Below are 144,179 nucleotides of genomic sequence, written 5' to 3' on the forward strand. Positions count from 1 at the left end.
AGAGTAGAACTGATTCAAGTGCTAGACCCTGAAGTAACCCCAAGATACAGCATGAGGCTTCCCTGAACCGCCAAAGGTGGAGTCAGGAGGACATTGAGAACAAAATTTCATTGGCAGGAGGGAGAGTCAAAAGGGTTTGAATTGAGATAGGAATGAAAGGGAAAGTATTACTGATAATTAAAATGATTTGTACTGAACTGAATTCGCAGCAAAGTTTTGACTTTAACTTCATAAAAAAAATTTGCAAAAGACATGGTGTTTCACAACCAGCGAAATGCTTGTCATTACTAAACCTCTCTAACCTTTTTTCTCTGTGTAAAAAGCATATAAAAATGTCATTGGGCACAGAGTGGTGAAAGACTGTATTTATAGAGGACTTACCTGCAAGCACTTCAGACTCCCTTCTGCTCTCCTAAAATTCATTAGTCTGGGTGAATATCCAGAAGTATCCTAGATTGGGTGAACTTATGGAGTTAGGGAAAGTGAGCACAGGTAGGGCCACCTCTAACCTGAAATGAGCCGCTTGAACAGGAAGGAAGTGGGGGAAGAAAACAGAGGTTTTGACCATGGAATAATCCTTAGGTGACGATATTTCTTGTTTTTCACCCCAGACAACGTTAAAAGTGAGCTTGGCCTGTTGCAATTGAGATGCATGAAACAAATCTCTGGTCTTTCACTCATCATTAGAAAGTATCTTTCAATATATGGGAAATGGGTAGTGATGAGTGAAGCAATTTGTGTAAAAACTGAATTTTTAGAAAAAAAAAATTGCAAAATATGCTGCTTTTTGCTTCCAGCAAAATTTGCATCATTACACAAGACGAAAAGTGTCTAGTTCCTGTCTGGAATTGTTTTCATTAATTCAACCTGTCAAAGAAATGTACATGTTTTCAACCAGGATAAGGTGTTTGTTAAGTAATGGCGATGGTGCATTATAGTGCGTCTTTGTGTGGAAAATTTACAACATGAAACATTTAAAAAAAAAAAAAAAAAACCCTCCTCTGCAAACGATTTGAACGAGAGGCATAAACAGAACTGATTTTACAGGTGTGATACGAATTACATGCTTTACAAAGCTGCACAAAAGAACACAATTGAACATGAAAGTGTAAACGAGGCTTTGGCGAGCAGTATGCTTTATTTTCTGCCCCTCAAAAAAACTAAAACACAAAGAAGCTCTCAGTGAGTTTCGCATTTTAATGTAAAATTGCCTGTAATATGAATTTTAGTGTCAGTTTCATCAAAAGTGGTCTGTTTTGCTTATCACTAGAGATGGCATCCTACCAGATAAACTAGAAAAATATGTTGGGGAAGGCACAGATAAGCAGTAGAACTTTTGTTTGAAGATGTTAACTCTTTGGCATTTTGTGTTCAATCTTATTCATCACTAACTTAGATGCATTTGTTCCACAAAGAAGGTAAATGCATTTTAAGCCGTGGGTATACTTCCTTTTTAATAATTAATTGTGTGTTCATATTAAGGCAATATTTTACACATACTCATATTTCTTATATATAGTTCAAGCGTTTTTTGGATGAAATATGCTTTTAATGATATACATATATAGCAGCAGTGCCCTCTACTGTTCTAATAGGCATGGCAGGTTTGGGAATTTCTCATATGCAGCAGACATTTAGAAAGAGCCTATTTCTGTACGCTTAAACACAGGTTCTTCCAGCTCTGCACTGAACACATGCCAAACAAATACTGTATGTGAGCCTGGTAACTGAGAATGAGCTCACGGCTTGACACACAGCAGGGAAGGGGCTTGGTGGAACAATAGTCTTCGAGGGAAGGTATTGCACAAAAGAAGTAAAAGGGATACACACGAGACAAGGAGAACACAACCTAGAACCTTCCTTCCAATTATTAGCTATTTATAAGGGAACAAATGCCTGGGGGCCAATTCTGTAGGCTGACTGCCTAAGCAACAAATTAATTTACATATTGGTGATCTGATTCAATCACATGCCACTCCTACATGCACTAATATATAACAAGTTATATGAACGCTCACACACACACACACACAGCACACTAATAATCACCACGTATCTGAAAAAGTGCTTAACCATATATACAATTCTTCTAACCTGTATTTTTCTGCTAAGAAGTGAAAAAATGTATTTTGTATTTATTATATTCTTATGCAATCATTAAAATGAAAACATTTGCTTTTTGTTCATACTAATGGAAATCAAGTTGCAACAGTTGCAGCATTTTTTGATTTTGAGCTATATGGCTTAGCTCCCAATACAATACCATTGGGTTAGAACATGACAATAGAAAAAAAGCAAATAGATTTACTTTATGCTTAGTACTTCAGTAATAAAAACAAAAATAAAATCTTGTTAAATCATTGTTTCCGACAATGCATTTAACAACTGTTCTACAATTTGATTAACCATTTTTTTTAATTTTCTGTGTGATGCTAAACATGTTTCGCTCACTGTGATAATTTTCAAAACAATGTGGAAAGTTCTTTGGGAGAACTTTTGCCCTGAGATGTTAATTCCACTCTTATCTGTTACACAAATGGTTTTGCATCTGACCCACAATTGTCGCTTAATAAGTGCTGAGCACACATTGATGTTCCACACAGATTTTTCAGGGTTAGGTCCGACTCATCTGACCACCTGGTGATCACCAGAGGAGACCAAGGGTTGGACCAACAACATGCTGGATGGATTACTGTATATCACTTGACTGTCCTTGACAGGGCTGTCTTAACAGCATTATACACCCCTGGGCAAAGCAGTGCACTGGAGCCCCTACCTACTCAATCACTCAGCAAGTCACAACATACATAGATAAGCATGGGGCTCCCAGGCAACTGCCCAGCATGCCCATGCGTTAAGAAGGCCCTGGTCCTATTGCGTATTAGTATTCTCCAGAAAGATCTACAGAAAGTTGCTGGGGACAGGAAGACATGTGTATCACAGCTCAATGTGGTGGTTCCAAAACACTCTAAAGGGAAAGAAGCAGAAAGAAAATGTTGATAATAGTTATTGAACGAAATACATAACATATTTTAATTACATTATGTAAGTATCTAATGAAATGAAGTGAAATTTGTGACCTGAAAATCATTTATGTGGCATTTTTAAGGATTTTGTTTATGCTTAATATCATACAATGCATTATTTCAAGAGTAATAATACAGAGAATTTTAGTAAAATAGATAATGTAACTGCAAATCACAAACATTATATTTAAGTGGCAGGCACTTTATTTGGTCAACCAGGGCTGTTGGGGAAGTACGTTTCTTATGTGCTGTCCTTTTAGCATTTGAAGTACAGTGTACAGAATATACTAATGGTCAATAACCTCAGCGTGATGAGCCCATGTTTATCCATAACTCCCATGCAGACATAAACTAAACAACTTAATTTTTATGCAAATATGTATTTAGAAATGTGATAAATTGCACATTTTATCAGTAAGATGATGAAATGTTATTGTTATGTTCACATAAATTAATGTAAATGACATGATGTATTGGAAACTTATCATCTAAATGTACAGAGTAAAAATACTGAAAAAGTTGATAATGACAATGTTTGACCTTTCAGTATTACATTAAAATATCGCATCTTGGGAGAAATGCTTACAAAAATGCATGTAATGTCCTTTAGAATGCCATTTTGAGAGATATACTGCCATTCCTGTGATCAGCATGATTGTCAGGAGTTGGCTTGCATGTCATTTTTCCTGTCATCTCCTATCAGCGTCTGTTGCTCTGTAATATTTATTACTCAGTAGCCACATGATGGAAGCTGTGGAAATAAATTGGAGGGCTCTGATCATGATGGTGTTGTTGCTGAAGCATTACCTAAGTTTAACTGTATGACATTTAACTGCACGTCATTTATAGCTCTGTTCTTATCTAGTACTTTTTGTTTTTCACTTTTTGGGATATGCTTAGTTTTTTTTAATTCATAAATTTAGTTTTATGTGTTTGTTCTTCTTTATGACTTTCTGCCTGATTCGGATTCTGTTTGTATCTTTGGTTTTTTTTCAGTTTTGTTTCTGTTACTCTCTCCATATGTGTATGAAAAATTCTGCCTGATTTTGGACCACCCTTTTCAGATTAAGGGATTTTTAAAGCAGCTTTACTCACATTCTTTTGTCATGCCCGTTTGTTTGTCTATATTATGAATTGTGACTTTTAATATTTTTTCCTGGGGTCTATATACAGATAAAAATCAAGACTATCTTGTTTTGGTTTTGTTTATTTTTTTTAAATATAATTCTGCTGTTAGTTTTTTGAGTTGCTACTTTATTTAAAGTTAATCATTTTTAACCATCATTTTTGACATATTTCTGTTTTGCTAATGGATATTGCCATTTTGAGAGTTTAAGCGTGCACCATTGCCGCAGCAATTTCTCACTATTCTATGGAGAATACGTGATTGATGACATCATGTTGTGTGGCAGTATTGAGATCACCACAAGACTATATTTGTTATCCAAGATTAGATTAAAACGTAGTAATACTTGCGATTTTCTTTCTAATGTTGTCATTGACTCCTGCAACTCTCCTTTGACTACTTTTCTTTCGGTTTCCCTTATACTTTTTATGATCAGTTTTCTATGATCTCCTGGTATCAACCCTGCTTTATTTTCTTGATGAGTGAGTAAAAGATATCACTGACTAGTTGCCAGCCAGTACAGTGGGCTCATCCAGATCTGCATTTCAACCTTTATTTGTTATGCCAGCTGCCCTTCAAAGAGGATCTCATCACATTGCAGTCTAGCAGCTAAGTTGTCATGATGCTGTCAGCATTAATTGTTATTTTAATTGTATAAAATTTTATTTGAACCTTTGTATTTTTCTTTTTATATTTTGGACTTTGCTGATATTTACTTTTGTTTTGTTTTAGAGGACATATTTTATTTTATGGTTATATGAGGTGTGACAATTTAATTCCTAGAATGGTGGCATAGTGTCACCCATGATGTAATTGTATCAAAATCATGAGTATTCGTGTTTGAACATGTTTGAACTAATACGTCCGTAAATTGCAAGCTGATAGAGCCAGTTGTTAGTTAACTATTGGGAAGGTAATTGATATCTGCGTGTACACTGGCGTAAAAATAAGTGATTGAAATTTAGAGCAACATATGCAAGTGTTGTAAGTGGCATATGGTGAAGATGCTATGAAAAAGTTGAGTGCGTTTGAGTGACGTAAGAGGTTCAAAGATGGGCGAGAAGATGTGATGGATGAGCCCAGAAGCGGACAGCCAAAAACAACAATGACGGACGTTAATATTGAAAATGAGTTCCAGGCCTGCTTCCAGAAATGGGAATGCCGTTTAAGTCAGTGTATAGATGCATAACTGGAGTACTTTGAAGTGACAGTAGCCACTAGTGTACAGTTCCACATGTATATTTTTTAAAGGTGCATTCCCGGGAATTAAATTGTCACATCTCGTATTTTTTACTTACTTATACAATTTAGTTTTTAGTTAGTGCAGCCATTTTGTGATCAGCCAGACATGATTTTCTGTCACTAGGAGTATGGTGGAGTAGGGCAATGGCTTATAAGTCAGCATTGTGAAACAATGTCCAATTTTGTAGAAAATTTTCTAAAACCTTTTGTGAGTGCTTTTTTTTTTCATTTTTCTTTTGATTACAAGTTTTTGACCTTAATCCTTTAGATTCTTGTCTTCAATTTTTTTATAATAATTTAGCCATTGTTATATTAGTTTGACCTGTCTTTAATTTTTAATTTGCTTAGATAGATAGATAGATAGATAGATAGATAGATAGATAGATAGATAGATAGATAGATAGATAGATAGATAGATAGATAGATAGATAGATAGATAGATAGATAGATAGATAATTCTTTTTTATTTATTTATTTGGCACATACATAGTTATACAGAACAACACGCAGTGAAATGCATCTTTTGCATTTTATTGGAGGGTCCTCTACAGCGCATCTTCAACCTGAGCCTGGAACAGGGGAGAGTCCCGAGCTTTGGAAAACATCTTGCATCACCCCAGTCCCAAAGGTATCACGTCCTAGTGAGCTGAATGACTTCCGGCCTGTTGCTCTGACATCACATGTGATGAAGACCATGGAGAGGCTGCTGCTTCACCACCTGAGGCCACTGGTTCAGCATGCCCTCGACCCTCTGCAGTTTGCATACAAGGAGAAGGTGGGAGCGGAGGATGCCATCATCTATATGTTACACCGATCCCTCTCTCACTTGGACAGAGGCAGTGGTGCTGTAAGAATTATGTTTCTGGACTTCTCTAGCGCCTTCAACACCCTCCAATCTCTGCTCCTTAGGGACAAGCTGACAGAGATGGGAGTAGATTCTTACCTGGTGGCATGGATCGTGGACTATCTTAAAGACAGACCTCAGTATGTGCGTCTTGGGAACTGCATGTCTGACATTGTGGTCAGCAACACAGGAGCGCCACAGGGGACTGTACTTTCTCCGGTCCTGTTCAGCCTATATACATCGGACTTCCAATACAACTCGGAGTCCTGCCACGTGCAAAAGTTCGCTGACGACACTGCTATCGTGGGCTGCATCAGGAGTGGGCAGGAGGAGTATAGGGACCTAATCAATGACTTTGTTAAATGGTGCGACTCAAACCACCTACACCTGAACACCAGCAATACCAAGGAGCTGGTGGTGGATTTTAGGAGGCCCAGACCCCTCATGGATGGATGATAAATTAGACTGGACTGCCAATACTGATGCTCTGTGTAAGAAAGGACAGAGCCGGCTATACTCCCTTAGAAGGCTGGCATCCTTCAACATCTGCAATAAGATGCTGCAGATGTTCTATCAGATGGTTGTGGCGAGCGCCCTCTTCTACGTGGTGGTGTGCTGGGGAGGCAGCATTAAGAAGAAAGACGCCTCACGCCTGGACAAACTGGTGAGGAAGGCAGGCTCTATTGTTGGCATGGAGCTGGACAGTTTAACATCTGTGGCAGAGCGACGGGTGCTAAGCAGGCTCCTATCAATTATGGAGAATCCACTGCATCCACTAAACAGTGTCATCTCCAGACAGAAGAGCAGCTTCAGCGACAGACTGCTGTCAATGTCCTGCTCCACTGACAGATTGAAAAGATTGTTCCTCCCCCAAACTATGAGACTCTTCAATTCCACCCAGGGGGGGTAAACGTTAACATTATAAAAAGTTATTGTCTGTTTTTTACCTGCATTATTATCAATCTTTAATTTAATATTGTTTTTTTGTATCAGTATGCTGCTGCTGGAGAATGTGAATTTCCCCTTGGGATTAATAAAGTATGTATCTATCTATCTTTTCGCATACCCCTTGGGGTCAGAGCGCAGGGTCAGCCATTATACAGTGCCCCTGGAGCAATTACAGGTTAAGGGCCTTGTTCAAGGGCCCAGCAGAGTAGCATCTCTTTTGGCAGTGATGGGGATTTGAACTGGCAACCTTCAGCGCAGATCCTTAGCCTCAGAGCCACTGGAACAGTAAAAAAAAAAAGACTGGTTGTTATACAGGACAACACGCAGTGAAATGCATCTTTTGCATTTTGTTGGAGGGTCCTCTACAGCGCTTTCTCATCCAGTAAAACACTTTAACAGCCCTGGTGCTGTCAGACAGCATGTTAATTGGCAGTCAAAATGCAGCCAGCTTGCAATATTTTGTAAGTTTGAAACAATGTTGATAAGTCAAGGGGGGAGTTGTGAAATCTGTCATCCCCTGCGGTTCCTAATCATGTAATCTGGCATCCTCAAGGCAACAAGATTCAGCAACTCCACTCATTAAGAGTTAAATACTCTCTGACACAAACTCGATCCTAGTATCTTTGATCAACATGCAGTATATTTCCACTCCCTGCGTGGAGTTTGCATGTTCTCCCCGTGTCTGCGTGGGTTTCCTCCGGGCGCTCCGGTTTTCTCCCACAGTCCAAAGACATGCAGGTTAGGTGGATTGGCGATTCTAAATTGGCCCTAGTGTGTGCTTGGTGTGTGGGTGTGTTTGTGTGTGTCCTGCGGTGGGTTGGCACCCTGCCCAGGATTGGTTCCTGCCTTGTTCCCTGTGTTGGCTGGGATTGGCTCCAGCAGATCCCCGTGACCCTGTAGTTAGGATTCAGCGGGTTGGAAAATGGATGGATGGATGGATGGATGCAACTTTGCTTTGTACCAATTTACATTTAAAAAGGTATTAAAACCCGAGAGCACAACTACCACTTATACTTACCGAAGAAATGGGCAAACAATGTGATGTTAAGTTTTAAATACATCACAACAACAGAAAGAAATAAAATGCACAAAGTACAGACGGCAATTAGAGAAGCTCACTTGTGACTATGAATTGAGAAAACTTTTAACAAGCAAACTTTTCTCTAACAGATTGACAGCAACTTACATAAAGTTAAAAGGCACACTTTTACTAGGAACATATTTATTTGTTTCAAACAACAACAACATTGTACCTTTTTCTAGACTACTAAACTGAGTTGTGATTAGTGATCTGAGAGCCCACACTGATTCTGACTTGGACAAAAATATTAAATGATTGGAATAAAATATAGCTGTGGTTCATATGCAGTATGGTCCTACTTTATTTAGGTATACAAGATCTTCCAGATAATGCTGCTTAAAAAAGGTGGACAGCTAACAATAAATACAGTATGTGTGTGTGTGTTTAGAATAACAGGCAATGACCCCTCCTGCCTATCATAAGTGGCTCTGAGTGTGGCGTGGTAGTGGCTGGAAGAATTGGTTTAAATTAGTAACCGCAACCCTATGGGGATTTTTTTAGCATAGCAGGTTCCCTGGTACATTAAGAATAGGATATTGCTCAAAAACTATCTGGTTGACATGCACAGAACAGAATATAAAAAATATTAGAACAATTTTTATGAATATAGGCCATTCAGCACAAAAAGCCAATAATCACAGTCAACTAAGTTCTTCAAAATGACATCAAGATGAATTTTAAAAGTTTCCAAAATACTTCTATCTAATACGCTACTTGGCAGCTTATTCCTGTGGTTCTCTGAGTGAGGAGAACCTTTTTAAAATTAGTGCAAAAATCTACCTTGACAAGTTTCATTTCTGCATCCCTGTGTTTTTGTTGAAACATTTATTTTAAAGTTCACTTTAAAGTGGCAGTTGGGATCCACTGTACTTATTCAATTCATAATTGTAAACCAGCCAGTCAGATCACTGATTAAACTAAGAAGACTCAACTCCTTCATTCTTTCCTCACATTTTATACTTCACAGTCATCGAATCAGTCTATATGCTCTTCTCTGTATTTTTTATAATAGGAATGCCAAATCTGTACACCATTCTTGTAAATGTGAACCCAAATAATTCATGGAATTGGTCAACAGCACAGGAGTAAGGTGTAATGCAGAGAGACATTGTGCTAAGTTGGTTGAATATTTATTAATGACATTTATTCTATAAACATGCGCATGACTTTGGCATTTTTTTTCTGTAAGACAAAAAAAGAACATCAGGGAATATCCAACATCTAAACAATGATGATTACATTTTTACAATTTGAAGGACTTAATAAAAAGGTTTCCCATAAACAGACTGTTAATCAGCAACATTACTCTGAACTTCTGAGGTGTCTGTAGGAAAGCATCAGGAAAACAAAAATCGTCTGGAGCATTGATAATACAATAAAATACAATTTATTTTTGTATAGCCCAAAATCACACAAGAAGTGCCGCAATGGGCTTTAACAGGCCCTGCCTTTTGACAGCCCCCCCAACCTTGACTCTCTAAGAACACAAGGAAAAACTCCCAAAAAAAACCTTGTAGGAAAAAATGGAAGAAACCTTGGGAAAGGCAGTTCAAAGTGAGACACCTTTCCAGGTAGGTTGGGCATGCAGTGGGTGTCAAAAGAAGGGGGTCAATACAATACACAGAACAGAATACAAGTGACCCTCAATACAATATAATATACAATACAAATATTATAAGTACAGAGCAGAATTCAACAGTACATGATATTATACAATACAATTTGGGTTAAATTGTGACGCACACAAAACTGCATGTTGCGTAATCATAGTGCGGCTGCACACACTGTTGCGCCATGGCAGTACACCTGCACACACCGCGTTTTCAGTTAAAGAGTTTTTGACCAAAAAATAATGTGGTTTTTACTTTCCACCCCCTGAATTCACCAGGTCCCCCTCCCTGTGACTTCTTTTTGTTCCCAGAATTAAAATTAAGAATGAAGAGAAAAAGATTTGCTGCCATGGAAGAAGCCCAGAAAAAAAAATTCAGGAAGCTGTAGACACAGTAACACAAAGACGGGTACAGGAATGGAACAGACAGTGGGACAAGTGTATTGTATCTTAAAGGGAGTATTCTGACAGTGACTAAAATGGAAATTATATTAAAGGTTTTTTTAAGAATTCTGGGAATATTTGGACCCCTTCTTGTAGAGATTAAGAATAGCATAGCTTGATTTGTACTCTACACCAAATCAAGATATATAACCTAACATCCATTTTGATTGCTTTTGTATATGTAGACAATAACAAATCCACTGTGTCATGGGTGTCGAATTCTGGTTTTGGAGGGCCGCAGTGGCTGTAGGTTTTCATTCTAACCATCTTCTAAATTAGTGACTAGTATGTGCTGCTAATTAACTTTTTTTGCTTTTAATTAACTTGACTCAGGCCCCTTAATTGTTTCTTTTTCCATAATGAGCAACCAAACAATAATGAGACACAAAACAAGCTGCCACATGACCAGCTCACCTGTGCCCTTCACACAATATCTGAAAACAAAGAAAGGTGAAGGTCTCAGTGAGGTTGATCACTCAGGTCACCAAAACATTTTGACAGTGTTCTTAGAAAAAAGAGAAAATCAATAGTTTTAGAAATGTCTTTTGTGGCAGAATGACAGCAGCAGCAAGCCATGGAATTAAATAATGAGTTTAATTAACAGCAAGAATTGGCTTCTCATTAAGTAAGTGATTGGAATGAAATTGTTTGGAGTTTGAAGCCCCAATTTAGCTGGTCATCTGTTAGCTTGTTTCATGTCTCATTTCTGTTTGGCTGTCATTTAATGAAGAAAATAATCAATTCAGAGCACTGAATCCTTAAAAACAGAGCTATTAAAATGAAGGGAAAAAGAATTTAATTAGCAGTGAAAACTGGTCACTGATTAGGAAAAGGATTAGAATGAAAACCTGCAGCCACTGTGGCCCTCCAGGCCTTGAGTTCGACACCCCTGCACTATGTCTTCTATGTCCTTCCCATAAACTGTACTCTGTATTTCAAATCGTCTATTGAGTATTCAAAGCTCACTTCAGTACTTTACATTTACTTAAGTTAAATCAAATTTATGTAAGTCTACATTCTGTCCAGGACCCTATCTAATAATTTCGATCATGATTCTACATGATCTGCAGTTCTACCTTTTTCGGTCCCTTCTGCAATTTCATTGAATCCTGTTTGCATATGTTCCTGTTTTATGTTCAGTGGATGTGATCTTTCAGATCCACTTAACTTTGGTTCAGTCACATTTGTCTTATGTGTTCAAGAAGGTCTGTGAGTTATTTCCTTACACTTGTTTTTCACAATTTTTTGGTGTTCTTGAATTTTTTTTCCTCAATGTAATTTTTTCTTTCTTTTTGTTAATGTTTCATTTTTGGGGTCAATTCAAATTGTACTTAAATATATTGTCTCTTCAATCCTGACAAGACTTAAAATTTGAAGTAGGACCTTGCAATCTGCATTGTACAGATTCCAATATCTTCGTGTTCAGTAGGTTTAGCACGGGTGTTATAGAGAACATACCATTCATTTGCTGTCTATAACACTGGAACTGTCTAATGAGAAATGTTGCTGTTCCTTTTCATACTTACTGATACATAATAATATGAGTATAAGAGTGGATCTGAAAAAGGCAAACCAGAATGCCTGAACTGTCACACCATATCATGGATGACAATACCAGTCAGAAAACCAACTGAATTCTGCTTCTTTAACTGAGAGGATGACATAAGCTAAGGAACACAAACTCTAGATACTAGAAGATAAAAAAGCATTGACTGGTCTCATGATTCGCAAGGTTCTGATTTCATGATGGTGGTGCAAACATTTTCACCAATGGCAGTATCTATTCATACTAAAAAATGTCTTGCTGACAGTTACACTGATCAGCCACAATATTCAAACCACCTGCCTAATATGGTGTAGGTCCTCCTCGTGCCTCCAAAACAGCTCTGAGCATCGAGACATGGACTCCAGAAAATCTCTGAAGGTGTTCTGTAGTTTCTGACACCAAGCTGTTAGCAGCAGAACCTTTAAGTGTTGTACGTTGCGAGATGGGGCCTCCAAGGATCAGACTTGTTTTTCTAGCACATCCCACAGATGCTCGATTGGATTCAGAACTGGGGAATTTGGAGGCCAAGTCAACATCTTAAACTCTTTGTTAAGTTCCCTACACCATTCCTGAACAATTTTTGCAATGTGGCAGGACACTTTATCCTGCTGAAAAAGTTCACTGATATAAGGGAATACCATTGCCATGAAGGGATGTATGTGGTCTGCAACAATCTTTATGTAGGTGGCATGTGTCAAAGTAACATCTACATGAATGCCACGACCTAAGATTTCTCTGCAGAGTATTGCCCAGAGCATCAAACTGCTTCTGTCTGCATTGCCTTCTTTCCATAGTGCACCCTTCTGCCATCTCTTCCCCAGGTAAGCAATGCACATGCACCTGGCCATCCACCAGATCTTAAAGAAAATGCGATACATCAGACCAGGCCATGTTCTTCCATTGCTTCTTGGTCCAGTTCTGATGCGCACACGCCCAATTGTATCCACTTACGGTGGTGGACAGGGGTCAGCATAGGCACTCTGGTCTGCTTCTACACAGCTGCATACACAGCAATCTGTCATGAATTTTGTGATCTGATACCTTTCTCTCATAGCCAAATTTTTCAGCAATTTGCACTATAGTGCCCCCAATCCTCTTGCTGGTTCACCAGTTGTCCTTCCTTTGACCACTTTTACTAGGTGCTAACCATTGCATACCGGCAACATCCCATAAGACCTGCTGTTTTGGAGATATTCTGACCCAGTCATCTAGCCATTACAGTTTGGTCTTTGTCTAAGTTGCTCAGATCTTTATGCGTGTCCATTTTCCCTGCTTCCAACACATCACCTTCAAGAACTGGTGGTTCACTTGATGCCTAATATATCCCACCCCTTGACAGGTTCCATTGTAATAATCAATGTTATTCATCTCACCCGACAGTGGTTTTAATGTTGTGGCTGATTGGTGTATTTAATTTATTTCATTTTGCTGGAACACACAGGAACACAAGCACTGAAAGACTTAGGAGGGTCGATTTATCAGGTAGACTTTCTTATATTGGGTAAAAAAGCAGAAATCAGAGTCAAGGAAAGAAAGAATTAATACCATAAGTCATAATCAAGATAATTCCCATTTATCTTTTTAGAGTTGAGAAAGCTCTTTATTTTTTATGTAAAGTATAAAGGGTTATTTCCAGAACAACTTCATATTTAAAAACTTTAAACAAATGTGGTGACTATGCTGCAATGGGAAGATATCCTGTAAATTAAAAATAAGACAAAAACAGAATGATATCAATAACAAAGTTACAAAAACACAATGAACAATAAATACAGTTAGTTGTAAAGGATATTACATATGAAAATTTTCAAAAGATATAGAAAACAACCTGTAAATCTGTTATTCTCACATGATGGTTGTCAGTAATACAGACTACTGGTGGTGATGTAATAGTGTGGGGTGTTGTTTCATGGCTCACACTGGATTCCAATAAGGTGCACTCCTTCATGGCACCAGTGTAGCCTTCTGGGCTTCTTCAGATGATAATGGTTCATGGTACAAGGCTGGTAATAGCCCTGGAATAGTTTCAGAAAAATGCTAGTGAACTAAGTTTTAATACAGTGGTTGATCTCTCGTAAATAAAGGGCCAGCAAGCTCTTGGGTATGTGGACCACATGCAGTTTTCAGCAAATGTAATAAACCTACACGTGAACTTTTAGAAATTTATATCTTCAGAATGTCAAAATAACTAAGGTCTCTCTATTATAATTTTCGATAGTTTGAGCAATACAGAGACTGAGTAAAGAACCCCATAATTAAAAAGGAAATTCAGGAAGCCACACCAATATAGAGAATCAATTTGGTAACAGGGAGTTTCCATAGGAACGTGTGTAATTATGATAATAAGTCCCTAGTAAACCATATGAATTTTAAGCACATTTTCAAATGAATTATTTGGATAGGCTAAACAGTAATATGTATTGAAAGTCTTATAATGATATACATGGTAACATTTTTAAACTACATCACCAGCATTTTCCTTTGTACATAAAATTATGCTTTTTGTGCTTTTAACAAGAGTGCTTAAATGGGATGGATGTGCCACATATCAGCCATCACTTAATTTTATCAATGAATATTCATTAAGAGGCTTTGCATTGCTTGAGTCAGTAACAAGAGTCCCAGTGGCTGTTAATTATCAGATCTCTTTGGTTATAAAGCTTCTGGCACTTTATCAGATGCCTCACTAATGCCACTTTTTTCTTAATGGCTTTTATTATTTGTTTTGATTTTTGTTACTGTGAATTTTTGCAACATTTGGAATGTCACATGATTTTATTTATTTTTATTTAGGAAATTTCAGTTTACCGTTCTTTAATTAGAATAAATCATCTAGAAATATTTAAGTTTTGTCTTTTGTAAAACAAACACATCTATCACTTAATGGCTGGTGTTGTAACCAAACAATAGTATCCCCTTATTTATACCCTTTAAATATCCTTAACCCTTTTGGCCTGTTCCTCGCTATTTATGAAGTGTACATGCACCTGCATGGATACTAACGTTTTGTAAGCTTGACTATTCTTAGTGTGATGTGAAAAGAGGAGATAAGAAATGTAAAAAGGTTTGGGCAACTCCATTTAATGATGAGCTGAAGAAAAAAAATGCAAAGAAAATGGCACTTGAGGGTACAAAACTCTCAGCACTCAGCCAAGACAACAGAAGAAAGGCAAGGAATCATTCCTTCCACCCTAAAAAGTAGTAAAAGAGTAGCGCCACCATCATCTACCCAAAGCACCATGGTGTTCCAACAATGATGGATGAATAAAAGCCAGAAGTCTGTATGACCATCAGCATCAAGTCCTTCTGTGAGAACCCTAACTACAAAGAGGACTATTTCATTTATGTTAGGTAGAATGCCCAGAGGGGACTGGGTGGTCTCGTGGCCTGGAACCCCTGCAGATTTTATTTTTTTCTCCAGCTTTCTGGAGTTTTTTTTTTGTTTTTTCTGTCCACCCTAGCCATCGGACCTTACTCCTTTTCTATGTTAACTAATGTCGTCTTATTTTAATTTCTTATTTTGTCTTTTATTTTTCTTCATTATGTAAAGCACTTTGAGCTACTTTTTGTATGAAAATGTGCTATATAAATAAATGTTGTTGTTGTTGTTATATTATTGATACAGAATGGGTGGAGCTTAGTGGTTGAAGCGGAAGGCTGGTCAGATGTCTTCTGGCTGGCGAGTATCAGAACTGTGGACGGAAGGGTAGAGGTTGTTAGTGAAAGCACTCCTTTTCTGCTCAGCATTGCCTACCTTTTCAGACTTCCCATATGTTCTCTAAACTCGTATACCTAAAACCTGTCACATATTGCAATTTAAGTGTACCATGTCTGCTTTAAAACCACAAGTAAGTATGTAGGTAAAGCAAACAAAGGTAGTACATTTGAATAATTTTTATAAGAAAAGGCCATTCATCCCAATTCTTCATCAATCCTATTCACCTAATTTTCCCAAGATAACATTATGATGAAGTTTGAAGGCCTCCAAAATACTACTCTCTAATATTCTACTTGGTAGCTTATTTCATGTGTCCATGGTGCACTGCATGTAGAAAACCCTTCCAACATTTGTACAACAATCTACCCTCAACAAGTTTTCAAATTTGAATCGTGACAGTTGTTAATCTCCACTTGTTTAACCTAAAAAGCTTCATCTCTTTCAATTTGTCCTTATAGTTGACACCTCACAGTCCTAGAATCTATAACTATATGCAGTATTCCAGATGAGTTCTCACTAGTGCATTATATAACTTAATCATAACCTCTCTTGACTTTTGCTCCACACTTCCGACTATATAAACTAACATTCTATTGGGTCATGTCTGTACCCATGCTGTCAATTTGCTGTGTGAAGCACAGGGGGCACCAGAGAGCCCCAAACACAACCTTACAGACACAAGTCCTCAGTAAAAATGTAAGATTTATTATTAACAAATACCTTATAAAAGGCTCCTTTAACAATAACTTACTACCAAATAATGACTCTATTTCTTCTGTCACTCTTCTTTCTCCTCCACTACTCCCAGAAGAGTGCTGCCTGTCTCCTCTCCCAGCTCCAACTCAGCTGGATGTGGCAGAATGGCTTTTTTTATCTTGTACCTGGGAGTGCTTCCCTTGCTAGGGCATAGCCCGCTGGAAGTACTTCCAGGTCAAACGGATGTTTTACAAAGCAGGGATTACTAATCCCAATAGCTCCTTCTGGCTGCCTCCAGAGAACCTAGCCGGGCTTCCCCATGGGACTACAATCCCCATTATGCCTTGCAGGTATCTGTGTGGGAATCCTGGTCTGGGTGTGTTGCCATCTAGCGTATCGGGGAAGTGTCTCCCCCTGTTCCTTAATTACACTGGCCTCCTGGCTGGGTAATGAACCATGCCCTGTCCTGGTTGGGAAGCCAGCCCATGCCTGTCATCCCTTACAGTTGATACACCAATTCTAGACATGTGATGTTCCATATTTTCCTTAACAATTATTTCCACTGCCCTACTTATGATGCATATTAAGCTTACCGGCCTAAAGTTAATGGAATCAGCCAAATCAGTTTTTATTATGTAATGGGATAACATTTACTAGCTTTTTGTCTTTAAGAATTTTCCCAATGTGCAGTGATATTTTTCTAAAAATCGAATATAAATATGATATACTGTATGTGTTGTATGTACTTTATGTCTTCCTGCATTTAGAGATTCAAAAACAGCTATATGTGCAGCGATCACATTTTCAGCGTTTCTTTCAATTTCAAATCATCATTATTGAGTGGCATAGTGGTGTAGCTGTTATTGATGTCAACACAGTCACTTCCTGCACATGTGAAGTCATTTCCCATATGCGAAGACCAGAAATTGTCCTGAATAAGTGTGGGTATAAGTGATGAACTGGGATCACTTCCATTTTCTTTAGTTATTAAAGTGAAAGTGAGGCCATGAATGACAGGCAAGAGAGCAATATAGTGCACTAGATGAGCAGGCAGCAACAAAAATATCTAACAGATGAACCCATGCTGTTTAAAACAGAGAGAAAGTGAATGATAAAGCATGCAACATGGAGACTACCTTTTAGAACAATTCCAAAGAATAGGAACCAAAGATCTATGAGGTTAACTGAATTTGCTCATTAAAATGCTAAAATGCATTTATTTTGTTGGTGAAGCAAGAAAGGTGGGGCACGAGTGCATTGTTATTCGGTTCACTACAGGTCCTGTAATGTTTGGCTCTAGTAGAAATTAATAAAGAAAATAACATTGCTTTCCAATGCTGTCTGTGAGAAATTACGCCAAAGTGTGTGAGAATAATGGTTGTAGGAGAGTTCTAGGCCCCTTTGCCATAATGTTACACAAGATCAAGTGTACAACTCCACCAGAGGGTGATTTGGCCTGGTGACCATGTAGATGTACTGATTCTAATGTAATGTTTCAAAATAACCCTGGGGGTATTTAAAGATTGTTTCCTACCAGTGAGTCTTTGAGCTTGGAGTCAGAAGGTTAACTGGTCATGTTCAGAGTAGAGAACAAGAGGCAAGATGTGAGTAAAAAGAGTTCATTGAAAGACATGGAAGGAATGTAAATAGCGAAACCATCCTATTGTATAGGCACGAAAAAGATCTGAGAGCAACTCTGTGTATTAGTTAGTCTTTTCTTTGATACTTTGGGTCCTCCCTTTCATTTTTCTTTTCCATTAAGCAAATCATTCTTTTTGCTAAATAGTACTCCTCTTGGCATGATTCCAGTTTGGGAGAGATGCCAGGATACTCTCTCCTGTCACTAAATATTTACGCATACTCTGTAAAAAGGGGCCCAGCAGGGACTGTAATTGAAATGACATTGCCCGAGTGCATGACAGGAATCAGCTCTAAGATGCCCATGTGGCAGGTACATTGGCAATATTTTCATTGCCAGTGACAACAGGCCACCATTAATAGGGGACACAATATATTTCAGTATTGTGTATAAACCACCAAAGTAAGTGACTTGAGGACATTGGAGGACAGCAGAAGCTTGTCTTATGTCTAGTTATGAAATCTATTGCATGGCTTCTGCTCCCCATTATGATAGCTCAGCTAGATGAGGTATTGTTTGGGCCTCTAATAGAAGGTTGGTAACAGTTGTGACAAGACAGACCCAAGACTTCTTTAGCACTGTCCTGATCCCTAATATGGCAGCAATTCTTTCCCATGAAACATTTCCATACTAGGAGTTAAAAATGCCTCCTGGCCTTACACCAGTGGTACTTGGAGCTGGTAGGTCTGGTGGTGACAAGTGTACAACTACTGGAAGGAGAAGAGGCTAGAAATAAAGAAGCACAGTACAGGAAGCCAAAAGGAGGGAATTAATAAGCATACAAAAATGCAGACAAGTAAACCAGCCACCATACCTGGTAGACAGAAAGTGAACTTATTTTACAGTAGCTACATCCAGAGGGCTATTAAGGCTTATCATTTGGTTCTTATTATTTTGTTTTCTTATCCCAGAAAATCCTGTTCTAGTATGTTTATTTTATTTATTTATATATATATATATATATATATATATATATATATATATATATATATATATATATATAATTATATATATATATATATATAAACGTCTATGCGTGGAAGTGTGTTTCTGTCTGTCCAGCCCAGAAGTGTGAGGCTGCAGCATGATGCTGAAAGAAAGCGACTCTATCGCCAAAGTGAAACCCCTGAGGAAAGACAAACTCACTTAGCCACTAATACACAAGCGAGGCAAGCACATCGGCAAAACAAAACCTTTGAGTAGAGAGAAACTTGCTTAGCCACTGATAGACAAGGGGTGTGAGCACGTCCTCAAAATAAAACTGCCAACTCTGCATTTCAATTTTTTTTCTGACATTTTCAATAGTTTCTAGGAGCCTGGGCTTTTTACAGCATTAGCTCACACAGCTAGTATATATATATATATATATATATATATATATATATATATATATATATATATATATATATATATATATATACTGTATATATATGTATATATATCTCATGTCACACACGTCTGATTAGGAGGCAGTCAACAAGCCCGGTGGTGAGTGAAATATCACGATACAAAGGGATAATCTGCAGTACTAACACCCCTCTCTCTCATTCTTCAAACAAAACGAAGAACATTAAAACAGCTACCTTACTTCCAAAAAGTATAATTCCAAGATGGCCACCGAAACGTCACCTCTGGCAACATCTGATGATATCGCTTCCGGCTCCGACCCCTGATGACACTTCCAGTCTCCCGAAGATGACGTCACTTCCCGCTACATCACTTTTGGTCCCTTTTGATGACCACCATTTGTAAAACTTGATGTCATGTACTGTAAACATATTTTGATCACCATTTTTGATTTTTCGTTTTCATTTGTCCGTTGGACATTATACAAGGGACGGTCCCCAACTGTTTTCCATTGTGGAAATTCCCTTTTTTGGTTTATTACAATATATATATATATGTTTGTTTGTTTTTTTTTTTTTTGCATAATATAGGTTTGGAGTTGCCTCTAAGAATCCTCTAAAAACCACATCACACATACATTCACAGATAAGTAAAAACAAAGATGAATGTCACAGTAATAATATGTAATACATTACATGAAGTGCTTGGTAAATGTATTATAACTATGTGAGATGTTGTTATTGGGGTTTTCTTTTAAATGTATTCTGGGCTTGTTGCAACTACTTTTATCATTTTTTGGGGAGGGGTGTCGAAGAAACTATTTTTGTCATTTATTTTCACATTTGCCTCTGTGTTAAAGATTTATAATTTTTAAATCTTTTTGTGATGCTGTTTTGCTTTCCAAACATGCCATTTGGTTCATTTGTTTACTGTTGTCACATGTTGCCATGCCAGGATGACTGGAAGTGTGTGGCACATAACTTCACTGCCACAGATGTACAAATTTTGATTTTGGCTACGAACTATCAAAACTCTTGGTGTGCTTTCTGTTTCGTTTCTGGCTTTTCGATTCTTTTGCTCTTGATGTCGTGCTATGATTTTGCTTAGTGTTATTGGCTTGACATTTAGGTAATTAGATCACACAGTTTCTTAACTATTGGCTTTTTCTTTTTAAACTTGTCTAATCTGCTGGTCCCATTTTCCCTTGCCTGCCATAGAACCACTTTTTCACAGTCTACAGAGGTTTTTCACCCACATCTTAAACATGCATCTTAATTTATTTGTTGAGTTCAAGCTTGCCTGGAATGAATGAGTGAACAAATGGATCAGTGTCTCCTCTGGCTAGTAAAGTACAAGGTTAGTTCCAGGCCTATTGCTTTAGGAACCATTCTCAATATAATCAGTTGCTATATGTTTATCATATGTTGATTGGTTTTGATGTGAAATGAGTAAAAACAACACATCTATAAATTTGAAAAAAGATCTGACAGCAACTCCTTGTATAATAATCAAAATGTAAGACAGGAAGATGACACAATGGATAGCACTGCCACTACGTAGATGCACTGTGGTGTTGAATCCTGGCTCTGGCATTTCACTATGTGGGGATTACACATTCTTCTGAATCTGTGTTAGTTTTTGTCCAAGTCTGTTTAGTTTTCATCCTCTTTCCCAGAAATGTGTGTGCTAGTTTAATTGCTGATTGTAAATTAGTACTGTATGATCACTAATGTGGAGGTTTGCGCACGAAGGTACCCTGTAATGGACTGGCACCCCATCCAGGTTTCTTCCTGCTTTGTGCCTGACGATGCTCAGATAGTATCTGATTGCCTGCACCTCTGAACTCAATTAAGGGGGTTTGACTTTTTCTTCTTCTTTCGGCTGCTCCCGTTAGCGGTTACCACAGTGGATCATCTTTTCTATTGTTGTCCGAATATTGATCTGGCAAAATTTTACACTGGATGCCCTTCCTGACGTAACCCTCCCCATTTATCTGGGCTTAGGACCAGCATGAAGAAACACACTGGTTTGTGCATCCCCTGTGGCTGGGTTAATTAAGGGGGTTTGACAACGTTAAATAATACAGTCACAGAATAAAATTATAAAATTAAGTGAAAATAAGTTTTATTTTCTAGGTACTACTATGTTAAAGAGAGCAAGTGGGAGAGATTCAATTTATAATACTACTCTGATTATTTTGTGGATAATTAGAATTAAATATTGCATAGAAGTGAACTATTTTTTATGTTAAGTATAGTAAGCATATGATGAAATAAATCATTTAAAGACTTTATGCTTTGTATTGATCATTTATTTCAATTCATTCTTGTATAGTGCTCTACACTGAGTATAGACTCATACATATTTATAACTGCAATATATTAAAGGTAAAATAAAAAAAAGTCTTATAACATTCAAGTACACAAGCACTCACATCAAAATAAATAAACAGTTGAACTGCAATCAGACCTAATGAAAAAATGTAAACAAATTAATTTTTAATATACGTATACAGATGTGGACAACTGACAATGAGGGAGAGGAGAACTAGAAGTAGACAACATTTCCGGAGAAAATAACCTGGGGGTGTGGAACGTGGGCTGCCTGCTATAACAGACAAAGTCCCACTTCTGATGACCTAGCCAACTAGCCGCCCTCGGCCTCCCGGTCATTCTACAATGTTATCAGCTGAAGTAGAAATTAACAACTGTATGAACGACTCTAAATGAAAGTACGAGAGTCTGTTATTGTGTCAGTTGGAGCTGAATCCTGCGTTTCCCAATTTGTCAAAGCTGCAATGGAACCAGATGCTGCAGCACGATAGAGAAATGGAAGAGAAAAGGGTTAGGAAAACTTAAAATGATTACAGAGGCTGTTACTTTGTAAGCCATTAAGTAGGGGAGTGGGAGTACAAACAGCATTTTATGTATTACATTTATCTTATATCCACTGAAGATTTGTGTTTTCCTAAATTTCCAAACACAACAGTTAAAGTTCTTCTGGAAACATCAATATTCTGTGAAACACCATTTATCTAATTAAAAAAATGAAGAAGCATATAACACACTGCAACTGGATTTTATTTTGATGTTTTTTATTATTATTAGTGTTAGTGTTACTATTATTATCAGTAATTTAGTACTTCTGTTATAAAAATGAACAGTAATAAAACAAATAACATTTTTGTAACCAAGCATTTGTTTCATAATGAAAGAAAGCATTAATGCTATTTATAAAAAAAATAAATGTAGTTTCTAACTCGTGTGTTTAAGCTTAACAATATTTTCAACTAGCTAATGCCATATTATTAGCAATTGTGTCTCATAGAAAACACATAAAAAGGTTAGCACAGTTTTAAGGTAAAGGTGCATGGTAGTTACATTTTTTTCCAAACTTGCATTTACAATTATAAGAGTAACTGATCTTTGCCAAAGTCTGTAAATTCTTTTAAAATGTTACAGAATTGGTTTTGCAATGGTTTAAAAACGATTTTGTAATATTTGATATGGAACATTCTAAATTTGAAAATAAATTAAACAAACAAACAAAAACACAATAAATAAATAAATAGATGTACTTAGATTGATAGGTAAATAAATCGATTGTGTTCATGAATAGCTGTGGGTGTGATTCACTGACAAGTGCATTTTTCATTTTTACTTTTTCTCTAAACTGCAGTGAGGCCGATTCAGCACTCTTGTGAACAATTTAGTCACACCACTTAAGGAAATGGATTTTCTCCAATAATGAACTTACAAAATATTTTAATAATTAGTTTTCAATTAAACAAGCCTTATAAACTAAAATGTCAATTTTTATACATGCAGTAATGTACAGCTACTTCCACCTTCTAAAGTAAATACAGAAATCCATAATTGTAGGCTACCATTCTCAAATTATTTTGTATGTTGAGTTTGGCTTTGTTTCATGGTTTTGAATCTTGTTTTGAAAATGTTATAACTATTAATGGATAAGTAGAACACTCAAACCTGTCTGAAAAAAATCAACATAACAGGCCATTTTTTTTCTTACCTTACAATAAAGGCTATCCCACCATCAATACACCGTGAGCTCATTTTATTTTTATGTATTCTACAAATCAATAAAGCATTTAATAGTCTTAATATGACCATTTAATGTGCCATTTTTTAGACATCAAATATGCATTGAAATTTCAAAACATACAAAATATTCTCAGCGTGAAAATAATTTTTAAATACATTTAAAGTCAGTTTGTTAAAATATCCTCTGTATGGTGTTTTGATTCATATTCATTCTATACATAATATAACTTCCTTTTCTGTAAAGACTAATATTTAATATGCACTTCTGTTGACAGCAATTTATTATTAAGGCTATCATTTCCACAAAACACTCAACATATAAGGCTTTAAAATGCATAGCTGAGGCCTGTTTTCCTTAGTGAAAATGATAATGAAACATTTTAATTCCATCTTGTGAAGATTTAACAGGTTAGGTTAAAAAACTACACACACACAACTAAGAGGGCTCTCAAAAAATGGTGCTTTCTGATAATCATTTTTTATGAGTGCACAAATTACCACGTTCAGTATTCCCACTATAAGAAAATTGCTTGTTAAAAGCAAGAGCATCATATATTCAGAACTATACTCAGTAAACACATTCAGCAAATTTCATTCTCCCTTTCAACACATTCTCATAGGACTGAACAAGTAAATGCAAGCAAATAACCTTTCATCCATGCTTTATCCTTTACTAGATTTTTTTTTTTACCCTAAACAAACAAAAAAGACCCTACAAAACAGCTATCTTTTTGTGATTCAGGGCAAGCAGGCTAACAGTCTCACTTAGACTGTGCAGATGGCAATTCTGTTCTGGTTGTCGAAGGCGATCAAAGATATCTGAGGTCAACTGTCTGGAGCAGAGAGCAGCTAGACTGTCAACGTCTCTGCAGCCATGCCTCAAGGTCAAGAATACTAACCTTCTGGCCAATGCAGCCTTTGTCGCAAATTAAAAAAAAAAAAAAGTCTGCTGGAAATGTAACTGCCTTGAGCCACATTTTTTGTTTTCCTTGGAAAACCACACCCCTTCAAGAGCTTGCGCATTTTAAACAAAGCCTTAGCATTTCCTTTGTTGTACATTTTGTTTGGTGACAATGGCTTTGCATGACATTGATTTACTCTGCTATGTTTCAGGGTACTTTTAAGAAGAACAATGATACAGCAAGTCCAGGTTCTAGTTTAGGCTCCAAGCGTTGAACAGAAATTAACAAGTGATCCTTTTTGAGAAAACAAAGGCATCTCTTTTTGTCTTAACAATATACTGTAAGTACTATGATCTTAACTTAAAACAATAATTTACATAGAGAGTAAGAAAGTTTCTCACTTGGAATAACTCATTATCTCTTGAAACATATGCTTGCATCTCTGTTAGCATTTTTCTTTTTGGAGAAAACACAAAATGCACAGTTTTTCCTTGATGGATGATCAAAACCAACCAAGCACTACATATTGTTCTGACAGGAGAATCTTGCTCGCTTAAATCAATAAGGTCTTTAAATGTTACTGCTAAAATGGGAAATATCTTTATATATTTACACCACTCCATTTAGATGTGCAAATCCTACCAATGCAATTAGCATTTTTGTCACTGTTTATCATTTTCTAAAGCAGCAGAGGAGCAAAGTGTTTCCCTGCTGTTAGCTAAATATTAATAGAATCTTCCCAATAGTTAAGATGAAATTTCTCCCATCACTCTCTGCAGTCCAGTATTGGTTTCATGCAGCATATACTATATTGTAGTGATGTGGTCATTTATTATTTTATATATGCAGTTTATGTGATTAGCCATAACAGAATGCTTAAAAAATGAGTCCACCTAATATCACAACTGCTAGCTGTGAATGAAACGAAAATATGTGCATGATTCCTGGAATAAATTTAACAAGCAATTGAGATCTCAATTTGCACATTTTTTATAATATAATTTAACCAGTTTCAATTGATTCTGTTTCTCATAGATACTCATTTTATTCAATTCAGGTTTGCAGGGGACCAGAGAATATATTGGAAACATCTGGGATAAGATTTGTTTTGCACCAATCATGTTCAGATAATCTTGTGTTTGAAATTATTGGATCTCCAGGGTATGTTGTACATATTTATATTGAATAATACATCAATTCACCTACTTTCTGAAATCTTTTATTCAACTCAGTGATGTGGATTGCTGGAGTCTATCGTGGCATTGTCGGGTGTGCGGCAGGAACCTACCCTGGGTGGCATATCAGTTTGAGTGAAATAGAATACAACAATACATGACACAGCATTATATTGTCAATATGCTTAATCCAGGTCACGGTCATGGAGGGCCAAAGCCTGTACCAGAAGCATTAGGTACAAGGCAGAAACCAACACTGAAATGGATACAAGTCAGAGCCTGCTCACATATACACTTACCAGTGGATCTGATATCATCAGTTTCTATTATTAATTCCAGAATCACATTAAAGTTGCCATTCCAGGACATCCGTTAACGGTCTACTAATCACCTTTAATATTAGTTTAATGAAAACTCCACCCAAAAAAAGATTTTTTTTATGTTACTTACCCCATGTAGTTTGTAGTATTGGCTGAGAAAAAAATTTAATCTCATTTTTTAATGCCGAATGCAGATAACATAGTTTCTGATATAACAAATTTCTATGGTGACCAACTCTGGACAACAGCAAACAGTATCAAAAAGTCCATGAAAAAAATCTCATGTTACTTATATTGCATCATTTAGTCGTGTGCTTACAATATACGAAGCACATTTATTTTTACGGATATATTGTTAAATAAACCAGAAAACACTCTTGTGATTGAAAATTGAATTTGTGCAATTAAAAATTGACTTTCCCATTTCATTTACAAGTCTAACACAGTTACATCTTAAACATTCGCTAACTTTACACTTCACGTGATATCAACAAAAAGCATGCACCGGGACACGTGTAAAACTACAGAGTAAAAGTTAAATAAAATCAAGAGAAGACATTATCACAAAGAAAGTATGCCTCATCCTTGTACATATCTGAGATGGTTCAGCAAGCAGAAGGTCAATTCACCCTGCAGTTCACAGACTGCTGTTAAATAATCCCAGTTGTGTGCTCCAGTTTTGGCTCACGGCTATGAATGTACAATAAATGTAACAACAGGAAGCAGGTCTGGAATTCAAATGCTTATTCCTGACTAAATGCGTTTCATTTTTATTCATGAGAGCTTTTTTCGTCGGAGGTTTATTTAACAATATTTAAGTAAAAATACATGTGTTTGGGACCCAATAGACAAACGCCCAAGGCACCAGATAAAAGCACCAAAAGGATCTTTTATTCCTCCTCTTTAAATATAGTGGCACCTCGAAACACCTTCGCCACCATACAAAGACAAAAATAACACAATAATTCTCCTCCTTGCCTCCCAGCAGCTCTGTCACAATCCCTCTCAACTCCGGCTCTCTTGCTGGGTCTCTACTAGTCCTTTATATAGTTCATGACCCAGAAGTGCTTCTCCTCTTCTGTTCACGTAACTTGTCAGCACTTCCGGGTCAGATGGAGAATTATATTTTTCTTCAGCCTGGAAGTACTTCTGTCCTTCCGCCCCCATGACTTGGGAGTACTTCTGGGCTATATTGGAAACAGAAATCTCCGTGTCTCCCTGCAGCATCCCCTGGTGGCACCCACGGTACCCAGCAGGGCTGTGAAGCCGAATTCCATTTCCCATAGTGCCCTGCGGGAATCTGGGGCACCGCTAAGCTGCAGGGAAGTCGCCATCTAGCGTCCTGGGAGTTTCGTCTGGGTTGAGCTGCCGGCTGTCCCTCACAATTGTCACCATATGATTGGACAACTTGACATGTGGATTAGGTGACACGAGTAACAGGAGATGTTTTCACGGGCATCTTTGATAGTCTTTACTGTTGTCCACCACTAGTCACTGTAGACACCTGCTTGAAAATGTAAGATTCCAATTTTTCCTCAGCCATCACTACAAACTTGTGCCAAGTAACATATTATAAAATCATTTTTGGCTGGAGCACTCCATTAAAATATTAATTTTGCAACATATAAAGGAACTATATAAATAATGTGTATTATTATTATTATTATTATTATTATTAACCATAGTCTTCCCACTGTAGACAATTCCATATTTAAAATTTCATTTATATTTGACTGTAAATGCAGAGTATAAATTTGAATTTCCCAATTAATTAATAATAAAGTTTATCTAATCTAAAATAATGCATTTCTTTCAAACATTATTGTCATTAAATACACTAGAAAACAAAAGCAAGTTAAGGAACAGCAACCAAGTCATTATTGTAGAATGCAGGGGGCAACAGGCCTCTTATTAAATATATTTTGATGCAATTATTTCACATAAAACCAAATAACAATAATAATTAAAAAAAATAAAAACATAGTAGTAATATTTTCAGGATAATACTACAATCCCTGTTAAAATATATATATCTGAGAGTGTAAATTATAAAACTAAAATTATCCAAGTAATTATCTTTTAGCAGATATACCACTCTGTGTGTATAATTATAATGGTCTGAAGTGGTTCAGATTTCATTCAGCCCTTGAATTATTAGAAGAGACTCCATATTTATCAGCTGTTTTTGTATTTTCATTGGGGCAGCTATGTTCCTCTTACTCTTTATTTATTTCTTCCTCGGTGGCTTAAGCTTTGCTACCAAAATAAAGAGAAATCATAAAGACATAAATAGTTACTTTATTAATATGTATATAAATGATTTAATATACAAATATTATTCTAAAATTAATAAGCATATGTATTTCACAATTCAGTTGTATTAAGTAGATTTAAGAATGTTGTGCTATTCAATAAAGAAATTAATTGGACAGTAGTGAATGCCAATCAAATCTTTGTATCATTTACTGGTGTGTTTGCATATAACACACAAAGCAGCAACTGTAATAGTCATGTCTGTCTGTCCGTATGTTTGTCCATGTGAAACTCAGCTGATCAATTTTGTTGAAATGTGGCACACTTATTCTTCAGTGATGTTCAATTTTTGTTGAGATATCTTAAACAGATTGTGCTGTATAATGTTTTTAAATTTTACAATCTCCCACTAAATTGCATTGGCAAATCTGCGCGCTTGCCTGTCTTGAAACGGAAATACGTTCTTTGCAACTTGCAGTACAAATGAGTTTACAGTTTCAATTTTTCCTTGACAGCACTTATACCAACCTGTGAATTTTGTGAGCAGTATTCTCTTGTTTTACTCGTCTGACAGCTGATTGGATGCCCAGTAAAAAGTTAGTCAAAGCTCTGGGGTAGACGTGCATCAGCAGCTCATGCAGAAACACACAAACACAAAGTCGCCTATCTGGAAATGAATGGAAGAGAAAAGAAATTCTGTAAGTGCTTCTCAGTGTGCATTGACTGAACTAACAGTATTTATGTTACATTGTAAACGACTTCACAGCTGCATTATCTGCACATCATTATTATAAAGAACAAATATTGTGAAACTGCAGCTAAAGGTATTTGAACTAATTAATCACACAAAGATAGATTGATTACAAACTGCCTGAAGAAGAGGCCTGAGTTGCCTCGAAAGCTTGCATATTGTAATTTGTTCAGTTAGCCAATAAAAGGTGTCATTTTGCTTGACTTCTCATTTCACACAAAAGATACAAAGATAACATGGGGATAGGAAGTGAAATGCAGTTAAAGTATGGAGAGAAGATCAGAGCCGTGGGGGGCATATAAGAAGGACCGCACTGTGTTGAGCAGTCACTATGGTTCGCAAAGAGCAGAGTGCTCCAAACACCAAGGACAGAGAAGAACACCAGCATGTGCCGTGTTTAAACAGTTATGTGGTATAAAGAGCAGGGGTTAAAGCCTGAAGAGCTGCATTGTCCTTTTGTGTATTTTTAGACTGAATTTAAAATCATTAAGACAAGTGTCATGTTTGGTATTCTCGTCATACAATAAATCAGCTCCTTTTCAAGTTTTTAGTGATTTAGATAGTAGATATACACTTAGGTAACTGCAACAGCTTAGTGATGATCAGATGAATAGGGTCTGAGTGCAATATGTTCACATCCCAGTGAGTAATGAGGTTCTAATTAAGCAGGATGCTACAACCATTTAAAGTTGAACCGGAGATGCATTGCTTTTTCTATCTTAATAACATTGCACAGAAATAAAACCTTTTGGGGGATGATCAGAAGTTTAACACAGAAAGGGGGACAAGTGGATTCCATAGAAGAAAATCTGCTTCAATGACCTGTCTCAAAGAGGGCTAGTAAAAGAAGAGTGTAGATAAAAAAAATCACAAAGCGGGATAAAGGGAAAACAAGACCAACCTAAAGAGAAGAGCTGGACACATGAAATGGTTACACTGCAGAGGTCTGTGCAGGTAATTGAAGTGAACAGTCAGTGACCAAGATAATTAATCATCAGGGTCTGATAGGCTAAGGGCAGTATATCTGAGACAGTTGGAATAAAAAGCAAGGTAATCTATTTAACCTTGTGGGTGCATATTAAATATCCAGTAACACTAGTACTCTGAAGGCAAGTTGGAGCAGGAGTACAGTAGTCTCAGGAATACTTGTTAAAGTAGTGTTTGATTGTCAGAATGAACCCCAGGTTGGGGCATACAGTTATGGCCGAAATTATCAGCACCCCCGGAATTTTCTCAGAAAATGCACCATTTCTCCCAGTTGCAATTACAAATGTTTTGGTATACACATGTTTATTTCCTTTATGTGCATTGGAACAACACAAAAAAAGTGAGAAAAAAAGCCAAATCTGACATCATTTCACATAAAACTCAAAAACCAGGCTGGACAAAATTATTGGCACCCTCTACTTAATATTTGGTTGCACGCCCTTTGGAAAAAATAACTGAAATCAAGCGCTTCCTATAACCATCAACAAGCCTTTTACACCTCTCAACTGGAATTTCCGACCACTCTTCTTTTGCAAACTGCTCAAGGTTTCTCAGATTTGAAGGGCGCCTTCTCCCAACAGCAATTTTGTGATCTCTCCATAAGTGTTCAATCGGATTTAGATCCGCACTCATTGCTGGCCACTTCAGAACTCTCCAGCGCTTTGTCTTCAACCATTTCTGAGTGCTTTTAGAGGTATGTTTGGGGTCATTGTCCTGCTGGAACACCCATGACCTCTGACGCAGACCCAGCTTTCTGACACTGGGCCATACATTGCGCCCCAATATCTTTTGGTAGTCTTCAGATTTCATGATGCCTTGCACACAGTCAAGGCATCCAGTGCCAGAGGCAACAAAACATCCCCAAAACATCTTAGAACCTCCACCATGTTTGACTGTAGGTACTGTGTTCTTTTCTTTGTAGGCCTCATTCAGTTTTCTGTAAACAGTAGAATGATGAGTTTTAACAAAAAGCTCTACCTTGGTCTCATCTGTCCACAAGACGTTCGCCCAGAAGGATTTTGGCTTACTCAAGTACAATTTGGCAAACTCCAATCTGGCTTTTTTATGTTTCTGTGTCAGCAGTGGGGTCCTCCTGGCTCTCCTGCCATAGCGTTTCATTTCGTTCAGATGTCGACGGATAGTTCGAGCTGAGACTGTTGCACCCTGAATCTGCAGAACAGCTTGAATATGTTTTGACGTTGATTGGGGCTGTTTATCTACCATTCGGACTATCCTTCATTGCAGTCTTTTATCAATTTTTCTCTTCCGTCCACGTCTAGGGAGATTAGCTACAGTGCCATGTGTTGTGAACTTCCTGATTATGTTGCGCACAGTGGACAAAGGAACATGAAGATCTCAGGAGATGGACTTGTACCCTTGAGATTGTTGATATTTTTCCACAATTTTTGTTCTCAAGTCCTCAGACAATTCTCTGCTCTTCTTTCTGTTCTCCATGCTTAGTGTGGCACACTCAGACACACAACAGAAAGGTTGAGTCAACTGTTCTCCATTTTAACTGGCTTCAGGTGTGATTGCTATGTTGCCAGCACCTGTTTCTTGCCACAGGCGAGTTCAAACGAGCATCATATGCTTGAAATAAAACGATTTACCCACAATTTTGAAAGGGTGCCAATAATTTTGTCCGGCCCATTTTTGGAGTTCTGTGTGACATGATGTCAGATTTGGCTTTTTTTCTCTGTTTTTTTGTGTTGTTCCAATGCACATAAAAGAAATAAACATGTGTATACCAAAACATTTGTAATTGCAATCATTTTCTGGGAGAAATGGTGCATTTTCTGGGAAAATTCCAGGGGTGCCGATAATTTCGGCCATGACTGTAACTTCTCCAGTAGATACAGAGTGACAAATGAAGGGGACAAAGCAGGAACAAAGTTTATGCATTCAAGTACAGTGGGCCAGCAGGCATTGTTTATTTCATTATATTTTTAATTTTATCGTATGCCTCCATTGCCTTTTTTAACAAAACATCTCAATTTACAACTTGGATGTGAAGGTAAATCTGATTGTAACCAAAGCTAAAGATAATTTGTTATTTATAAATCATGTATGGCTTAATAACATTTTGCTTGTCTCACACCTTCAGGGACTCAGCTTCAATTTTTGGCTGTGTGATTTTCTGTGTGACATTTACAGATTGTCTTTGTGTCTCAGTGTGCTTACTCTAATTTTCTTCAAAACTCCAAGCGTCTTTCTTTATTAGTTTCCTCTAAATTGGCTTCGTATGAGAGTGACAACTTGATGGACTGGCACATCATTTTTGGTTGGATCCTGCCTTGTGCATAATGCTGCCAGGATAGGCTGCTTCTATCTGTAACCATGTAATGAAATAAGTGGGTCAGTAAAATGTATAGATATTTGGATTTTTATGAACCAAGCACAGCAAGTATCAGTAGAGCTGACAGAGTGCTCCAAAAATGAATTGAAGCCAAAGTATAATTTAAAAGGAAAAATGTGTAAATAAATAAATAAATAAATAAAATCAACCAAACAAAAAAATTAGCCCCTGAAGTTATGACAGATTTAATGTTATAAGCATATTTACTTTCACAATTTCAGCAGTGTGAGCCATAAACAGTTAAAAATCATCTTTTCTTCATTTGAAATACAGTGTCCTTTAGAGGTTTTAGTTTATGACAGGTCATACGTTGTTCGTTGGACTAACTGAAAGGCAACAATATGCAACTCATACAGGAAAAAATACTAACAATAAAAATGTAATTCTGTGTGTGGTCCCCAGGGGGTGCTGCAGCTCCCCAAACTCCCAACACAAAGACCCGGACTCAAGTTTCAATAGGAACAGAGTATATTGGTGTGAAACTCTTACAAGTAAGTATTTCCCACACCTCAACCACAGCTCTAATTCCCACCATTTCTCTGTTGTCTTTCCTCCACTCCTCCGACAAGCCTTGTCTTACTCCTCCCAACTCTGGCTTCCTTAGTTAAGGCAGGCACCCCCTTTTATATAAAACCCGGGAGCACTTCCAGTGTCCTGAAGCTGTGGTTCAGGAATACTTCCTGGTAAGGCTGGAGCGTGACAAAGTAGAGCTTGCTAGTTCTATCAGCACCCCTCTAGCGGCACCCATGGAAACCAACAGGACTGAGCCAATGAACTACAGTTCCTAATGTGCCCTATGTGAATCCGTAGTGGTAATTGAACACAGGAGGCCTGCAACCTAACATTTTGGGGGAGACAATGGCCTGGCCAAATTGTCTTCTCCTGTCCTTCCACGCCACTGGTATCCTGGCCAGAATAGGTCCGCAGAACAGCTCTAGCTGTGTCTCCACATGGCGTATCTAACACATGTTACAAAGAGAGTTAGAAACATAAGTCTTTTGCTGTGTGTGATACAACCTCCAAAATATTGTCACGATTTTTAAACATGGAGAATACTGAAAAATTCCTTCTTGCATTTATTTCTCGTAGGATTGACTAGTTAAAGGCCCCCAACGTTATGGAAAGATCTTCCTGCTTATATAAGAGATGCCTCTATGGTCTCAGATATTAAATCCAGGCTGAATGCTAACCACTTGATTCAAGCATATCCTGACTAAAAAGAAAATGTAGGAGTTTTAGAATAATTAAGAACGGTCACTAACTCTCCTCTATTCTCTTTCTCTTCTTGATATCTTACTTTGGTACTTGGTGCCTCATCTAAGCTGTTCAATCCATTTTACTGCCAATGGGAAAGACACCAAAGATTCTAGGAGATTTGGAATCAAAAGATCGCCATATTAAACTGACCAGCACAAACTCAAACTGTAGAATGCCCAGGAGGGGGTGGGTACCAATTGGCTGAGGTCTTCAGGACTGTGAGTGTGTCTGACTTTGTCTTTTGATTTTATATTATAACTGACCTATGGACCCCCAAGCGGTTTTTATTCTCTAGGGATGCTGCTGACTAGAGTTTTTGTTTTGCCCCTCTCTGTTGCCAACTAGTCATAGCTCAATGATAATATTCATTGACAGATATTTTTAGGATCCACTTATGTTAATCAGTTTGGAACCTGCTTTGATTTATTGTATGTTTAAACAAATATGGTTATCTATCTTTATGTGTATCTGTTTGGGAAATAGTAATTTGTAATAACTGTATTTGTATTTTTACATGTGAATATGTTACAACACTCAGAGCCTGAAGAGTGCTATAAAAATAAACTGATTTGAATTGGAACTTTATGTTTTTAAATAATATCATTGCCTTATAGAACTCTTGACCTATAAGTTTTTGTTTTTTTCCTGGATACATTTAAATGGGTTTGCCCTGTAAACATACACTGTTAATTCTGTTAATACTGTTTAAAATAATTTAAGGCTTAGTTTGAATGATCTATGCAGTGCTGTTGTTTTCAAGACCTGAAATCAGTAATACATATTTGAATTTCAGTGTAAAAGAAACATTAAAAAATGATTTAATGAATGGTGTCATCTTTAACATTAAGACTGATGCACCCTAAACTTGTTATACATCATACAAACTTAGACAAAGTTAATAAAGTCCTTGCTTTTCTGACAGGTTGCCAATTAACAGTAAACTACAGTGGTGCAATTAATTATGGCTTGGCATAAACCAGATCAAATTAGCAGTAAAATTTTCATTTGAGCACTCATTGTTTTATTTTATGGGTCCTGTTAGATAATTAACACATCCGCTTCATTTTGACTGACACCACCTTGAACTGCACTAATGCATCAGTAAGATCATCTCAATCCAAAATGTACACATAGGGCACAATTATTTTGTCAGAAATAAATAATTCTCATAAATAATACAAATTTAATTGGAAAACATTTAATATTAGCAATTAAAAAAAATCATTCACAAAGCACTTGCAAATTATTCACCATCAAAACACATAAAATAAATACACACAAACAAAATTTGACTTATAAGAATAAAATGTCATCAATGGGCTGGACATGAGTTTAAGGCTTGGAGTACCAGCCTAGCAATCCTGTTTTTATTAGCACAAAAATAAATGAAAATGAATGCAAATAATGGTAAACCACCATGCTCTTTTTTTAAGCACAAAGTAAGTTCTGTAGAGATGTTCTGTCCATTCGCCCGTCTCTCTCTGGTGCCTAACTGACTGTCTACTTCCAGTCAGTGTACCAAAAATATAGTAATCACTCTGGAAGGGTGGGGCTTCTGGACTCCACAGCAGGGTGTGGTCAGGGATCCTCTGGTACCCGCCCTTCAGAGCTATGGGGAAAAAGGAAGGGATAGTTAGTGACAGAGCCTCCTCTTGTCCCGGGGTGGAATTGCCTACTTCACCAGAGCCCTGAAGATGCCTCCTAAGTGCTAATGTATGACAAAGAATAAAAAATTATTGTTTAATGTTGTGATTAGGAACCAGATATTAGTTAATTAAAAAAGAGAAAAATGCTCTCTACTTTGTTGTATATAAATGTTTAGGAAAAACAATTAAAATAATAAGAGGATATGGGGAGAGTTGCTGTTAGCTTTTGCTTAGGGTCTGTTTTGTATTTTTCAGTGTTGACTTCATCAGGATGCACCCCAGATATGCACATTGCCACAAAATTTAAAAATGGTATTTTTATTAGTTTCATGTTTATAGTTATCATTGACACTTATTCTCTTATTTCTAAGATATCCATCCATCTATTATCCAACCTGCTATATTCTAACTACACGGTCACGGGGGTCTGCTGGAGCCAATCGCAGCCAACATAGGGCGCAAGGCAGGAAACAAATCCCAGGCAGGGTGCCAGCCCACCACAGGGCACACACACACCAAGCACACACTAGGGACAATGTAGAATCGGCAATGCACCTAACTTGCATGTCTTTGGACTGTGGGAGGAAACCCACACAGACAAGGGGAGATCATGCAAACTCCACACAGGGAGGACCCGGGAAGTGAAGCCGGGTCTCCATAATTGCGCGGCAGCAGCGCTAATCACTACACCACCGTGCCACCCCTTTCTAAGATATTTAAAGTGAATAAAACAGACCTTAAGAACATACATATATGGTAAAAGAAATCTTTAATTCTTTTCACTTTTTTAATACATATACTGTAGGTAAATATATATCTGTCTGTCTGTGCCAGGAATTAAGGCTGCAGACACAATAACTTATTAAAGACTACAGGCTAGTGACACACACTCCAGTCATAATGAACTGCTTTGAGAGACTTGTGATGGAACACATTGAACAGAATATTCCTGATAGTCATCATCACTTCTAATTTGCCTATCATTACAACCGGTCCACAGGAGATTCCATTTTCCTTGCACTTCATACCATCCTGGCACAACTGGATAATAAAAACCATTATGCCAGAGTCATGTTCATATATTACAGCTCAGCATTTAAGGCTGTTGTACCTCAAAAGATGACCAACAAAATCCTCAAATTTGGACTACACTCTGCAACTGGGATTTGGACTTCCTGACCGATGGATTTCAGGATGTGAAGAGTTGCAGCATCTCCTCCTCTATGCTGACCCTCGACACAGGCAATCCACTATCCTTCTTGATCACCTCTTATTATGTAGTCAAACACACCTCTAACTCCATCATTACATTTTCTGATGACTCCATTATCATAGGCCTCAGAACAAACAGTAATGATAAAAGGCGTTACAGAGTAAGTCAACCATCTGAATCAGTGGTGCCAGGATAATAATCACAACTTCAGTGTCAGTAAAAACCAAGGAGATGGCCAGAGACTTCAGAAAGCAGAGGGCAGGTCATACTTCTGTCTGCACTGGAGGAGTTACTATTGAAAGAGTGAGCTGCTTTAAATTCTTTGAAATGACTCTCAATGACACACTCAGTTGTGTACAATAAATTTCAGTTCTTGTCAAAAAGGCTCACCAGCACCTCTACTTCCTCAGACATTTGGAGACACCTCACACTTCTCCATCTATTCACTTGAACTTCTACAAGAGCATACTGGAGTCCATCCTCACTGGCTGCATCACACCCTGGTACTTCACCTGCTTGGCTCAAGATTGTAAAATCTTTATACAGTATATAATACGCAACCATGGCCATTCGTTTGTCTGTCCAGGATTTTAAATCACCTGTAGATCGCAAACAGTTTGACCTATTGACCTGAATTTTGGTACACATATAATACGTGACGTCTACTATCCACTTTCCAGGTGATGAGTGACCTCCAAGGTTATTCCTCTTTTTATTTTTATGTTATTGTAGAATCAACAATTGGCAGCAGCCAACACGGCGCCTGTACGGGTGCCGTTCTCATCCCTACCACCTTCGTTGTCACTTCCCCTACCTCTTCAAATCTTAAATCATTCTTGAGGCAGATTGAAGACTTAAGTGCCAGCTTAAGTGAAAAATTAAGGAAAACATACTAAGTAATTGCAACACAAACACTGACTTAATCAATTTTAACGTGAAAAGATGCCGACGAAAAAGAAGAAAAGAAGTGGGCCGCTAGGGTGGAGAAAAGAAGAGCTGCTCAGGAAGCAGCAAGCACATCAACCTCTGAGCAAATGAATGCTAAACGTACAGAGAAAGAGGATGAAAACTAGGAATGCTCAAGGCAAGTGTATTCTCTGCACGTTATCGTGCAGTGCACCGCTACTGGTCTTGAATATTACTGGCATCCAGCTCACTTTGGTTTAAGAAATATACAATACTCACTGCCTTAGAAAGGCAAACAGGAAACTCAGCCATACTGTACAGTTTGAAAAGGTACATGACCATTAGCACTAACACCAGCAGATTCACAGACAGTTTTTACCCACAAGTTGTCAGGCTGATAAACAGCCAATCAGAACAACACATATCCTCTATATGTATGTCTCATGCCATGTATACTTTTTATTTATTTATTGCTTGTATTGTATTTACTTTAGCTGTTCTGAGGAGACATAGAAGTATGAATTTTATTGTTCTGCATACACATGACAATAAACATACATATTATAGCATACCAAACTGTGTGTAAATATAGCATTTTTGCAAATATAATGTCATGCTATGTATACTGTTTATATTTAATTATTTTTTATTGTAACTATTTTTATCAACTGTTCCGAGGAGATATGCAATTAAAAATTCCATTATAGTCAATACAAATGACAATAGACTTGATTTGACTTGAAAACTAATGAAGATTTTCACATACAATTTGCCACAGGTATTACTATTTTAAAATGCTAAAACATATTGATTTTGTTTAAAATCATTTAAGTATGTTTTATGTTATAGAAGTAAACACATATACTATTGGTGTGTTTGCAGGGAATATATGAAGACAGAGTCAACAATTTGACTTTAGATTTTATTTCCATGTTTTAGGCATCCCTGTACATGACATGATTTGACCATTTTCTGGGTGGGGTATGTGTGTTTGTGTCAAGTTATGATAATAATCACTTAATTCCAAATTAAACTTTACAGTTATTAGAATATTAGAACATTAGAAAAATTTTGATGAGAACAGGCCATTCTTTCTGACAAATCTCGCTATTCCTTTCCATTTAATTCCTGTAAAATAACATAAAGTCTAGTTTTGAAAGTTCCCAAAATCCTACTGTCTTGGTAGCTTATTCAAAGTATCTGTGGTTCTCTGTGTGAAGAAAAACTCTCCAAATGTTTCCAACTGTGTCACCGTGTTCTTGTTGAACTCATTTTAAAGTAACAGTCTTGATCCACTGGATTAATGTGCTTCATAATTTTAAACACTTCAATCATGTCTCCTCTTAATCTCTTTTTGCTTAAACTGAAAAGAGTCAACTCCTTCACTCTTTCCATATAAGTCATATCCTGCAGACCTGGAATCATCTTTTCTGAGGTTTTTCTAGTGCTGCTCTGACTTTTTTTGCAATGCGGATACCAAAACTGCACACAGTACTCCAGATATGGCCTCACTTTCTTTGACTTGTACACTTCACACAGTGCTATATAACCTAACATTCTGTTAGCCTTCTTAATGGCTTCTGAACACTGTCTGGAAGTTGATAGTGATGTGTCCTCTATATTTTTTAGTTTTGGAATATACTAGAAGTCTATTTATTTTGAGAAAAATTACTAACAAACATTTCTTTTTCTCTACAGAGGTAATGATTTTTCTTTTTTTTCCGCAAACAACAGGGACAAAGAATATACATTTTTAAAAAAGCATATTTCCAATTCATTCAACCTATAGAAACAATCGCCAGCAATATGTTAAATCTAAAATCACAGCTTTATGTAGGCACTGCACACACCAGTTTTTCTTATAATGAGCACCAAAGAGATTGAATAAATAAAAAAAATAAAAATAAAAAGGCAAGTAAATACATAAATATTTAGTTTTAAAAAGATGAAAAGACTGAACTATCTATCACCTTTAATTTGTCATGGGGCAGTAAGTCGCCCCCATTTCAGAGACTGATAAGCCCTCATTTGACTCTGCTTCTGGCTACTCCTCAATATCATGATTTTGATGTACTGTATTAGAAATATGGCCATGCAGCTGGCACTCTGCACACGGATAGCATACATTGCTGCTGATTGTGGAGTCGGCAGCTGCATCCCTCACTTTCAAAGGGGTTTGAAAGCTGGAAAGCATTTCAGAGAGGCAGATAAAGAAAAGCCAGAGATGGCAATTATACAAGGTAAAGAAAATTAATTTAAATGTCACTATTGTTATTACTTACAGTGATTCTGTAAATGAAGTACAGTCCTTGTTTGTCTACTAGCTGCCTCTGTTGACTTTTCAACAATTAAATGTATGCCTTACTTTTTCTTTTTTTAATAAATTACTGGAAAGGCTAAATTGTTGGTCTTTGAGGGATTAGCGTGCAATATTAGCTGACAAAACCAAAAGTTTGCTTTTTTTATATTTTATATTTTTTATATTTCATCACATAATGAGAACTGTAATAAATAATAATAATAAATATTTGTCAACAAATAATATAAATAATATAATTTCTAGGTGTTTTACATAGTTAGAATTTACACAAAAGAAATTAAACACACATATGTTAAAGTTAATAAAGAATAGGATAAATAATCAATTATAAATCACAAAAAGCACTTTTAAAAAGACATGTCTTCAGCCTTTGCTTAAAGCTGCAAGTGATGGTGATGCCCAAACCAATTTGTTCCATTGGCACAGTCCAACTGGAGCAGAAGACTTGTTCGCCCATTGTAGAGAGCTTTCTGTATGGCACAGCCAAAAAGTTAGAGGATGCAGACTGGAGATATTTTATGGATATAAATGGAACGAGCAAGTCCTGAAAATACAGTATGTGTGTGCAGTAGCAGTAAGAAACTTGTATGTATACAGGGGACAAAATCTTCTATTAGATCCACTCTTTGACAGGCAACCAGTGCAGAGAAAGGCCAGAGTTACGTCTGAGTACTCCTATTTGTTGAGTAAATATACACGGCATTTTAAATGTATTGTTACTTCTCATTGGTATTTTGGGAAAACTAAAATGACTATAAGGTTGTAATAAACAAAGTACACATTTTAGGAACCGTGTATTAGCTGTTTTTCTTATAGAAGGTCTTCTTATTCCAGAAGAATCTTTTCAGGTTTAGGAAAAATATTTTTAGCCTTAAAGCACTCTTCATTTAATTTAAACAATACTCGGACATTTATACATAACTTCAAATAATGAATTGGCATTATGGGAGGATTTTTTTTAAAGAATTTTGTTATTGTATTAAAATCACAGTCAGTTTTGCCCCTTCAAGCAAAAACAGAATATTAAGTTTATCATTCAGATGATTTAACATATTATATCATTTAGAAACAACTTGAAAGTTTTAAAGAAAACCACATGATGTCTAGGAAATTGGTTGCCTTTGTAGTGAATTGGAGTGACTAAACAGCTGCTGCGAAAGAACTGCAGTGGTCATCCTGTCTGTACAGAAGTGTAGGTCAACCACCGTCTCTGGAATATGTGTCTCAAAACAAAAGAGAAAACACAAAAAGAAGGAAAGTAGCCTATTTACCAGAGAATTTAGAAATTGAAATTAACAGAAGCCTCTGAAATTTGATTTGGGAAGCCTACAGGGCAAAAACGTCATGAAATCATCTGCTTTCTTCTGTAAAAGATGACCCATTAGTCTCAGCATTTAAATCCAGGCTGAAAATCCATTACTTTTGTGTAGTACAGCCTCATTAGAGCTGAATCATTATGAACCGTTACTGACGCTCCTCTGTTTTGCTTCTCTTCTTGATATCCTGCTGTGTCACTTGCTTCAGCTGATATATTGCCAAGCTACAACTAGCTCTTACCCAAGGAAAGTGACATGAGAGACATAGGGAGCCTTGGCATAAAGGAAAAAAAGGATTTCTTCTTACTACTAGAATGTCCAGTTCATACTGTCAGGATAATACATAATGCCCAGGGAGCAGTCAGTTGGCCTGTGATATCAGAACTGTGACTTTGTTCTTAATAACTGAATGTAATCCCCAAGAGTTTTAATTTCTCTGGGAATGCAGTTAATTGTAGATTTTCCTCTCTTTAATCTTCAGCAGGCCACATTTCAATTATAATATTAATGTACTTTATATTATCATGATTTCTTTATGTTAGTTGTTGAGATTATTTTAGTTACTCAATGTAAATATTGTGAATACAATCACATGAAATTGATAGCAATAAGTAGAAGTTAGTTCAGGGTTTTGAGAAGCACAGCATTTAAATTACTGCCGTCTTGAGGTAAGTATGGCAAATTGGAAGGTTTTATAAAACACATACAGATTGACTGATATACGATTTAGCCTTCAAAAAGGGAATTAAAGTTTCTGTTCCAGAAGACAAGAATAATGAAGAACTAGGACAAAGATGCACCCAAGTTACTATGTGCAAATCTAGAGAAACATGAATTTTTCAAATTTCCATTGCTGTGCACAAAAAGTGAAATTTGCACTTTTCTGGATAGCTGTAGAGATTTATATAAAAAGCTTTATATAAAACTTCACAAAAGTCAAAAAATAACCATAAGCTCCATTTTTGAAACAAGCAACTCTTTAACTAAAACTAAACTAAAACTGAGGGAACGCTTATTTTTTAAAAAGGTCTAATAAAAGGCATCCTTTCTCTCTCTTCCCCTGCTTTAACAAAATACTCTGAGTACTGTTTTGCCTTTCACTAACCAGAATACACAGTACTCTTGTTCTGCTTGACAGGACTTTCAGGCTTTGGCTGTTTAGTTGACATATGTCAACCAATAGGTTAAGGCATTCCCCATACACTACCCTTTTTATAATAATATTTAGCTTTAAGGGAGATGTTGCCTACTATATACAAAGGACCATTGTTGTTGTTACTTGTTCTGGCTCATATAAGTGTGATGTTGTTCAAAAGCAGTGTCTTATCCACTCTGAGATTCTGAATTTCATGAGTAAGAGAATACATCTTAATAATGATTACATCTTGCCTGAAGAAGGGGCCTGAGTTGCCCGCTTGCATGTTGTAATCTTTTTAGTTAGCCAATAAAAGGTGTTATTTTGCTTGATTTCTCACTACATGAGTAAGAGAAGCAATTCTAATAAAAACGACATAATAGTGCACATCATCAAATCTCAGGCCTTCCTACCTCACCTCAATCCTCGTCCTTGTTGTGTTGGCAATACTGGCTAGCTAGTGCAGTTAGACCTAAAGTGTATGGTGCCATAGGTATGATTTAGCCTATACTGTTGGATCTTGCTTGAATATAAATGATAGCACACAAGAAAACCAAAACTGTGCACCATTGCTTATAATTATAGGTAAACTTCTTCTTCTTCTTTGCACCCCATAGTCTTACAGATCATTTGGGACAATGGTTGGAGCCTTCTATTTTGACCAGGATCCTTTCCTCTCATGAGCCAAGTAGATATCATTCAGCCATTTTTTTTTTCCCATCTACCTCTTTTCCGTCTTCCTTTTCCAAGCATTACTATCTTTATTAATTTGTCATACTTTATCCTACAAACATTGCCAGTTTCTTCGCTTTCATCTTGCCCCACTACTGTTACTGTCCTGTTCAACTCCTTTCTAATCTCTTCATTACAGATCATATCCTTCCAAATTATTACCATTATTTTCAACAGCACTTAATTTAAAAAAATTTCAACTTATTGATGACAACTTTATTCAGATTCCAAGAATCACCTGCATATAGCAACATAGGCATCACACATATGTCTGTTATTCTCAGTTTGGTCTTTACATTGATGTTTTGCTCTCCCAAATCATGGTCAGGCTTGCAAAGGCATTACTTGCTGTTTCCATTCTCTGCTGTATTTTCTTGTTTGTAATCTGAAGATATCATGCTCCAGTCCCCCAGGTATATGAACTGCTGTACACATGCAAGTTATTCACATTATTTGAACATCTCTGCTGCTTTGTTGTTATTCATTACCATCACTTTTGTCTTATGGCTGTTAATGTATTGTACAGTTCAATGATGTATAGTACAGTCTTTTAGCTAAACTAAAATAAATATACATTTCAATTAATTAAATTCTACTTCAAATGTATGGCTAAAAAATAGAAGCACTAATATATATTGTATATATTATTCTAATTCTCTCTTTTGTTTGTAATTCTGAGAAGGTTGTTTTCCAATTAAATGACTCCTGATTCACCCCTAGCATTTTTCTCTAATTGATACCTTGCCTAATTTGGAACTCCAGGAGTCCATCTATCAGCCTGACAGAATCAAAGTTTTATTCCATTTGGGATATACAATGCTCAATAAGCTTTAAGAATCATCTGTCAGCCCAGTAGGTATGAACTATCATTGCACTATAATAAACTAATTCAACAAAAAGAAATTCAAAGAAATATTACTTTGATGGAACCCTTCACTTGCTATTATATGTGGTACCAGACATTTTAGTTAATTTTTTTCTTTTCCAAGATACTATAATTGATTTGGGTATAGTACATATACTATTGTACATCAGATGTTTTTCTTTTATTAGCTTTTGAGATTTGTATAATTAATAAATATAGAAAGAAAGAAAGAAAGAAAGAAAGAAAGAAAGAAAGAAAGAAAGAAAGAAAGAAAGAAAGAAAGAAAGACTTTATGATTTACAGTGAAACTTCAAATTATTACAAAACCATAATGATTTTAGGCGGCATGTTTTAGCACTGCTGCCTTGCAGTAAAGAGACCACGGTTCGCATTCACCAGTCCACCCTGTAAAGAGTTTGCATGTTTACCCTGTGTGAGCGTGGGTTTCTTCCAGGTGGTCTGGTTATCTCCCACTGTCCTAAGATTTGCAGGTTTAGTGAATAGGCAACACTAATTTGGCCCTAGTGTGTTTGGTGTGTGTGTTTGCCCTGAGATTGATGACTGGTGACTTGTCTAGGGTTTGTTCCTGCCTTGCGCCATATGCTAGCTAGTATAGGCTCCAGCCCTCCACAGTCCTGGGGCCTCATGCATAACGGCATACGTAGAATTCACACTAAAACATGGCGTATGGACAAAAGTGGAAGGAAATGTGTGTACGCACAAAAAAATCCAGACGCATAAATCTGTGCATACACCAACTTCCACTCCATAAATCCCGGTCAGTGTGAAAAGTAATGCACATGCACACGCCTGCCGCCACTCCACAAGTCCTTCCAGAATTATGCCCCTTTGAATATGCAAATCAATATAAATAGCCTTTAAGCTTAACGTTCTGTGAAAAGGCAATTGCAAAAGCACAGGGGAAAATAGAATACCAAGTGGAGGCAAGGAAAAATGTACTATTTGTTGGTTTAAACAGTGGTATAAACAACAAAAGGAAGTTGATCGAGTGACATAGAGTGTAGGAGAAACTCAAAAGTTCAAGTTCACAAAGTCGCAAAGTGCCCAAAATAAAAAAGAATTTGTCAGATATCAAAGTCTCCATGAAAAAGTAAGTAATAGCCCACTATCTGAAAGTCATATAGAAGCATATTAGGGTACAGAGAAAAGAAAAAAAATAGGTACACAGTGGGAAAAAAAGCACAGAACTTTAATCTCGAAATTTCCACTTTAATCACGTAGTTTATATTGTCATTGAAGTAGAACATCATAAACTTCATTTTCAAATCGTTTAATTTACTAGTTTCTCAAATACCATCGTAACTAAAGTAGCACGTTAAATGCTTTGTTTTGTATGTGTTCTTTTATGTTCTCTATGTGTGTGAATCACTACGTGCTTCTTAAACGGGCTTTCTCTTCCTCCGACAGGACATAGAATCCATTACATTGTGATATTACAGTGCTCTGAATAATTTAAATACCGAGATGTATACTTGATATCATTTTCATGATAGGAATTAAAGCATGTTATTAAACATGGGAGCACGGTGGCGCAGTGATAGTGACGAGCTGGCACGCCATCAAGAGATTGTTCCTGCCTCCCGCAAGATGCTTGCTGTGCCATGCACGACCTTTGATGAAATAATTTATTGCAGCAGTACTGTCTCTTTCAAATGTACTAACCCCCAATTCCTGTCCTTCCTTTTCTTTCTCCAAGTACCCAATTGCCACACAATCAGTTCTGTAGATGTCAAGCCATCTGTAAGTACATGTTTAATTATTCTGTCCATCTGTCCATCCAGTGTTGCGCCAGTCCCAGCAAGAATACAGTGCAAGGCAGAAACAATCTCTGAACGGGACACCAGCTCGTCGCTAGCACTGCGACACCGTGTCCTTACATGTTTAATTATTAAAAATATAGATAATTTAAATGATGTTAACATTTTATCTGTATAATGTAATAAACATATTTTGCTGCATTTCATCTTAAAAATGATATCGTTATCATATGTAAATACGCACTTTATAAAGTGGCTCAGGTTGTGCAATATTATAACTGTATCGCAAGTTTACAGTGAGGTGATTGTACTTATAAGTACAAACAGTTCTACAAGGAGCACTTGATGAACTGATTGACTGCGTTTATAGTTCTTGGGATGAAACTGTTTCTGAACCACGATGTCCATACGGGAAAGGTTCTGAAGCGTTTGTCATATGAGAGCAGTTCAAATAAACAGCATGGGTGAGGCAGCATGTGCTTGATGCTGTATACTGATAATTCTCTTTCCAATCAGCTGCTGTGGAGCTGTGATTCCACGCTCAAATACTCTGAGTAGTGCACTGACACCGACAATGCTAAAGCAACTATGGTATTTGGAATAGTGTGGCCATTCTGTGGACCATTATATTGTTACAGGGTGTGCTAAGCAGCTGGGGGTGGTACCCAGCCGGGACGCCCGGAAGGACCAGAAGAGGGACTACGCCTCCTCCGGACCACAAGAGGGCAGACACCCTGGATGGTATGAGGACCACAGGAACAGAGCTTAGAAGCTCAACCATATAGGGGCCCATGGTCACCACCAGTGGGCGCCTGGATGCCTGAAGAGCCCTGGTCCTCAGCACTTCCGCCACACCCGGAAGTGCTGGGGGGACGAAGACCAGGGACACCTGGAGTGCTTCCGGGTGTGCAGCCGGTACTTCCGCCAGACCAGGAATGGCCGGCGGAAGCTAATCGGGAGGCACCTGGAGCATGTCCGGGTGAGCTTAAAAGGGGCCGCCTCCCTCCATTCGATGGCTGGAGTCAGGAGCGGAGAATGACAGAGCTCGGAGGAGAGGAATGGAGGCGGTCAGGAGAAGGAAAAGGCATTGGATAAGAGGCCTGGACACAGGGTGTTTGATACAGGAGTATTGGGTTGTGTGCACTGTAAATATTGTATATAATGATTAAACGTGTGTTGGTTGGTGAACCATCGATGTCCACCTTTCTGTGTCTGGGCCAGCTGCCACACAGGTTAATTACAATCAGATGCCTTAAACTAATGAACAATATGCGGTTAATTTCAGTGTATTTGATAAAGCTGAGTCAGGTATGTGGATCTAAAAAAGAAAGGGAAACCACACTGGAACAAAAGCACTGCTTTGACACTGGGTGCCGCCAGTTTGCAAAACCAAGCAGAGAACTTGTGTACGCCAAGGATTTAGCTGGCGTGAAAATGTGCGTGGCTTTACGGCAAGTTTAGGTTTTATACATGTGAGCGTGGAAACGGGCTTACGCAACATTTTTGTGCGTACGCACCATTTATATATGAGGCCCCTGGTCTGGAATAAGAGGGTTAGAAAATTACATGTTCCCCTTGCTGCACCGCGGGGCATCCCCAACTGACTCCAACCCCATTCTGCTCTTCTTTCCTCTTTCTTTTCCTTGATTTTTCTTCCTCATCTTTTGTGACTATCAACTTAAATAATTACAAATATGAGCTAAAGTTGCAAGGAGTATGAATATTAATAATTCATTATAATTATTAAAATTACTGTTCAGAGTACAAGAAAATAGAATGAAGCATGACTAGGTATAGACTGATTTTTTTATGATTACTTTTCACTGTACAAATTATAAATTTAGACCTTTGTGGATCTCCTTAAAATTGGCATCAATGGGAAAATGTTGCAAAGGTATTGGGAGGTTGCTGAAGAAGTGGCTGTGAGTACAGGATTTGGACTGGTACAAGAAGGAGATACCATCATTCCCCTGCTGACTGCGTATTCAAACAAAGCAAACAATGCTGAAAAACAAAATGTGGTGCAAAAAATGTCATTCAATAAATAACCTATAAAAGAAGTACAATAGTTGGGATGTCAAAAGCAATAAATAAATAAATCTAATAAATAGTTTAAAATCAAGGATAAACATCAGAATCCTCTCTCTCTCTAATCCCCAGTGCATCTTTCTCTCTCTCATCTCCATTGCTCCCTCTTCCTTCTTCAGTGTCCTTCAGTGCTATTCCCCTCGCTCCACCTCAAGGCCATCCCCAACCACCTCACCTCTTCACAGCCACACTGACTCCAACCCCATTCTGCTCTCCCTTCCTCTTTCTTTTTCTTGATTTTTCTTCCTCACCTTTCCTTATTTCCCTATCTGACCTCATCACTGATCCACGGAGCATTAATGATGGAAGGCTGCAATGATGGTTCTCTAATTAACCATCCAGTTCCCATCATTAAGCACTCCACAGCTGTCCATTTCACCTGCACACTCTTACCCTCAGACTCTGAGCCACACTATTTAAAGAAAATGTCCTGCAGCCACCAGGTCCGTCACAGAACACAAACGCTTTACTACAGATACATGCTCTAGTTTCTAGCTGGCACAGCCTGTTGAAGTTGATGGATACTATTAAGAAAATTATATTAGCAAATATGCCATTAATTTGTTCAAACAGTTCTATGGTTAATTCCTACTAATAAAAAGATTGCATTTTAACACTTTCTGGCAATCCTCGTAAATATTCTCATGATGGAAGGGTGTTCCGATAGAGGTGGACTCCATTCCCTTACCCAGATGGAGGCTGACACAGGGGATGGTCTTGCCCAGATGCAGACAGACTGGTGTCTTAGTGGAGATGGATGTAAGTTCCTTACCCAGCCAGAAAGCTAGTATAAAATATGGCCAATATGAGTACATCCCAACCGTGGTCAGTGTTCTCATTCCTAGTTTTAGGGCCAGGGTGAATGAAGGGCACAGAGAGTCTGCTTCCTGTGCTCACGTCACTTCCCTGTACACTAGGAAGTTGAATCCCTTCTGATAAGCCCCTGTTTGGGCTGCATGGGGGTTGTGGCTCTGGAGGGATGCCCTGTTGGATTCCACAGGGGCCACTAGAAGATGGTATTGGGAGGTAAACCCCATTATTTAGGGTGCTTCCACCTGGCCCTGAAGTGCTTCCCAGAGACAGTGACTAGGTACTTCTGGGTTAGGTCTAAAAGGGAGCGCTCCACAAAACCCAAGGAATCGAAGTGAGGAGAGAAGATGGACAAAGCTCATCTGGGAGGAGTGGAGGAGATAAAATCAAGAAGAAAAGAGATTGCATTGTGTATTGTGGAAGATGAAGTCTAATTGAAGATATTTTGTTAAATAAAAATGGTCATTTCAAACCAGGACTGGAGCTGGTTTAATTGTGTCCGGGTGTTGGAGCTCAGTGATATCCCTCTAGTGAACGCAATATATAGTTTATTTCTTTATATATTGCATGATATGTCTCTGTTTATGTTTTATATTTAAGCAACATGTCTTATCCATGCTATCTTTGTACAGTGGAACCTCGGTTTGCGAGTAACTTGGTTTGCGAATGTTTTGCAAGACGAGCAAGAAATTTTAATAAACTTTGACTTGATGAATGAGCGACGTCTTGCAATACGAGTAGTATGCATGCGTTTCATCGGCCGAGCCTTACGTGATCACGACTTCTCTCTCTCTCTCTCACTCACTGCGGGATTGTGGCTCACTTGTATAGTCAACATCCATGCTAGCATATACCACTAATGTGTGTGCGAAAATGCCCCTCATGAATAACAAGTTTGAAAAGGAAGGTGGTAAGAAGAAGGAGATGATTATGGTAGAAGTTATGAAGGAAATCATTGAGAAGCACGAACGAGGTGTGCGAGTGGCCAACATTGCAAGATTTTATAACAAGTCTACGTCGACGATTTGCACAATATTAAAGAAGAGAGAAGAAACAAGGGAGTTAGATGCAGCAAAAGGAGTCACGAGAGTATCAAAGCAATGGCCACATGTTCTGTAAGATGTAGAAAAGTTGCTTCTTGTGTGGATAAACGAGAAGCAACTAGCAGGTGATACTGTGACCAAGAACTTGATCTGAGAGAAGGTAAAGGGCTTGTACACCAACCTCGTAAGTAAACTGCCAGGTATGTCAACAGAAAATGAAGAAGTGGCATCCATAATATTGTGAGGCATGGAGAGGCTGCGAGTTTGGATGCTAAGGCAGCTGAGGCATTCGCTGCAGAGTTCCAGAAGCATATGGTTTTCTTGCATTACCGGCCACAGTAAGTTTTTAACTGTGATGAGACGGGGCTTTTTTGGAAAAAGATGCCAAAGAGGACCTACTTTACAGCAGAGGAGAATGCAATGCCCGGTCACAAGCCTATGAAAGACCATCTAACTCTCTTGTTGTGTGCTAATGTAAGTGGGGATTTCAAAGTCAAGCCCCCTTCTCGTGTATCATTCCATGAATCCACAAGCCTTCAAGAAATGCAAGGTGCAAAAGAGCCAGTTAAACGTTATGTGGAGGTCCAACAGCAAAGCTTGGGTCACTCGTATCTTGTTCGTTGAGTGGATCAACAAGGTCTTCAGTCCTGCAGTGAAGAGATACCTTTTAGACAATAATCTGCCACTCAAAGTCTTGCTGGTTATAGATAATGCTCCATTTCATCCTCCAGGCCTTGAGGATGACTTACTGGAGGAATCTGACTTCATTAAAGTCAAGTTCCTTCCTCCTAAAACCACTGCCCTACTCCAGCCCATGGATCAGCAAGTCATTTTGAACTTTAAAAAGCTTTACACCAAAGCACTATTTCAGCAATGCTTCAAGGTGACGTGAAGGAACAAACCTTACACTCTGAGAGTTTTAGAAAAATCATTTCCACATCGTGAGCTGCCTCAAGATCATCGATAAAGCCTGGGATGGAGTCACCAAGAGAACCCTCAATTCTGCTTGGAGAAAACTGTGGCCTGATTGCGTTTTTGGACATGACTCTGAAGGGTTTGCTCATGAACAGGAGCCGCCAGTTGTTGATGAAACTGTGTCCTTGGGGAAGACCATGAGACTGGAGGTGAATGAGGACAACATTCAAAAGCTGGTGGAAGAACATGTCCAGGAGCTGTCCACCGACGAACTAATGGATCTGCATCGTGAGCAACAGCAAGAGGTTATGGAGGACATCTCGTCTGAGGAGGAGGAGAAAAAGATGGAGGAATCTCTCACTTCAAATGAAGTGAGGAGATGTGTAAAATGTGGGAAAGAGTGCAAAACTTTGTAGAAAATCACCACCCAAAAAAGGCGGTAACAGTGCGAGCGATGAATCTGTTTAATAACAATGCAATGTCCACGAAATCCTCAAAAGGAGGCAAATGCAGCTATCATTGGATGGTTTCCTTGTTAAAGTCGCATGAAAAGAAAAAAATTCCAACAGATTGCAGTGATTCCGTGAGTAGTAAAAGTCATCCTACACAATAACCCTCCTCCTCCTCCTCTCTCGTCTCCATCACAACAGCCACGATTCTTTTGAAAGGTAAAGTGCAGGTTATTTTATTTTATGTATTTTAACTTTATACAAGTTTTTTGTATTAAATCATTTTTATATAAATATTTGTGGGATGTGAAACGAATCATCTGAGTTTCCATTATTTCTTATGGGGAAATTCGCTTTGATATACGAGTGCTTTGGATTACAAGCACGTTTCCGGAACGAATTATGCTCGCAAACCGAGGTTCCACTGTAATTGCTCTCAAAAACTACATTTATAGACTGACTAAAAAAGAACAGATATGGATGTTTTCTTTCTTACAATAGCATCCTCCTTTGTGTGATTTGTCTTATCCTGTAAAGAATCATGGACAATGGGTAGCCCATGCCCAACTAATTGAAGACATAAATATTTGCTAAATGTGAATTCTTAGAGCACTCTAGAGTTGAGCTTTGTCTCATGTAAATAGATAATTATGGCACATCAATATTAAAAACTGATTTATTGTTTACTTTTAACACATTTTTTATTAATAAAGTAACAGCCCCAAAAGTGTGATTTGAGTCTTAGTTGATTAACAATGTTGTCAGACAGAAATGTATTAAATTTGATTTGTTTGTAGAATAAGATGCACTGTACATGTACACAGATAATGTTAATTTGATTTATTGTAATATAAAATACTCTTGCATTATTTTAAATGTTACAGGTTAACCTTGGGTTTACAAGTTAGCTAACACCTGCTTTGAAAACATACTGTATACCTATTTATATATTTATAACATATTTTGACTTTAGCTATCACTTTGCAATGAAAAAGATTTATAAGAAAATGAAATATAGAACAATGGAGAAGGCTATTGCAGTATAAATTAGAATCGTAACATGTTTTCTGGTTTAGAACTAAAATATATTATGTTGGCGTCCTTGTGAGGCCTCCCTAGTGTTGCAGATTTTAATTTGATTAACAGCAGCTTCCAAACAAATTCAGAATAATAAATTAAATAAAATATGTAAATCTACTCTACTGTAGATCAGAAAGCACTTAGGATGTTTTAACTACAGAAGTTCATTAAACTGTGAGTGTACCCTCATGGGACAGGAATTTTGATGCAGATGTGGTAATTGAAGTTGGTTTTGGATGTAGGCATCCACATATAAAACAACTCTGCACTGTGTAAAGAAATTTATGCTGTTTTCTTTTTTTTATACACATCTCCATATTTGATGTTGGTGTGATCTCATTTCATTTTGTTTTCCCTAATGAGGGTGACAACTGACTGAGTTGATCAGGCCAAACATCTCCAAACCCAGCAACAGTTGTCAACAATTCCAAAGTCCATCGAGACCAAGTGACAAGTACACAGTATATTCTGTCTGTGTGTCCAGTGTCCCTTCCTCCAAGTGAGATGCCAAGACTGGTGAAACCTTCACTACATCTTTAAAGCGCTTCATTATCTTTGTGGTTATCCTATATTGTTATACTCCTGTCAAAGACCCAGAAGACCTTTCCAGGAAATTCATTTTTCTTCTTGTACCTCAACCTTGTTTTTTTGGTCACTGCCCAAACTTAGTGATCAAAGAAGATGATGGGAATCAAGATTGACCAGTAAATTGAAAGCTTTCTCCAAGGCCTTACTGTAGCCCCCTTTCCACCACAACTTCCCTGTACAGTACATAATTTATGCCATTGCCACTGCACTGGTTCATTGGTCAGTCTTGTGTCTATTCTGAGTCATGAACTAGACCCCAAAATGCTTACATTTCTCTACGTGGGAAAACTGCAATCATCCTGCAAAGAAATTGGGAGATGACCATTAACTTAATTTTAGGTGTGTTGCCTCTCATTCAAGTTGGGTTGCATGTCACATGACATCAGGAGGATAACATTATCCACAAAAGGCAGAAATGCAGCAGTTATGTTCATAAACTAGTTTTTATCTCCATTCAGTTGGATCTTGTCTAGCATTGTCCACTGAATACAGGCATACAAACTATATAATATTTATTTACTGTGCATTAACACAGAAGTTAACTTAAATGCTTACATGGAGAATAATGAAAATAAATTAAGTGGGGATGATTCTCCTTGATCTCAGACTAACTGAACTAATATTGTATTTCTGTGTCAGTTATGAAATGTCAGTGACAAATATAATATTCAAGCACAAAGGTCACTGATTAATTTTGCTGTCATTTTATTTGATCTGAGGAAATATGTTTTGAACACTCAGGTAAAAGAAGGTGTTGAGATGTTAACTCATCAGGAACTAGTAATGACCGGGGGCCTCATGTATAACGCCGTGCGTAGAACTCACACTATAACATGGTGTAAGCACAAAAGCGGGAATGTGCGTACGCACAGAAAAATACAGATGAAGGAATCTGTACGCATGCAAACTTTCACGTTCTTCCACTACATAAATCCCATTCAGCGTGGAAAGTAACGTACGTGCATGCGCCTTCTGTCCCGCCTCAACTCCTCCCAGAATTACGCCTCTTTGAATATGCAAATCAATATAAATAGCCTTCTGTGAAAAGACAATGGGAAAAGCATGGGGGGAAATATAAGAATTTCAGTGAATACCAAGTGGAAGCAAAGGAAAAACGTACTATTTGTTGGTTTAAACAGTGGTATAATCAACAAAAGGAAGTTGATCGAGTGACAGAGTGTCGGAGAAACTCGAAGGCTCAAATTCACAAAGTCGTACAGTGCCCGAAATAAAAAAGAAATGCACATATTAAAGTCGCCGTTAAAAGGCGAGTCGTAGCCCACCGTCTGAGTGTCATATGAAAGCTTATTAGGGTACAGACAAAAAAAATAGGCACACAGTGGGAAAAAAGCACGAAATGTCAACTTTAATCTCGAAATTTCCACTTTAATCACGTAGTTTATTTTGCCATTAAAGTAGAACATCATAAACTTCATCTTAAAATCGTTTAATTTACTAGTTTCTCAAATCCCATTGTAACTAAAGTGGCACATTAAATGCTTTGTTCTGTATTCGATCTTCTATGTGCTCTACATGTGTGAATCACTACCTGCTTCTTAAACGGGCTTTCTTTTTCTCCGACAGGACACATAATCCATTACATTCGTGATATTACAGCTTTCTGAATAATTAAAATACTGAGATGTATACGTGATATCTTTTTCATGATGATAGGAATGAAAGCATGTTATTAAACATGGGAACACGGTGGCGCAGTGCTTGTTCATATCTCACACAAGAGGCTTGCTGCGCCATGCGCGACCTTCAATGAAATAATTTATCACAGCAGTACTGTCTCTTTCAAACATACTAACCTCCAATTCCTGTCCTTACTTTTCTTTCTCCAAAAACCCAATCGCCACACAATCAGCTATATAGACATGAAGCCATTTGTAAGCTTAAAACGCAGATTCTTCAAAACTTTTAAGGAACATTGAAATATCTTCGTAGTACATGTTTAATTATTCTATCCGTCTAGCATTCCAGTGTCGTGTCAGCACCAGCAAGAATACAACGCAATGCAGGAACAATCCCTGAACTAGCTAGCGCTGCGGCACCGTGTCCTCACATGTTTAATTATTAACAATACAGGTTATTTAAATGAAGTTAAAGTTTTATCTGTATAATATAATCAACATATTTTGCTGCATTTCATCTTAAAAATGAATACCATCATCATATGTAAATATGCGCTTTATAAAGTGGCGCAGGTTGTGCAATATTATAACTGTAGTGCAACTTTACAGTGAGGTAATTGTACTTATAAGTAAACAGTTCTACAAGGAGCACTTGATGGACTGATTGAGTGCGTTTATAGTTCTTGGGATGAAACCTTTTCTAAACTGCGAAGTCCATACTGGGAAGTCTCTAAAGCGTTTTGCCGTGGCTCAGGCAGCGTCTGCTGTATACCGATATTTCTCTTTCCGATCAGCTGCTGCTGTGATTCCTCACTCAGATACAGTGATATAAATACTCCGAGTGGTGCAGTGAGAGTAATATGGAAAAAGATGATCTGCTGTGGCAACCCTTAACGGGAGCAGCTGAAAGAAGAAGAAGATGCAGTGAGAGTTACAACGCTAAAGCAGTTATGGTATTTGGAATACTATGGCTATTCCCTGGACCATTATATTGCTGCAGGTTAATTACAATCAGATGCATTACACTAATAAACAATATGCAGTTAGTTTCAGTGTATTTATAAAGCCGCGTTATGAATGTGAACCTAAGAAAGAAAGGGTGTCCACGCAGGAACAGTAGCACTGCTTTGACGCTGGGTGCCGCCAGTCTGCAAAACTGAGTGGAGAAATTGCGTACGCCAAGGTATGAGTTACCGTGGAAATGTGCGTGGCTTTACGCCAAGTTTAGGTTTTATACATCGCGATTTGAGCATGGAAACGGGAGTACGCAACATTTCTGTGCGTACGCACCGTTTATACATGAGACCCCTGGTTAAGATGAATACTTGAACAGACTTCTTAAAATGTCTAATTTTGAGAAATCAGTGTTATATTTATTTAGCAATGTATGTTTTGGATACATTTTATTTCTTTTATGTAAATTATTTTACAAGTTCTGTTTTGGTTCAAGGCAGTTCACTATTTCTCCCCATAAGTCCTTTCACTTACTATATTTTGGCCAGCCAGAAATACTGTTAGAAACAACAATTGCATACTTTTACGTGTTTTCTGATTGTCCTTTTTCATTTGCTGGATGTCTAAGATTAAGTAAGCTTAAAAAGCAAAATAACCCGGAGCATTGTCAAAAACCTGTCAAAGTTACAGCCAATCACAAGCTGTCTAAAGTACACTTTGGAGCTACCAGTCCCTAGAGAATTTCCCAATTGACAAGGACTCATTTTCTTACTAACCCCAAAAGCTACATAAACAATCAAACCAAACAACAGATAATTTTCCTTCTTTTTCTTTAATTTTTGGTTAACAAATGATAGAGTCATTGTAAACAACACACAGGGAAGCTCTGAACCAACTATATTGATATACTAATGGTAGCCATGATGTATCCATGACAAGCCTTTTGACATCATTAACAAGCAAAACCATAAAAACAAAAAATGAACAATGGTAAGGACAAACTGGAAAAAATAAAGGACAAGAGCAGGGAAATATACAGTGTCATCATATAAGCCTAACACCTATAGACATGTGTATTAAATATTTCACTGTGGTTAAATGGTGCAGGGCACAGTTTGGTCAACTCAGTGTACAGAACGTCCACATGATTCCTGGCCTTCATGCCCATAAGCATATTACAGCTTTGCCTTCTTGTATAGCAGTGACAGCCTTGCACCTTCATGAATCTGTTTTGTTCAATCGACATCAATAATGTATTTTACAGAAGTAACTTACACCTAGCCAGAAATGGCTTTACCCCAGGTTTCCATCCCTCAACTACAACCTACAGGTTTTGGTCTGCCCAGACCCACTATGGGAAGCTGGCTTTAAAAGTTCAGAAAGACTTTAAATGATCGAAAATATATCAAAAATGCCTTAGAAAAGAGAGGATAACCATAAACCTCTGGCTTGTTGAGATAGCACAAAACTAGGTGTCTTTATAAATTGAGAATTTATTTACAAAAAGTGAAAAACACAAAAAGCAGATAAACAAGGAAAAGGGGCTAAAAGTTGTTTGCCAAAAGAGGCATACCAAGTCCCAATATGAAATCCATAAGCAAAATCTAATAACAGAAATGAAAACTCAGAAAATATCAAAAGAAAACATTATTCACAGAACTCTAACAATCAACTCTAATGAGATCATGTCAATGACCTCAATATAAAGGCGGACGAATGACCCTGCAGCAGTTACTTCAAGGTGGCCCTGCCTCCTGGGGTTTCACCCAGAAAACACAAGGAATGTAAAAATATTTAAAGGCATTGTACACAAATAACAAATAATAAGCAAAAGGAAATAACATAAAGACATGTAAAACAATAAACACATAAGCTACGGAATAAATGCTTGCAGAAACATAACAGTTAGTGACTGTGGTTATTAGGTTTCATTTGCTGTCCGTGGACAGTGCCTTTAAAAATGCCATTCCGGAAAAACTAGAAACATTTTCTGTACAAACTGTACATTCACTTGAAGTCTGGCTGACTGTTTTTTATATTCTTGTGATAGGACACTTGGAACAGAGATAAATCAGGGAAAGGGACAAAAATCCCATAATGCTTTTTTCACCAAATGAAATATGTGTACTAAAATAAAAGGCAAAAACACCTCAAAGATACATTGAATTTTGTCCTCTAGTGTCCATGTTTCCTTGTAGAAGAAATGGCACTCAAAGTTCACTTATTCTTTGGTTTTCTTTTAAAATGTTTACTTCAGTCTTTTGCATAATTGTTGGTCTTTGATAGTCTTTGTATTAATGTCATTTAATTCCACTTTTAACAGAAAATAAATATTTAGTTTATCATATACTTGCACTCCATGCTACATTAAAAAAAGAAGACAGAATTGTATAAAAAATGTTTGTGCAAAATTACCACATGGTAACCCCACCTGGTTACTGTAGGTCTTGTCCTCTCATAAGTTCAAATGCGGACGCCTCCAGGTTGGAACTGGGAGCAGAGCTTTCCTTGACCTATTTAAAGACTGCTTTATATGAATCCCTCTTTTCTGCTTGTCCTCTGACTTTTCATTTCTTTAATTTTCTGCTCTAATAAATCATTTTACATGGGCATATGATTAAATTTTAATGCTTACACTTGCCTTTCAGTCCATTTTACACTGTTGAATTGTTTAGATGTTTGAGTAATTATTTTACTCCTGGGACAATTTTGGGCCACTATTCTTTGCCCTGGTGATAATTCATGTAGTGTACTGCATACTAAGGTTTGTCATTCATTAATTTTATTTTTAATTAAATTGTGAATTTTCATTTTATGTTCTGTGATCTGTTAATTATTTAATGCTTACCGGATTAAAATTTCAAGGAATTGTAGTCTATACAGTTGGGTTTCAAGATTTATTGAACATATTATATGAATATATACTTATGTTAAGGTAGGTGTCTTTACATCTTCCATTTTTTTAGTTACTTTAATACAAGTTTGAAATTTCACATCTCTGGATGCTACTGGCATCACTAATAAAAGTAGTCTTCATAAAAGTTTCATTTCATAAAGGTTGTTCTACTTTGTCAATGCACCCTTTAAAGCATTACTCTTCTAGGGTAATTTAGTTTAAAGAATGTTTGATTGCAATCCCTCTTCTATAGAGCAGTGCTGTGTTCTAATTCCACTGCTCTTGTAACAGATTTTCTCCTTAACTCTTTCAATATTTTTTAATTTATTTTGCTCATATTGGAATAAAGGTATTGTGGATTAGGCCTTCATGGTGCTACCATAATGGTGAACCAAATGATCCTTACATAAGCTCCTTTTAATTTCATTGAAAAACTTATAATCACTAGGCAATTAGGTTCCATGCCTGTACACAACATCCTGACACAGGATTGTGTCCTGCCAACACCTTTGTAAAACAAAAAAATAAATATCTTCTTAAAGTGTTTCGTGTGGAAAAATATAAAACCCAACCATCAATGTAAACACTCTTACAGATGATGTACCTGTCAGATATAACATGATTATTTGTATTCTCCAGACTTTACTTTTACCCAGTCTAAAAAGCAGGTATTTTTTTTAATTTTGTAAAATATGACACCCCCCACCCCAACAACAGAATAACACGACCTAATTGTGCTTTTCCAGAATATAGATAAATGGTCTATGAGCTGATAGTAGCTCTGCAGAAAGCACATTTCTATCTCTCTCAAACCATATGTTGATGCAATCTGGGGGATCGCTCTTGAAGAAAGAATTCAAAATGAAGTGTAAATTAACATATTGTAATACAGTAACTATACAATTCCCCCTTCAGAGGTTTTTAACATTTAATTGTTATATAAGATTGAATTACATTGGATTCGATTTGATTTTTTTTGCATTCATCAGTAGAAAAAGACTAAAGTGATGTCAAAGTGGAAACAGATATCTGCAAAGTGGTTTAAATTAATTACAAATATAAAATACAAACTACCTGGTTGCATAAGTATTTAACATGACACCCCTTAATCATCACTGATGCAGCCAGTTGGTTTTAGAAGTCACAGAATTAGTTCAATGGAGATCACCTGTCAGAGGTTTCAGGGAATTACAGTACAAATTAACCTTACCTTAACACCCTGTGGAGTGTCAGTATCATGGCTTAACCAATGCAATGAAGACAAAATGAAGAGTCTTAGCAACTCTGTGACAAGAACAAGTGAGGAGATGGATACAAAAAAATCCAAGTAATTGAAAATCCCTTGGAGTCTAGTTAAATCAATCATCAAGAAATGGTAAGGGTGTTACGCAGCTATAAATCTGTAAGCCTTCCATTAAAACTGAGTAACTGTCTAAGAAGAATAGGGGTGTGGAAGCCACCATGAAACCTTTGAGAACTCTGAAAGACTTACAGGCTACACTGGCCCAGAAGTAATAGACTGTGCCAACAACAATTGTTGCTCAGGTGCTTCACCAGTCAAACCATTCTGCATAAGTGACAAAAAATGCACATGCCACCTAACATCATGGCTAGAGTTTACCAGAAGACACATGGGTATCTCTGAATTATTTGGAAGAAGGTTCCATGGTCTAATGAAACCAAAAATTAGCTTTTTGGGCATCAGACTAAATGCCACGGTTGGCATAAGATAAACACACCCTCCCCATTGTGATGTCAGCATTATGTTGTGGGGATGTTTCTCTGCAGCAGGCCCTGAAAGGCTTGTGAGGGTAAAATTAAAACAGCAAAATATAGGGAAATCCTGTAGGAAAATCTGATGCAGTCAAAACGATACCTGGGAAAAGATCTGTTCTCCGGCAAGACAATGACTCCAAGCATAAAGCCAAACCTACCTAAAAATGGCCTAAAAACAACAGCATTAATATCCTAAGGTTACTGAGTCATGGTTCAGATCTCAAACAAATTGAAAAAACAGTATGTGGCTGGACTCAGTAAAGGCTGTTCACTCAGCATCCCCATGTGACCTGAAAGAACTTAAGCAGTTTTGCAAAGAGGAATGGAGAAAAATTGCAATGTCCAGATGTGCAAAGCTGATAGACTGAGACCTTTGCACACAGATGCAAGGCTGTCACAACTGACAAAGGTGCATCCACCATATGTACTCTACCTTATTGGATCAATGTGTTCTCACTATAAACTATATGATTTCATGGTTAAAGTTTTTGAGTTTGAAATCTGTTTTAAGATAGATGCACAGTGCTGTAGAGCATCAGTTTTAGCTCAATTAAACCACAGTAATAATAACACTGTGACGGGTTTCCTCACATAGTTAAAGATGGCACGAGACAAGGACAATGCCAGAGGTAAGAGGAACAGCAAGAGAGAAAGAGAGAGGAAAACTTCACTACTTCACCGGTAGTGGGGTTCACTTGTAGGGAGCAATAATCGGTATTAGGTGATTAATCTAGAACATAAGTAGGAGAGAAAGTTGCAACATGGAAGAAAGCGTTAAGTGCAACAGTATATGCTAGAAGGTAGGGCCATAAAGCCTTGTAGAATTAGGGTATGGAACAGGAGGGCTGACAAGAGTGCAAAATGCCTTTTGGCTGAAAGGGAACATTTTTATATGAATTAAATTTTAGAACAGGCTCTTCTGATACATATTGTACTTTATTATAGACATAAATGGGTAAAATATCAATTCACTTATTTAAACCATTCATCACAGTCAAGAAGATGCATAAATGTGGGCCCAGCAGTAATGCCAATCCATTGCAAAGTGAACACAAACATAGCTATACTAGTGCAATCTTGTGAGGCTAATCAATCTGACAGGGTGCCTTTGGGCTCTGGGAACTTGTGTCAAAAAAGAAAACCAATGCAAAATTGCCTGGTCTTCCCACTATGACAGCCTTCAAGCAGACAAGGGTTTGGGGAATTTACAAGTGTTTAAAAATATATATTTATATGCAAACAGTTCTGGGGAATATTCTTTAAGTGAATGAAGGCATTGCTTGCAAAAACCTGCTTTAAATTCTCACAAGATAAGGGTAAGTTGCCTATACCCCAGGTCAAAGTTATATATTTATATAAGCACTAGGCAGTGTGGATTACGGTAAAATACAACATTCATCCCAACCAATGTTGCAACTTGATTATATTGTTTAAAATTCTTATTGGGAAGGTAAACATGGGCATGTCTCTCAGGAAATGATCTAGAAAACTAAAATAAGGTACTGGTTTGAGTAATGGGTATCATCACTGAAGGGTGAGGGTGATACTTGTCATGCAGATACCATGCATACATTAAAAAAAATATAATGGATCATGATCTCATAAGTCACCTGTGTTAGAGGTCACTAAAACAAATAAAAATCTATATATATAATTCACTAAGTCCATGGCAAGCAAGACGCACGCAAGACCGAGCCCCACCCACCAACAATTCACGAAGCAGCCAACCATGGCACATGCACTACAGAGCCAACAATTTGCGCGAGAGCGAAAGCATTTGCCAAGAATGTTTTCATTATTTGTATGTGAATTTCCCCTTGGGATTAATAAAGTATCTATCTATCTATCTATCTATCTATCTATCTATCTATCTATCTATCTATCTATCTATCTATCTATCTATCTATCTATCTATCTATCTATCTATCTATCTATCTATCTATCATTAATCAAGAACGAAAGTCGGAGGTTCAAAGAATATCACATACTGTCGTAGTTCTGACCATAAACGATGCCGACTGGCGATCCGGCGGCGTTATTCTCATGACCCGCCGGGCAGCCATTACTCCCACTGGCATGCCTCCGCATAAAGTCAAACTTAAAATTGGTTCAGTCGTCATGCTTCTCAGAAACCTCATGCCAGCAAGAAGTCTCTGTGATGGCACTAGACGGACTGTTACCAGCATTCACCGCAATGTACTGGAGTGTAAACCTATCGCAGCTCCTACCTCACAAACTGTCCTTATTCCCGGGATATCCCTGACACCATCAGATTCAAATTTGCCTTTTACATTTGCATGCAGACAATTTCCTGTTAGATTGGCCTTTGCAATGACAATTAATAAGGTGCAGGGACAAACTTTCAAAAAGATATGCCTGTATCTGCCAAAACCAGTTTTCAGTCACGGACAATTGAATGTTGCTCCCTCCAGAGTTCCATCTTTTCATTCACTTACAGCACACAGGTGAGCGTGAGAGAGAGAGAGAGACACACACACACACACACACACACACACACGAGAGAGAGAGAGAGAGAGAGACACACACACACACAGGCGCGAGAGAGAGAGAATCCCTGACCCCATCAGATTCAAATTTGCCTTTTACGTTTACACGCAGACAACTTCCTGTTAGATTAACCTTTGCAATGACAATTAATAAGGCACAGGCACACACTTTCAAAACGATATGCCTGTATCTGCCAAACCCAGTTTTCAGTCAACTGTGTCTTTCAGGAAGTGTTCACCCATCAATACATAATTATGCAGCGTATGCTACGCCGCGGGTTGGCTAGTAATAATAATTGTAGGGTAGCATGGCAGTGCAATAGTTACAGCTGCTGCCTCCTAGTGGTCGGAGTTCAAATCTCATGCACATTCTCTGTGGAGTGGCTGGATGAAGGTGGGTTTGGGTGTTTATTAGAGTGGGCACTGCAATGGACTGGTAGCCTGTTCATGGATAATTTCTACATTGTGATCAATACGTTTTGATGCCCTGAACTTGATTAAGTGAGTTTGAGAAGGTTATGTTATAATAAAATGATACATCCTAAAACAGTTTGTGTTTTTCATGCACTTTACTAGAAAATGCTTCATTTTCAGCTGAAAACAATATTTCCTAACTGTAACAAACAAAATTCTAGAAAACTCCAACATATTATTTTATGATTCCCCTAGTGCAATGGAATATTATCTTGGGCATTCATTTTATCATTGGAATCAACCATTACTAACATTAAATTTTTTATTTATTTGTACGTTATGGTGGTGCTAAATTAAATACTGAATGTGGTTAAAAAGTAAATGCATATCAGTCAAATGTTACAATTATCCATTTTGCAAACTGGCAAATTAAGAATGCCAGTACAACCAGCAAAGCAAGTCTGACTCATAATATTGCTTCTGAAGCATGTCTGACTACGTATCAATATACTTTGAAGCCCAGTGTTTTCCTGGAGCCAACAAGATGGAATAATTAAAAAACAAAAAAAAATCTGCAACTGGATTGAGGCAATTTGCCCTTTGTGGCCTAATTTTCAAGCAATGATCCCATGTGTACAGCCTTGGGCATGCTGTAACATTTCAATAGTCAGAACCTAACTGTAAACAGACATTTCACAGTGGCAAAATTTGCCCTTCCTTTGCAAATCCAAAGTCCTTTTTTAACAAAAAATCCTTTTTCATTAGACAGAAAAACACTTGTTGCAGAGGCTTGAAATGGTAATGTTCCTGTACTGTCACAACAAATAATGTTCTACATCTTCTTCCAGTTTCTTTAATATGAATTAATGGCTTAGTCACTAAAGTTTAATTTTTGAGTTTGTTGCTATTCTCTTCTTTAGCCTTTATTATTTACAGGTTGTATAGCCCAAATTGGGAGTCACAGTGGTTAGCACTAGTACCTCACAGCACCAGGAGACTGGCCTCATGTCCAGGCCTACTAGTTATCTGTCTGGAGGGGGCATATTTTTTTTAGCATATAAATGTAAGATGTTCATTATAAGACATCCTCCTCCCTCTGACAAAACACTTCATTCTTCTGGCAAAGCTCCCTTCCCATCTATCCCTGCTAAAAGGGAATCTGTCCTCCGACAATGCTTCCTTGCTCTCTGAGGCAAAACCCAATCCTCTCTCCTACCTTTTTCAAAATGGCATCCATACACCGACAAACACAGTGTTCACATTCTGCCATTCTACAAAACACCATTCTCCTCCCTACCTCTGCCAAAATCTCTTTTCTCCCTCCTACCTCAGACACAAATACAGTATGAGAAAAATGCAAGGCCATTAATGATGAACGAACATTGCCAAGTTTGTTTTGCCGTGAGTTACCGAAATCATGGAAATGTTTGCAATATTCACTGAGCTTGGTATGATGCATTAAAGACTAACTGAACTAGATTTGGCTGGATTATAATGGTGCAATCATCTTTAAAGTGTCCCTGAGGGCTAGGGTAACGTCTGCCAACTATACTGGACTGATTATTGTGACCAAAACGTTGACCTGAGCTGTGTGGCAGCAGTGCCAACCACTGCACCACTGTGCCTCTGTCAGATCAAAGAAGAAAGAACGCAGTCAGAGACGCAAATCAGAAGAAAAAGTCAGAAGAAATACGTAGGTCTTTTAAAGACAGAAAAATTAAAGTCGCATGACATGGTTGAAACTGCTGGCTCACACTGAAGGCTCTCCAGACTGTCTGCGCTGATGCTTTGCAATTTTCATTCTATCAAAAAGATATAAGCATTTTGTAAATAGTAATAAATCTTTCATTATTATTTCATAGAGTCTCCTAAAAGGTTTGTTTTCATTCTTACTGCGCCACATGGCTAATTATTATGCATGCATAGGGCACGAGCTTCTTTGTCTTGGAACTCGAAGATTAGCCATGCACATTTGGCTACAAGCATAGATAACTCATCCTACAGAGTATGTAATTCAAATTATCAGTATTATATGTCCGGGGATGGTGATCCCATAAGTGCTGGCTGTTACAGCTCTGGCGGGTGTCACACTGGCCTCAAAAAGTATTATGGGGCACTGGTATAAAAAAAAAAAAAAAATTCTCCTAAACTAGCCAAATTATCAGTAAATAATTCGATAAACAAGGGCAAACGCGAAAACAGTAAATTCACTGAGAATAACTCTGGCAAAATTCGCCAATCAATACTAGTAGCCGTCAACCATTTTTTACAATGACATCAGTTAACCCTTTCAATTTTTTACTAAGAAAGAAGAAACGTATCTATTACTTGTTATTTCAGGCTTCGCATTCCTTTTCACATTTTTATTTGCGGAAATAAATTTTAGAAAACAAATCACATTTTCATTCACTTTATGCACTTTTCCTTGAAACTCTTGCATACTTCAGGTTCATTGTGCCTTATGACATTTTACTTATATGCTCTCATTTGTATTCTGCATTTTCATAATCTGCTTTTTGCCAGCTATTTTACATGTATAATGGTGACGTTTGCTTTCTTAATACTTAAAGCACAATCATTATGCACACCACTGTTTAAGACACTGCAATAAACATATCTCCTTAATGTAAAAATTTGCTTAGCTATGTTTAAAAAAATTGTATATGATGCACTTTCTTTACTGAAATATAGGTAAGTTGTTTCTAAACAATTAAAATAGTAGAAAAATGCACTACTGTCCGTACAATGCATATTATACTACTTAAATAAACGATGCTATAATGTCAAGGAAGTAAACAATCATTACATGCTTTAATATAATTTATTATTTGCAAAGAGCAGATTATAAAAATGCAGACTACAAATAACATTATATAAGCAAAATGTCATAAAGCAAAGTAAAGCTGCAACTTTCAAGAACTTACAGAAGAAAAAACAAATTAAAGGGATAAACATAAAATGACTGTCCCAAATATATTCTCATTCATGTAAACCGAAAGAAGAATGTGTAGATGAAATAAAGATTGACAGAAGTGTATTTCTTTTCTAAAGATTGGCCAGTAGTAAAACATTGGATGGGTTAGCTGCTGTCCCATGTAAAAATAATTGACAATAATTGCATTAATACATTAATATTTTCCTGTTCACATGACTACTACATCCCTTTCCAAAGCAGTTAGCTTGCACTTTTTTCATTTTTGTGTTTGAGGTAGGATGGAGGATAGAGGCTTTCATGGAAATCGGATCCAGGGAGGAGGAGGGAGTTTTGTCAAACTGTGGAATGCAGATGGCGTGTAGTCAGACATCGGGGGATGGCTGCCATTTTAAAAGAGGCAGGATGGAGGGTGGAGTTTTACCAGGTGAAGGATTTTGTCTCGTCAGAGGGAAAAATAAATTGTAAAATGGACACCATAAGGTGTAATCTTTTCTCCATCTACTCTAGTTTTTGGTTTTCTTGAACTCCAACCTGTGCGTATTAGGACAATGAATGATCTTACATTGGCCCAACATGAGTGAGCATGCATGTAAATAATTGTGCTGTGCAATGGTTTCTAGAATAATCTAATCACAAACCTGAATTTGATTAAGTGAGACTAAAAATAATTGCACAATTGCAAAATTTGATGCCAAATTCGGAAAGCAGTAAGTAGAGAAAAATGGGAAGAAAAGACTTACGAATCAATAATTAAGTAAAACACTATAAAGCATCCAATAAAGTGGAATTTAAGAACATGTAAGTGTTCATTTTAAATTCAATACACTGTAAGTGCTGGGGATAATTAAACACACCCCATTAGGATTTGCTAAACTATTTATCTGATGTGGTTTACTTTACTTTTTAAATGGTTTAAATATTAAAACATTGATCGATGCCTTAAAATTTGGCCAGTCATTCTAAAACATTCCTAGCTTTTAGATGAACATAACATGAATTACTAAACTTGATGGTGAGGTACTAGGACAAGCGCTCAGCCACTGCATTGTGTATAATTGTTTCTAGTTTAAAAATAACCAGACAAGGGCCTGCTTGACTGAAATCAGCAATGACTTGCACACTCCAGGCATTACAGCAGTAACTCTCTCCCTGGAGCAGCAGCTGCAGCCAGTGCTTTCAAATATAATCTGTGGCCTGTTCTTTACCCTCCTATAATAACAATACAGATGAGGCAAAAAGAAAACGCTTTAATCTGGAAACTCTGAGCGGCTATGGCGCTTGAGGATGTTCATGCTCCTCCGAGGCTGGGTAATCTTTGTTTAAAAAATGTAAGTTTCCTAAATCGTTTATAACACAAACCTCTATTTCTGATATACTCTATCTTTACAAACCTATAAGGTCAATTACTTTATATTGCTATAAATACAGTACATGTAATTCTGTACAGTTATATTTTTATATTAAAATATACTTTATGTTACTAGCCATAAGCAAAGTATATTTGACAAAAGTAAAGTAGCATGATCTGGCTGGCAACTGGATAAAATATATTCAGTAATGGATGAATGAATATTTTTAGTGTTTTTATATCTGTTAAATATATGCCTTAAATTAAGTATTCACTGTTCTGCATAGAGGCAACTCAACAGATGTAAGTGAACATTTCAGAATATTACTATTACTGTATGTGTTAGGCAAACTTAACAAAAACAATATGAATGCAATAAACATTTGAACAGGCAATACCTGGACATGGCATTACCCTTAATTAAAAGATGAGAATACAAGCTGACCACATGAATTATATAAAAATAAATTGTTATGTTTTTAGTTTAAAACTCCATAAAAACAAGCAAAGGCCAGCAGTCATTTCTTTTCAATGTTGTCATTAATTTGGACTTTTGGAACAGGTTTTGTTTCTTTTTTTATTGTTTCCCAAAACATTTTTCATTTGATGAAATTATGTTTTTTGTGTTCTCTGTATTGTTGAACTTTTACTTTCATTTTGTTACTGTTTTTCAAGTATAAACAGTTAGATTATATTGTTTATTATATTGTGTGCCTGCTGCAATCTTCTTCTTTCTCTTCATCTTTTCCCACTTCTATGTGGGGTTGATGTGTTTGGTCAGCCTTCTCCATACAGCTCAGCCTTCACCTCCTCACCAGTGAAGCCCTTTTCCTTCATATTTTCTTTTACCTTATCCATCTTCCTCAGCTTTGATACTTCCATTCCCATCACTTCTTAGCCCAGATATTCATTGTCTGTCCTCCTCATATGTCCATACCACTTCAATCTACTTTCCTGTACTTTTTTAGATATCAATCCCACTTTTGTTGTACCTCTGATTGTTTCATTTCTGTACATTTCAGCAACCTCACATCCATCTCAACATTCTCATTTGTGCCACATTCTTCTTCTGTGCCCCCTTTACTGCCCATTTCTCAGATCCATACATCATTGCTGGCATTATCACTGACTTAAAAACCCCTGCTTATATGGGGTACACCATATCATTTTCCAAAGATGATTGGACTGATTCCATCATTCAAGTTTTGGCTAAGGTTTTATAGCCATATGCCCTTCCTGACACTAGCCCTCTCTATTTATTTGGGCCTGGGAGTGGCAACAAGTTGGGCTGGTTTGCCCCACTGATGGGTAGATTAGTATTCTTGCTGCAAAACCATTTTGAATTGAAATGGTCATTGCAATTTTGTGCCATGCTTACCATGACATGCCAGAAGGTTGCTAAGGGGTGGTTACAGGAAGGCACGCCAGATGAAATGTACTTGAACTTGTAGATGCACGTAAGGTAGTCATCAAAGATTCTGGAGAATTTCAAAAGCTTTCAGGGTGGTTTAGTGTGATAAATCTGATTTATCATATCACAAATAACTATCACTTTGGCATAGTTTTTCACGTTATATTTTGGGCATGAACATTGTAGAGGGGGAAAAGGGTAATGGTTACCCAGGGCCATGAAGCCTGGAATGAAAAGTTTCTTCTCGAGTGGAAGGGGCCCACAGACACTGCTTATGTATGGGGCCCAATGTTCAGTGCTGCCCCTCCCGATTTGGGGTTTAGTATTCAACCTTAGCCAGTCCACTGACGATATTTCTGCCTTATCAATTTTCTTATCCTGTTCACTATTGTCCTATCTGTCTGATCTATGCAGACAGTACACATATATCTAGCGTAATTTGTGGAGATGGAAGAGCAAGGTGCATTGGGTAGTAATTTGATCTGAATTTAAGAAATGAATCAAAAACAAAATACATCTATAAAATGACAATACATTAATGGTTCAGAATAACATATTTTTACAAGTTGGCAGTAAAAAAAAGCAGAAGGGTTTTACAGTGAATAATAATGCAGCCTCACAGTTCCATCTCTCTGGATTCAGATCTCACACCCCATCATTTCTTCTGTGCAGTTTGCAGGTTCTCTGCTTGTTTGTATGTTTTTTGTATCTTGGTATGCAAGTTTACCTTCTGCTTGCCCAAAAATGTGCATATTAGGTTGTTTGTCAATTGTACTGTAAATTATCTACATAGCATAGACTGGTGCACCACCCAAAGGTGATTGGACAGATTGTGGCATCTTACAATCTTGAATTGGACTAACTGGATTTGAGAATGCTTAATAGTCTACACACATACACGCACACACACACACACACATATATAAATATACTGTATATAAACCTATATGTCCCTATTTGATTCACTGATTGTGAAGAAACTCTTGGCTACAGGCAAGCAAACCAAGGAATAATATTTTTTATTAATACTTTAATCTCATAAACCTGAGGACCATAAAAGTTCACCCTTGTCAAAAAGTTTATCTAACCATAGACACTGCCTTAATGTTTTCCATGAGATCTTCGTGCTAGTCTACACCTTTTGCAGGATAGTGCAGATGGTAGCTTATTCAACTGTACATAAACAATTCTAGTTTCCTTTTTTATCTGGATCTTATTTATGTTTCATATGAAAAAATACAAGCCCGAAAATGGTTATCAACATGCAAGAGACACAAAAATTAAAAATTAATGGATTATTACTATAAAATTAAAATCACAGATAAATATTGCTCTTTGTATACATTGTTCTAAACCAACATATTCACACCACTTAGTCTATTCAATTCGTAGGTATTAATATTTGCTTTTATTTTATATTATTTGATTGTCTGGTAGCTAAACAGCACCCCTTGATTTCCTTTGAATTTTCAATTCCCATCTCCTCTGGTGTGTAATTTAATATTGATATTCTTAGGAAATATGCAAGGTACAAATAAAAACAGATACCTTTATGAACACAAAACTAACACAGATCCAAAAATTTAAGAGAACATTTTGATAATAAGAAAACAATGAGTCTGCGGTTACTCATTACTTTTTATTTACAAAATAGGCAGAGCTGAAATTTTAAACATATTACTCAGCTTCAGTGCTAACATAAATGCTTTATACGCTCTGTGTCCAATTTATTAGGTACACCTATCTAGTACGTGGTATGGCCCATTTTCAACTCCAAAACAGTATAAATACCTCAAGGGACAGAAGTATTGAGAACATTCTGTAGGGGTTGTCACAAGAAATAGACCACAAAGTCATAAAAAGGTTTGGGGTAGCCACCTGTATATTCTCCCTGGCTGCAAATGGGTTATGGTAAATTTGCACTGATGTGCACAACTCAGAGTCCAAGGCAGAACTGATTTGCTGGTGGTAAGATGGTGGCTTTAAAGGCAAAAACAGGATATGATGTCATCAAAAGGGGCTGGAACTGGAAGGATCTTCCTCCATAGGCTCGGACCCGGACATGACGACATCAAAAGGGCCTGAACTGTACGAGTCCTCCTCCATGGGTTCAGGACCTGAAATGACGTCAAAAGGGCCAGAACAAGAAGTGATGTCCTCAAAAGGGCCGGAACCAGAAATGACGTTATCAGGGCCAGGTGGAATTTCCCATGAATGGTCTGCAGGAAAGTTGGAAAATGAGTTGGCGCACTCCGCCACCCCCTTGTCTGGCATGGTATTACTCTCTTTCAGGCCCTTTAGCTGCCTCCCATGCACACATGTGTGACAGGCTTTTGGTCCACACTGCCTAGATAGCATAATAGAGTTTCTGAGATTTTGCAACAATACATTCTTACTGCAAACCTCGCAATCCACCTTATGCCAAAGCTGCTTTGTTATATTGAGATCTGGGGACTGTACTCTCCATTTATGTAAAATAAAGTCAATGTTTGTGAAACCAGCTTGAGATGGCTGCTTTATGACACTCTGCATTATCCTGCTGTAAGAATCCTTTTGAAAAAAGTTAACCTAAAGCCATACAGGAAATAACATGATCAGTTAAGATAAACTGTGGCATTCAAGTTGGTATTAAGGGGCCTACAGTGTGCCACCAAATACTTTCTAACATCTATCCATCTTTACTTTCATTTTCTGAACTTGATTATTTCATTATAGAGTTTGAGGTATTAGTTCAAAAGAAATATTGCTCAAATTCAGACAGAAATCTCAAAGAACTTATTCACACTAGGGTCAAGGGAATCTCTGTCAAAGAGCTGGCTGAATCGTGGCTATCAAATAAAAAAGCCATTACAGACACTTGGACATGAACCCAGCATATGCAGGCTTAAAAAGAAGAACATCTAAATTATAAAAAAAGATTTTTAAGACCAACACCCTCCAAGCCACACCTTACTATTCCACCCATCTTCCATCCACCTACCCCCCATTTACTATATATTGTCTTTGATTCCTGTATGTCTAATCATTTTCCTCTGATGATGACACCTGATAGGTGTCAAAATCTTATTAATAAAAGCACTGGCAGATTTTCAAAAGATATCTGGACTCAAAGTTAATTTGAATAAAAGTGTGTTTTTTCTAATGAACTCTCTAACACACAATACTAGACTGGACACCTTCCAATTTATCATAGCAGGTCAGTTTAAATATCTAGAGATAAATATCACAAGTAAATATAAAGCTCTTTTTCAACACAATTTTGCTGCATGCACAGAAAAAATTAAACAAGATGTGAGCAGATGGTCCACCCTCCATCTAACATTAGCCGGGAGAATCAACACTGTAGGATCACCATATATTAAGATGAACATTCTTTCCAAACTCCTTTTTCTATTTCAAACCATCCCCATATATATTAACAAATCTTTTTTTAAGAAATTAGATTCAATCATTACCTCATTTATTTGGAATTCAGAACATCAACACATCCATAGGGCGACTCTACAATGGTCTAAAGCAGAAGGGGGCATGGCAACACCTAACTTTCAATTTTATTACTAGGTGGCAAATATACAGGTCATGCAGACCTGGACATCTACACAAATTGATGAACATATACAAGCCTGGTCTACAACAGAATTAAAATCTTGCACTTCTTCTTTATATTTCCTGCTCTGTGCTCTAGTAAATACAAACTATCATCATTACGGTAATAATCCAAATGCCCTTCATTCACTCAGAATATAGAATCAATGCAGGAAGCACTTTAAGACAGAGAAGCACTTATCTGTTGCACCTCTACATGACAACCACTCTTTTCCACTCTTTCAAATAAGTAGCAAATTATTTACTTTATAGATAACCTAAAGCTGAAAGGGTTGAGATATCTCCTCACATTTGTATAATATTTTCATGCAGTACATGATGTTGTTTTTTCATTAAATGAACTGGGAGGCATTTATCTACTATGAGCACAAAATGAAAAAGAATCCTTGACAGGATATCAGTTTACTATGAGCCACACGCATGTACTTACTCAAATTTACCCAACACATTTGTTATATTGTTATCTAAATCATTTCTACAAGTACAAAGAGAAGCTGGTCTAGCGCAGATTTCTGCAACTCTGCAAACGATTCTTGCAGAATTACTAGCATTACATTCATGCTTCTGCATAGAAAATCCTACATCCAAGTCACTTGGATGCCTAATAACTAGTATATCATTAGGTATCCTATCAGGATCTGCCAGGATTTTGTTTTACCTCATTATAAAACTCCCACCGATTACTGAACAGCTCCTTGTCCGTCAAAAACCTATAATGCCTGATACTAGCATACCTGTACCAAATAGATGCTAATCTATACTGTTTATTATAATCACTTGAATTAAGTTACTTTTAATACAATGCAGGGTAAAAAAATGTCCATGACTGACGCAGACTACTTCTCTCAAGTAATGGTAAAAGGCTGCCCAGCTTCTGTGCCTATCCAGTTGCTCCAATTTGTATTAAATTCCAAAAATTAATGTTAACAGATATTTGAGCCTGTTGATTATATCAAGTTAACATCTCGCCTTCCTCTAGCTTTTCATATTTTACAAATCTAATTAAATTGAACATGCATTCTATGGCTGAGGGCCATGTTACTCTTCAAAATCTAGTTGTTCCAGTCAAAGACTCTCTGTTCTCTTCAGTCCATATTTTATTCATTTGCCCAAGCTATTAGTGAATTGCCATCTTAACAGAAGAAGCTCCAAACAAGTAATCAGCTCTAAAAGAATGAACACTTAATATATTTACTGCAGTTCTACTGCAATATGATTGATTAGACAACTATTTTTTTTCAGTAACAGTTTTATAAAAGTACCATGCATGGCTGAATTGTAATGTCTGATGGAGTAAAATAATTCAAATTATTTCATACTTGATTACCATAAAGTTCTTCTTTTGTTCATCTACAACCCTACCTGATGTGGCACAATTCATGTGGCCTCTTCCTAACAAAGTAATCGTCTTTGTTCCTTGTGTATGGACAAGGAGCGTTAACGCTAGTATCATATTCTGTCTCAAGCACCTGACACTAAGCCTGATTTTAATGATGTAACTGCTTCACCTCTTAATCATTATACCAGGAATACCCTTAATAAATGAAAGGACTTAAGAGCTATGCCACCAATTAGGAGTAAGGGCTGTGTCAATACTAAGTGTTATTGTGAAAGTAATTGTAAGCCCATGTATCTGGAGGCAGAGGAATTTGTGTAGTACTGCCGGATATGTTTCTTAATGAAAACCAGTAAGAAGGACTGAGTGTACAGGCCTGGCCTAATTTAATTAGATGTGTCCCTTCCCTGATGTATTGGTGATATTTATTCTTTCTCCCACAACTCTCGTGGCCCAGTTTTTTTTTAGGACTGTACTGCTGTATTTTCTTATAGCTTAAATGCTTTGTTCTTGCCTATTTTTTTTTCTAACTGTTGCCTTTCTTTTCAAAGGTACATGCAAAAAAGATACGAAACAATGAGATGGCCATTTTAATGTATCATTCAAAAAGGTGCAAATCATAAATGGAGGTAAGAGTGGGTCATTTTACTAGCCTTGATTTTTTGACCACCTTCAGTGCCTGGTGATTAACAGACTATCAGGTCTGTCATAATTTGTGTCCAAAAATTATTGTTAAAAGTGAATATAGCAATTGGATCGTTTATACTTTTTAAAAAATATTTTGTTTCATATCACATGGCATGAAAAATGAAAGCCTTTAACACTTTAATGTCATTTTGTCACTTCTTAGGTGTCCAAATGCCACAGCTGTTAGGCAATAATCCATCTCTACATCAATTTATAGGAATATGTAATTTCATTTTCTAACCCGCTTAAACCTGACCAGTGTCATTGGGTTCAAGTCTAACCCAGCTAGCATAGGGTGCAAGGCAGGAAGAAACTCATTGCATGTGTGGGGTGCCAACATGGCCCTTCCCGTTTACTTCAGTGTCCAACAAAGAAAATGCTTGATGGTGTAAGAAAACAACAAAAAAAGGCAATTGCCATGTAGTGGGGCGGCTTCTGATTAATTTGGCTCTGACGGTGGGTCGCCTGACTCAGAGCACCTTTGGTGAGGTTGTCTTAACAATAAGTGATGCCTCCTTCCGGACACACACACACACTAGGGCCAATTTAGCATTGCCAATTCACCTAACCGGCATGTCTTTGGACCATGTGAGCAAACCAGAGCAACCGGAGGAAACCCACACAGACACGGGGAGGACATACTTATACAGTATTTGTGCTGCAATGAATAATTTGCATTTACAGTATGATCATGTTTGCAGCAGCAAAAGGGTGCTCTACTAATTACTAAAGATTCTTGTCATGTAGGAGTTGAATAATTTTGAGACTGCAATACAGTAATCCCTCACTATATCGCGCTTCGACTTTCACGGCTTCATTCTATCACGGATTTTATATGTAAGCATATCTAAATATATAACGCGGATTTTTCGCTGCTTCACGGGTTTCTGCGGACAATGGGTCTTTTTACTTCTGGTACATGCTTCCTCAGTTGGTTTGCCCAGTTGATTTCATACAAGAGACGCTATTGGCGGATGGCTGAGAAGCTACCCAATCAGAGCACGCAGTTAAGTTTCTGTGTGTTGGTTGGTTTAGCTACAGAGCGCGGAATTCAATTCTGCTGCGTTAACCAGGAAGTCTCGTCTCACTCATTCAGCATCAACGTGTTTCGCTGTGTAAAGAGTTAACTTTTGTGCCCTTTTGTGTTTATTTTTGTGCATAGTCAAGCCCTTCGTTATGGCTCCAAAATGATCTGCTCCTGCTACTGCGTCAGGGGCCGTGTCCAAGCGCCAACGGAAGATGCTAACGATTGCCGAAAAGGTAAAAGTTTTGGATATGTTGAAGGAAGGGAACAGCTACACCGCTGTAGGACACCATTACGGCATCAATGAGTCAATGATTCTTTTTATTTAAAAAGGAGGAAAAGAATATAAGATCTACGGCCGCAGTGTCCTTTAATCAGGGTGCAAAACAAGTTGTAAGTGGACGTAATAAGGCGGTAGTCTGGACAGAATCTGCTTTAGGGATTTGGATTGAAGACTGCCAGAAGAAGAACAACGGCGGTGCTACACAGTCGCCTGAAAAGGCTCCTTTAGAAGAGCTGTAACGCTCTCCTTTGTTGTACAGTAAAATTAAACTCATCGTTATCGGACAAGTCGTCGTGTCACTGTTGGTGATTAACCATAATTAATTTTCTACGTACAGTACTTAGTACATGCACATACTGTCAGGTATGGCCGGCCATTCATCCCGGCCAATACCCCCAGGCCGCCAGATGGAGCCCTCCTTGCAGCATGGAGGTGCCCCAAATGCCAGCAGGGAATCATGGACAGTGGAGTTATAATGCACAGCCCTGCTGAATACCATGGGGCCACCAGGAGTTGCTGCAGGGAGGCCCAGGGATTTATATTTTCCATATAGCCCGGAAGTATTTCCAAGTCACGGGAATGGAAGAAATGATATACTTCCAGGCTAAAGAAAAAGAGAAGTTTTTACCTGACCCGGAAGTGCTGAATAATCACATGGACTGAGGGCTCAGAAGCACTTCCGGGTCAAGGACTATAAAGGGACAGTGGGAAATCACAGACTTTGAGCTGAGCTGGGTGGAAGGGTGGCAACGCGTCTGGGAGAGTGGAGGATTATTGATTATTGTTTATTATTAAGTATTGTGGAGTGGAGGGTGCTTTGTGCACTTATTTATAATAATAAATATTATTATTGGACTTTTACCTGGTGTCTGACGCATTGTCTGAGGGTTCAAGGAAGCGGGAGCGCCCTTATCTGTCACAGTACGTTTAGTGTCACTGTACACACATTTTACTGTATACAATTTTTCTTGCCTTGTACGTATTTATTGCTGGTGGCCTGTCTATCGTAATGGCTGTAACATATGTGACATCGGAGACGCTCGATATCTTTAAAATAATATTTAGGTTTTACTGTATATAAACAGTGTGTATACATCCATAATTTCAACAAATCTTACCTAATATCTAAGAGAATACAAAGGGTTTATGCTGTATAACTGTGCAGGAAATGTTTATAAGAGTGTGGGAGAATTTATAAGGGCTTAAAATATATAAAAATAACCATATGAATATATGGTTTTTACTTCGTGGATTTTCACCTTTCGCGGGGGGTTCTGGAACGCAACCCCTGCGATCGAGGAGGGATCACTGTAGTCATTAAAAGTGGCATTTTGTGTTGAATGTGGAGAAACCACTTGCGATATAAGTTGGGTTGTGCTATTTACATTATTCTTGTTTGATTTGTTTATTGAAAACCGCTGAAAGTTTGTAAATTTTGCCAAAAAACTAATTTATAATGTGCGTTGAATATTTTTGAGTGCAACTATAACTAGACTGTTGCAGTTGTACTGTATGCAAATTACTTATTGCAGCACATATACTGTGGAAATATGTAATGCCAAACATTGCAATTTGTAAATTCTCTGTAAATCCTACAAGCTGCATAGTTTTATGTAAATAAAACTGCCAGTCCAAATTAAACTTTAGCAGGAAACTTTATGTCATCCTACCCATCAGTGTCCTCTGTGCATTAAGGACAACTAACAAATGGCATTGTTATGCAAAACTAAACGAGTAGTAAACTCACCTCAGTAGTTTCAAGAATTATTATAATATTTATAGCAAACTCAGCTTAGTTGTCCTATCGCATCACTTTTCAATTTCTTGAAAATATTTCTTTTTGGAGTACTGTATATGAATTTTTTTTTTTTTGTATAATACCATCAGCCTGTTTCCATGTTGCTGGCGTAGGCTCTTTGACCTTGCAGTGTTAATACATTTGCTCTTGTGTGTACCTATGAAGCTTTGAAAATTTCGTTTCTGCCTAGGGGGCTTGTAGGCTATAGTTCTTTTAAGTGACCTATTGATTGATTTCTTGTGAACTTGCAGATCTTGCTGTTTTGGAGTAGTGATCTTCACTATCATGAATCATTTTGATTACTTTGTCCACTGAAGAAAAACGTAGTGAAATTTAGTAATTTTTGTCCGGATTTCTGCATTCAGTGTTTAGTATCTGATATTGACTTTGGGATATGTTTTAATACCGTCCTTTGGTAGCTGTACTCTGACAATATATTGCTTATGTGCTCTCCAACACATAACCCACCATTCTGATCATGGCTCCTTCCATGCAGCTACAATGATCTTTTCTCTACCACGTCCACTGCCTGAACATTTATGGCACTGGTTCCACTTCCAAGTGCATGCTTAAGGTCATTGGAAACACCATCTGCCCTTGCTGCCCCTACTGCATGATCCAATCCAAGCCAGGATACTTCCTGAGACTTGACAACGGCCACAAACCCAGGCCAATAATTTTAAGCAGATGACCGTGACTTGTAAGTTATGCTTCATCATTTCTTTCTCCCCCCCTCTCGCTCTCTCACTCACATACACACCCATGCATTTTCACACACAAGCACACCCTCCACACAGCTGCTCAGGCCTCTTGTGACTCTCTCTTCCAGATCCACATGGTCCCACTAGAATTAAATTTTAAAAAGTCTGTACACTTATTAAATTAAAATTACAGGTAAACTATGCATGTGCAAAATACTTAAGCCTGGTTTATACCTACCGTGTAAAGCAGGACTGCAAAGCGTGTGTGTGGTGAGCAACCAAAACACATTTAAACTGGTTGCAGCCTGTTCGGTCGACAAGTTAATGTTTTCATAGTCAATAAGTGACAGTGTTTGGTCAGTGTTGCATAATAATAATATTGCAGCTGAGGATGTAAGAGTCTGCTGATGGTAGAAGAGTTAAGAGTTAAGAGGAAGGAAAGGAGAAGGTGGAGTGTCAAACCTAATAACTAAAAGTGGTGAAGGAAGGAACTCCTAAAAACCTAAATTTTAAAGTTGTCTTTTTTATAGCAGCGTTTTAGCACCACTTCTTATGGAATCTCTATATATAAAATCCCTATGTGCGTCCAGGTGTCCGTGTGTGGGTGTCTTTTGGTGAAGTGCGCATGCGCGGGGCACGGTGCGATGCACGATATTACTGTCAGAGAAAGTTAGAAGCGTTTTACGGAAATACAACCCAGTATTACTGCGAGAAGAAATTAAAGGTACACAATACAGTGACGCATATTGCAGCCACATACAAGGCAGTATTACTGTCAGAGGAGATTAAAGGCATATTACCGACGCGCACGCCTGTATTGCCGCCAGAGAAAATTAAAGGTATATTACGGACGTACAAGCCAGCGGACGTACAAGACGGTATCCTTTAATATGGGCGCGCACAAAAAGCCGAGCCTCAAAATGGCGACCTCAATTGGGCGCAGCGAATAAAGGCGCGCGTAAATAAAGATCTGCACCATTGTTGCTCTTCACATATTCCAGAGCCATTTGAACTAAATTATCTACGAACGCCTTTATTCGCCGCGCTCAATTGAGGTCGCCCTTTTGAAGCTCGCCTTTTTGTGCGCGCCCTTATTGAATAGAGCCGTACAAGACAGTATTACTGTCACAGAAAATTAAAGACACACAATACACGGCGGCAGCCCACGAAGAACGGTCAGCTCAGCAAGTTAACATCAACAAAAGAAAGACTAAAAGAAAGAAAAATACGACCAACAAAAAGAATGAGGTCAAAGTCCCTTGCCATTTAATATAGACTGTTCCTACTAATGTTTATGCACTACTGTTCTAGCGCCCGTTATTGTAACGGGCTAAATGACTAGTATAGATATATTGTCACAAACTCCACAAAGCAAGGTGTGGGGCAGCCACCCGTATATTTGGTTTCCTGGATGCAAATTGACATAAATGATAGCACTGCTGTGCACAAAACTGAGTCCAAAACAGAACTGAGGGAATAGGGAAAAGGTGGAGGCTTTTAAAGAGGAAGACAGGAAGTGAGGTCAAAGGGGTCTTGCTCATAAGGGTCTTCAACCATAGCCTCGAGCCTGGACGTGACATCACAGGGGCTGGAGCCAGCAAGGTCTTCTTCCATAGGCTCGGACCTGGAAGTGACATCAAGAGGGCCAGGTGGAATCTCTCATGAATGGTTTGCAGGAAAGGGAGAAAAAAGTCAGTGCACTCTGCCACATCCTGGTCTGATTCAGAATTACCCTTACTCAAGCCCTTTAGCTGCCTCCCATGCGCACGTGTGTGACTTTATATATATATATATATATATATATATATATATATATATATATATATATATATATATATATATATATGCAGTATTATTTACCTCCTAGGTTTTCAATCATTATTTAACTTCACTATTCCCTTTTTTCATTTCTGGTTTTCTCCTCTGGCGTTTTGAGTCGCCACCTTCTGATCAAAGTACTGTGCAGCTGCCTGTGATGTTGGAAGGAGTGTGAAAACTCTGTCAACAAGAACCACTGCATCGAATCTTCTAGGAAAAAAAGAAAAACAATAAGGACTACTTTAGCACTATTATGTTTGGTAGAATGCCCAGTAGGGGCTGAGTGGTCTTTATGCCTTGAACCTCTGTAAGTTTTTATTTTTATTTCCCCTCTGGCCATCTGACCATAGCATTAGTCTTAACATTTTAATCATTAGAGACCTAAAGATGAATTTAGCAATTTGATCCATTATTAGGACACTACTTATCTGTTACTTGTTTACCTGTGCATGCAAGTGCATATTTATTTATTTCTGTTTTATTGTTTGTGTTTTTCCACTAATTCATGTATTTCTCATTTATTGTTTTTCCTTTTTTCTCTCTTGAACATCTTGCAGACTACTTTGATCTAAATGTCATTGAAATAAATGTTGTCATTATTTTTGCTTGAATCACAGCCTGGACAATTTTTTTCAGTTTTTTTTCCCACAATATTTTCTGTGGGTGTTTCAGTTTCAGTTTTTCTCCAGCATTCAAAGCTGTGTACATTAAATGAATCATTGTCTCTAGGTTGGCCTGTATGAATGAGAGTGAATGTGAGTGTGATGGAATGGCATCCTTACCAGGTCCATTCCTGATTTGCATCTGAGTTACTGGAATTGTCAATTGTTTCTAAAACACTACATTGAGCTCTAAGGCCAGTGATAATTAAATCATTTATTGACTGAGTGTGTAGTGGAAAACAGAACTGTAGCCTATGCACATGTGTCACATGTCAGGTGTGATTTTGTTTGATTTTTTTTTATCTAAATGTCTTTATAGGTTTCTTTATTTCTTAATGGTGGATATATAAGATATATCCTTAAATGTCTTTTGTTCCCTTTTTCTTCCATTTTCTTGAAGGGGGAAGTCTAGCTACTTATTGATATAATGTGTTCTGGGAAATTAAATCCTTCCCTAGACGGCTTTAATGATGCATTTAGAAGTATTGGCATCATCACAGGACTGTCATTTTATTAATCACTGCCATTTTTCTTGTGTGTGTACAATGGAAAAATATATACACAGAAGTTTAATATACAGTTTTTTAATATTTTTACATATCTTTAAAAATTGTGTAATACTTTATGTACTCTACATGGTCTTCTGGTCATACTAGCCACTCTGTGAATATATGCTGCATTTATTAACAAATCTTTTTTATCTTTTTATTTAATAAACAAAACATAATAACAAAACACTACTCAATCAAATGAAGATAGCATAGCAAGTACAATAGGGTAGTCTTAAGATGTTCCATGAAAACTCACCCCTCAACCTCCGCCCAGTGAAGAGAGTTAGACAACTGTAGAGCCTTGTCTTGGTAGGGGAAAAATTACAGATAAGATATAAAGGTTCAGCATACAAGGAGTTCTGATTAAAAAATAAATAAAAACATAAAGAAAATTGTATTTTTTCCAATTTGAAACAATACAGAACATAACTTTCCCACAGAGTTAGAGACAGTAGATAACTGTTATAGTTTTTTCATATGAAAACTAGTAGGGAATATAGTCAGTATTCAGTAACACGCTTACGCATTGCCAACCAATGTGAAGAAAACTTTCTAGCACCATGCCACCCAGCATCCTTTCAACAGACTAGTGCCGGAATGTGAGTTCACTGACTTCACCTTATCAGACTAAAACATGTTACTGTATGCGGCCAGTTAATTCACTGAAAAAGAACGCAAAGTCAACGGCAATTAGCTTTATGTGAAGGACGGTTTCATTAAGACTGACACATGCATGACATGACTAGAACAATAAAATCAAACCATTCATCTGCTTTCAAACCTTTTTAATTTAGCTCCTGGTGTCAGGGATTGGAAATTTCTGACAGGAATCAACACTGTCAATTTTCAAATGCACTGGTACTAATATAATAACTCAAAAATGTGTAATGCATAGGTGACAACATTTTAACCACCTTATCATCAGTGCTGCTGGTTTACACGACCACAAAATGGAGACTGTCATCACCTGACATGTGTATTTTATATTCTGTAAAATAACTGGAGATAAAACGATTTTTAACTGAAATTTCATTTGGCTCACAGTTCAGGCTCTCCATCTGTCACATGCTGTGCTGAAGTTTTTGCTGCCTGCCTTTTGCCTCAAACCATCCACATTTAGTTGTGTTACCTGGAAACGTCAATTATATACACGTAGCATTTCTATAACAAGAAGAGATAGAGTTGATAAAATGCTGTTGTATTTTGTGTTAATTTCATACCTAAATCTTTCTGTTTGAGTTTTAACTTTGCCTTTCATTTCATGCTCCCAACCTCTCTATTTCTTTCATTTTTAAGATAGATTTGACTTTACCTATTTGACCTTCATCCACTCTTGTGGTTGTACTTGGATTATGAACTAATACTACTTTTTATGCAATTTTTCCTATATTTCAATCAAATGTATATTATGGTACATATATATTCTGAGGCTGTTTAAGATCTACTTACAGTCTCCTATTTACATGTAAAAAAACACTTACACTTTTTAAAGCATTGCTGTGTTTTCTGGCTGCATAATGGCTTTTCTCCAGTAAAGGTTTTGTTCTGAGGTAGCAGTAGATTGCAAATTTCTGTGGTATCACAAGCATATCGTCACAGTGGCATTAAAGAGCCCTGGGTTTGCATTGCAGAGGTCTTTGTCTTCATTCTATGCCCTTGTTTTTTATAGGTTGGAGTGTTGGCTGGGTGACTGAGGATCTGACCTAATATCTGGAAGGTTGCTGTTTGAAATCCCGTTACTGCAAGAAGAGATCCTACTCCTGTGGTCCCTTGAGCAAGGCCCTTAACCTGGAAATTGCTCCAGGGGTTGCTCTACAATGACTGACGTTGCACTCTAACCCCCAAAAAGACAGTTTCCCTTCGGGGATTAAAAAAGTATACCAAGCAAAAAAATATTGCTCATCTATCTACAGTTTAGCTGTATTAAGAAATACGTCAAAGTTAATTTTTATACTGAAAATACTGTATGAAAACAGGTTTAGTGCAATGTTTAGCTGATGAGCATCCATCAGAATTAAAAAAAGAAAACACTATCTCTAGCCTTTTTTATTTTTTAAAAGTGCGATTTAAAGTCTATTTTTCCTCCCCAATACCTCACTGTCTCTCTCTTCCAATACCGACTTTTTTAACTCCTTTACTCGCTTCTTCAAAACAATGTAATATTCTCATATTTAACCCATAGGTGAAATGCTAGAATAATGGATAAACTGAAATGCTTGTAAAATATCAGTGTATTGCTAGCTTCAAGTAACAGAAGAAGTTACAAAAGTGATTATACAAGGGCCGGTGGAAATAGTAAGAATCATAAGATATTGTAACAGTCTAGTTCCCAAAATGAAACTGTCTACTAAAATGATGGCAAACAACACTTAGAAATATACTGCAGTAATAATCTGATTTAACTTTGTAAAATTGATTGTCTTCTCCTTATCTGATAATTTTAGATCATCAGATTTTAAATTAATTGGTTGAAGTAACCCGAAGCTGTATATTCATACTTACATGTGGAAGAAAATTAAATTTTTAAATCCAGTTTAGAGATTAATAAAAGTATCTTTTATAAAAATATTATCTTACTGCCTTGAAGTATTTTGTTCAGAATGTCTAGTGGACCAGCAACAATCTTTTAAAAGGTATTTCATTTTACCCGAGGCTTTTGCAATTAATCCATTTTTTTCCACTGGGTTTTCAGCCACTGCTTTTTATTATCGCTTGACAAAGAAGTTGATAAAAAAATGTTAAGAAGATTTACTTACAAAGAACACAAAATCTCCAGAACTATAATGCAGACTGGAACTTTCACTTATTGCCTATTTTGAAAGATTTTTGTGACTATATATTTTTTAAAAAGCTTATGACTCTGAAAATATAAAATACATTTTGAAAAATGCTATAAATAAGCAAATTAATTCTCTGTCTCTCTGGTTATGCCTGAACTTTTCACACTGTTTAGACTCACCATGTAAGAAGCTTGAAGACAAAGCGTTATGGCAGCAGTGAAAAATCTGCTAACGTGAAAAAGTATTTGTCTAATTCTTTTTTTAAAAGAAGAATGCAATTTGTATTCATAAGGAGAAGACATTTCCATAAAAAGTTCAGATCATTTATCTTGGCTTAGCATGTTTTGTTAGATTTCGTACCTGTTGAATATTGGTTGGTTTGTTTATATTAATTATAGACAAATGATGATGACTTGATGATTACTGTTTATCTTATTTCAGTCTTTGCACAAATCTCACTAATTTGCTTTTGGTTTCCTATCTTATGGTCATTATATAACTGTTTTGTAATATTTTTTAACAAAGAGACCATTATGGATCACAATACAGTATACGTCCAAAATTGGTATGTGCTAAAGTTCTTGTGAATCAAAATGTTACTAGTAAAAACCTGAAATCAAAAATGAAAACATCGCTCTTTTATATGTAGGACTCAATAATGGTTTGTAAAGCATTGTCTTACTGTTACATTAATGTAACTAGCCTATCTCATGACAGGAATAAAATGAAGGATATAAAAAGAAAACACATTAAAATATAACTTAATAAATCCTTAGTAAATCCTAAAAAAATAAAACACTTCACTTTAAAACTTAATACATCCGGTTGTATGCAATATTAAGTCTGATTTTTCATTCCTTCATTTAACAATATCTCTTGTGAGGTGATGAGTATAAAATAAGTTGCCTCGTGAAAATACATTTTCTCAGATGAATTCAAACATAGTGAAATGCTCATCTTAGGACTATTTTATGGTGATTGGAAAGTCAGATAGGATTGGAAATTTTGTTATTTTCAGCAGTATGGAAAGATTGCAAAAGCCTTAATACAGAAACTAATATAATAAGAAGCTAAAATATGCAATTTTTTTACGATGGCAATGACATATGGGCACTACCAGACATGCAGAATGTTTCTGTTGATCATGTAAAGCAACAAATGAAAAAGACAAAAAAAAAATGAAAAAAGAAAAGAAAAAAAGCTCTTAGAATTCATCTGCAACTAACCTGACAATGTGCTTTAAAAATTAGCACTTTCACTTTGTGGAACTTTAGTTTTTTTTAAATTATTATTAGTAATTCAGATGCTATTGTGATAACATTAAATCAAACAGCAACACATTCTGTTGTAATGGGAAACTAGGAGCAGCAATTTTAAGTTAGTAACGTCAGTTTTGTAAGGTTATCATTCATTTGCACCAACTATACTAACACCTGCTATATATATGAATGTCTTATTTTTGTAACTAATTATTACTCTAAATAAAATGTATTGCTTTTGGGAAATAGTAGTAATCCTAACTATAATGCAAACTGTACACAGAGTTCATAATATACAGCACAATCCTTTTAAATACAATTTTGCATGTATAAAGCATAACAATGCTTTTCTTTACATGTAATGTTTTTTCATTTCTCCCATTGAATTTATGTTTATTTTAAACTATACATCTCTGTGGCAAACTTTATGGCTGCTATTATAATACCATAATTGCTGAAACATGTGAAATATTTTAAATTATGAAATGAAGCTTTTAAAATTATGAAATGTATTAATAAAGTGGATCCCAGTTATTACTTTAAATTACTCTAAATTCTTCAACAAGAAAACAAGTACACAGATGGAAACTTCGTAAGTGTAGATTTTGATCTTTTGTTTTTTATTTTTTTATTTGTTATACTTCACTAATCCCCGAGGGGAAACTGTCTAAAAACTGAGGCTTGAACCCTCGTTGCCCAGCTCTGAGGAGGAGATTCTACTGCCGATTTTGCACAAACGTTATAAAGTTTTCCTTCACACCGAGAATCACACACCTGTGAAATGAATTAGCATTTAGTTAACTTAATGTTATTTAAAAAAAATAAGCAAAAAGGATTGGTGAGTTTGGTTGGCCAGTCAGCACAACAAAACTCACAGGTGTGTGCAATTCACTGTAACAGGACTAATAAGAACCCAGGACAGTAAATAAAAGATAAAAGAGTAAGAAGTTAATCAAATAAAATATTACTCTTTGTGACATCTAATAGCTTACTAGTGAATATCTGTTTTGCTTTTCGTTATTTTCTTTCTTTTCTTTGGCATGAATTATTTTTGTATACATTTGGTTATAAAGGATTATTTGAAACAATGAATTTAATGTATGTTTGGGCTTACTGTTCTTAAATAATTTCCATATTACTTTGCTTCTAATATAGGCTACCTGAGACCGTAAAAACTGGATTATACAGGACAGAAACTGGACAGATGGTCACCACTCACCCCCTGTGATGCCTCGCCACTTCAGTTGAATAGACTGCCATTTAAAAAATATCGCTGTATATTTTTCAGTTTACTAATATTGTTAGATTGCTTCTTTGTTTAAACTTTTAAAGATTGTTACTGAATAAATTTTATTTGACATTTAAATTGATTTCTTAAAATCTTTAAGAAATATGTTTCAGTTGAACGACATTTCAATAGAGTCTGTCCTAAAGACCTCAAGTGGCAGACTTCTCGGCCCCTGAATGATTTCACATGTTCTCAAATGAGTTCTGCAGCCAGACAGACCCCTTTTGGAAATTTCAGGACAGTGAGTCTAAAGAGAAGGAGAGAATTTAATTGGAGCATGAGGAGTGAGTAGTGAACGTTTTTCTCTTCTGAGTTCTATTGCTTGTTTCTCGCCATGTGGTAGAGTCGATTTAGTTTTTTCTGTTTCATCTCAGTAAAGAATGCATGCTCCTGAATGTAATCCAAAATAATATTTAGATAGATAGATAGATAGATAGATAGATAGATAGATAGATAGATAGATAGATAGATAGATAGATAGATAGATAGATAGATAGATAGATAGATAGATAGATAGATAGATAGATAGATACTTTATTAATCCCAAGGGGAAATTCACATACTCCAGCAGCAGCATACTGATACAAAAAACAATATTAAATTAAAGAGTAATAAAAATGCAGGTAAAAACAGACAATAACTTTGTATAATGTTAACGTTTATCCCCCCCAAAGGGTGGAATTTAAGGGTCGCATAGTTTGGGGGAGGAATAATCTCCTCAGTCTGTCAGTGGAGCAGGACAGTGACAGCAGTCTGTCACTGAAGCTGCTCCTCTGTCTGGAGATGACACAGTTTAGTGGATGCAGTGGATTCTCCATAATTGATAGGAGCCTGCTCAGCGCCCGTTGCTCTGCTATGGATGTCAAACTGTCCAGCTCCATGCCTACAATAAAGCCTGCCTTCATCACCAGTTTGTCCAGGCGTGAGGTGTCCTTCATCTTAATGCTGCCTCCCCAGCACACCACCGCGTAGAAGAGAGCGCTCGCCACAACCATCTGATAGAACATCTGCAGCATCTTATTGCAGATGTTGAAGGACGCCAGTCTTCTAAGGAAGTATAACCGGTTCTGTCCTCTCTTGCACAGAGAATCAGTATTGGCAGTCCAGTCCAATTTATCATCCAGCTGCACTCACAGGTATTTATAGGTCTGCACCCTCTGCACACAGTCACCTCTGATAATCATGGGGTCCAGGAGGGGCCTGGGTCTCCTACAATCCACAACCAGTTCCTTGGTTTTGCTGGTGTTCAGGTGTAAGTGGTTTGAGTCACACCATTTAACAAAGTCCTTTATGAGGTTCCTATACTCCTCCTCCTGCCCCCTCCTGATGCAGCCCACGATAGCAGTGTCGTCAGCGAACTTTTGCACGTGGCAGGACTATCCAACCATCCACCTTTTGCCAAATCTTCTTAATCCATTTCATAATAGTATGAACCAGAACTTGTGTCCGTTTTTTTCTGGGTACTTCAGTTTCCTCTCACATCCCAAAGATATGTGTTACATTACTTGGAATGGCATATTATTGAAGTAGAAAGGACCAAAAAGTTAACAGGAAAATTAAAAATCTCAGGTACCCAAACTTCTCTGTGAAGAAATTATTGGTGAATCGTAGGTTATGTCTTTGGATCAGTTAAATGTTTGTTGTGTGCCTTTGACTTAAAGGGCATACTTTTTTGAAACTATGAAAACATTGAATTATGACAATGTTAGATTTCCTGAGATTGTACAAAGCAGCCTGTTCAAGTCAATTGAAAGTAAATAATAGCAAGACCCTCTGTATTAGAAATCCTTAAGTCTGATCCTGGAGAGCCAGAGAAGCTATAGATTTTTGTTCAAACTCAGATGCTTCATTTGAAGCCAATTATTACCTAAACAACATTTTTCTGTTTCATTTCAGTAGACTGACCTTTTAAAGTTTCCTCGGTTGCTTTCTTTAGATTTAAACAGTTGCATTCTGTTTTTCTTATTCAATTGTCAATTAACAATGAGATGAAAATGATCAGCACTTCACCTAACTTGGTTTCACTTATGCCCGTGTGAATGTGTTCATCATGAAGTATCTGCTTGAAAAAACATTTGAAAAGGAAAAGGAAAGAACTGAGATTTACTAATCCTCTGTAGACAACAAGTCACTTGCATGACATTCCCATAAGTGGAAAAAAACCAGCAATCTAATTAAGAAGTACCAGGTATGAAAGAATAAAAAATAACAAGCTATGTCATCAGTCACAGAGCCATGGTTGGCTTCTAATTAGGAAACTAATTGGATTGGAACAAAAACCTGCAGTCACTGTGGCCCTCCAGGACCAACTGAACTTAAGGAACCTGCTATATACTGTGAGATATGCCAATTAAAATTCCAAAATACTTTGCATGTGTAAGCAGAGGTGTAGCACAGAACTCTGGGCTCTATACGTAAGCAGTTTCTGTGTGCCCCTTCGTCTTGATCCATGTCTGTCATTCATCCTTTTCATTCCAGGCTTCGAGGGTCTCCCACCCAGTGGGCCATGGATGATCATTTCCCTTTTTATCCCCTCACTACAACGCCCATGCACGTAACCATATGACTGCTGTTGCTGCTGCCGCTACTACTATATTCCATATTTCTGTTTTATCCTGAGAAATTTAATTCTGCTGCATCAAATATTCTTTTGATAGATCAGTGAGTCTTCCCAACAAATCAGTGGTATACAATGATGCACAACTAGGCTTTTACTGTATTAGACAGTTGTTTCGCAACCTTTTTATAGTATATGGTCCAATGATTTCTGAATAGCAGAAGAAACATTTCCATTGAAGTTGCCAAAATTCTGTAAATGTACAATCTAAAGTCAAACAAAATAATACCGTTTATTGGCTAATTGAACAGACTAAAATATATGAGTTGCTTGAAGAAGGGGTCTGAACTGCCTAGAAAGTTTGTATATTGTAATCTGTTCAGTTAGCTAACGAATGGTGTAATTTTGCGTGACTTCTCAATTGCATCCATGATGGCTAACATGGTACAACACCCAACTACAACTGTAAATGTACATGAACTATGTTGGATGATCAGTGAACCTCAAAACTTTCATAATAGGCCAGTTATCAGGTTATAAAGGTCAACACAATTCATTTTGAGATCAAGTGGCCTAGATTTTAATCCTATGTCCAGCTGTTTTCCTTAAGGAGCCTGCAATTTCCAATTATATGTACAAGATTTTTTTGGTAGTATGCACATTTTCTTCCCCTATTCCAAAGACATGTTAGGTTGATTGACAATTCTATATTGAGCACATGAAGGTCCTGTGTTGACCTGGGACTGTGTCTAAGAATGGTTCCTTCTCTGGACCCAATACAGCCAAGAACAGTAGTTCCATGTGACCTGAACTGAATTATGTGGATCATTAATCAGTCAATTCTGCCAACACAAGTAGCACAACATGTGAATAACAATAGTGTACAGAGTGCAATAGTCAAAGTGAGAGAAATGCGGTCACAATTTCAATGTCTATTTCTACTCTTCTTTTTTCTTCATAATTGTAGTTCATAGCTACAGTTGTGAATTATTGTCTTTACATTTTAGTGTGTTAAATTAACTTTTTAAGCTGCAGTATGTAAAGAAAATTCAGTCATAACAATATTTGTGGACTTGAATTGAGTATAATTATGCTGAATACTATAGAATTGGCAAAAATGGAAAACTGTTAAAATAGAAACAATTGTAAACACTTCCATTTCCGTTACTGTCTCTTCCTAATACAGCCCACAGTATGGGACGTAGTGGATCATATGATGCACAAAGCTACCTCATATTTTATGATTCACACTGGCAAGTTGTGCAGCCTAGTGGTTAAAAGAATACTCAAACCAAAAATGAAACCTTTTTATATGTTACTTTCCCCATGTAGTTTGAAGTGGCAGCCAAGAAAAAAAAATGTCATGTTTTCTTGCAGAATGAAGAGGAAAAAGTTTATTATAGGCTATAAGTTACACACGCGCACATGGGAAGCAGTCTAAGGGCTTAGGTGGGAGTATGATGCAGAGTCTGGGGTTGATTAATTCCACTAATGCCTTTTCTCCCTCTTCCATAGACCTCCAGAAGGAAAACCCGCGTAAAACTCCTCACACTTCCGGCAGCAGTTCACACCTCCGTACTGAGTCCATTTCTGCCCGAGGACCTACCTCTTCCTGCCCTCCAGCTATAAAACCCGATTATTCCTCACCTTTAGTCAGTCTTTATTTGGACTCAGTCTTGGATGATTACTTGTTTGAATTTCTTTTTGCTTGAAACTTAGAGTATGCGGGATGGAACCCCCAAATCTTTATCTTGTTTTTGTCTCTCATTTACATATAACAGAAGCCAATAGTGAACATTGCTATACAACAGCAAACAATGTGAAAAACATCCATCATAAAAAAAAGAAAAAGAAAAAAAAAATCTCAACCTACTCATGTTGTGTACTCCATATGTCAGTTATCTAGTCGTATGCTCAAAACGTGCAAAACACACTTTTTTTGATAAAATAATGTTAAATAAATACATCTAGAATAATCGGCTCACACCATAAACAGGAAACTAAAGCCTCATGGGAATTCATTTTTGAAGTGAAGACAGTACCAACAAATGACCACTTTCACAATCACATCCACTTTCATTTTTATAGTTCACTGATATTCACAATAGAATAATTTTTTATTAGTATGACTCCAAATGTACTGAATGGAGCTTTGCCAATATGAGTCTTGCACTCAGGTCTCCTACACACATGACTTTCAATAATGATGCATTAGACTGCTTAGATAACGTCAGCTCTGAAGAGCAGGTAACTTAGGTTTTACAATAATTTCTTCAAAGTGATTATTCTTTGTGTTCAGCTTATTTTGTAGTCCTTTCTCATTATCTTACAGTTTGTGAAAAGGCACATCAGAACACATTGGGTATTGATTCATAAACTTATTTATTAATGATATTATTGACTTTCTTCTTCTTCTTCTTTCAGCTGCTCCCGTTAGGGGTTGCTACAGCGGATCATCTTCTTCCGTATCTTTTTGTCCTCTGCATCTTGTTCTGTTACACCCCCCACCTGCATGTCCTTTCTCACCACATCCATAAACCTTCTCATTGGCCTTCCTCTTTTTCTTTTGCCTGGCAGCTCTATCCTTAGCATCCTTCTCCCAATATACCCAGCATCTCTCCTCTGCACATGTCCAAACCAATGCAATCTCACCTCTCTGACTTTGTCCCCCAACCGTCCAACTTGAGCTGACCCTCTAATGTACCCATTTCTAATCCCTATCCATCCTCGTCATACCCAGTGCAAATCTTGGCCTCTTTAACTCTTCCACCTCCAGCTCTGTCTCCTGCTTTCTGGTCAGTGCCACCGTCTCCAACCCATATAACATAGCTGGTCCTGTAGACCTTCCCTTTCACTCTTGCTGATATCCGTCTGTTACATATCACTTCTGACACTCTTCTCAACCCATTCCACCCTGCCTGCACCCTCTTTTTCACCTTTCTTCCACAATCCCCATTACTCTGTACTGTTGATCCCAAGTATTTAAACTCATCCACTTTCTCCAACTCTACTCCTTGCATCTTCACCATTCCACTGACCTCCCTCTCATTTACACACATGTATTCTGTCTTGTTCCTACTGACCTTCATTCCTCTCCTCTCTAGAGCATATCTCCACCTCTCCAGGGTCTCCTCAACCTGCTCCCTACTATCGTTACAGATCACAATGTCAGCAAACATCATAGTCCATGGGGACTCCTGTCTAATTTCATCTGTCAACCTGTCCATCACCATTGCAAATAAGAAAGGGCTCAGAGATGATCCCTGATGTAATCCCACCTCCACCTTGAATGCATCCGTTACTCCTACCACAGACCTCACCACAGTTACACTTCCCTTGTACATATCCTGTACAACTCTTACATACTTCTCTGCCACTCCCGACTTCATCATACAATACCACAACTCCTCTCGAGGCACCCTGTCATATGCTTTCTCCAGGTCCACAAAGACACAATGCAACTCCTTCTGGCCTTCTCTAAACCTCTCCATCAACACCCTCAGAGCAAACATCACATCTGTGGTGCTCTTTCTTGGCATGAAACCATACTGCTGCTCACTAATCATCACCTCACTTCTTAACCTAGCTTCCACTACTCTTTCCCATAACTTCGTGCTGTGGCTCATCAATTTTATCCCCCTGTAGTTACTACAGTCCTGCACATCCCCCTTATTCTTAAATATCGGCACCAGTACACTTTTTCTTCACTCTTCAGGCATCCTCTCACTTTCCAAGATTCCATTAAACAATCTGGTTAAAAACTCCACTGCCATCTCTCCTAAACACCTCCATGCTTCCACAGGTATGTCATCTGGACCAATGGCTTTTCCATTCTTCATCCTCTTCATCCATCCATCCATCCTCTTTCGCTTATCCAAGGTCAGGTCGCGGGGGCAGCAGCTTGAGCAGAGATGCCCAGACTCCCGAGGCATTCCCAGGCCAGCCGGGAGACATAGTCCCTCCAGCGTGTCCTAGGTCTTCCCCGGGGCCTCCTATATGTTGGACATGCCCGGAACACCTCACCAGGGAGGCGTCCAGGAGGCATCCTGATCAGATGTCCGAGCCACCTCATCTGACTCCTCTCAATGCGGTGGAGCAGCGGCTCTACTCTGAGCCCCTCCCAGATGACTGAGCTTCTCACGGTATCTTTAAGGGAAAGCCCAGACACCCTGCGGAAGAAACTCATTTCGGCCGCTTGTATTCGCGATCTCGTTCTTTCGGTCACTACCCATAGCTCATGACCATAGGTGAGGGTAGGAACATAGATCAACTGGTAAATTGAGAGCTTTGCCTTACGGCTCAGCTCCTTTTTCACCATGACAGACCGATGCAGAGCCCGCATCACTGCGGACGCTGCACCGATCCGCCTGACGATCTCACACTCCATTCTTCCCTCACTCATGAACAAGACCCCGAGATACTTGAACTCCTCCACTTGAGGCAGGATCTCGCTACCAACCCTGAGAGGGCACTCCACCCTTTTCCGGCTGAGGACCATGGTCTCAGATTTGGAGGTGCTGATTCCCATCCCAGCTGCTTCACACTCAGCTGCGAACCGATCCAGAGAGAGCTGAAGATCACGGCCTGATGAAGCAAACAGGACAACATCATCTGCAAAAAGCAGTGACCCAATCCTGAGTCCACCAAACCGGACCCCCTCAATGCTCTGGCTTCGCCTAGAAATTCTGTCCATAAAAGTTATGAACAGAATCGGTGACAAAGGGCAGCCCTGGCGGAGTCCAACTCTCACTGGAAACGGGTTCGACTTACTGCCGGCAATGTGGACCAAGCTCTGGCACCGATCGTACAGGGACCGAACAGCCCTTATCAGGGGGTCCGGTACCCCATACTCTCGGAGTACCCCCCACAGGATTTCCAGAGGGACATGTTCGAACGCCTTTTCCAAGTCCACAAAACACATGTAGACTGGTTGGGCAAACTCCCATGCACCCTCCAGGACCCTGCTAAGGGTGTAGAGCTGGTCCACTGCTCCACGACCAGGACGAAAACCACACTGTTCCTCCTGAATCCGAGGTTCGACTATCTGACGGGCCCTCCTCTCCAAGACCCCCGAATAGCCTTTTCCAGGGAGGCTGAGGAGTGTGATCCCTCTGTAGTTGGAACACACCCTCCGGTCCCCCTTCTTAAAGAGGGGGACCACCACCCCAGTCTGCCAATCCAGAGGCACTGTCCCTGATGTCCATGCGATGTTGCAGAGACGTGTCATCCAAGACAGCCATACAACATCCAGAGCCTTGAGGAACTCCGGGCGTATCTCATCCACCCCCGGGGCCCTGCCACCAAGGAGTTTTTTGACCACCTCGGTGACCTCAGTCCCAGAGATGGGGGAGCCCACCTCCGAGTCCCCAGGCTCTGCTTCCTCATTGGAAGGCATGTTAGTGGGATTGAGGAGGTCTTCGAAGTACTCCCCCCACCGACCCACAACGTCCCGAGTCGAGGTCAGCAGTGCACCATCCCCACCATATACAGTGTTGACACTGAACTGCTTTCCCCTCCTGAGACACTGGACGGTGGACCAGAATCTCCTCGAAGCCATCCGAAAGTCGTTCTCCATGGCCTCCCCAAACTCCTCCCACGCCCGAGTTTTTGCCTCAGCAACCACCAAAGCCACATTCCACTTGGCCTGCCGGTACCTATCAGCTGCCTCCAGAGTCCCACAGGACAAAAGGGTCCTGTAGGACTCCTTCTTCAGCTTGACGGCATCCCTCACTGCCGGTGTCTACCAATGGGTTCAGGGATTGCCGCCACGACAGGCACCAACCACTTTACGGCAGCTCTGGTCAGCTGCCTCAACAATAGAGGCATGGAACATGGCCCATTCGGACTCAATGTCCCCCACCTCCCTCGGGATGTGGTCGAAGTTCTGCCGGAGGTGGGAGATGAAGCTACTTTTGACAGGGGGCTCTGCCAGATGTTCCCAGCAGACCCTCACAACACGTTTGGGCCTACCAGGCCTGACCGGCATCCTCCCCCACCATCGAAGCCAACTCACCACCAGGTGGTGATTAGTTGACAGCTCCGCCCCTCTCTTCACCCGAGTGTCCAAGACATGTGGCCGCAAGTCTGACAACACAACCACAAAGTCGATCATCGAACTGAGGCCTAGGGTGTCCTGGTGCCAAGTGCACATATGAACACCCCTATGCTTGAACATGGTGTTCGTTATGGACAATCCACGCATGACGAGCACACAAGTCCAATAACAAAACACCACTCGGGTTCAGATCGGGGGGGCCTTTCCTCCCAATCATGCCCTTCCAGGTCTCACTGTCATTCCCCAACTGAACATTAAAGTCTCCCAGTAGAACGAGGGAGTCCCCAGAAGGTATGCCCTCTAGCACCCCCTCCAGGGACTCCAAAAAGGGTGGGTATTCCAAACTGCTGTTTGGCGCATACGCACAAACAACAGTTAGGACCCGTCCCCCCACCCGAAGGTGGAGGGAGGCCACCCTCTCGTCCACTGGGGTAAACCCCAATGTACAGGCTCCAAGTCAGGGGGCAATAAGTATACCCACACCCGCTCGGCGCCTCTCACCGTGGGCAACTCCAGAGTGGTAGAGAGTCCAGCCCCTCTCAAGGAGATTGGTTCCAGAGTCCAAGCTGTGTGTCAAGGTGAGCCCGACTATATCTAGCCGGAGCCTCTCGACCTCGCGCACTAGCTCAGGCTCCTTCCCCTTCAGAGAGGTGACAGTCCACGTCCCAAGAGCCAGTTTCTGTAGCTGAGGATCGGACCGCCAAGGTCCCCGCCTTTGGCCACCACCCAACTCACACTGCACCCAACCTCCTTGGCCCCTCCCATAGGTGGTGAGCCCATGGAACAGCTTCATAGCTGTCCTTACTTACTCCTTGCTAACCCATTGCACTTCCTGATTCACTATCTCCATATCATCCAACCTCTTGTCTCTCTCATTCTCTTCATTCATAAGCCTCTCAAATTACTCTTTTCATCTGCTCAACACACTCTCCTTGCTTGTTTTTTATTATTATTATATTATTGACTTTAAGCCTTATTAAATGGGCTCAACTCTGGGCAACCAGATCATCTTCTTCCTGTTTATAAATATTTATACATACTGTATCAGACTGTGCAGTAGTGTGACCAACAGCAAAGCTTTCTTAATATGTGCATCTGAGAAATCATTTTACTTAATGCATCACTGAAAACGTTTCACTTGATCCTTTTGCAATGACAAGCATTTATCTGTCCATTAACAGAATTGTTGAACTTTGGCCAGTTAATACCTGACCATAGTTCAGCGCCTACAGTATCATAATTAAGCATTATTTACTGTATTAGACCTTCTTTACAAAATGACCCAATAATATTTAACTTTTATTGGAATTTTTAAAAAATCACGACCATATTTCCAGATCGTGAGATGTTTCTGTTATTTTATTTTGAAATGCCATGATTATTTATGCAGTTACCTGATAAAAATTTCAAATTTACAAATATTATCTAAAGAGCTTCTTCTCCTTTGCCATTGTCAGTTTGGATACAATTTACAGTACAAACTCTTTGAGAAGTTAAATGAAACAAAAAAAAAGATTCCAGTGTATGGAATACATACAAATTCCACATTGAGTTGTCCTTCCAACTGAAAAATGAGATACAGGAAAAGGCTAATTAATTACATGAGGAGTGCGTTTTGAAAAATTAATTAATTTGTTTCCAATACTGTCAATTACCAAAAAGCAGACATGGGTGCATATGACAAGGACAGCAACTAATGTCATTTCTACATCTGTGACCATTAGCAAGCAAATGACTGAAATAATAAAACATTTTAAAATAAATTAAACAACCAATTCTTAAAAAGAGAGCTCAGTATAGTTTAATCATACTTAATGATTTTTTTTAAAAAGTAAATCAGTATTCTTATGCATTTCTGACTTGACACTGTAAATGCTGAAAATAGCAAATAATTAAGACAGAAGTCCAGTTAATCTCAAGAATTGGTTGGAACAAAAATCTGCACTGACTATGGCCCTGCAAGGACTGTGATGAGTAGCCAGGCTCTACTCTACCAGTTGGGCTACAAAATAAAAGTAATTGATGATGGAAAACAACAAAATTTTGTTTGAGACTGACAACTCAAAATGTGGCGTGTTTAGAGCCAGTTATTGCCCTGTAAGAGGAGGGGACTCATAAAATTATTAAAAACTTTATTATACATCTTATAGCAATCTCAGTGCAGTCACTGTCAAAATACTCCACTTGTCCCAATGCTCCTTCCATTCCTCGAAGCTTGTCCTGTACTCCTCTTTTATTACTGTGTCTAAAGCCTCCAGTTTTTTTGCCTGGATTTCTTACATGGTAGCAAATTGTCTTCCCTTCATTTCTCAATTTAAATTTTGGAACAAAACGAAGTAAGATCTGGAAATCCAAGGTCTGCAAGGCAATAACCTCATAATTTTTGGTGAAAAACTCTGACAGCCAATACGATGTGAACAGGTGCATTGTCATGATGCAAAATGTAGTTTAGTTTGCACCACTGCTCTAGATGGTATTTTCCAGATGCTTTCTAGTTCATTGTAGTTTTGTTGATTGAAAGTATGCTTACAGGAAATGAACTCTTAAATAATAAGTCTATCAATGTCGAAAAACACAATTGTTGTATTGATATTCGATATGACCTAATGTGCTTTATTTGACTTGGAGAAAAAAACAATGCTGAAGTCATGCATACGATTGTAAAATTAATGTAGAAATACACACTTGATCAACTCAGCAAAATGCCAGTCAGCAGACTGATTAACAAGACTATAATCATATGATCCCTAGCGGCATAGTTGATAACTACACCATTCTTCTGTGCTACAGATTGATAACAGAATTTTTGTGTTCTTCCTTCTATTTTATATATAAACGTCTATGTGTAGAAGTATAGGTGTCTGTCTGTCCGGCTCAGAAGTACGAGACTATAGCTTGAAGCTCAAAGAGCTGGCAAGGTGGTCCCAAGTTAACAAGTTGGAAGAAGAAAGATGTACGAGGCTACAGAATGAAGCTGAAAGAGAAAGTGACTCCATCGCCAAAGTGAAACCACCAAGGAAAGACAAACGAGAGAGAAACTCGCTTAGCTGCTGATGGACAAAGGGGGAGAGCACGTCCGCAAAACAAAAATGCAGACTCTGCATTTAAATTTTTTTATGGCGATTTCAATAGTTTTTAGGAGACCAGGCTTTTTACAGCACGGGCTTACACAGCTAGCATGTTATAATAAGTTATTTATTTTTTTCTGCTTTCCTTTTGGTGGTTGAGAAAATGTTCTACATGGATTCGGGTGTTTTGAACCACAAGGAATATGAATGTCACATTAGTTTTGTAACATTCAAAGTGGTTAAAAAGTTGAAGTTTAATAGCATTTTATCTTAACACCATTGTGTTTCTTTCTTAAGTATGGCCTTGTGGTTGAGTTAGTGTTGGTTGTTGTTACAGCAATCCATCCCAATAGCCTCTAAAGGGGTCCACGATGCATAACATCATCCGGAACACTGGCATAAAGGTTAGCTCAAACCTTTCTGATATTAGGATTTTCTATTTGTTTTCACATAGCTACTTTCTCTCACCAACTTACTGTTTTTATAAACAAAATATTTTTTATTTCATTAGACTTTTGACAATTGGCTGGCAGTCCTCTTGGAGTGGACCTCTACCTGTCTTTGACCACTTGTTTTCTTCTGGTCCCATTATCCAATTCTTCACTGTCTCACCTTGAGTTAGTACAGTCATGTAATGTTTTTACACATTCTGTGAATAAGATACACCTGCAGTCTCTTATTGTGCCATAAAGGGCACCTGTAGTCTGACACTCTAGAATGCCATTGTTATAAAGAGATTTAGAATTAGCATTGTGGGCATGCCATTATAAAATAGAACAGCGGGTATCTTCCGTGTTTTCTGCACAAAACCCCCAAGGTCAGCTCTAAGTTGGCCAGGTCTATATGACTGTGTGAGTGTCCCTTGAAGTGGGCTAGTGTTTGATTGTACCTTGCATCCAGTGCTACTGGGATCAATTAATGGAAAAGAGGATTTAGAAAATGTATTTTTCAGCTTGCAAAATTAAAATAGCATTGAATGTATATGCATTTACACTAGCTTCATAACAATGGAAAAAAATGGAAATGATATTTTAGTACCCTGAAGGCACAAGTCAAGTTGTAAAATTTAAATAAAAGCATTAAAAATGGCAAAATAGTGCAAAGAAGGTGCTTTGTAAATAGATGGAAAAAAGTGACTTGTTTTTAACTTTTCTGTCCTGTCTGTTGTGACAGATATACTATACAATGCTTTATTAAAAGTAAAATCTACTGAGGGTATTTTCTTGTGCTTTGAAGCGTGAAGAATTAATGAGGCAAGCATTCAGAGTATATTATTAAAAACTTTTTCCATGAATCAAGTGCTATGTAGCCTATTTGAACTGACTTTTACATAAAAGGATTCCACTGCTTCGTAATGCCACTGCAATTTCATGCACCCATGCAGACAGTATATTGTAGTTAACATTTACTGCTATGGTAAACCATGAATAAAGGAATGCCTTTTTATGTGTAATTTTACAGTTTAAGTTGTTTTTATTGGTAATGTTAATATTATTGGCTAGCTTGAATCGTGACAGACTTTTCAGGCTGATTTATACACACTGCGCTGCCCCCACATTGTTTATTGTACTCAGCAGGGAGTGCTTTAAGAAGTGTTACTCTCATTTCAGACTGGCTGGTAATATGAAAATGACAGTGAGATGCAATACATTTATATCCTGAGGAAAAACTTGCCTTTTTGTTTTATTTAAAAATACTAATTCTTTGCTTCAAATAAATAGAGATCAACTACACTCTTGAATATATTTTTGTACCTTGTATAATTTTAAAGTGTCAGTTTAAATACTGGGAAGCTAAATGAACACATAATTTTAAACAGGTCTTTTTAAAATCTTGGTTGATATCTTGGGCAGAAAACAAAAATACAGATTTATACAATTTAGAAAACCTTTGAACAATACTTTCAAGAAAGGAAGGAAATTGACAAAAATAATATTGGAAACTAAATTTGTTAAAAAGTTGATGTTCTGTCTTTACAAATACTACAGGAATTTAATCAAATTAGATAGATAGATAGATAGATAGATAGATAGATAGATAGATAGATAGATAGATAGATAGATAGATAGATAGATAGATAGATAGATAGATAGATAGATAGATAGATAGATAGATAGATAGATAGATACTTTATTAATCCCAAGGGGAAATTCACATAGCTTTTATTACCAATTATACCTCATATTTAAATAATCACCATTCTTGAAAATCAAATTTCATTTGAAAATGGACTGTTGTGGTATTTTTATGCATTAATTCTAAACAGTAGTGAAGGCAAACATGAAACAGCAATTCGAAGTGCTCTGAAAGCTTTGCAGAATTTCAGTTTTCGAAACACTGCAAGGAAGTCAGTATGAAAAGGAATCCATGTCACTATACTCAACGGGGTCTTCATCACATCATTACCTGTTTCAAAACATGCCAGTCATCATTTCAACATTGAAAAAATTAAATGAAAGCTGATGACTTAGTTTAATGTTACAAAATTAAAAAGTAAGAAAATTACACCTCACTTCCTTGTGCTGTTAATTAGCTGCAATTTTTGCAGTTTCCAATGACATAAAAGCCTTTGTAAACCTTGCATTTTTGCACAGTCTTACATCAGTTTCCCGAGTGTCAGAGTCATGTTATCATCGCAGTCTATTTACATGTACCAGATGGCTTCTGTTTTTGAATCTGAGTTAGTTCCTGTTTGAACCTCTGCATAAATTAAATGATCTTGATTTTGGAATAGTGCTTTGGATAGGTAAAATCAATGTGTCCACGAAATAAATAAAATGGAAGGAGCTCAGAAAAGACCAAGGGCAGCTGTATGGAAGCACTATGAACTTGCTGAGGTCAATCAACCTAAGTGTATGCATTGCAAGCAATGTCTGTGACTTATGAGAGAATATTCTCCAAAGCAGGACAGACTTTGATGAAGAGGAGTAACCACCTCAATCCAAGAACACTCTAAAAGATTATCTATCTTAATAAAAATACTTTCATATAAATATATATATATATATATATATATACTAGCCATGTGCGCCCAACTACGTTGCGCGTGTTAAAGTTGTCTGTGAATGGCTCCCTGTTTAAACACGGCTACAGGTCGTGAACTGGGCCCTTCGTCGCACAGCATTATGATTTTTTATAAGGGAAACAAAATTACAAAACAAAACCCTTGGACATTGATTCGATAGGAATGGCCTACTCACTGTCAAAATCACTGTCCAAATAGTAATTATGTGGTGGTGGAGGAGCATTTCTGATTCACTCCGTTCACAGTCCGTCTCGTTTTCATGATGCTCTCGTTTCCTCTCATGATCTCTTCTCAACCTTTCTCCAATCTCGCAGGTTGCTTTGTGGCAATCCAAAGAGTAAGGAAGAACCAATACTTCTTTCTTGAACTCCAAACGCAGACTGATGGAAAATCACAGAAGTGTGTCCGACTTATATACTCTGACTGCCGACTCCAAGAAATGGGTGAACATTCGATTTGGACGAAGTGCTGCCAACGACGGTCGATAGAAACACAAAAAAAACACAGTCTCGACAACGAAGCAGGTGTCGACGCCAGATCTAAACACAAAGCACCGTGTCGACGCCAGATCTAAACACAAAGAGTGGTGTCGACACCAGATCTAAACACAAAGAGTGGTATCGACAGTGTTTGTAAACAAAAGTAACAACCAAGGTGTTGTGTATTCAGCCAGTACAAACAGCACGTAGTCTCCTTTAGTTCAATCCTCTATAATCACCAGACTCCAACCTCATCCAACGATCCTCCCCCTCACTTACTCTCCTCCTCCATCACTACTGCCCTCTACTATATATATGCAGGGTGAACCACATTTCTCAAGGTCATTTTGCAAGGTAGTGGCAGCTGAGTGGGTTGGGATGGGGTGATCCCTTGAAGTTTTCAGTCGGCAACATGCCTTGGTCCGGTGGGCACTGTGCTTTCGCTGTCAAAGCATTCTTCAAAGACAACGAATCCATCATAACTACGCAACGTGCCTTCCGAAACACACTTCAGCATTCCTCCTAATGGTGATGTCCCAAATTGTAAAGCAATTCTTCAGTGGGTGGCTAAATTTAGACCGATAGGTTCAACACTGAACAGAAAATCTCCAGGCCATCCTTGGACTGTACAAAACCTCCGTAAGGGCATCAATTTTGCAGTCTCCTAGACATTCAGCGCGCAAACATGCTTCTGCCTTAGACATTTCCAACAAATCTTTGAGGAGGATTTTGCATGAGGACCTTAATTTCCATCCATACAAAATGATGGTAGTGCAGGAACTCACTGAGAGAGATTGAAAGAGCCATAGAGAATTGTACGCAAACTGTTCATCCAGATGCCATCATCATGTGCAGCGACCAGCAGAGGTGGGTAGTAACGAGTTACATTTACTCCATTACATTTACTTGAGTAACTTTTGTAAAAATTGTACTTCTATGAGTAGTATTACTGCACCATACTTTTTACTTTTACTTGAGTACATTTGTGAAGAAGAAACGCTACTCTTACTCCGCTACATTGGGCAACACTCGACTCGTTACTTTTTTCCATTTATACATTAGATACGCTATATTTTTGCCAAAGAGAAGTTGCCAGTAGATCTACTGCATGACTGTTTCACCAATCAGACGGAGCAACAATAATCATATGACTACGTTTCACCAATCAGACATAGCAACAATAATCACATGACTCTGTTTCACCAATCAGACGTAGCCATGCAGTCACATGACCACTTCCTGTGTCTGCAGCCTGTGAGAGACTTTTAGTCATGCGGGGCTCCTGTTTACTGCTAAATGGTCACAGCTTCACTGCAAAAACCTTGACAGCCAACTCCTGCTGAAGCTTAACCATCACTGCACTGAGTGAAGAACAAGAACGTTTTCACCAAGCATGCACAAACACAGACAGACAAGGTAAAGTAAGACTTCTTGTACGTGCACAAGCTGCCTTGTTCTAATGTTATTTTCTATCAGCTGTGTAATTTGGAGGGCAAGTGTGTGACAATACCAGTCCCCTACAGACTCTTTTCTTTTCTCCTTTTCTTTGATTCCCCCTTCTTTTTTTGTGCCGACCCGTATATATACACTCCCGTCTCTTTGGGCCTTAATCACATGCTGCAGAAAGCCAATGAAGCAATTGAGAACAATTGCACCCGCACGTGCAGGTGCGACTCGCTCCTACTACCTCATTAACTCCCCGTAGTTGTGCAATTGCGCCTATGGAGAGTGACACGGCTTTATGGATTTGAAACTGACATATCTTGTCACTGTAAGTAGTTTGCACTGTTCAAACATACATGTTACCTACTGTAGGTATTGACTTCAAAAGCTTTGTTGTGAAAAACTGAGATTTGGAACTTTGTGTTATTTGTGCATCTTTATTTTGTAAAGATGTTATTTATTTTTACTCATTTTTTATTTTATTATTTGGAAATAGCAGAATTTGCACATTATTGTATATTTTTGTCTGTGGAATTACAACATTTCTAAAAAAGAAATAATTTATTATGATCAAACAGTTACTCAGTACTTGAGTAGTCTTTTCACCAAATACTTTTTTACTCTTACTTGAGTAATTTTTTGGATGACTACTTTTTACTTCTACCTGAGTAATATTATTTTGAAGTAACACTACTCTTACTTGAGTACAATTTTTGGCTGCTCTACCCACCTCTGGCGATGAAGCACATTTCCAATTGAATGGTTGTGTAAATAAGCAATACTTTCGCTATTGGGCTGAACCATTCTTCGTGAACTTCATCAGAGACCCCTGCACAGTGAGCGTGTTACAGTTTGGTGCACCATTACAGAATTTGGCGTTGTAGGCCCCTACTTTTTTGAGAAGGCGGGGAGCAACGGTCACCATCACTTCAGAATGTTACATTGAAATGCTTATATATGCTTATATATTGTGACAGATGGCCGGGGCCCATGCCTGGTCGGGATGCCCCTTCACCACATCTGCCAGCGGGACAAGGATGGGAAGCCCAGTACCTCCCCCTGGATGCAAGGTGGCAGCAACCCTGGGTTGCATCGGTGCCTTGGACTCCCCCAGGGCTTCATGGGGGTTGGAGTTCTGTGCAGCTCTGTGGGGTTCCGCAGGCGCTACCAAGGGGTGCTGCAACAGGACCGAATGGCCCCTTTTGGGCTCTGGTTTCGCCGCACCTGGAAGTGCAGCTGGAGGCCAGCAATCAACCACCTGGAGCACTTCCGGGTGCCTGATAAAAGGGAGCCAGAAACCGCCACTCGATGGCCAGAGTCGGGTGGAAGGAGGACAAAGCTTTGGAAGAGTGGTGGTGGAAGAAGAGTGTTTTTTGGTGTGTCTTTCTCATTATTAGGATACAATGAAGGGAGCAAACTGCACAGAGAAAGGGCAAAATAGAATGAAATCAACAAAAGGTTGTTAAGCATTTAAATCTCTAGCAAAAGCAGAAATATTCCTAAATGTCTTATAAATGTAAAACATGCTGCGGTGCTTTCTTAATGAAGAATAAGTGAAGAGAAAAAAAATGTCTGCTAATTAATTGAGCTCAGTGTTATCAGATGTCACTGATTAGGAATCTAGGTGGAACAAAAACTTGAAGCCACAGTGGGCCTCCAGGACCAACATTGAGAACCTCTGCTGTAGACCATTCTCGGGAAATTCCACCTGGCTCTCTTGACGTCACTTCCGGGAACCGAGCCTATGGAAGGAGACTTTGCCAGCTCCGGCCCCTGTGATGTCACGTCCGGGCTCAAACCAATGGCTGAAGACCTCCATGAGCCAAACCCCTATGATCTCACTTCCTGTCTTCCCCTTTAAATGCCTGCACCTTTTCCCTATTCCCTCAGTTCTGTTTTGGACACAGTTATGTGCACATCAGTGGCATATTCATTTAAACAACTTTTGCAGCCAGGAAACCAATTATACGGGTGGCTGCCCCAAACCTTTCTATGACTCTGGGTCGAGTTTGTTACTATATATATACTGTATATATGTATATATACATGTACTGCATATAAGTATTCTTATATACGTATATACTTATGTTTCAGAGTCAGATAATGAATATACAATGAATGTCATCTCCAAATTCACTTTGCTATGTAATATTCTAACCATGTCATCCATCATTCCAACACAATTTTAAAGCCTTTTCTAAAGAATTGATTAGACATGTGTAAATAAAAGTATTGCTTTATATCTGAGAACATAATAACTGTAGCATTTTCTGGATCAGAGGATGCTAACAAATCTTTAAAAGAGTGGATGTAAGGCTGTATCTGTGTGCTGTGACCAAGACGGTTGCCAGATTGAAAAATGAATGTATAGTCAAAGATCACATTTCCTGCATGGTTTAATTGTCGGTCTTACACAGCAAACTTCTTTTATATTAACTGACTAAATAAATTGCTTTTCAGAAGAGATAGAAAGGTTGGTCTCGCAGTATAAGAAGAACCGTAACATATCCTCTCAAAACATGATTATCTTAAATACCCTAATTAATCAACTAAGACATGTTCCTTGTAGCAGCAATTACCCCAGAAAACTTTTTCCAAAGAGTCCTTTCATTATATTACTTGTCACAACAATCATAATTAAGCTCTTATAACTGTTTGTTCTTGTTAATTTAGATTCAAAGAAGGGGCGGAGAAATTAATGTTTAGCAACTCAAGAAACAGCAGCAAAATGATGATGTGTACCATAAGCTAACACACTATATATAAAGTAACCACATTTTTCTTGCAGAAATGCAAATATGTTATCTGCTTTAGATAGATAAGAGTTGTCTTTAAAACTTCATTAGCTGTCTAAAAATTAGAATCTGTACCACTGGGCTAAGGAAATGCTAAAAAGTTTGCTGACGACACTGCTATCATGGGCTGCATCAGGAGTGGGCAGGAGGAGGAGTATAGGGACCTAATTAAGGACTTTGTTAAATGGTGCGACTCAAACCACCTACAACTGAACACCAGCAAAACCAAGGAGCTGGTGGTGGATTTTAGGAGGCCCAGACCCTTTATGGACCCCGCGATCATCAGAGGTGACTGTGTGCAGAGGGTGCAGACCTATAAATACCTGGGAGTGCAGCTGGATGATAAATTAGACTGGACTGCCAATACTGATGCTCTGTGTAAGAAAGGACAGAGCCGACTATACTTCCTTAGAAGGCTGGAGTCCTTCAACATCTGCAATAAGATGCTGCAGATGTTCTATCAGACAGTTGTGGCGAGCGCCCTCTTCTACGCGGTGGTGTGCTGGGGAGGCAGCATTAAGAAGAAGGACGCCTCACGCCTGGACAAACTGGTGAGGAAGGCAGGCTCTATTGTTGGCATGGAGCTGGACAGTTTGACATCTGTGGCAGAGCGACGGGCGCTCAGCAGGCTCCTATCAATTATGGAGAATCCACTGCATCCACTGAACAGTATCATCTCCAGACAGAGGAGCAGCTTCCGCGACAGACTGCTGTCACTGTCCTGCTCCACTGACAGACTGAGAAGATCGTTCCTCCCCCACACTATGCGACTCTTCAATTCCACCCGGGGGGGGGGGGGGGGGGGGTAAATGTTAACATTATACAAAGTTATTATCTGTTTGTTTTTATCTGCATTGTTATCAATCTTTAATTTAATATTGTTTTTTGTATCAGTATGCTGCTGCTGGAGTATGTGAATTTCCCCTTGGGATTAATAAAATATCTATCTATCTATCTATCTATCTATCTATCTATCTATCTATCTATCTATCTATCTATCTATCTATCTATCTATCTATCTAAACACTACTGAAGTCTTATTATACATAATAAATAGATTATTTTGTATCTTGTACAACAGTCCTGTGCCCCAGTGCTTTACTAAGAATAGAGTAACATCAGTTGCAGCAGACTCATTGTTTAGACGATTTAAGTGTACGCAGTGGTCAACGCAGACTTTCTTTTCCATATGTGTGTGTGTCTCTGTTTATATGCAAACCATATTGTAGTATCTGCTTATTCTGAAGAAATTTGTTAATGCAACAATTGTCGTTACATTCTATTTATTGTACTGCTTTTGTCACAACTTGCACTCGAGCAGCACTTGATTCTCATTGCTTTACTCTTAATTCAAAACAAAACCTTCATAGCAATTGACATGGACAAATAAAAAAAGTTAATTTCAGGAGTTTTGCTCTTTTGACTTTCATTTTTGATTTTCACACTTTGATTCCTGTTAGTTTCCCTGGCATTTCACACCCCTACATGTTAAACATTTATGATTTTATGCACTCCTTTAGTACTTTCATCGCCTGCATTCAGGTACTCACTCTCTTTTATTAAAAAAATCATAATTGCAGTTGGTAAAGCACATTATAGCATTGCCCAGTTCTCATTTTCAAAATTTGTAACAACAGTCCGTGGTGAGAGATGACATGCAGGTGATGGGTTCAACAGAACAAGATGCAGAGGACAGAAAGATATTGAAAAAGATGATTCGCTATGGCCACCCCTAATAGGAGCAGCCAAAGGAAGAAGAAGTCTAGAGCTTATTGTGTGTGTTTGTTGTCAGGCTGCCCATCATGGGTAGACTGTAGTGAACTAATGGTATAAGGTTTAACCAGTCTGATACAACTTAAGATACTTTTATTGGATTTCTTTACTAAACAGACAGGTTCATCAATATACTTTGCGTGCACATTGAAAGACATATTCGCCATTGGCTGTTTATTATTTTATACATTGGACTTTACCTGTTAAAGACAGGTAACAGAATAAAGTTTAAAATATTTGATATCTCTTTCATACATCTACCTGCACTGTTTTGCTGTGTATCCTTCTGTGTCTCAACCACTCTTGACCTGGACTCCTTATCTTGAATGTGTTCCAGTAAAGCCTACGTCTAAGATTTCAGTCATTTTATGGTTCCTTGCTTGCCTATTGACTTCTTTTAAAATTCCTGTCTTTGAAGACAACTCTCAACGTGTCTTCTACATCTTTACTCCTCATCGTTTGTCTCACACTTGAACCTCCTCTTTCAAAAGCATCACCAAAGCCAAACTGACCAATCAGATTGCTCGTGGGGACCAGAAGCACATACAGACCTTAGTGCTTTATTATATAGTAGATTTTAGCCTTTATTAATGGTGTATAAACTGTTTGTGAACTAGAAAGCTCCTGTTTAACAATTATGTGGAAATAAAATGACACGAAAAATGCAAATGGGTAAGGAGTCACAGAAAGAAAATGTGTTCTAGTTAAAGATCTGCTGCTGGATGATGCCTGTGCCGCATTCAGTTTTTTTGGTTTTCACATTAAAGCCATGTTGTTAGCCTTGAATGTTTGGAGACCCAAAGAGATTGAACAAGAAACAGAGGGAAAGAAGGGTCACTGGTTCTTATCTTGTTCATTGGCTTCCTGGGGCTGATTTTGGAATTAGGATATACTGTATATACTCGCAGATAAGCTCTCCCGCAGATAAGTCAGGAGTTGATTTTAACGTATAATTTCCGGTATTTTATAATGTCAGTCATATAAGTCCAATGCGGAAAACTCACGCTATTGGTCCAAGAGATTATGATATGCTAACGCCCACCTGAGAAAGTAACCACGGAGCACACTGCCTTTTTTTTTCTATGCATTTTACCTATGTGACCACACGGTAATACCCGAACTATTCCGAAGCAACGTTTGCACTGATTTGTGTGTTTTGTATCTCACACCCTCATACACCTTTATCATAAGAGCATCCATTATCTACGATGGAGCGTTCGATCAGAAGAAAATATGAAGCTGGTTTTAAATTAAATGCCATTGAAGTAGCGAAAGAAATTGCTAACTGCACTGCTGCAACAAACTTTGATGCGTCTGAGAAACTGGGGCGAGATTGGAGGAAGCAAAAAGATGTAAAAAAAAAATAATAATTAAGCGTCGCATTTTTGAACTGGCATATAAGTCGGGGTCTGATTTTATGATTGATTTTTCAGGTTTCAAGACCTGACTTATATGTGGGTATATATGGTATTTTTTTTTTAAGTGCCAGATTAAAGACAAAGTTATTTTAGAGACAGGACCATACCTAAGTAAGAGCAGAGAAATGAGATGATCAATGAGTAGGAGGGAAGTCAAATGCATTGAATTAAGGCTGAAACTTTAAGCAACAACACAAGTGCTACCTGGATGCCTGGTCACACATTGGATGTCTTGCTCATCTTCATCTGCTTACACAATTACAGGACAATCCAGGTTGTGTGGTATGAATTGCCACACTCTATTTTGATCATGGCATTAGCTATTTTAATGCTTAAAGATGAAAACTTTTTAAGTTTACTTTCCTGCCTGCATGCTTGGTCTATTCCAAAAATGCCTGGGAGAGGTTAAAAATGGAATTAAGCACAAAAGAAGGTAGGCATTAATGCAAATAAAGTAGAAGAAATGGTAAATGAAATTCAACAACTCTTTACTCTGTTTGAATACAGATACAAAGTAATATATTTGGCTGTTTTTGTAGTGAATATACAAATAAATGAAATGATTAAGGACAAGATAATAAAAGGCAATTCCAAAGGGCTTACATTTTATTTTAAATGTATCTGAAACTTTCAGTACCAAATGTCTAAGTTAGAAATGCAATCCAAAAATATCCTAAAACAATATTTTAAAATTCTCATTCCAAAATGTAATAAATTTACTGATGCTTATGCTTTTTATTGATAAGATACAAAAGGTAAGAAACAAGCTGCATAGAGCAGTGTGGTGTTATCACAGGTCATCAGCCATGAACCATGTAGTTAGAAATACGGTAATTTCTGTAAACAATTTGGCAGTGTTCATTAAAGAATATAGCAGAGAATGTCAAAAAACACCATCAAAATACATTCAATATGTATGTGTATATATATATATATATATATATATATATATATATATATATATATATATATATATATATATATATATATATATAATATAATATAATATAATATAATAATATATATCCCCTCCTCGAACCGGCACCTTATCGTGGTAGAGGGGTTTGGGTGTCCCAATGATCTTAGGAGCTCTGTTGTCTGGGGCTTTATGCCCCTGGTAGGGCCACCCAAGGCAAACTGGTCCTAGGTGAAGGATGAGACAAAGAGCGGTTCAACAAAATCTCCTATGAAGAAGAAAAACTTTGGACGGCGTTTTCCCTCGCCTGGATGCGGGTCACCGGGGCTCCCCTCTAGAGCCAGGCCTGGAGGTGGGGCTCGATGGGGAGCGCCTGGTGGCCGGGCCTGCACCCATGGGGCTCGGCTGGGCATAGCCCGAAGAGGCAACGTGGGTCCCCCTTCTCATGGGCTTACCACCTATGGGAGGCACCAAGGAGGTTGGGTGCAGTGTGAGTTGGGGGGTGGCCGAAGGTGGGGACCTTGTCGGTCCGATCCTCGGCTACAGAAGCTGTCTCTTGGCATGTGGAATGTGACCTCTCTGAAAGGGAAGGAGCCTGAGTTAATGCGCGAGGTCGAGAGGTTCTGGCTAGATATAGTCGGACTCACCTCGACATACAGCTTGGACTCTGGAACCAATCTCCTTGAGAGGGGCTGGACTCTCTACCACTCTGGAGTTGCTCCCGGTGAGAGGCGCCTAGCAGGTGTGGGCATACTTTTTGCCCCCCGACTTGGAGCCTGTTCATTGGGATTTACCCCGGTGGACGAGAGGGTAGCCTCCCTCTGCCTTCGGGTGGGGGGACGGGTCCTAACTGTTGTTTGTGCGTATGTGCCAAACAGCAGTTTGGAGTACCCACCCTTTTTGGAGTCCCTGGAGGAGGTGCTAGAGGGCATACCTTCTGGTGACTCCCTCGTACTGCTGGAAGACTTCAATGCTCACGTGGGCAATGACAGTGAGACCTGGAAGGGCGTGATTGTCAGGTATGGCCCCCCCGATCTGAACCCGAGTGGTGTTTTGTTATTGGACTTCTGTGCTCGTCACTGATTCTCCATAATGAACACCATGTTCAAGCATAGGGGTGTTCATATGTGCACTTGGCACCAGGACACCCTAGGCCTCAGTTCAATAATCGACTTTGTGGTTGTGTCGTTGGACATGTGGCCACATGTTTTGGACACTTGGGTGAAGAGAGGGGTGGAGCTGTCAAATGATCACCACCTGGTGGTGAGTTGGCTTCGATGGTGGGGGAGGATGCTTCAACTCCCACCTCCGGCAGAACTTCGACCATGTCCCGAGAGAGGTGGGGGACATTGAGTCCGAATGGGCCATGTTCCATGCCTCTATTGCTGAGGCGGCTGACCGGAGCTATGGCCATAAGTCGGTGGTCGGTGCCTGTCGTGGTGGCAATCCCTGAACCCGTTGGTGGACACCGGCGGTGAGGAATGTCATCAAGATGAAGAAGGAATCCTACAGGACCCTTTTGTCCTGTGGGACTCTGGAGGCAGCTAATAAGTACCAGCAGGCCAAGCGGAATGTGGTTTCGGTGGTTGAAGAGGCAAGAACTCGGGCGTGGGAGGAGTTTGGGGAGGCCATGGAGAACGACTTTCGGATGGCTTTGAGGAGATTCTGGTCCACCATCCGGCGTCTCAGGAGGGGGAAGCAGTGCAGTGTCAACACTGTATATGGTAGGGATGGTGCGCTGCTAACCTCGACTCGGGACGTTGTGGGTCGGTGGGGGGAGTACTTCGACGACCTACTCAATCCCACTAACATGCCTTCCAATGAGGAAGCAGAGCCTGGGGACTTGGAGGTGGGCTCCCCCATCTCTGGGACTGAGGTCACCGAGGTGGTCAAAAAACTCCTTGGTGGCAGGGCACCGGGGGTGGATGAGATACGCCCGGAGTTCCTCAAAGTTCTGGATGTTGTAGGACTGTCTTGGTTGACATGCCTCTGCAACATCGCATGGACATCGGGGACAGTGCCTCTGGATTGGCAGACCGGGGTGGTGGTCCCCCTCTTTAAGAAGGGGGACCGGAGTGGAACAGTGGACCAGCTCTGCATCCTTAGCAGGGTCCTGGAGGGTGCATTGGAGTTTGCCTAACCAGTCTACATGTGTTTTGTGGACTTGGAAAAGGCGTTCGACCGTGTCCCTCGGGGCATCCTGTGGAGGGTGCTCCGGGAGTATGGGGTACCGGACCCCCTGATAAGGGCTGTTCAGTCCCTATACAACCGGTGTCAGAGCTTGGTCCGCATTGCCGGCAGTAAGTTGAACCCATTTCCAGTGAGAGTTGGACTCCGCCAGGGCTGCCCTTTGCCACCGATTCTGTTCATAACTTTTATGGACAGAATTTCTAGGTGCAGCCAGGGCGTCGAGGGGGTCTGGTTTGGTGGACTCAGGATTGGGTCACTACTTTTTGCAGATGATGTTGTCCTGTTTGCTTCATCAGGCCGTGATCTTCAGCTCTCTCTGGATCGATTCGCAGCCGAGTGTGAAGCGGCTGGGATGGGAATCAGAACCTCCAAATCCGACACCATGGTCCTCAGCTGGAAAAGGGTGGAGTGCCCTCTCAGGGTTGGGGGCGAGATCCTGCCCCAAGTGGAGGAGTTCAAGTATCTCGGGGTCTTGTTCACGAGTGAGGGAAGAATGGAGCGTGAGATCAACAGGTAGATCGGTGCGGCATCCGCAGTGATGCGGGCTCTGCATCGGTCTGTCTTGGTGAAAAAGGAGCTGAGCCGTAACACAAAGCTCTCAATTTACCAGTCGATCTATGTTCCTACCCTCACCTATGGTCATGAGCTATGGGTAGTGACCGAAAGAATGAGATCGCAAATACAAGCGGCTGAAATGAGTTTCCTCTGCAGGGTGTCTGGGCTTTCCTTAAAGATAGCGTGAGAAGCACAGTCATCCGGGAGGGGCTCAGAGTAGAGCCGCTGCTCCTCTGCATCGAGAGGAGTCAGATGAGGTGGCTCGGGCATCTGATCAGGATGCCTCCTGGACGCCTCCCTGGTGAGGTGTTCCGGGCACGTCTAACCGGGAGGAGGCCCCGGGGAAGATCAAGGACACGATGGAGGGACTATGTCTCCCGGCTGGCCTGGGAACATCTTGGGATTCCCCCAGAAGAGCTAGAAGAAGTGGCCGGGGAGAGGGAACTCTGGGCATCTCTGCTAAAGCTGCTGCCCCCGCAACCCGATCTCGGATAAGTGGAAGAGGATGGATGGATAATATATAAGATACCCAAGGAAACTCCTATCAAAACTGGAATAAGACATGTAGAGAAGTTATGAACAACAATAAATGATATACAGATGTAACAGCAATTGAATGTAATCAGTCCAAGTGAATTCTAGTAGAAGTGAAAATAAAGACAACTCAGGTGTAGAGGAACAAAAGAAAAATATGCAAGGAATGGACAGTGTTAAGATAAACACTTCCCCAAGACACATTAAAAGACTTAATAAAAAGGTAGCTGCAAAATAAATAAATACAAAAATTAATTCAATGTTGTGTACCTTAGAGGCCACAAGAAAGGATTCAATTGGATTAAAAATCTGTAATTCGAACCAAGTTAAATACACAATTTGATATTTTTTATTTAATTTTATTCAAAAGGAACATAAAATGCACTAGCAATTTTAAATCTAAATGCCATAGTTAAAGCCTTTTTCAGCTCATGACAGGTTTAATAATAAATGTAGCAATTTGTACTGTACTAAAATATATTTTTGCCAGATGTGTAAGGCTGTTTTCACTTATTTCAAACACACCCACATAGGCCACTGCAGGAGCAAATTAACTGAATACAATTAAATCTGTTCTGTCAGAACATGTAATTCTGTTGGAAAAAAAAGCAACTAAATTATAACAGTGCATCTTAAATAAAACTCTAAAAACTACAGAGTTTGACTTATATCTCCTGGATTTTAAAACAAAATTCTCTTTGATGCATTAAACGTGTCACATTGGAACATTTCAAATATTTTACAAAATCAAATAAAAATCAAAAAAAAAAAAAAATCTAAACATCAAAAGTCGGTACTGTCAAAACATTGTCTAGGAAAAAGGAGAAACATAAAGCCGGATTAGTGAAAATAATATTTTACTTACTGCAATTTTCAATATAATGGAATGCCTATGATGTACTTTTATAAAAAAAAAGTTCTTATGTAGTTACTCCAAAAATAGTTTGCTTTTTTTTTTGCCCATCAGTAAACTTGTGTTGTGCTGGTATCAATTTATTGTCACAACTCTAAGACATTCATTTTAACTACAGTACTGTGCAAAAGTTTTAGGCAGGTGTGAAAAAATGCTGTAAACAAAGAATGCTTTAAAAAATGGAAGTGTTAATCATTTATTTTCATCAATCAACAAAATGCAGTGAATGAACAAAAGACAAATCTAAATCAAATCAATATTTGGTGTGACCACCCTTTGCCTTCAAAACAGCATCAATTCTTCTAGGTACACTGGCAGTTTTTGAAGGAACTCGGCTGGTAGGTTGTTCCAAACATCTTGGAGAACTAACCACAGATCCTCTGTGGATGTTGGCTTCCTCACATCTTTCTGTCTCTTCATGTAATCCCAGACACACTCGATGATGTTGAGATCAGGGCTCTGTCGGGGCCATACCATCACTTCCAGGACTTCTTGTTCTTCTTTACGCTGAAGATAGTTCTTAATGACTTTGGAAGTATGTTTGGGGGCGTTGTCCTGCTGCAGAATAAATTTGGGGCCAATCATACGCCTCCCTGATGGTATTGCATGATGAATAAGTATCTGCCTGTATTTCTCAGCATTGAGAACACCATTAATCCTGACCAAATCTCCAACTCCATTTGCAAAAATGCAGCCCCAAACATTCAAGGAACCTCCACCATGCTTCACTGTTGCCTGCAGACACTCATTATTGTACTGCTGTCCAGCCCTTTGACGAACAAACTGCCTTCTGCTACAGCCAAATATTTCAAAATTTGACTCATCAGTGCAGAGCACCTGCTGCCATTTTTCTGCACCCCAGTTCCTATGTTTTCGTGCATACTTGAGTCGCTTGGCCTTGTTTCCACATTGGAGGTATGGCTTTTTGGCTGCAACTCTTCCATGAAGACCACTTCTGGCCAGACTTCTCCGGACAGTAGATGGGTGTACCTGGGTCCCACTGGTTTCTGCGAGTTCTGAGCTGATGGCACTGCTGGACATCTTCCGATTTCGAAGGGTAATAAGCTTGATGTGTCTTTCATCTGCTGCACTAAGTTTCCTTGGCCGACCACTGCGTCTACGATCCTCAACGTTGCCCGTTTCTTTGTGCTTCTTCAAAAGAGCTTGAACAGCACATCTTGAAACCCCAGTCTGCTTTGAAATCTTTGTCTGGGAGAGACCTTGCTGATGCAGTAGAACTACCTTGTGTCTTGTTGCTGTGCTCAATCTTGCCATGACATGAAACTGTCTTCCACAACCTCACCTTGGTAGCAGAGATTGGCTGTTCCTCACCCAGTTTTAAGCCTCCTACACAGCTGTTTCTGTTTCAGTTAATGACTGTGTTTCAACCTACGTGTGACATTGTTGATCATTAGCACCCATTTGGTATAATTGGTTGATCGTACACCTGACTAGAATCCTACAAAATCCCTGACTTTGTGCAAGTGTACCGATAAGAACTGATGCTGGTTTGAAGGCAAAAGGTAGTAACACCAAATATTGATTTGATTTAGATTTTTCTTTTGTTCGCTCACTTTGCATTTTGTAAATTGATAACAATAAACAATCATTATTTATATTTCTGAAAGCATTCTTTGTTTACAGCATTTTTTTCACACCTGCCTAAAACTTTTGCACAGTACTGTATTTATACAGGTACTGTAAGTCAGGAAGATGCATTGGTTTCACTTGCTATTTTTAATTTTCAGTTATGCATCCTGACCGAAAAAGAGGTCCACTTTTTTCTTTTTTCTTTATTTTTTTATTGCATGTCAGGAGGGCTCCATAGATAACTGTTGTTTATCATTTAACATATAGTTGCCCTGTAAATCAGTCAGCTCCTCTTCAAATTTGGCATCTCAAATGGAAACCTTTCTGTGAATTCAAAGGTAAGTTTTAGTTTAGCATTAAATGGATTTTCCACTCCACTAACCATTGGCATTATTAGCATTATTAGATTTACAGCATCAAAATTGTTGTTACAGTTGCTTGCAAGTAGCTGGCTCAAAGGAAATGCAACACCTGAACATGCAGGATCAAAGAATATGTAAAATCCTCTTCTTGAATCTGATGTTATTAAAAAAAGGCAGCTGATTTTCCTCAAGCAATCTTGTTTTCTTGTAACCCCAGATTGATCGTACTCAATTGAAATTAACTAGTAGGTTACTTAAAAAAAAATTTTTTATCAGCCACCCACAGATAGATGCAGAGCAGTACAAACAAACAGCTGCAACCCTTGAGGCTTAGCACACAGACTGGACACAGAAACAGAAACAAGAATTCCACTGGATCAATAGGGTTTCCCATCTGCATATTTCACATAGAAACAAAGCATCAGCCACCTAGGAGAGATTGCCTGGCTACATACAGTAGTTGAAAAGAGACAAAACAGCCTCTATCGTGTTGTGAATCAGCAGATTATGTAAACAAGAGGGACTGAAAGAGAGACAACACAGGTAAAGCGCTGCTGTCAGCTGAAACAAAGCTTCTACCATCTTGTTATGTTTTAGCTAGCTGCATAGTGTTGCATAAAAGTCCTTAAATGGTACAAGTTTTGGCAGAATGCTTTTTTTTCTTTTTTTTTATAAATTAGGAGATAAAAATGTTTTACAGTTAAGGAATAGAAATATCTGGTTTTGCCAGGGTCACTCAAAAAATGTTTGTTAAGGTGAAAAGCGTTTGTTACATCATAGTTACCAAACAAAATCTACTGGTTCTTTTCCTTTATTTTGTAACAAAGTACAGACACTGCCTTTAACTGTGTGTCCAACTTTCATAACATGGCTGCTAATAAATCACAGTTCTTTTAGCAAGCATGTAGCATCATAGCAGTGGTGTAAGCTATGAAAACCAGAAACACAAAAGATAGTTTTGCCACTCATACAAACAAGTAGTTAAAATGGCATCCCTCTTGAAAAAAATACTTTAACAAAATATTACAGATAATGCTACAATAATATTGATAAAATTAAATAGTAAAAAAATGAAAAAAATGCTTATGCATTCTTGACAGAAAGATGGGACAGAGACAAAGCCATCAAATAAATTGTGGTCTGCATAGACCAGCAGCTTTTATTGTTACTTCTGTGTTTTACATGACCAAGAAATACATCCACCTAGAGGTTTGTCCATCTAGACAAACACAAGACCATTGGTGCATCATTGAATGAGATACCAGCCGGAGAAAAAAACAGTTTTTTGGGTCTTTCCTGGCTAGACAGGTGAAACCCTCACTACCCCTTACAGGATCAGTAGATTAACAGGGACATAAAACAGCTGTAACCTGGCATCAGATATCAAGCTTAAATTTCTGAACCAGGCACCATTCAGAATGATATTAGGGGCAAAACAGCCACCATTCAGGATATTAGCTGGCTAAAAAGGACAGCTGCCATTAGACATGTCAAGGGTATCTTCATAGGAACTGGTCACCACCTTGAAAGACACAAACAGATTCCAGTAGCAGCAACAACACATTTCCTGAACATGATTTTGCTGGTGGGCGGCACGGTGGCGCAGTGGGTAGCGCTGCTGCCTCGCAGTTAGGAGACCTGGGTTCGCTTCCCGGGTCCTTCCTGCGTGGAGTTTGCATGTTCTCCCCGTGTCTGCGTGGGTTTCCTCAGGGTGCTCCGGTTTCCTCCCACAGTCCAAAGACATGCAGGTTAGGTGCATTGGCGATTCTAAATTGTCCCAGGTGTGTGTGTGTGTGCCCTGCGGTGGGCTGGCAACCTGCCCACGGTTTGTTTCCTGCCTTGCGCCCTGTGTTGGCTGGGATTGGCTCCAGCGGACCCCCATGACCCTGTGGTTAGGATATAGCGGGTTGGATAATGGATGGATGGATGGATTTTGCTGGTACTCCAACTCAGCCCTGAGTTTCAGGTCCCTAATACTAATAAAAAGCAACTCATTTATGTGGATTAACCATCTAACAAACAAGACCATAAAATAAAAGCTTTTATGCTCCTCTAATAAAAGCAAAACTGTTGTATCTCAGCCAGGGTTCAAATGTTGTTTTTATGCCTTTGTCATTTATTTGTGATTCTTTTGTTTATGTAATTATTATTTGCATTTGTTTATGAATTGCATTATTCCTTGCTTGTTATGTGTCAGGATGCATGCCTTTGTTATGTGCTTTGTGTTTTGTAGTTGGCTTCCCAAGAGGTGGGGCTACTTGCCCATCACCACAAGGGACTGCCCTGAGCCCTAGAAAGGTGGGGCCAACTCACAGTTCCTTGTGGTTCATTTGAATGTGCTTGCAAGTTGGTGAGTGTTTCATTGTGATTTTGTTCTGCTTTTGTGTTTTACTAGATTTTTGTCTGTGTTCTGTTTTTTGACCATTCTTTGCATTTGCGATTGGGACTTGTTTGCTTTGGATTGCTTTTGCCTTATTAGGCAACTCCTTTTTGTCCTACACGGAGCTTACTTTTTATTCAGAGCATTTTTGAAGAAAACACCCTTTATTTTATAAAGATCTTGCATTTGCCCTTATTGCTATCCAGGTTTTGACTGTTGTTTCCATCTGTAGTTGGCACTTTGAGCAATTATTGGGACTTTTATGCTTGGGATCTCACAAGTTTCATAACAAAGTAATCTAGCCAATACAAAAGGAAGCCAGCTTTGTAGTTTTTACATGCAAAACGAATTAGAGTTTTTGAAAAAACCCTCGACTCGATGAAAGAATTTCTGTAAATACTGTGAACCGCTGAAAACTGCCTGATCTCCGATCATTCTTCTACACGTCTAACCACATAAGAGACACAATGGACAATCTGTCTGAGGCCTCAGCTTTCCTAGCAAGGATTTATGATCTGGTCAATGATGACATCTTTTTTGATTTAGAAGATGAAATACATATAATTATGGCTAATATTCAGTACTGTTGTACTAATACACAATAAAGGCCGTCCTTTCCTACCAGAAAGCAGTAGCTGGCTCGATGTGCATGCCTCCAATCGACAGCACATCTGCATCTCCTGTTTTTACCATTGTGCCAATCATTTCACCACTGCCAGTTTTTTGCACCATTAATGTTACACCATCCATTCCAAGGCATGTAGTCACATCTAATCGGCCAATCTTTTTTTTTGTGCGCTGTTATAGTTAAAGATCTGAACTTCATGAGAGTTGAGATTAAGGAGGAGTCTCCAAGTAATGCTGGGAGTATGGAGCAAGGTGCTTCAAATGAGGCCGAGGGTGCCTGTGAAATCTGGAAAAGTTGCTGCCATGTTGCTGCCCGTGATTCCTCAAGGAGGGGGCACTGCTGAGTTGCTGTCTGTGTGGGGGGACTTTTATGTCACATTATAGAGGAGGGAAGAAACACACTCAAAATCCTGACACTAGTTGCCCACAAATAAATATGCTATTTAGACTGCAACACATGGTTCTGATGAGTGGTGAACAAGGAGTGTCATACATTTGTAGAAGAATGTTTCAAAAAAGTTTAAATAATCGTCATAAAAAAATGAACTGTAATTTCATACAATACTTGTGTGTCGCATTTAATTTATGTTATGCACTTCATTTTTCAGCAAGGAGTAGTACTGCTTCACAAGTCCAAGACTGAGTCCAATTCTGGAATAATGACTCAAAATTTGTTGTTGTAAAGTGTGTTTTCTCCCCGTGTTTGTATAGGTGTACCTGTTCTCCCTCCAAAATCCCATTCAAGTGAATTATTTGGAGACTCAAAATTGGCCATGTGGCATGATTATGGGTGTTGCTGTGAGCCAGCCTGTCCATTCTTGCTTTGAGCTCAGTGGATTAAGAGATAAAATCACTTCCTTATTCATAACATTTTATTGTTTTTTAATATGAAAGCTAAGTTTTGTTTTTTATTGTTCATTTTCAACAAAACACCTACCTAAGTTGCCAAAAATAGCTGTAATACAGTAATTCATTTGTGATTCTCAACTGTTTATGAGGGAACGACAGTTCTGTTGATACCATTTTTATGCCCACCTGGTAGGTGTGCTTACTCTTTTGCAGATTTGCATTGCTTTCCATCTCTAGCCTGATAAAGTCCGTTTCAGGCCATAAACATCCTCCATGTGAGCATTTGAATGCCGGCAAACGGCAGGTGCTTAACTGGGAAGGGCTGAAGTGCTGATTACACACTCATAAGTCTGGATTCTGCCTTTAAGCAACAATTCATTTTTAAAGCACATACAGAAATCTGCATCTAAATTGAGTAAAAAAAAAATAGCTCCAAGAATGTGCTACACATTAGGTAAGGTTAATCACCAAATTATAAGTGAGAATCTTGTAAAAATGTTGATTATGAACAAAACAAAAGTTTAAGTTTACATCTGCTTTTTTATCATAACTGATTTAGGATGCTTCTTTTAAAAGGTTTAAAATGTGAGTGAAATCTTTTGTCCTAGACAATATCCGCAGGGCATTAAGCATGGAAGAACACCACAATGCTAATGCACCAATAGCAAAGCTCTGCTTACTTCTACTCCAAATGCGCTAGTCATTTAGCTTGAGGCACTAACAAGACTGTCTGTGTAAAACGATGGAATGAGATTCTTTAAATAGTAGGCCATGCACATTGCCCTTCTTAGAACAATTATGACAGAAATTCCTTAGAAATAAATTATTTTCTTTATTGTTATTTTGCTTTCATATATGGTTTTAGAGTCAGTAATATACAGTAAATAACTAACCAGAACAGACTGAAGCTTTTTTGTATTTGCATTTTGGAAAAAAATATTAACTTTTTATCATCTGTACTTGAATAACATTAAACTATGTTTTAAAGCATAGTTTGATCAATATCAAAGTTCACTGTACTTTAGAGCCATATGTAATGCTATTTTTAATACAATATATATGTAGTATTTAATTTATCTTCTACCAAGCAAAACTGTCAGAATGTATTTCATTTCTTAAAACAAATTCCATTTTTTAAGACACCACATTTGGCTCTACTTTCTAATTGTTAAATGCATTAATCTTGTAAAATAAAATTCTCTAGAGTAATTGTTATTTTAATTGTCATTTTGTGCTAATTTTAGCTAATTATTGTTTTAGCTGTTTTGTGTCTAGAGGGCATGGTTGGCAAATCTATGGCAGAGTTGAATAATTTCTGTAGCTCTGTCATGCCTGCAGGGCTACATTAGATGCCAGAAATTATATTGTTTTAAACTTGTAACATCTAAGCACTTAATTTTCTCTTGTTGTTTTTTTATTTATTTCTGCACAGCTGGCACCAGTTGGATTATTTGCAGGATGCCTGAATTCATCAATAAGTATTATTTATGAGCATGTGTAGGCTAAATTACTTCCATATAATTTTATTTTTTTTCTTACTACTATAAAGTATAATTTGAACAATGTCAACATGACATTTTTCATTTAAGATGTTGTAAACAAGATTTTAATAAATTCACAAAAAAATGGTTCACAGAAATATTTTAGTAGAATGCTGAATATAAAATTTTCAGAAACACATATTGTTTGAACTAAACATGCCAACTTTTCATATTGTATACAACTGCAGGTCAATACAGAATATTAAGTTTTTTTGTAATAACATAAACCACTACCTCTTATTCACTGTATGATGCTGAGCAACAACAACAACAACATTTATTTATATAGCATGTTTTCATACAAATGATATAGCTCAAAGTGCTTCACAAGATGAAGAAAAAAAGAATAAATATAAAAATAAGATTAGGCAATACTAAGTAACAAAGAATAAAGTAAGGTCTGATGGCCAGGGAGGACAGAAAACAACAAAACAAAAATTCCAGATGGGCTAGATAAAAATACAAAAACAAAATCTGCAGGGGTTCCAAGGCCATGAGACCACCCAGCCCTCACTAGGCATTCAACCTAACATAAATGATCTCAATCAGTCCTCATGGTTTTCAGGCTTCCCATGGAAGAATTACTTGATGATGATGGTCATGTGGACCTTTGGCCTTCAGTCCATCAATGTAGGGGCATCACGGTGCTTTGATGAGGTGGTGATGGCGCAGATCGCCACCACAGAAAACCGGAGAAAAGAACAACAGAGAAAACAGGGTTTAGTAATGATTGCGGAGATATGATAAAAATGATAATTAAATGTATATACAGAAAATCAGGGTTACACTAAAATGAAACTATGAGAAAGCCATGTTAAAATAATGGGTTTTTAGTAGTTTTGTAAAAATGCTCCACCACATTAGCCTGACGAATTTCTATCGGTAAACTATTCCAGATTTTAGGTGCATAATAGCAGAAGGCTGCCTCAACACTTCTTTTAATGTTAGCTCCTGGAATTATAAGCAGACATTCACTTGAAGATCTAAGGTTACGATTTGGAGTGTAAGGTGACAGGCATTCTGAGATATAGGATGGAGTGAGAGTATTTAAGGCTTTGTTAACCATAAGCAATATTTTAAAGTCAATTCTAAATGGCACAGGTAACCAATGTAGTGACATCAAAACTGGAGAGATGTGCTCAGATTTTCTTTTCCTAGTTAAGATTCTAGCAGCTGCATTCTGTACTAGTTGCAATCAATTTGTGTCTTTTTTTGGGTAGTCCTGAAAGGAGTGCATTACAGTAATCTAGTTGACTAAAAACAAAACCGTGAACTGATTTTTCAACATCTTGCAAGTCACTTGATCTGCCTGTTCTCTAACTTTAAATAATGGAAACTTCTTTGGTGTAGACAAAAATTTATTTTGTGTATGTGTTTGCTGATATTATCATACTTTGAACATTTTTGCTATACTCATAAATGTTGTATGTGTACATTTTTAAACTTTTGTTAACAAACCATAGCATGTAAGGTTGGGCACATGCGTCTTTTCCACTAGGATCCTTGTCCTGAAAGATGAGCCTTTCTTCTGTTTGCGAGGTTCAAACCACATGCATTAATTATTCTTTGTTGCTACATCCTATGCATTCTACTTCAAGATGAGCATTCATTGGTTGTCTGCTCTCATGCACACAGAGCCTTACAATTAAAGACAAATTGAGTCTATGAGTGAGTCATAGACTAGTTGGAGTGAGCCACCTGATATCTCACATTACATGATCAGCTTCACAGGAGCGTACTAACAACTACTTTCGATTAAATTTCGATTAAAATTGTGTAAAAAAAGGCTACCTTTGAAAATCGCTGGAAAAGTTGTGAGTAGTGACAATAAATATCTTAAATTTCATAAATCTGACATGGTCTTTTGTGAGTAGTGACAATAAATTTCTTAAATTTCATAAGCATTTTAGAATAAGCATTTATGTTTGGGAGAAGGACTCCTTTCCCTCTTTACTAATCTCAAAGGTTTTACTATGGCTGTTGGCCTTTCTCATGGGTGGGGGTTGAATTGCTAAGTTTGACTTAATTGTATGGAATGTTACATGCTGTTAATAAATTCAATAAAAGATAATTAAAAAAACTTCATAAATGAGATATGACCATAAATCAGTCTAAAATAATTAAGTTTTTAAAACATGTAAAATATCTGTTCATAACATCAATTTATGAGTACATTTTTACAAAAAATGCTTAAGTTTATGGAGGTAACTTATCATCACTATGTTTACAATACATGTTCAATAACAGCTAAGTTAAGAAAAGTTGACAGAAATTCTCCAGTATTTTGTTGAATATACAGAAACACAGTATCCCAAGGACATGTACCTGTATTTAAGGTAGCAGTTTTGACTGAACAGCACAATTGCACAGCGGTTAGCATTTCTGCCTCACAGCTTTCATGATTATCCTGTCTTTCACCCTTGGCTCTGCGTAATGTGGAGTTTTCATTCTTTTCTAATACCCACCTGTCCATGTACTTGTATTTTGCTTAGCAACACTGAATGAGCCCTTTATGAGTGTAGGCATACGTGTAAGTCAATGCAACTTATGGTGGATAGACAGCATGCCAAGGGCTGCATCCTAAGATGTGCCTAATGTTGGAATTATAGGACTTTGAGAATGAATGAGTGATTGTGTTGGACTGAGCCAACTCCTCATTGAATATCTCTTTATTTAAAATTTAACGTAACCTACATGTTTTGAGGCAATATTGCCAAAGGCTGCATCACTAATCCATTAATAAATGTGTATATGTTCAGCTGTTTGAACTGTGCAGAAACAAAAATAAAACCTTATTTAACAAATGACTGTAGGGTCTAAATATTCACATTAGCAGGAAATAACAAGACATAACATTCCCAACTCATTTAAACCAATTCAGGGTTGTGGAGTCCAAAGATTATGTCTGCAGTACTGAATGCAAAGCAAGAAATGGCACAGGAATGTGAATTTCCCATTGGGATTAATAAAGTATCTATCTATCTATCTATCTATCTATCTATCTATCTATCTATCTATCTATCTATCTATCTATCTATCTATCTATCTATCTATCTATCTATCTATCTATCTATTTAAAAGGTGCTGGTCTGCCACAAAAGCCCAACACACACACAGTGCAGTTTGGAATTAGTCTGTCCAGTACATCCTTGGGGTTAGGGGAGGAGAATTAGAGTGTCCACAGGAAAACCACAATAAACAGGGGAAATTCTGCAGCAACTATTTGGTGTGGGACTTTAACCCAGGAAGCTGGATCCATGTGGCACATTACCTAGACAAAGAGAATCTTGTGTTAACTTACACTCCTTTCCACTCGTTGCTTTCTGAAGGTTTAAATCACCTATCCTAAAAGTGTTATTAATGTTCTTTTTACCTATGGAAAACTCACAGAAATGTGCACTTCTCTACATTAAAATAGGACCTCATAGGACACAAGTACTTTAGGGTGTGTCAGTCTACTTGGTTCTAGTCTTATTTGTAATTAAACGAGATATTATTTGCTTTGCTTGACAGCATGGTGATTCAGTGGAGACAGACATTGTGTCGTTAGATTAGACCCTCCAGCACAAACTCTTTTGGGGGGATGTCCAGTTGGACCAAGACTCTAACTGTGTCTAACTCTGTCTTTGACTTTGTCAGTGGTAACTGGCCATGGGATTTCCAGAAGTTTACATTCTCTAGGGACACTACTAATTGGAGTTTCTGTTTTCCTTGTGTCCATTGTCAACAATTACTTGTTTATTTTGTGGTTTATCATTTTTAAACCACTTTAGTGCCTGTCTTTTCAAGCAAATATGTGCCATTATATGTACTCATTATATAATTAGTAATTTTGAAAACTTGCATCTACCTTTGGGGGACCACATTTGAGTCCTTGCTCAGCCTTCCTTGCTGTGTGGAATTTCCTTAGACTTCCCTGTATCTCCTGATATTTCTGATGTTTGTGCTAAGTGAATGGACGTTTCCAAATCTACAATGTGAAAATGATTGTGTCTTTGTGTATGTATATAGTACTTGTAACGTGATGGATTAGTGTTGACTTCATAGATGGTTGCTGCATGACATCCGTTTGGGATGCACTTTGATTTCCTATGACCCTGTAACAATAAAAACAGGTTCCTGAAATAGACAGGTATGTGTTCAATAGTGAATTAATTTAACAATGACTTTTAGTAATAAAAAGTACACATTTTTCTGAAGAAAATGTAGTATAATAGCTCTAGTATTGTACTAAGATAAGTAGAATGACCAATTCCATGGATGTTACTAATGCATTTAATCACTTAAAAAAGTCTGAGTATTAATCAAATCCACTAAAGTTTCTTGCTAAAACTTGAAAAGATGCAAATTGAAAGCAGAAAAATTATTAAAAGAAAAGGAAACTGAACAGTAGAATTGCTATAATTATCTAGTTAACACAATGAGGAACACTTGGAGGTTTATATTTTATTTCTAATTCATCAGTTGCGGATAAAGGTTTACATTATTTGTGTGCATGGCATCATGAACGTTTTATAATTTCTTATGTGTGTTAAAACCCATTTTCACTCTGACAGAGGAAGTGTGAGAGAATATCTATCTGAAGAGCACTGAACAGTATGCCCAGTAATTAAATGGGAATTCTTCAGGGAAATTTTGAGTTAACAACCTTATGCATGAACTAATCACTTCATGTTATGCATGAAGCTAATTATGAACCCATACCACTGGCAAGTAGAAAACCAAATGAAAATGCTTACCAATGAGGCCCAGATAAGCTATAATTTATTCTATGTTTTGAAATACAGTGTTAATATTTTAATAATATTATAGAGTAGAGAAAATCATTAAAATATTTGCAAGTTTCAGTGTTTTCCATTTCAGACTCTCAAGCCAAAATGTGCAAACACATAGTGATGTGAGTATAAAGCGCCTTATTGTATGGACAGCAATTAGTTGTTTGTGTTTTTATTTTTTAAAATGTAATACAAAAAAACTAATGAGAAAATCCATACAGATAAATTGTATATTAAGAACATTTTACTTTCATAACATTAAAGTTTATTAAATTGGACCTGTATTAATTTACTTGCAAAGCGCAGATTTTCAAAAAATGTTCTTAAGTAACATTAATGTATTATCAGCCAAAGCTGCTGTCAATGCAGAAATAACTTCACATGAACACTGCAATACCTTGAGTGTTGTTGTTATTAGAGGGGAAAAGGCAAGTTGTTGTATGAACTGCAGTGTGTGTAACTGTTTGTTTTCCATACTAGCAGCTTAATTTTAATTCTAATAATGAATCTGACCTTGTCTCTCCTTTGCCAGAAATAATGGGGGATCCTGCAGTAAGTAATTAAGTCTGTAGGAACAGAGCTGCTTACTTTTCATTGCAGCCGATAATAAGAATGCAGTTGTTCAAGTGTAAAATGCACAATTTAATGATCCTATATACCACAGATTAGAGTTTTCATTTTTAAAACTAGCAGTGCAGAAGAACAAAGACAGTCAGTACACTACAAGGTCTGTATGAAGAAATCTTAGTATGTCTATAGTATGAGTTATTTATTTATTTAATGGAAACAGTGGGGTGTCCGCTCAATTACTCTGAACTCATTAACACAGGCATTAGAAGTTTAGAAAAAAAAAAAAGATATAATAAAAAGGAATTCAATGTACACATTCAAATTCTAATGCATAATTTTCCAACATCAGAATTGGACATTTAAGCTACATGAGAGGCGTTAAAATACAAGATGCAATTTCTGTATGCAGCATGATTAAGTAAATTTGAGTTCTATTATATTATGAGTTATTACGTGACGGCAAAATAATCAATATTCCTAAACAGACATAACTGTTCATCAGTGTTTTAATGAAAACACATTTTTTAAAGCTTTTAAGGCATAAGAAAAATTAATCCTGCAGATTTATTGCAGTTAAACACTGAAAATTTGTAGTAGGCCGGTAGGAATTAGGCAAGTGTGTTTCTCTTAGAGCCATTTTTCCCAGTCCTTTGCAGTTAAAAGGCACAACTGGCATGACAGATTTAAAGAACTAAGATAGTGAGTCAGTTTGATTCCCAGTTGTGCATAGATTATTATACAGATGTTTACACTAAGCTATCTCAGTGTAATATTTATCTGAATTTTCTCACAAAGTACACTCTGGCTCCTAGCAACCTTAAAAAAAGATTCAGAGGGTGCATTAAATGGATGGATGAATTTTACAAAGTACATCTGTATTCAGGGCACCATGCACACTATTCTAGACATGATATTGATTTTGTAATGGTTTTCATTTTTTTTTATGCGCCATTTTTAAATGTTAACTCCATCGAAACCTTTTATACTATGGCCTTAAAACTCTTCAGATAATTATAGTCAATGGCGCTTGTCACAGAATTGAGAAAAATTGCGTTTCTCCGAGTGTTGGCTTTTATAGTGAACATTTTTTCTAATTCTACTTAATGGACTGAACAGATGGCACATCTGTTTATACAGGGGTTGAGTAAAATATTTGTTAATACCTTGGGCCATATATGTTGATCTTGTGCAGAAATATTTCTCCTACTCCTGGTAGCACTTATGTCATACTGTGGATTTGTGTCCACTGAAATGGGACATATCAATAGCCTGAGCCACACATACAACGACAAGGTCGGGGAATGAGCTCAAGTCTACAAGTAGGCAACTGTCTAATGAATGGCTCTTCCTTTTAGTGAACATTTTTGAATTCACTCATTTTCTAGAAGGATGCTAACTATTTAAACTACAGAAGATCTTCTTTAGCTCAGCTTGTCAGGTCACTTTTACATCTAGACTGTGAAGGCTACAGCTTGAATCCAAGTCATGGCAGACACTAAGGACTAATTCAGTCTTGATTTCAGTGGTACAAGAAGTCCTTTGATCAAAGCAGAAAATTTAACATGGCAATGTAAAAGTACAAGACTATATAGGGGGAACACCACTCCTACAAATGATAGTAAAGCTAAAAATAAACCATGTGCAGAAAGAAAATTATCTTTAGATTGCACAGTTGTTTTACTGGGAAGCTGTGGTTTGACCCTTGATGGGAAATGAGCCACAGTGGTTGCTAAGTAAAATCAATCCAAGTTACAATATATTCATATATTTGGCAAAGTATGATGAATGTGCAGCTGATCTCTTAAACAGCATGTGAGATGTGTTAATAATGTGCTATGATGTTCTACACCAACGCTTTAACATTCCAACTTGTTTAGCCTGCAAAACATCTTTTTAGGAACATGCATGTATTTTTTTTTTTTTTTTTTGCAAAAAGCCACCTTGTCACAAATTTACAGATTCACAGTTCAAAGGTTTTCATTTGTGTTTTGGTACTGTAGCTTTAAAATGCTTTGCGTAACTTGGTGTTTTAGACCACAGTTTAAATTTTCTCTGAGAATTCTTAAGCAAGAGCAACAGCTAAACAAGTCTTCCACAATTGCAGGAATGTTATTTGGCTCTATTACAATCTTATAGATGACTCAACTATGCCATGCAAAGCGTAAGTGGACAGATTATGGCAAGTGTTGCTTTGACTTGATCTTGATCTGCCAATTATTCTTATTCCATAGGCCCACTTATGGTCATGTGCTTAGGTGACAAAAGGTGACCCAAAAGAATGAGACTATAAGTACAAATGACTAAAATAAGGTTCTTGTACAGAATTGCAAGGCTCCCTCAGCAATATTTTAGGATTTCAGAGTAGAACTGCTGATTCTCTGCATTAGGAAAAGCCATTTAAAGTGGTTTGATTGTGAACGTGAATGCAGGGACAGATCCAGGACACACTGCAGAGCTTTTCTCTCTCTGTTAGCTTGCAGCACCTGCTAATTCTGTAAAAGTACTTGGAAATGACTGATAAGGATAGAAGTGCTCATTTGATTGCTCATTCTTATATTTATTTCACTCAGAGGTTTGAAGATCATCCTGGTAGTATAACACACAAAGCAGCAACCAAACCTTGACAGAACCCTAGTTCATCAAATTGAAAACTCACTAACTTACACAAACTCATATTAAGAGAATTCAAGATGGCCAATCAATCTAACCTGCACATCTTTGGGATGGGAGTGAAACCAATTTACCAAGAGAAAAGTCATACAATCATAGGAAAACCATGATGACTCTGCACAGACTGTGACTGGACGGGGATCTGAGTCCAGAACTCTGTTTGATTGAGGCAGCACGATGTAGTGAATAAGGGGTTGGACTGAAAGCCACAAGTTTCTCTTCCTGCATATGCCACATTGTGAGATACTGAACAAGTCATATTACCTGCCAGTTCTATATCTGTAAACGTACATGTAGACAGTTATAACACATCTTAATTTTATAAGCTGCCTTGAATTAAGCCATCAGCAAAATATGCAATAATTGTGAAGCAGCAGGACTGATCACGGTACTACCTGTACACCTTTAATGGGACAATATAAGGCATATTTTCATGATACACCAATACAATGCCTGATTTTTTTAACTTTAGGTTAAATTGGTTAAATTCAGGTAAAGTTGTTGTAAGCAATTTTGTTGTTTGATATTAAACTTAATTTTTCTTTACTTGGAATTAGATGATTACTACTATATGTATATTTAGACTTAGCTGCTTGAATTGTTTTAAATTAGATGCTGAATTATATAACAGTCAGACACAAATAATTATTTTGCTGTTTTATATATTTTGCTTCTAAATTCTGAAAAGAAAATTAATTTAAATTTGAATAAAAATTAATCTTTTCTGTCCTGCGGTGGGTTGGCACCCTGCCCAGGATTGTTTCCTGCCTTGTGCCCTGTGTTGGCTGGGATTTGCTCCAGCAGACCCCCGTGACCCTGTGTTCGGATTCAGCGGGTTAGAAAATGGATGGATGGATGGATTAACCTTTTCTATACTGTGGCTTAGAATACTTGAATCAAAATCAGAATCACTTTATTGCTAGCATGTGAAACGTACCAAGTGCGGAACCTGGTATGCAAGACATAATCAACTCAGGACAGCACAGTTTCAACCCATCATTAACCTGATACTGTGCAAATCACTATACAAATACAACAATATATTGAAGAAAACATTGACAAACTTCAATAGTTAACTCAAATAAATAAAAAACTATACAAAATAATCCATCCATCCATTTTCCAACCCGCTGAATCCGAACACAGGGTCACGGGGGTCTGCTGGAGCCAATCCCAACCAACACAGGGCACAAGGCAGGGAACCAATCCCGGGCAGGGTGCCAACCCACCGCAGGACACACACAAACACACCCACACACCAAGCACACACTAGGGCCAATTTAGAATCACCAATCCACCTAACCTGCATGTCTTTGGATTGTGGGAGGAAACCGGAGCGCCCGGAGGAAACCCACGCAGACACGGGGAGAACATGCAAACTCCACGCAGGGTGGACCCGGGAAGCGAACCCGGGTCTCCTAACTGCGAGGCAGCAGCGCTACCACTGCGCCACCGTGCCGCCCATACAAAATAATATAGATATCAAATATAACAAGTAAAGCAAGTATGAAGTATTTACGAATAGACAAACAACACAGTTACCACTTATATGTTGCAAAAACAGTTAGGAGCAACCCTATGTAAGTTTATTTGGGATCTGGATAAGTTGAGGAAAAAAGCTGCAGAAATGGTGTGTAATTCAGGTCACAGTAGACCTGTACCTCCTCTGTTATAGCAACTTAATGGATAGATGGCTGCTCTCTTTTTCACTCTGGCGAAAAACAGATCTTGTAATGTTGGGCAACAACAACCATTTTATTGGCTGAAAAAATCACCCGCAGCAACCAGGTCTTAGAAAGCGATGAGGCAGAAGGAAACCAATGGTGATGGAGGAGGTCACAGTACTCCATCACGGTGATGGCTAAGGAAAACTGTAACCATGTACACCTTGATATGCCAAGCATCTTATGCTGGAGAAGGAAGAACAATCACTGCCTGGCTTTCTTGATGATGGAGGTGATGTGCACATCCCATTGTAATGTATTAGTGAAAGCAAATCTTTCAATTAAACATTTGGCCTTTCAACAAAAAAATAATTTTATGTCTCAATCCATTTTTTTGTGACAAGGTAATGTTTTCCATAAGAAAAGGAGTACAGTCTATGAATGAAGGCTAGATAAAGACATATGGATATTACAACATGCTGTAATATTTCCAATGTACTCCCTTGTATCATTTACTCTTATAAACTATTCCTTTAAATTCTATATAATAATATACAACGGACATTTACAGTGATATCTTGTTACTAAGAGGTGAATATGATTTTGTTCTTAACATTGTTTACCAACATTCTCTGTTTTAATTTCATAAATTACAGAATGAAAGGCACAAATTATAGCTAAATATGTTTACACACAAATTACCTGTTAAAGTCTGTGAAGCTGTCTTATTTCTTGAAAAATACAGTGGTGTGAAAAACTATTTGCCCCCTTCCTGATTTCTTATTCTTTTGCATGTTTGTCACACAAAATGTTTCTGATCATCAAACACATTTAACCATTAGTCAAATATAACACAAGTAAACACAAAATGCAGTTTTTAAATGATGGTGTTTATTATTTAGGGAGAAAAAAAATCCAAACCTACATGGCCCTGTGTGAAAAAGTAATTGCCCCCTTGTTAAAAAATAACCTAACTGTGGTGTATCACACCTGAGTTCAATTTCCGTAGCCACCCCCAGGCCTGATTACTGCCACACCTGTTTCAATCAAGAAATCACTTAAATAGGAGCTGCCTGACACAGAGAAGTAGACCAAAAGCACCTCAAAAGCTAGACATCATGCCAAGATCCAAAGAAATTCAGGAAAAAATTAGAACAGAAGTAATTGAGATCTATCAGTCTGGTAAAGGTTATAAAGCCATTTCTAAAGCTTTGGGACTCCAGCGAACCACAGTGAGAGCCATTATCCACAAATGGCAAAAACATGGAACAGTGGTGAACCTTCCCAGGAGTGGCCGGCCGACCAAAATTACCCCAAGAGCGCAGAGACGACTCATCCGAGAGGTCACAAAAGACCCCAGGACAACGTCTAAAGAACTGCAGGCCTCACTTGCCTCAATTAAGGTCAGTGTTCACGACTTCACCATAAGAAAGAGACTGGGCAAAAACGGCCTGCATGGCAGATTTCCAAGACGCAAACCACTGTTAAGCAAAAAGAACATTAGGGCTCGTCTCAATTTTGCTAAGAAACATCTCAATGATTGCCAAGACTTTTGGGAAAATACCTTGTGGACTGATGAGTCAAAAGTTGAACTTTTTGGAAGGCAAATGTCCCGTTACATCTGGCGTAAAAGGAACACAGCATTTCAGAAAAAGAACATCATACCAACAGTAAAATATGGTGGTGGTAGTGTGATGGTCTGGGGTTGTTTTGCTGCTTCAGGACCTGGAAGGCTTGCTGTGATAGATGGAACCATGAATTCTACTGTCTACCAAAAAATCCTGAAGGAGAATGTCCGGCCATCTGTTCGTCAACTCAAGCTGAAGCGATCTTGGGTGCTGCAACAGGACAATGACCCAAAACACACCAGCAAATCCACCTCTGAATGGCTGAAGAAAAACAAAATGAAGACTTTGGAGTGGCCTAGTCAAAGTCCTGACGTGAATCCAATTGAGATGCTATGGCATGACCTTAAAAAGGCGGTTCATGCTAGAAAACCCTCAAATAAAGCTGAATTACAACAATTTTGCAAAGATGAGTGGGCCAAAATTCCTCCAGAGCGCTGTAAAAGACTCATTGCAAGTTATCGCAAACGCTTGATTGCAGTTATTGCTGCTAAGGGTGGCCCAACCAGTTATTAGGTTCAGGGGGCAATTACTTTTTCACACAGGGCCATGTAGGTTTGGATTTTTTTTTCTCCCTAAATAATAAAAACCACCATTTACAAACTGCATTTTGTGTTTACTTGTGTTATATTTGACTAATGGTTAAATGTGTTTGATGATCAGAAACATTTTGTGTGACAAACATGCAAAAGAATAAGAAATCAGGAAGGGGGCAAATAGTTTTTCACACCACTGTATGTGAACAGCTTACTTAATACAGAGGAATCAAAATCCAAAAGTTTAATATTAATCATTTAATGTAGATTGTTCATATTAAATATTAAGATTAAGTTTATTTTTTAAATTGTCATTCATTTGTTTGCATATTAATTCTAAGATATGTTGAAATAGTTTATTTGTATGCTTTATTTGTTTTCATATCTCTCTATTATAAAAAAAAAACTTTGGACGAGACAAGACTTTTTCCCTGCGACGAGACATTATCTTTTGAAGACAGATCTTTTGAAAAGAGACACTTTCACGTCTCGCGAGACGGTCAAGTCACGTCAACCTTTGGAAGCAAGTCACGTGATACACATGCAGAGCAGGTTTAGAGATAATGGAAGTAAGAAAATTTGAAAGTCTCAAAAAAATGAGAGTAAAGATCGCATTAGTGCAAACAAATGGGAAATATTACTCGGTGAAATAACAGAACAGTGAAAAGAGATCAAATAGGGTTTGAGGATGTCTGGGGGAGAAGAGAGACAAGGCAGTGAGACAAAAGGACAGCTGCTGTACAGGCTTTTAAACATTCAAAGCCCCGCATGAAATGCAGATCATGCGGCACAGGAGAAGCAGCAAGCCAGCAGCTGATCGAGTAAAGAGGAGGTAAAAAAAAACTGTTATTTGTTTCCATTGTATCACCATTTAAGAGGGGTTTCAGAGAAGCGACCGCGTCTCCTTGGGGTGCGTTCAGCCCCCCTTTTCACAACGTCGTGTAGCGCTGGCGGGGGTGTGAGGTCTTGGGGGGGACGGTGTGGGTGAGTGAAGCCCTCTAGTTTTCTCATAAAATTAACTGTATACATTATTTTTCACATTTTTCAATTGCACAGTCCAACTTGAAAGTTACTTGCACCCAGGGCCAGCGTGTGGGATGAGGCGATGAGGCAATCACCTCAAGGCAGCACCTTGGTCAGGGCTATCGTTTTCATGCAACAATATATATATATATATATATTTGATATTAGAAAATATTAATACAAAAAATGCAAATTAAGTGTGAAACTTGACACTTATATATATCCAGTGCCTTTTTTGCATACTACCTTTAATCACTGTTGGACATACCTTCATTATAAAAATTTCCAATTTTGCTTAATGCAGTTTGCACAGCATTGCCACACTGCAAACTTCTGAGAATCAAAATAATGGATGCACATTTTGAAACAACATAGCATTAGCACAAGATATTGACATTCAGTTTCCTAAATTTCTTTAATGTATATAGTGACTATATCAATTTGTAAAATTTTATTAATTCCTGCAGTGCGCTTGAGGTGCCAGATACAATATCTGTTAAATGTCTCTTATGTTTTTGCCATACAAGTTTAGTTTAAAAGAGCAGGCAGGCAGGTTTCTTTTAGCATGCAGGATAGAATTTGAAACTGCCCAGGCAGGCATTGAGATAAACATGCAAGAATGAGCAAAACAGCTGGCATTCATTTCACATTCAGTTTTACAATCACAAAAGTAAAAGTATTTTTTAATTATTATTTTTCTGTTGTTCAGAGGAAGCAATGTATTGTTGATTATTGTATCATGAAGCCTGTATTTCAATATGTATTAATACATGTATCATCTTAATTTTAATCAATTTATATATAGGAGAGGGGGGTCAGAAATGTGCCTGCCTTGCCTTAGGTGGTATGATTTAACACTTTTTAAAAAATTTCGGGTGCATGCTTAGCTAAGAGCTGTATAATTTGTAGATTTTTTATAACAGTCATGCATATTTCCCTTATGCATGGTCACTATATAATGTCAAGGAGCTACTGTATATCCTAAAAACCCAATATAAAAAAGTACAATATCTGAAAGATTTCCATCTACAAACTAAGAGCAAAGTACACATTTACTAATAAATACTAATTAAAATAAGACAACATTAAACAAAACAGAAAACAACACACAACACATACATACAAACATAGTGAAGTTTTTTAAACCTGCTTAATCCAACTCAGGGGTGCAAGGGCTGGAGCCAGTCTCAGCTGCACTAGATGCAAGGCAGGAAAGAGCCCTGGTTATCCAGTGTGAAAAAGAAAATAAAACCCAGTGGAATAGACGAGGAACATCTGATGAGTAACAGCCTGTTCATCTCATTCCCCTGGTGCTGACTGAAACCAATGGCCCAAGGACCATCAAGTGATGACTAGAGATGGACAGCCCAAACACTTCTGCTCATATGTCCCAGAATGAGCAGTTAAAGGGAAGGAACTGGGAGCACAATGTAATTTTGCTGCACCCTGCATATAATTAAAAACACTTGGTTGTCTACGAGACTCATTATACTACTCAAGAGACATTTGCATGTTGATAAAGGGTTTTTAAGAGCTTTGATTGAGTTGTAGTGAACCATATGTTAAAAAAAATAAACATCTTGTATTCAAAAATGGAATGGCCTCATCATAGGCACAAAGAATATACTGTATATATCAGAATCTCTCTCTATATATAATTTCTATATAGTTTACCTGGTGGGAGAAGGGGTTTTGATAGATACTGTAAGACAAGGCATTTTATAACATCACTATTTCAGCTTATCCTTAAAAAGAGTTCTTCAACAGGAAGCCAAGTAATCAGTAGAGACGACTCCAACTGGATGAGAATCTGGACTCAGCTCTTCAATTAACATAAAAGAGCATAACATAAACATGCCTGTTTAATCCAATTGAGGGTCTCCAATGCATGAAGTAGCGTTTGAAAGAAGGCAGGAAACTACCCTGCTAACTATAAAACTATGTGGTATGAGTTTTTCAAACAAGCATCCAAAGATTAAACTTACTGTATATATTTGGCTGAATGAGCTGTTTTTGTCAGAACAGTGTAGGTGGTTGAAAAACTAGGAGTAACACAAAATTGAAAAAATAACTTTTAATTAATACTTTATGATTTTTCCTTAACATATTTAACTTGTCTGATTCTATTAAATGCTTTGAAATATTTCATAATGCTTATCACAGTCTCTGCTTTTCAAATGGCTGACAATATTCTGCAGTGATCAGAAAATCCTAACAAATGCTTTGTTTTTGTTATAATGAACAATTGGATGCATTTTTCTTCAAGCAGTGTGGCAGATTTAATTTCTCTAGCGTTATTTTAGTGTCCTGTTTATTCACTTTTCAGCACCAATTTGATAATATAACTTTATTTCAGTTAACTTACCATCTATCTCAAAAGAGTTGATATCATTGTGCAGTGTGACTAATACATTAATCAATTATAACTGGATGAAAGAGTCTACAATAATAATTGTTATTTTTTTCACTTTTTAATTTTGTAGTTTTATTATTTACCTAAAAGAAATAAAAAAAATCAGAGGATCAGTCAAGTGAACCTGGTCTGTTGGCTATTCTTTAGTGCTACCTGTCTAATTAGTCTAGCATTTAGGACTGAGTACACAAAGGTGTGTCATTCTTCATAGCCAGGTCATTTTCATTACATTGTCCAGCTAAAATACTCTTGGGTTTTTAGCTTTGAATATATACGGTATGTATATAGTAGGCATTTCTGCCATAACTCTCCCATTTTCCGATATTGGTCTTTATATCAACTTTCCAGAATTTAAAAGTTCTCAGTTACTTTCTGTACGTACAGCTCCTTCAGTCCCAGCAACACTAAAAACTCTCTACCTCTTTCACTGTTCCTCAAACTCCACCACTGTTGCAGTGATAATGTTGACTTCTCTAGTGAAGCACTCAGAATGAGGAGCTTCTTCATTGATTGAGGATACCCTTCTCATATTGTGGACAGGGCCCTCTATCAAGCCAGGAGTAAACCTCATAGTATCCACTCTAAGAGGCACCCCAACACTAAAGCGTAAGGCACTGAGGCTAAGGATCTGTGTTGGTATCTGAATGGTTGCTGGTTTGAATTTCCACTACTGCAAGAAGGGATATTCCACTATTGGGCCCTTGAGCAATGTCCTCAACCTGAAAATTGCTCTAGGGTGCTGTACAATGCTTGACCCTGCACTCTGATCTACAAAGGTCATGTGAAAACACAATTTTTCCATGGAGATTATATAAGGTATGTCAAATGTTAAACTCTGCTAGTCACCTCATACCATTCTAACACACTATCACTCCAACAGGTCATCAAAGAAAATTTCCCAATTTTGCACACCAATCCTTTCACAAAAGCCTTTTTTCTTGACACTCACCTGATCTCCTTCCATGAACCACTTCACCTGTGCAAACATCTTGTCTGCAGCTTACTTCACAGAGAAGAGCCACATTCCTTGCCAAGCATTTTGAGATATAACAGTATCCCACATGTCACTTACAAATATGTCACCAACAATGGCCTTGTATCTGGTCCTTCTGGTGCATTCAATATTCAGACCTTGTGTCAGTCTAAAAATTTTGTTTACTGCATTTCTTGTAGGAAGTGTCCCGTCATCTACATGCAGTAGATGAAAGAGAGAGAAGACTAGCAAACCATTTCAGAGAACACATTCAGGCCATTAAAATCAAAGACCTTACAGAACTTATTGTAGAACATTTCACATCCTTTGATCTTAGCTACACTTATTTTTCTGTTTGTGTTCTTTTTCAGGGCTCAAAGAAAATCTGAAGAAATTAAGCTCATTTTCACCCTGGGATCAAATATTTCTCCAGGTATCGACGGCTGACTAACTTTTAAATCTCTTCCTTCACCTTCTCTAATGGCACGTTTTTCACACTTACTCGCATCTTTTCTACTTTCATCTACCCTAGATTTGTTCGCTCCTTTTCCAACTATACATGTTACCTGCTTTTTCCTTTTCAGTTGCTCATCTGATAAAGGCTATATGGCCACAACCTTGTGTCTTTAATCATCTTTCCATTTCAGCATGAAAATAACCTTTAACCTAGTTTTCCTATGTATAACATATATATTTGTCGAATTTGCATAATTTTCAGTAAAAAATATATACTACTACTACTACCACCAACAATAAAAATACTACTACTAATAATAATAGTAATAATAATAATACTATATTATAACAACCTGGCAGAAAAAAAAAGTTTTGCAGGTCTAGCGACGAGCTGGACTGCAAAGCAGAACATAGGAGGAACAGCGTACCTGCCACCAATGCTGTTGAATATGCTAAATGATGTAACCGAGCTGCAAATGATAAAGGAACAATCAAAGTTACAAATCTGGCTGGGTTGTACCTATCATGCAAATTTTTTAGATGAAAGTCACAGTGGACGGGGCTCAATGAAAAGGCGATTAAAGAAGCAGTTCGACCTGCACTTCATGTTGCATATTGCTGGAAAGCTCATGGACCGTTTCTGTGTATTGTTATGTCCTGAAGAGAAAATAAGTCCAATGGCATGTTCCAGGGTTGTAACACTGGGAAGACTTCAGGGTGTAGACTTGCTTTGGTGGTGCGAGTATAATGTGTTCTGGGGCCATGACACCAGGATGATTTTAGTGCTAGTAGGACTACTGTGGCAGTGAACATGTGGCATTTTCTTGGGGCAACAACACCAGACAACCAGAACGGCACCCCCCTCAGCCAATAAGAGTGGGGGTATATACACAATTAGGTTTTAAATGTTTGGATTTTTTTTGTCTTTTGAGTTTCATCTAAATCAAGAGCCAACATGCTACGTTTTTGTTGATCATCCTAGTGCAGTTGTTTTTTTAATTAAGCCATAAGACGATCAATATAAAAAATATACTGTAATATATATAAATATTTAATATTTTTAATTGCATAAATAAAATAAAAATGTAAATACCGTTAATACTCCACAATAAAATTAATAATTTCAATGCCTTGGTTTAAGAAAATGTATCAAAATCATTATACTATTATTTGTTACAGATACAATAGTACCTTGAAATTGCACAAAAAGATACCTATAAACTGATGAAATCGAGCAGTTATTCAATAACCCCTGTGCTTTTCATATACTTTCTAAAGGAATGTGTTGGATACTATATAGTGAAAAAAAAAAACGCTAAAATAGACTCAACCTAAATTTTTAAATGTTGTATGATTGCAGTTCTCCATTTCAGTGATTTCTTTTTTAACCAAACTTGGTGAGGGCATTTGTTATTCTATTAGGGATAACATTTTCATGACTATCCCTAATTGAATGCAAATGAGACTGTTCCAGCAAACACCACTGCAAGTGGTATTTTAGGAAGAGCAATTACTAACCATGTGGTACATTCTCTCTAGTAGATTGTTCTTCAAAATACATTTTCATGTGTTGCTCACATTAGAGAAGTGAAAAAGTAGCTTGAATGTTTCTGTTCCCTTGTGACTGGTCTGGAAACTTGAGATGTGCTTTTAATGTTATTGTGAATCCGTAATGTGCTCACTACTGTGACAACAGGAAACATTTTATAAAATATATAGTGTTAATTGGATACAAAGCAGATTGTTTTTCGGCATTTTTGCATTCATTTGTGGGAAGTGTTTAAGAGAAAGCTTCAAAATTAATTTATAAAAAGACTGGATATAGTTTAGCGATTATATAAATATGACAAATAAATAAGCAGACAAAATACAGAGAGCTGAAGGATGTGATTATACCTGATCTCATAAATATATTTCTTAGCCCTTGTTGTAATACAAATTGAATTATAGTATTGTATATCATGATTAATATATTCTTCCATCCATCCATTTCTAAACTTATTTTTTCAATTATAGGTTCACTGGTGTATTCATGCACTACACTAATTAATACCAGAATGCACCTTTAGGGAATCAAAAATAAATTACTAATAAATGAAAATGATATACAATATGTTGCAAAAGCACCCAGAGTACCACCAGCTTCAGAAAAATAGTGAATATATAAAGCCGAAATAGCGTAGTGAAAGCTCAATAGGATTTGGCATTTTCCATGCATTTCACCATCCATTAGTCATTCTAAGTCAAGAAGAAAGCATTCAACCTCCTACAAAAGAGCTACTATCTTTGAAACATATCTGTCTGTGTTAGGAATGGACCTGCATTAGAAATCCTCCATTAGTGTGAGTGCAAAGTTAGGATTACACAAACCAACAGATATTTCCATTTTATATACAGAACACCTTAAACGTGACCAATGTCTATTGAAATTAATGAACTGCATACATCTACCTGGTGCTGTCTGTTATAAGGGCTTCAGGAGTTTAAGTTGGATTTAATTTTTAGTGTTTCTTCATGTTCGTATCAAAAAGAATTTAAAAAATCCAGAAAAGACATTCTTGATTCTACCTTTATATGTCTAACTTAACTAACCATGAATAAAATCCTATTTTAAATTCATTTTTACAAACCACAATTGTTCATTACCAACTGTGATGGATGGCTGGGATGCCGTCGTGATGGAAGGACCAGGGGAGAGACCTTGCACATGGTATTATCTCTCCCTGGAATGGCAGAGGGCAGCCTCCCGGCTTGCTATAGTCCCACAGGCTTGGAGCTAGCTAGGGTCCGTGGTCACCACAAGAACTGCTGAGCCCTTGATTGTAGGACTTCTGCCACACCAGGAAAAGCTGATGGAAGAAGAGCACTTCCAGATGTTCTATAAAAGGAGACGCCTCACTCCAGAGTCGGGAAGAGGAGGAGGACAAAGGTTGTCAGAGGAGGAATGGAGCCAGAAAGAAAGAAGACAAAGTGCAGCTTTATTATGGTGCTTGGTGCTTTGTTGTACTGTGTTTTGGTGTTGGGAACGAAGGGAAAATGTTTCCCACACCTCAATAAAGACTGTGTCTGTTGTGTTGGGTGTTTGGGGAGCAGCAGCACACCCCATTGGCCAAACAATGTAATACACAACTGAAGACAATGCTGAGAGAGCAGTGATTTGTCTTTACTGCTCCAGTCTGTCTGGTGTTCCCATATTCTCTGTCCATATCATTTTTTTCTCCAGTCTGTGCAGCCTATTTTATGTGTGTCAGGAATTGAGGAAACATATGTAAACATATGTATCCCCCTTTTATACCAGTCCTACTGGAAGGGGCACACTCAGTTGCCTTGATGGAGTGTCTTCTATGGACTGAAGAAGAAAAAAGAGACAAGCTTGTTAGTGGCAGCACCCCTTCTTTCCCTGGCAAGGTATTTCATACCTGAGATGAGTCTTTAAGGTGTCCCTCAGTCACATGTGTAACAGAATATAATTAGGCTCCTTACTACCTCTATAATGAAAAAATCACCTTTAGAAAAGCAGACAAATTATCATGGAAGGTACATTGGTTAGTTTTTGTCTCAGACTTTCTGTGCAGAGTTTGAATGTTTTTCTGTTTTCTGTTTTGGGCCCTCTAGCAGCTTCCTATATAGTATGTCAGGTTAGAATAAAGTGAGGGCAATGAACTGAGCTGTTATGAAATGATGTGCAGTATAAGGTTCATTCCTGCCTTGCACTAAATGGAGGTCTACAGTTAGAGTATCCAGATTTTCTAAATCTCAAGCCAACTCTTGCTGTTGAAGTTTGTTACGTGAAACTGAAACGTATTTATAATTGAAAAGCAAAGGATTAGGGGTCCCCCTTGGAGTTTCATCTGCTGAATAACTGAATAGCGGAGGTTGCCCTTGGATTTTTGTGCACACTAATAATAAATAGATTTTTAATGCTAAGAAGGAGGAGATATGTTTGCTACACGATAACACTCTATTACAGAAGAAGACAATTAAAAACGAGCAGAGCAGACACCCAGGCAAACACTGAATTATGAAAGGCTGCAACTACTTTAGCATCAGACCCACTAATTAGTAAATAATGGATTAATTAAACAATTAAAACACCTGGCAAAAAAATTGAATGAAAATATTGTTAAAAAGAAAAAAAAAATGCATTATTCTCATTCCAATTATTTTTCCAAACTTAGTTTTCTAATGTCTATATTGTTCCCAAAACACAGAATCCTTGAAATAATAGTTCACTTAATCAGCCCAGGAGTCCAGTTAAAAACAGAAGCTGGTTGGAACAAAAACCTGCAGCCATATTGGGACCCCAGGGCCGACTTTGAGAACCCCTGCTCTATTTGATGGAAGCCTGTTAAATCAGGACATTTTGATATTTTTAAAGTATTTGTCCGGATAACATGAAATTGGGACTGTCTGTTCACCCTATTTATAGTGCCATTTCTACATAAAACTGTCTTTCTTTAACTTTTTAAGAATGTTAAGATGCTATGGAAAAGTTCCTCCTGGATTTCACCTCAGCAACAAGATTTCCAGCTATTGTTATAGCCTGGAAAGTTTTGTGTCTTCCACCTCTCTGCTGCCAGAAATATTACCTGTTAAAAGACAATATTACTCAATAACCTAAAGGGGACATGACGCAAAAGCAGGACTTCTCATTTTTTTGTACAAGTAAGTGGTCTCCAGTCTTGAAAAGGTCTTTCACTAGCACTATAAAACTGAAATCAGAAAGGAATCAAACTTTTTTTTTTGCGTAGCACATATGTTGTATGTGCACAATACAATGGAAAATCATAAAATTCAGATACCTGCATAAAATAAGATAGCTTTGCATAAATAAAAACTTTGCAACAAAGATACAGATCTGTCTCACTTATTTTACTGTTTGCTTCTGTGTTTCCCTTTGAAATTCTTCTCATGCCCTGATGTCTGCCCTTGAAATTTAGACTCTGGCTTTCCTCATATAATAAGCTAACTCCCTGTTCCTTGATTAATAATTTTATATTATTTATTAATCACTTGATAGGCTTACAGCAGTGACTGCAAAGAGAAATGTATAATTGTAAATAAAACTGGGACAGAAGAAAATAGCAACCTATAAGTCCGTTTATTGCCTGAATGTAATTACCAAGAAGGTAGAAAAAAAGATAAGGATAAGAAATAATAATGCAGGAGTTAAGGGATAATAAAACATAAACAATAAGGAAGCGTTAGACATAAGTGTACATTTCTACACAGATTCACTGTGAATGTTTGCACAGACACATCTCGTGCAGCTCTATTTTCACTAAGTTATTTATATTTTAGGAATATATGGTAATATATGATCCTGTGATGGACTGGTGCCCTGTTAAGAGTTGGTTTCTATCAGGATAGCTGGCAGTCCCCGAAATCCAGATTTGAATTAAGTAGATTTCTGAAAGTTTTATTATGTAATTTGCCAGGCCTTGATAAGCACATATAAGTTAGCTTTGCTACGTTACGGGTCCATTGATTGGACTCTTTGTTTTAGGTTGAATTGCTTTCTTTGTGCCAGTGTGATTGCAGGTAGAATATATAGAATTACTTTTTCAACCAGTTTTTGCAATGCACTGAACGAATATTGATAATGGAAGAACAGATCATGTCATGTCAGAGCTAAAATTATAGACAATAATAATAATAATAATAATAACAATAATCTACTCTATATACAGTATATAAAATCCTAAGCCTAAAAGTGCGGCGATTTTGTGCAACAATTTTATGTGACGTTTTTATGTGACTTTTTTGTCACACTTTAAATCGGGCTTATTTTAAAAACTACATAAATATGTTTGGTATCATTCTTTTCAGAATTTATCAAACTTTAATGTGATGTTGTTAGATTTTCAGATTCTTGTTCCGTTTTTAAATTATAAACTAAATTATCAAGAAAGTCATGGTTTATAAGAATGTCAGTTTAAACGAATGGATCATTTATTTAATCTCTTATAAATACTCATCAGCATAGTGGACCTCAGTTTAACGGGAATATTCCAATCGGTAAGAGAGTAAATATTTTATTCTCATTTTATGATTTTTACTCCGTTAAATAATAATTCATTTTTCTCAGAGTGGTGGCTCTGAGGCTAGAGACCTGCACTGTCATTCGGAAGGTTGCCAGTTCGAATCCCGTAAATGCCAAAAGGGACTCTGCTCTGTTGGGCCCTTCAGCAAGGCCCTTAACCTGCAATTGCTGAGCACTTTGAGTAGTGAGAAAAGCGCTATATAAATGCAAAAGAATTACAAAAGAATTTTACATATTTATAGAATTTTGTGATTTTGACTCCAATAAATAATAATTTTTCTTTTGTACATTTACAGACTTTACTAATATTCTGGCCGCAATTGGGGGTTGGGCACTGAAGGTGCCAGGGGGGCTTGCCCCCTAGTAATAATAATAATAATAATAATAATGTTATTGTTATTATTATTAGCCATTTTATTAATATAGTGGCACATACAGCAAAAAGTTCCAGAAAAGACATATGAATTGTTTTTAT

The sequence above is a fragment of the Erpetoichthys calabaricus genome, chromosome 6 (genome assembly GCF_900747795.2).
Source record: "Erpetoichthys calabaricus chromosome 6, fErpCal1.3, whole genome shotgun sequence".
In the NCBI taxonomy this organism is placed as follows: Eukaryota; Metazoa; Chordata; class Cladistia; order Polypteriformes; family Polypteridae; genus Erpetoichthys; species Erpetoichthys calabaricus.